The following is a 136,142-nucleotide window of genomic DNA, read 5'->3' on the forward strand; positions in this document are numbered from 1 at the left end:
GGGATCGCTGACGGGGCGGGATCCATTTGAGTTTCTGACATTTGTAAGTGGACTTGTCATATTTCAATGCATTCATACTTCAAACTCTCAGCTCTAGGGGGAGGGAGTAGGAAGGACAGGATTTGAAATGGGTGATCAGCTGCACATCTTAAGCCGAAAAGTTAGAAGGCAAAGTCAAGGAGGCAGGAAACAGGCGGCTTTCACCTGCAGGAGACACCTGTTGGTTCAGGAGGACAGGAGGCAGACCAGGGAGGACGATCGAGTTGCGGTTCAGATGGAGCAGAAGGATTTGCGGCGACCTCTGATGCTGAGGACTAAGATCTTACTCTGCTTTCTTTGGCGATTGTGTTGGTCTAACTTTAATATTTGACTCCTAAACGCAACCCCTATTGATCAGACAGAATACTGCACTTTCATGCTCATGTAACGCCGCAGCGACGCAGAATGACTCTGGACTTCCGCCGCAACATTTTGAATCAAAGCAGACATGGCTCAGAAATTCATGAGCCATTATCTCCTAAACGTGGCATTCTCTGGTCCAGTGTGAGGCGCTGTCACGGTCGACTGCCGTCTGGAAAGAGGGGGCTATTTTGGCAGGATAATTCGGTCACGCCGCGCTGTGTATAGGGGGTCTTGAGACAAGAAGACAGAGATAAGAGAATGAGGAACATTCCATTAAAGATAGTGATGGTATCACGCAGCGGCGCAGGGAAGACTGTTGTGCCGCGCCGAACCCACCGCAGCACCCATGAGTGCAGGGTGCATCTGTTACCATGGTAGCCAGCCCAGGCAGTCCCTTTCATGCCCCTCAAGACTGGGGACGGGGGAGACCGGGACAATGTTCATCTGTCCCGCAGTTGTGTTTGTTGCAGGCACATGTGCTGCCGACACACACTGCTGTAACAGTGAGTTTAAGATGCTCTTCTCTGACAGAGGCTCATCTCCGAACATGAATCATTTAGGCGCAGCAGCAGAGTTAGAAATGTCACGTCCCATCAACGCTCCTCACGCACCACTGCCCTGGCACCATGTGCACATCTGTCTAGCGCGTTATGGGGACCTGGTTTAACTTCAGACTGAGATTTGGGTTTTAACCTTTTGAAAGATTATCTGATGCTGATCATGTAATTTAGTCCAGCTGTTGTTTGTCAACTTCAGAAAGGCAGAAAAAACAGCTGCATTTCTGACACACACCAGCACACGGGTCGTTGTGTCAGGAGGGTTTTGAGCAGAGGCTACTCCTGGGATGGTGAAAAGCTTCTGATGGTTTTCTTTCAAGGCAGCATTTATCCATGTATCATTCTGTCTAACCAAATAATATTGCCATACATTTATTTTACCTGTGTGATTCATCCCCTTTGAAATATCATTGATGGCAATGAGACCAATTGGACACCAGGTGGCAGTGCATCACAGTGCAGCATGTCCAGGGAATTTTTTTTTTTTTTGTTTTATTTTGATTGACAGAAAATTGCAGACAATCACATATATATTTTTTATATTTTATATATATATTTATCAAAAAGTCCTTGTTAACAGTGGGTTGGTGAAATGCTGCTTCTGTAAAATCTACAGTAAACATTTCTAATAACGACTGCAATGTAGGCCAGTCAGAGGGGAACTGGTTGGTGATGGAAAGGCAACCCATTGGAACCCGCTCTGAAATATTGCAGCCAACGATGACCATGAAATATGGCATTTCAATTCTGTAGTTGTGTATTCAGAGATTTATCTAACAATGATTTAGAGTGCGGCGTCTTTTCTCAAAATGCCGTTTTCGTTTTATTTTTCATTTTCAAAATTAAATATTTTTTATGTGTTGACAGTGTAGAAGTTCAGGAGACTATTCAACAGGCATTTGTCTGATGATTTGTCCGAATAGTCTGCTGTTCTGAGCCACACACGCTGCTGTATAGCTCTTGCTAGTAGGGACACAATAGCTGCCATAGACGTAAACAGCAAGAGTGAGTGTGAAAATGTGACCCACAAATAGTAGAATACAGAAGCTGTGGAGAGTACTAGAGACGGTTGGACCAAAGACCCTCCACATGCCAAGTGACTGAATTAAACAACTGTTGACTAATATGGGAGACAAAAAAGACCATTTCAAATGAACATTTGTTTATTCATTGTCATCTACCAAACTCTCCCAAGAGACACAAGAGGGTGGAGTCCATCCCAGCTACTGGTGAATAGAGTCAGTCACAGGGCACCCGCAGATGAGGGCACCATTAGTTTAGGGTCACTCTTTCACCTTTTGAACTGTCTGGGGTTCGTCCTAAAAGACACTGACCTCGCCACTACTTCACCAGGTGTTGACTATGTTTGTTGTTCCAGTGGGTGCGTTTTAGTTGAATGTTTTTATCAACTTCCCCATGGCCCCGCCCCCTGCAGAATGCATTACTGAGTGTTCAAAACTCGGTTGAGATCTCAACTTTTGAAACTCACAACATCTCCAACATCAGTTCTATATGAAGATGAAATTCAGGTCAGCAACTTCTGTGTCTTCTGCCCGACCGACCAATGCACCTGATGTATGTTGTTTTTCTTTAATAAATGTTTCAAATATCATTCATATTAAATTAAAAGCGGTTGTTGCGACAAATGGAGAGAAAAGAGATCATTGTTGACAAACACATTTGATGAGATCATGGACACCAAGTAAAAAAAAAAAAAAGCTTGTTGAAAAGTGGAACCACTAGTAGGTCAGAGATCAACATCGTGGTTTGCTTCACACAGCCTGGTGGTCATAATATCAAGAAAGGAAAGAGTCCAACTCTGAAGCGGACTTCAGCACGACGTCTTTCCAAGGTTTGACCTCCAGAATCGGCATTCAGACATCAGAGAAATCAGTCACAGCCTGGTTGTTTTGAATATTTATTCATCTCTGTTCCAATTTCTACATCCTTCAAAACGAGACGGTTCCATAGAAAGATCCCGGTGCTACTATCTCACAGTGGAAAATGCTGACTTGACCCTCCGTGGCATCCAGTAACAGGAAACTGTACAAGAACATCCAAAAGTCAGTCAACCTACGACCTCTAATCGTCCTTATACAAAACTATACTTTAGTGTTTTCGCTACAATTGCAAAACAAGATTAAAAACAGAAGGAAACCGATACATCTAGTACATCATTCCGTACTGTAAAGCCAAATCAACACCTAACAGTATATAGTTTGTCATCGTCTTTATTACAAGATATGAGGCCGACGTACAAGTCCAAGTGAGTTGTACAGTACAACGCAGCGTTAAGACCGTTTCTTGAGGTTTGTCATTCAAAGCTGTATACGAGGTGCTCCAAGAATACACAAGAGTTTCAGAGCTTCTGCCAGGCATGCATGATTTTAGGTTTGCCATGCACGACTTGATTTTTTCAGTCTTTGAAGAAAGAGCCCTAAAAATGGCTCAAACCAAACAACAGCAACAACAATTAAAAAAAAAAAAAAAGGCCATGAAGGAAAAAAAAAAAGAAGCAAAAACGCAACAACAGTAGTCGGAATATTCCGCGTGAACTTTTGGCACACACAATAACGCAATAGATCACTTATAGTATCAGCCAGGTGGGAGCCTGGGCAACAGGGCAGAAGGTCACCAGGGTTTCCCGCAGCACTGACAATATCGACTGACCCCCAAAAAAACATCACACGACAACAGATGTTGATCTTATAGGAAATGCTACGCCACTCCCTGTCCGACACCATGCACTCGCACTCACACAGAAAACTGACAGAACATAGGCTGTGACCTTATGAGCCCGCCCCCACCGATTCTCTGCGGGAAACCCCGTCTGCTGAAACCAAAAATAACACTCGGCAACAATCGAAACCCATTCACTCAACATTTAAAAAAAAGAAACACTTGAAACTGGCCTTGCGTCGCTGCGACAACACGAAATAAATATTCAACGGAAAACAGTTCATGGACCCCCACTTGTGCGGTAAGATATGGGCCGGGCTCTCTGTATGTACAAACTCGCCATCCAACTGAGGCGCGGGACCAACGGTCTGGTGTGGAGTTAGAAGTTAAACAAGCGTGTGCTTTAGTTTTTACGTCAGATTTACGTCTGTTTCCTTCCCTGAATTCTGCATTTCGACAGCGGCCTCCTCCGACGACCCCCCCCGGTGCCCCCTGCAGTTGATCTCAGGTTTGGGTTTATGGCGAGGCCCTGCGATCAGGGCGTTTGTTAGCGCGTTGGTGCGTACGTTGCGTAGGAGTCGGGGGTCCACCCGGGGGTCTCCCTCGGGTGTGGAAGAGCTGCTCGCTGCCACATGAGAGAAAGTGCTTATATACAGTGTCTTTGGATTGAGACTGGTAAATATCGCCATTTTTAAAAAATTTCAAGTGTCTCTTAAGAGGAGGGAGGGTGGGGGGGGGCAGTCAGCCGTGGCGGTCTAAGCCTCTGCCGGGGTCTTCTCTGTTCCATTTTTCTGCGCCTCGTCTTCGCCGTTCTCATCCTCGATAACAACTGTGGATGAGGAGAGAGTTAATGAGGAGGCTGGGTGTTTTGAAACCTCCCAGCTGACAGTGAGGCGCCGCAGATGTGCATGCAGGAGACCCAGTGTTGCATATATGTATTATCGGCTCATCGTTCCCTGTGTGTGTGTGTGTGTGTGTGTGTGTGTGCGTGCGTGTCAGCTTGAGTGAGCCTCAGAGCTTCCTCAGTGATGCAGAACAACACAAGCGGCCTCTTTTTCATCATGCTCCACACACATCACAAACATGTCAAGCCCAAAATGACACCCCCCCCCAAAACAAACGAGGGGGGACTGAGGGGGATCCTCAGCACCGACTACAGCAGGAATCTCAAGGAAGGCACTGCGCAGGCAAGTCAGGGATCGGAGTGATCAGAATATCAAAATGAAAGGAGCTCCATGAGAAGGAGACAGCAGCGGGTGCGAGCCTCACCTCGTTTGCTTCTGCCTATCTGGCCCAGCTTTGGCGGACGTTTGTTCTGCGATCCGTTGAAGAAGTTGTTGGTGTCTTGAAGACGACAGGTGAAGGAAAGGTGTCCCTCGTCGCCCTCGTTTCCATAATGACTCACTTTCTCCTCGTTGAACGGCAGCACCTCCGACATCTCCGCGCTCTTTTGAAGACCACAAACTGGAGGGAGAAGCCTGCAGCCGAGACGGTTGTCGCTCGAACAAAAGGAGCGAACAAACAACAAGGAGGCTGCTGCGGGTGACAGGACGGAGAGCGCGGGGTTTAGCCCCAACACACGTGTCTCCGGAGGGCGCAGCTCAAATCTTCAGGCTTCTCGCTGCCGAAGCTTCGGCAACATTATTTAGGTGGGAGTAGAATCCAGTGTTGTCGTCGCGGGGAAATGGAGGAAGGCGAGCGGCGTCGTGGCGCGTCCTGCACTCTGAAGCGTCTCGCGGAAAATCTGCAAATGCAGGAGCGATGCAAAACCCGGATCCCAGGGAGACCTGGCGAGGGAGCAGCGCGGGGCTTTTCTGGCGTCGAGTCGTGATGTTCCCGAGCTCCACGCTCCGGCTCGTGCGCGCAATCACGCTGATGGCGACGCGGAGAGCGCGGTGTAGAGCGGGACATCTGTCTCGCCTCTTTGGTGCTGGAGCTCAACACACATATGTTAAAGAAGCCACTCATACGCCTATGTTGGTTTGTGTTTTTCGCGTGCGTCTTTCTTACTTTTATTTCTCACGCGAGCTGCAGGTCTTCACCAGAGGGGGGCGGTAGTCCCCCAAGATGGGGCTCGACTTGTGGCCCTTTGGCTTCACGTGCAAGTCCAGATCTATCTGAGGAGCCAACACGAGCTGACGTTTCTTTAGATGCACTTGTTCCACGCTCGTATTTACCTATTACAGACGGATTTTCATTTGAATGTAACTGTGACTCCCACTTGATAAAGCACTGCATCCAGTCGCCTATTACGCGTTTCATACCTGTTTAACGTGTGGGTTTTTTTTTTTAATTATTATTATTCTCATCTCAAAAATGTCTAGCTTGGCGGGTGATTTTTGTTGTCATCTTAAATCACTCACCTTCATCACTTCAGCAAGTTTTATACACCTCAGAATGACTTTATTTATCTGGGGGAAACTGCTTTTCGTTACACAAACTCCTACTCAAGACAAAAGAACCAAAGAGAATACAATATGTTACTCAATAAAAACATGCTAAATAAAATATAAACATACTAATATATACTAAGATCACTATAGAATAGAATTGAAGAACCATATTTACAGTGTATACACATTAAAATGTCCTCAGACTAGAATACAATGTTGTTGTCAACATGGTTATTGCACTAAAAGAGCTATTGCACATACGTCCAGGGGCACGAGCTGACACCCAGAGGGAGGAGTTGTACAGTTATTCCACCTGATGGAATCACTCTTAAACAGTGTAGAGCAAAAAAGTGGCTGGAGGGCCACTGATAGTCCTGGCCTGTATTTGTTCGGCCCTCATGTGGTCAGTGTGAAATCTCTTCAATAAATGTGCATTTAATATGACTTTATTCTGTTACTTTGTAAGATTGAAATACTGCTGACACTTGGCATCTTGTGTCCTGGTGATGAATTTAGTTTTAGTTGTACATGTTTTTATGTACAGTGTATATACAAATAACATCCGACTTACGTCCAGGATTGGTTCCGACCAACCGGTTCCAAGTCAGATCGGACATAAACAGCCGACGCGAGGGTTATAGGTAGCACTGCAGTGGTAGGTGGCTGTGTGAGAGTGAGATGCTGGGAGACTGTGCTACCATAATTGAAAAAATCAAACTGTAGCATCTGCTGGCCGTGGTCGTAAGTACAGGTGGACGTAAGTCGAGCAGGTGGCAAGTCGGCTGTTACTTGTATTTGAATTCAATTAAATACGTGTTGGTAGGACTTACCGTTAAATACTTAACATCATTATTAAAAAAAAAATACGAATTGAAAACAAAACAAAAGAAACAATGTAACATCTATTTTGTCATATACACGTGACGTTTAAGGTTTCAGAATCACGCCGCGGTCTGAAAACATGCCTTGTTTCAGAACAATGACCCTCAGATCTGTCACATATTGTTTCCTGCTGCCGCAGTTCTTGTCCAATAACCCCGTGATCTAATGACTCGACAGCACAAAGAGCTGCAATTAAAATGATAGAAACATATAACTGCTTAACAATTCAGTGAAAGGTTGCGAAAGAAGATCCCCAGCCTGCAGCAGGGCTTACGCTTTGATGTGGCCTCGACTGGACTGAAAGATGAGGTGTAGTGACGCACACCCAGTCCCAGCGGACACATGGAGGCTCGGGCCCAGTCGCAGGATCACCTGTCGACACTCTCCCGTCATTCCTTCAGGCCCGACGTGGTCCTGAAGGAAGAGGTCTGTTATCAAACAGGTGGGCGAATAGTTGCCGAGGGATTGTGTGTTTCATGGTTTGCTTGGACAGACATCAAGTGACGTTGAGTTTGGTTGCATCAAGTAGAGCTCCAGGATATCGAATTTGTTCAGTTTCAATAAGATTCCTGTTTAGCCAGAAAGGTTCAGAGCAGCGTCTCCTGGTTTTACCAAGGCCAGCATGTGAGTGAACAGTGATGATGAATACAAACTTTAGCCTTCAGTGGCTATGCTGTTATCTTCCTCAGTGTTTGACTTCCAGACTGGACAAGGCAGGATTCCAGACCTCACCTATGCTGCCGAGGGCGTGTGGTTGCCCTGGTCTGCAACACTGGCAAATCGACTCTCCGGTGAGCCTGCGTGAACCTTTGAAAACTGCCAAATGATGACACAATTCCCATGTGCTCACTAAATCAGATAAAGAAATGAAAAACAGATTCATTTAGATTGTCTCGATAAGGTGTTTGTGCTGTAGTAGTCCAAGCAGACCAGTGTGTCTGTGTGTAAATTCATTAGTCAATCAGTTCATAAATCATTCTGCTGTCTGAAGAGAGTCACATGTTTGGAAAAAAAATAAGTTTATTTTGGATAAGAAGAATCAGCAGTGAGCTGCAGCATATTACTGGTGAGGGTCCGGATAAAAAAGTGAAGTGAATCAAATTGAGAAATGGTTCTTCCTACTGGATCTGGGTCCTGTTGAGATCTCTGTCCGCTCTGGTACCCTGTATCATCTCAAAACTTGATGTTTATTATTCATTCACGTTCAGCCACCGATCTTTAGTTTGTTTGCCGCTCGGTGGCATTGGGCTTCTTGCTGTTTTCATCCTGATATAAGGTTCAGAAATGCGTTTCATGAGTGAGATAGATCTGTGGAGCCAGCAGTTTGAACACGCTTCCAAATACACAGTGACCGTTGGTGATCAGAATACTTTGATCCCAATCAATAAAAGACTATTGGAACACACCTCTTCAGTATGGATTTCCTCCTTAGGATGAAAGGCCTTTCCTGTACAAAAGGCTGACTTGAAAAGAGAGACCATCTCTTTGACCCACCCACTCTCAACGACTGGTCCCGACAATCACAGGGTGTCCAATGGGCTGGAAAGGCACTTTGTGACGAAAGTAATTCAATATAATGTGACCTTCTGGTGTCAGCAACTCTCATCGCCGGCCTTACATAACAAAGACGGCGACCAGACAATTGCTGCAGGTGCACAATGGGAGGAGGGGGCGCCAGTTCCTCGAAATGGCAAGTTCCTTCTTCACGGCAGGAGAAGCGTCACTTACGAAATCTGTGGAGGGATGGAGGGAAAAATCGGACCCATCAGATGTCGACCTTGGACTACAACCCACTTATTTATGCAGCAAAAGTCAATGTTTGTAACAGTGAACACTCAGCGCACTTCACACAGAGTGTGAGGAGTTGATAGGAGGCAAAATGGAAAAAAACAATTTGACATTGGAGTAAGTAAATGGGCACCCTGGATGATGCCGAGCGTCAGGCCGCTCCAAGATAAAGAATCCACTGATCCACGCTCGCTACATTGGTCCCTGACACCGCCGAGAGCTCCAGCATGATTCAGCCAAGACCCACCAATGGAAGGGGGTTTCTTTCCTGATTTCCTCTTTTCAAATAACAGCAGGACAATTCATTCCTTTGCTTAAGAGGAAAGGTTTTGACACAGAAAAGGACCATTGCCAAGATTCATTTGGGAATAACGTGAGCGGTGGCGATAGGAAAAATAGGTGATTTGTTTTCAGACAATATTTTTGAAAACCCTCTTGGTCAAAGGAGTTTTTTCATATAAGAATATTCACATATGCTTTTGCACATGGAGTCAGACGTCTCTCTGTGAGGTGGTCTGGACATGTCCATCTGGGAGGAGCCCCACGGCCGGAGGCTTGTGATGGATGGGTGGGTGTTGAATAAGACTGTGACTCTACTATAGAGCCAAGTCTTTTATACCAATTTTTATCTCGACCATCATCATAAAACAGACCCAATATCGTTGCTTGCTAGAAATGGATTTAGATACAAAGACCTAACGTTCAATTTTGCAAAGCTACTGAGACCAAATAGCTGCAAAATATAGGCTTTCTTTCTTTGAAAAAAAATCCTTTAATATTTCCTTTTTTTCATTTAAATATTTTCTGTATGTGAACATTAATAATATCAAATCTCTGCATTTTAAACGTTGTTACCGTCAATGATCCATTTCCTACTTCTTTACGTTGGTCTTGCTGCTGACCAACATATCCACCAGGGGGAGCAGCCCAAAGTCAAACGTTTATGAGATGGACAAACTCCACAACCAACATGGCGACTGTGGAAGAAGCATTGATGCGTACCTCTTGCTCAACAGAGGAAGATGGAGGCAGCATTTGTATATCGCGACTGGACGGAGAATTTCAACCGTAGTCATGTCTTCTTCATGTCTCATCAGATGGTCACGCATGGTTTGGCTACTGCTGCCTTTCATGACAATGGCAAGGTGACGTTCATCGTACTTTAATTTAGGTACCAAACCTCACTCGCTCACTCAAATGCTGACAATGTCACAAAAACGCTGCAGTTATTTGCATGTACTATTAAATCCATTCAGAAGGGGGGAAGGAAAACATTCAAAGAGAAGTGCAATCCTTTCAGTTTCAGGACATGTTGGCCAACACATGATGTGAGGGGATGACTTGTTGGCTCATGGTATTTGATTCCCCATAACTCTGTTTTGAATGCGAATAAAACACTAAATTATTATTCACATGGGTTTAGCAATTCGCAGAGGATGTCATGAACTGCGGCACAAGCAACTGAGTTTCAGACCCCTGTCACATTAGTTCTATTCTACTGGCGTGATGAAACCCATGTGGTCCAAGCATCATCTGGGTCAACAGACAGAGGTGCCCAGGACAACCCTTCTCAGACAGACCAGAAGTTCGCTTGGCTTCAATCCCCCCGAGGCCTGAGTCGGACACCCCTGTACTCAACAACGCCCACGCTATTCTAAACATTCAGTCGTCTGGCACTGAGGGTTTAAGTTACATTGTGGGGGGAAAACCTCATTGTTTGTCCTGACATGCAGCCTGTAACATGGAGCATTAAGCCCAGCAACCAAGTTCACCTTCAGCACACACACACACACACCATTCTGTTTCTCCAACTCTCCTAACAAGCCAGAAGGCCCCTCATTGTTGCCATGGTAACGGAGGGTTCTCGCTGGTGCAGGTTCATCTATACTGTATCAGAATGCTCCGTCTGTGTCGTCACCCTGCCTCGTCGGTGCTGAAATTTCTCAATGGAAGCCCAGTGTGAGTCTGCGTTTTACGTAAATGTTCCCGTCTGAAGACAAAGACGGTAATTCTACTCCAGCTCCTCCGCGGCAGACGGCACCATCCATCACAGTTGGATCCGTGTCTGCAATGATCATAATGACTCATTATCATCAGCCGCCTTCTGGCATGTCAGCATCCTCCCCAGCATGGGAGGGCAAACTTGCTCGACCTCCTCGTGTCCCACATTCTCAGCCAGCTGAATAATTGATGCCTCACACAGCAGAAGAGGAGGCTCGGCTTTGTGTGACCTCCGACTGTCAGGTGTTTCCTGGACCGACTCGCCCACTGCTCTGCCAGACTCTCACAGCCTCTGCTGTCCTGCCACATAGACAGAAGCACAGGCGCAGTGGGACTGAGACCGAAGGCTGAAGAAGGGACGTGTCACTCACGCTCCCGACTAGTAACTATTCTAGATGAAAAAAACCTGCATCAATATTTATGCAGTAAGACCTATACATTTCATTGCAACTTTAAAGCAGACTACTGTATATTGAAGAAGCTCATACAGAATGGTGTTTAACTGTCTTACTTCTTCTTACTTCTGATTAGCTTCTGCTGCATGAAAAAAATACATTATAAAACAACCTAGAGAAAAAAAAGATAATAATAATAATAAATCAAACTTTAAATATAGGACAATACTGTGGCACAAAATATAATTCCGGAGGTCTGCACTCTCTCGGCGCTTTTCTGGTCATTGTAGCTGCTACATTTAACTATAATTTAACTATACATTTAACTATATAACTACATAATGCAAGTGTATCTGAACACAATGGAATTATTCATTTCTTTTTTATTCACTCTATTGTATTTCATTGTTAACTAAAGTTGAACAAAAATTTATCAATTTGCTTAAACCTGCATAAAAGAAAAGAAAAGAAAAGAAAAAAATCCGTTTTTTGTATTTTTTCCCTTCCCATACGTAAATATGAATAGACTGATGTCAAATCTCCCTCCATTTTGAGCACATCATCGTCTATATTACTTTACAAGCAGATTCAGGTTCATTTATGCTCCCGTTATGTATGAAATTGTGTGTTTTAAACCTTGCTACCGTCACTGATCACATGCTTCCATGCCTTCTTTATGTTGCTGCTCAGCAATATATCCACCAGGGGGAGCAGCCCAGAGTCAAAAGTTTATGACATGACAAACACCAAAACCAACATGACGACTGTGGAAGAAGCATTGCTAGCGTACCTGTTGCTCAAAAGAGGAAAATGGAGGCAGCCTCGGAAACGTACAGAAATACGGAGGAAATGAAGGCGGAGCACGGACAGAAGTTTCCATCCCTATTGATTTTATTCCCTTATTTCTGCAACTAAAGTTGACCAAAAATGTGTCAATTGGCTTTGAACACAAGAGATAAAGAGACAGAGAGAGATGGAAACGGACACCGACTGTAGCAAGGACCAATGGAGGCGCTGATCTCTCTCCCTCACTCTCAGACACGTGAGAGCATCCTGAGGTGGCAGCGCAAACCAGTGAGTGCTTCATTAAACAACTGCCTCGTATCTGCTCCACAATCTTTCGCTGTCACGTGACCAGGTAATATAATCACCTGCTGCGTTTGATAATCCAACGTGAGACATTGTTCATGCAAAGTCAAGCCGCCTCAGAGCGACCCCTTAAACTCAAGAGCGAATGAAGCAGGCTTTTCACTATTAAAGGTGGTGTGATGTTGTTGTGTATATGTTCTAGCATTGGTAGTTTTCTCTCCCCAGCGATGTAGGTAACACACATGACACAGGGACTTCAGGTCTGCCACCTCAACATGGCACCCCAGGGAGACTGTATCGCTGCTTCCCCTCGCAGTCAGAGTGACACCTCGGGAGGGAGACTGTATGGTGACTATAGCTGCACAAGAAAGACTCCTGTCTGCCGCAGGACAGAATGGAAATCACCTGGGAGAACAAGTCAACGTGAGACCAAAGGAACACGAGTCACTGTCTGTTGGCCAGCAGTTAAAAATCAGTGATTCGACAAGTCTTCAGTGATCATCAAAGACATTTGGTGACAGTCAAAATCTCACATTACTATGCCACAAAAAATGATGCATTTGAGGAGCAGTTAGTGTCACGTCAACATGTCCATTTAAATCTGTCACCTGCTCATGTGAGAGCACCGTCGCCGCCTTTGTTCAGCACTGGACCTTCACTGGATTCCCAAACCTGGTGAGTATCACATCTCGGGCCTCACTTTGTCTCCACTTGAGGACAAAAGCCTGAATCAGGGAACAAAGGCCTGAGAAAGTGAGGCTGCTCTCCATCTTTGAAAGAGTCAGAACGTGACACTTGGATGTACCAACGACAATAGCGGGGACAATGAAAGTAGCCGCTGACAATATAAAAGGGGCCTCTGCGTTCTCCAGGTCGAGCGAACTGCCCGGCATGAGAGACGAGTGGGCGACGGTAGGTGCCAGTGTGCAGACGCTGGACCGGGTACACGCCTCACAGGTGGACAGGTGAGAGCGCTCTTGACTCGCAGGTGGCTGATTTGGTCATTTGATGAATATGATAAAAGATTTCATGCTAGTTCTGAAACAACTTGGAGAGTATTTACGATTTAATGTGCTGTTTCTGGAGGAAGTTCTACTGAGATGGTCTCTCAAAATCAAACTCCCTAAAGTGGTCCCTTCATTTTACAATTTTTTCTTCTTGTTTTTCTAAATTTCATTTAATTCTATTTGAAGAGGATTTTTTTCTAGCGTATGTCAACTCAGAATTACACATATTTTTCTATCTTGCACACACACAATCCTCCAAATCGAAATGTCAACTGCATAAGGGTGGTCATTATTGAGTGTCTTGGAAGGTTCCAGTTTCACTGTCGTCCTGGATGATCTCCATTTTTCGTCGATGCCCAGCCTTCTGATTGATCATGTTTATCACCTTCATTATCACCTCTCTCTGCAGAAACTAAGATGAACTGGGCCCGTTGTCACCTCCTGTCTGTGTTCCTAGTTGTTTCACTGAACCCCTCAGGTAAGAGCGTGTGAATGCCGCCGCACTCTGAGAGCGCTGAACCTGCTCTTTGTGTGGCAGCGGCGGAGACTGAGCAGAGAATTATCGGGGGTCATGAAGTCAAGCGCCACTCGCGCCAGTTCCAAGCTTCTCTTCAGCATGACAGACATCACTTCTGTGGAGGGACCCTCATCCACGAGCAGTGGGTGGTGTCTGCCGCCCACTGCTGGAGGCCGTGAGTACTGCACTACTGCCAGCAGTGTTTGCAGTCTAACTCGTAAATACCTAAGTGCATATTTGACCTTGACTTTATTGTTATCGGTTGCTATGAACTCAAATACAACAGATGATTTTGCGGTCACCACCACTACTTGTTGAAAATGTGGGTTACCTAATGTAACCACAGTTCTATGAATAAAATTATTATTTTGTTTTTGTTTCTGTTTTAGTGTGAATTAGTTGCAAATAGATAGATAGATGTTACGTGCCGGTAAAAGCGGAATTAAACAATGGAATATATTAAACGTGATTCCATTCATAAGGCAAGCGCCAGAGGAGGCTGTTTTGTGGGGGCATTTAGCTCCAGGCTGTTGTGGCCCTCTACTCCATTATCTCGAGATAATTGTTATCTCAGGCTAAAAAAAATAAAGTCATGCACGCCACATCCAAAAAAACGTTGACAAATAGTTACGAAGCTGTGGGAGACATGAAGTAATCATTCTTGAGATAAAAATGATCTCCAGATAACTGTTATCTCGGGCAAAAAAAAAAACCAAGTCATTCATGTCACCTCCAAAAAAAATGAACACAGGCATGTCACTTCCAGGGCTCCGTACAAATCATTAGTTCCAGTCCAAATAAAAGGTGGAATGACAGAGCACAACTTAACAAGGCAAAAGGTTGAGCTGGCACAAGTGTGTGGCTGACATCACTGGTCTGTGTTTGAAGGAAGCACCTGATGCAGGTGGTCCTGGGTGAGCACGATCTCTACAAAGTGGAAGGAGTGGAGCAGCGCTTCAACGTCAGCCTCATCCTCAGACACAGACGTTACATGTACTGGTCCTTTGACAACGACATCATGCTGCTGAAGGTGAGTTCAGGGGTAGGTAGGTTCCTGCTCTGCACCGCTTCTGTCTTTCATGAAACTAGTCAGACTTACGACAAGTCATTTCATCAGGTCCAGGGGTTCTTAACCATTTGACCTTGGGGCCCACCTTTCCCAGAACGAACGGACCCAAGGCCCGTTCAAGCAATAGAATGATTTGTTACTCTTGATCCCATTTGTGTGCAATAACCACATTTCATCTACTTACACGTGAACAAACCAAAACCTTGTGGAGTGCAACCAGGTGCAAGTCACGGTCATAAAATTTACTAAAGAAAAAAAAAGACACTTGATGCAAACTGTTGAGAAAAATAGAATAGAATTCAGAATAAAATCAATATAATAAAACCTGTCTAAATATCATAAAGTAAAAATAATATATTGTATTTAAACTCCAAAGAAGATACAAGTGCAGTGTAAATGAAAGTATCACCATAAAATGTTCCAATGAATTTCAACATCATTGTTTCTTTTTAAGAACTTCATAGTTGAAAAGTATCACAGATGTGCATCTGTCAAGTCAGATCACTGACTCGCTACTACCACCACACGTGGCTCAGGGATTCAAACTGAGCGTGTCACGACCCAAAACAAAAAGCTTCTAGTACCAGCAAACTGTTCTTCCCACTAAACAGGATCCCAAGCCACTGATTTACATGTCGAGGGACGATTATGAGCAACTAACTGCTCAGCTAAAATGTGCAAACTAGGAATGCGAGACATTTCGGCAGCAATTGTCGCATAAAATGCTGAAATTGAACAAGGTGAACCCGGGCGGGTTAACCAATCAGAGTGGAGATAGGGAAGCCGTGTGCGGGGAAGACAAACGTGTCAGCAACACAAAGATTGGAGGAGAAAGTGGCCGTAATAAGGCCTTGCAGACGGCTACAATTCTGCCTCTCAGATGGCCACTAACTTAGGCCTGGCCCCCTTCCTGAGCGGCACTTGCTCACGCCTGTTCCTTGTGTCGCAGTTGGATGAACCAGCCAGAATCAATTCAGTGGTGGCTCCGGCCGCTCTGCCGGACCCGCGCGCTCCAGCCCTGGCCGACCTCAGCACCTGCGGTGTGAGCGGGTGGGGCGTGACGCGGCTGTTCAGCTCCAGGCTCTCGCCCGTCCTGAGGGAAGTGGACGTGCAAATCTTCACCAAGTGTTGGCGCTACTACTACTTCCGGATCACGGAGAACATGGTGTGCGCCGGCTACCCCTCTGGAGGGAAGGACTCCTGCCAGGTGAGCGCCAACGGACACGCGGTGGAGACTGTGCTCTATAACGGCAGCAAATGGTTGTTAGTTTTATTTTGTGAATTTACTCATATACAGCTCTGGAATAAAAGGAAGAGACCACTGCGAAATTGTCTGTATTCTTAACTCTGCGATTTAGACCAGACCTGGTCCAAATGTGACCTGGGGGCCATGTGCACCGGTTGCCTGTATTTTTGTGGAACTCAGACTAAAACTATCACTGATATGTTGAAAATTTTCTGCTATTTCAGTCATCAACACCACTTCAGCAATAAATATAGCATGTTCTTGTTTTAAGACTTCAATTTTCTTCTTTTCATTGGCCATTTTGTTTTTTTTCATGTTCCTCAAAATACATTGAGGGAATATTGATAATACATTTTAAATATTATTCCACCAAAGATTCATTCCTGAATTCTAGTTAAAAGTCAAAACATGAGTATTGTGATGTTTTGAAATTAATATAATCTTGTTCTCATTATTTGAAACCATTGCATCTTTTAGGTTATTTTGACCATTTGGCATTTTTTGGCAAATTAATACAATAAATGACAATATTTCTATTATATATATATATAATATATCTAGTCATTTAAAAGACTCATTGTCAGTAGATTATAAAATGAAACAAAAATGCTGATTTGACTTAAACAGATGCCTACAAATAGTAATTGGCAGAAACTAAATTGTAGCAATGTCACTGGTGAGGCGGCGCCACGATTGGTAGTTTGGGTCTTATTTAATCCTCTCACCCGGGATACACACCCACCATCGACCTCAGCCAGTCAATCAACAGGTTGTGACACCTTTAAAATTCCAGTATACAACAATAAATCCCACTTACAATTACAATGAGTTCGTCGTGATAAAATGTATTATTGCCATTTTTTTAAGAGAAGATGCCAGTGCTACAGAATTTTTTCGGCTATAACGCAGTATTGGACAAATCCACTCATTCCAAACATATTTTGAAAGAACATGACCAAGGTCTCTGATCCCATCTGGTGATCTGCTGGCTGTGCACTTGCCGGAGCAGCAAACTGTGACTTGAATGTAGAGGAGTTTGTTTTTGACTCCGATGGTTGGGACCCTTGGAGCGATCGTGCAATAACACGTGCACTGTGTGTTGCTTGGACTGAATCTTGTGTTTCACACGTCACTGCAGGGTGACTCTGGCGGGCCGCTGGTGTGCAACGGCAGATTTGAGGGGATTGTGTCCTGGGGCATCGGCTGTGCGTACCCCTACTTTCCAGGCGTGTACACCAAGGTCAGACGCTACGTGGACTGGATGAACGAAGCCATCCAGACTAGATAGGACCAGTGAAGACATCCCGGGGCTAATGTTGCTGGCTGTTGTACATATGAAGTAAATAAATCTATTTAAGAACATCTTCATGTGTCATTTCTCGGGCAGCAAGCTGTGGATGCTGGTGCATTAGTGATTGTCACCGTACAGTTGTCGCGTGCGCTCTGTCTCCTGGGGTCACGTGTCTCTCGATCATTATGAAAGAGCAGCCCTCGCAGACAAGGTCATGCTCTTCAAATATTTGGAAATGTGTTTGGATGGGAATTTTATCTGCACTGAGGCCAAAGGTCAAGGAAACGGATAAAAAAGATCCTTTTATTTTGACCATTTTCAGCATCAACTTTTCATCTGTGATTCCATGACAGCACTGTTCGCACAATACAGCCCTGTGCAAACTTTCACCAGTGCTGAAAACGTGGATGTATCAATGACGTTAGTTTGTCAGTGTTTTGACTGATGCAGTTTATTTGGTTCTTTTAAGCCCTCATGTTTTCCCCTATGAAAATTGTCGAGTCAGCAAGTGTTTCAATTGCCCTACCTGGATCCAACTGTCCTCTAACATCTTCCACCACCAAGATGAGGAATGTGTGAGAACCTGTGGAGCCATGAGCTCCTCCCATTGTCGGAGGTGGCGGTGAGTGAATGATTGGCCGTCGGAGCACCTCTCCCTCTCCCCTCTCATTCACATTTGAATACGTTTGCAAGGGCTCCAGATCGAAGGCTTCCAGCTCAGAAAGAGATCGGGTGAAAATGAACACGGAGGAGCCAGAGTTGACCCGGGACACGGTGATGAAGCTGATCCAAGCCTCTCAGGAGGTCAAGAAACACGCCTACTGTCGCTACAGCGACTTCAGAGTTGGAGCTGCTCTGCTGACCTCAGATGACCTCGTGTTCACTGGTAAGAAGCGCAAAACATTGTCTGTTCCTTGTCTTCAAGCAGTGAGGGCAGTTAAACCCTCTACTGGCAAAAACAGAACAGGATACAGAGGCGAAGGATGAATACATCACTAATGCAGTCACAGAAACGGTGCGCTTCTCTATGCAAATAGTTTTGGAAGGTACACAGTGTCATCTGTTAACTCACACAAATCAACATTCACCCCCAGAAGGGAAAGCAAACAAATGCTGATGTTGTCCGGGGGCAGGATGACTGGTTGACTCAAAGTATCATGGAACAGCTCAGTGGAATTTCAATCTGAACGTTGAAATTGGGCTTCGTCAGAGACTTGTCACAAAAAAGTGTGACATACGCACAGGAAACGAACGACCAAGTTTCTCCTTGACAAGTCCCACTCCCGTGCTGACTGGCTCTTCCAGTTCCCACTCAATTCTTTTGAGTCGGGATCCAAATTCACCAGGCTAAATGGGCACAGGCTCGTCTTCAAAGCGATGTTGGTAGGGCAGATAAAGATGAGGTTTCAAAGCAGTGCCAAGTCCAACCCGGGCGTCAGTTGCAGCATGGAAAATACACATTTCTAAAATTTGCCATTGAAAAAAAAGCTGCTTAATAGTGAAACCCTCCAGTGAGAAAGTTGTGTAGTTGGTCCAAACTGATTCAAGATCTCAGCGCTTAATGTCTTAAACTTCTGCCTGAAGGAAATATCATGTTCCAGCTATTGTTTTAGCCTTGAACGTTGTTAAAGCCGTTGAAAGGCAAGTGCCTTTGTTGTCATCAGATTCACCTCATGTCCCCTGAGGCCACCAAGCCGCGACAGGAGGCTCCACATTACATGACGATGGCAAGTGTGTAACTTGCTTGTAGTGATTGGGAACTTCGATAAACACGATTAAAGGAACATATTTCAAGTCATGTCCTCCTCTTACCATGACAGGAGTAAGATTTTTATTCCTATATGGATAACCAGTTCATGGCAGGAGGCTACGGTCCATCCAGACCAGAACCTCCCATCACAGGAACAGCTTTTTCCCCTCGGCCGTCACACTGTTGAATCTGTGATCGGCCTTCGTTGTTTGTGGGTTATTTTTATTATTTATTTATTCGAATTATTATACTTTTTTAATTTTATTTTATTTATTAACAGCACTTTATTTCGAAGCACTTTGCCAGTTGGTGGGACCGCCACTGACCATGGCAATAAATTCTATTCTGATTCTGATGTTGGTGGCCAAAATTGTTGGGAGTAGTTTGACATAGTTTATCACCCCCAGCCCAAGCAAAACGACCGGCTTCTCCAGTTCCTACCATTCAAATTCATGCTGATAACCACGCACGTCCGTCTGCAGGCTGCAATGTGGAGAATGCGTGTAACAACCTCGGCATATGTGCCGAAAGGACCGCCATCGTTAAAGCCGTCTCCGACGGCCACAGGCGCTTCAAGGCCATCGCCGTGGCCAGGTGAGAGTCACATGCTCCCGGTGTTTCTGTGTCTGAGCCTCACCGCCGAAGCTGTCATGAGGAGCTTTTGCACTAATACGTTCACGTTTTGGCATGTGAGCTTGTGGTGAATGGATGAATGAGGAAGATGTGTGTGTTTAGAAGAGTTGTGTAAGGCTTTGTTTGGTGTTTTAATGTTTATATGAAGGTATTGTTGAGGTAGTGGTGGGTATGTGTGAGTTCTAGAGGGTTTGTGTGACGTTCAGATGTGTTCAATTTCAGTCTTACACTGGAGGGAAATCTGGAGTTTCTTCTTTTTCTTTTGTTACACCTGTCTTCCTTGACTGACAAAAAGATAAAGGACAGAAACTGAAGTGACCCAAACCTTTGTCCTCTTGTCTGTGCAGTGACATGAAGGACCAGTTCATCTCCCCATGTGGCGGCTGCAGGCAGTTCATGAGAGAGGTAGATGGACCAGGCTTTTGCATCGCACCTCTCAATATGACTCGAAGACTTTCTTTCTCCCCAGTTTGGACTGAATTGGGACGTTTACATGTCCAAACCTGATGGCTCATTCATGAAGATGTCAGTGAGCCAGCTGCTGCCGTCTTCCTTTGGTGCAAAGGACCTGACCATGAAGAGAGAGACGGATCATGGCGATCACTGAGCGTCTTCACGTGGACGCTCACATGAAGCAGCAGGCACCCAAGAGGGTGGCATTTAGCAGCCCGTGTTCTCCGCCTCTTTCATAACGGCAACATATTAAAATGTAATGATTGTAGAATGGTTTTAAACGTTGCTCTCAATGTGCATGAAGAAATCAATGCTAAAAATACTTGTCCGATGTAATCACACACTTTAATAAATAAACATTTCCAAACTTTTTGTGGAACATTTCGTCTTACAGTGTTTCGCTCGGCAGTCGTGCGGCGACATTTCACTTCCACAAGTAAAAAGGCAAACAGAAGGTAGCATCCTAAAAACAAGGTCAGTGCAGCTTTCTCTCTTAATTAATCATTTCATGCATGAGACTTGAATCCTTTGTTATTTATCATTTAAAACGTGGGTTTATCCTGGAGCAACATTGGCTTCGAGGTAACCTACATCTTACGAGTGTTTTCATGTTAGCAAACGTACTGCAATGTGGTTCCTCTATGTTATTACTAAATAAAACGGCAGTCGCAGAACTGTCATCTGTGAGCAGGGTTCTGTCAGAAAGGCGCGAAGCTCCCCTCTGGCAACAAATCATCTCATTAGCAAACAGGGAAAAATCAAATGACTTCTCCAAAAAGCAGCAGAGTTTTGGAGGGCGGAGTGACCCTGCAACTTTCTGAGTTCAGCTTTCTTTGTTAGCATCCAGCGAGGGCCAGTAGGGGACCTGAAGCCTGGGCAGCGATCCTTCAGTCAGCCTCTCCATCCACACGCCCAGCTTGTCCAGCTTGTGGTGCACTTCTATGCTGGTGGTCCGACCCGACCCTCTCTTTGAAGCGCTCCCTTCCTCTCTGGAATGGGAGCGGGACCGTGAGTGCGAACTGGACCTGGATCGAGATCGGGAGTTTCGCCGGGTGTCGGAGGAAAAGGAGGTCTCTGAGGTGGACGAGGCCTCGCTGGGATCCTCTCCCGTGAAAACGGGCCGAAAGAGAGAAAAGTACTTCTTGTAGCCATTGAGAGCTAAAACATAACCGGTGTAGTCGGAGGACTCCTCGTCTTCCGCCGAGTGACCGTCGGTCTGTGAGGAGGCTGAACGCAGGAGCGACGGCATCCAGTTGTGATGTTTGTCCGCATTGAGGAAGGAGAAATGGAGCGTCTGCGTCCTGTCACGACACAGTTCGGATGGAGAAATATAAACTGTGTTAGGGGTTATTCGAGATCCAACCAAAATCATTCATAAATTAAACGCAAATTCTGCGAGTTTACCAAATGAATCCAAATGAACACAAACTGATTCAAGAAGAAGAATCTGCTGCATGCTGCCTCATAGTGCCTCCTCCTGAGCCAAGCCAATGGCAAAATAGAACTCAAAATAAAGGGCCTCTTACTGTCAACGTTTATTAAGACCAAATTGTGGGACCCCAGCACCAGCATAAAGCCATTTACTGACTTATTTAAGAATGTTTAATTCACAGTATTAATGATTACTTATTGAGTATCACTGTCAAGTTGGCGGGTGTTCAAAGTGCATATAAAATATAATCATATTTTGAAGGGAACAATCACTTCCTGCTTGAGGGGAACTGTCAAAATGGCCCCTTCAAGGCAGCAGCAACGCAAATCACAGACGGATGGATCCAGGGCACCAGAAACATCGCCAATCAGCATCCTAGATCTGGATGGTCTTGCTGCCGCGAGAGAGGCACATACCGCATGCAGTCCAAAAACGGTCATCAGCTTTGAGAAAACCTCACCCCGAGAACGAAAACACCTCCTTGGCGAACTTCCTGAGCAGTGCATTCTTGGAGGAATGGGTCAGCACCAGAACCACATTGATGTGTCCAGGTCTCAACTTCACCAGGTTACTGATGTAGGTGATGTCGGTCAGCTCCGTCACCTCAACAAAGTCCTTCTTGGGAGGGCGACTAGGTGGACATACGAGTCTTTAGTGAGCTGAGATACACCATGAAAATCAATCATCACACGACCTCCATCAATGATAAACCATTCAGACTGTCCTGTCTGGCTCGGTCAATGAATGCACACGGAAGACTTTTGCAATGGAGAAGGCTGTGAATTTGTGTCTCCACTTTTCATCGAAAATAGCTTTCGTGGACGTCTACCTTTTTTTCCTGACATTGATAACACATTGAAAACAGCATCATTCCCAGGTTCTACTTCGATTCTGCAAGATAACTGTAATTCCATTTACAGGACTTAAGTACAGACACATTCATAGAGAATTTTATCCAGGTTAAACACCATTCACCTGACTAACTTCCCTATACTTTCTTGCTGTGCCACTACAGCCAAGTCGTCATGTTGCTCAAGAGAGGACAGGCGACACCACAGCCACGCGCTTCACTTTCTGTGTTGAGTACCTTGAGGTCCCAGCCCTGTTTGAAGCCTCCTCTTCACTTGGAGGCTGCTCCTTCGGCTTGGAACGCTGGGGTTTGCTCTCACCCGGCTCACTGGAAGCACAAACACGTCTTCATCTGGACACTGTCATGAAAAAAATTACACTAACAATAACATGGTTAAAAAAACATTTTTTTCTCACCTGAACGCTTGGATTATGACTGTGCCAAAAAGAATGAAGAGGGCTGAGAAGATCAATGACAGGATGGGCATCATCTCTCGTCTAAACCAAGAAAAAGATCATGTGAACTTGAGGGTTAATCTAAAAGAACTTATACTAAACGTATTTACAGAGTTTTAATACTATTTTGTTATTGTTTTATGTTAAATATATGAATATTTTAAGTACTTCATTTTAAATATATTATTTTTCAATAGTTTCAGCAGAATTATGATGACAACTACTTCAACTTGCAGACGCAATGTTTCAGCAGTGTCAAATGTTGTATGTTGTTGAATAAACATTCAGAAAAAAAAGGCTTTTCCCTGACAGAGGTGGAGAGGCAGAGGTCACCACAGGGCGAAAGTCCAACCCATTCCAGTCAACTTGTTTGTCTCCCGTCCCCTTCCAGGTGAACAAATATTGACTTTCTTCATTAAAAAAACGTTATTGAATAATGTTCCCTTCTGGGCACCGCCGGTAGAAATGTTTTCTCCCCAGTCCACAAATTGTGGCACACAAGTTCCCAACGCGCTCACTGAACTTCAGTGCCAAATTAATTCCATTGCACCTAATAATTAGCCACATTTACAACACCTTCCGCAATGGACTTTGGTTTCATATCTTCACCGGCTTGCTGACTTTGATTATGAAACTAATATTCTGAGTCATTGGGCTCATCCTTATTGGCCATTTAACTCTTGTGAAAACAATCCAAACATTGTCACCGAAGTAAACTTGTCTTACCCGCTCGAGTAGAGGAGGTCCTCATATGACTGAACGACATAATCATACGCAGCATTCATCCAGCGAATTATGAACATCTGATCCAAACAAACAAAAAAACGTCAGTCAGGGAGGTTGAGTTTAACATATGCACATCATGCAACAGGCCTACTGGAGCCCTTTCGTTGTTGAGTTCAGGCAGTGTGGCGTCTGAGCTCAGATAGGACGGGTCCTTCTGAAGGAGCTCCAGCTGCTCATGTAGACGGTACTTTTCTTCCTCGCTGCCGTTCCAGCCGCCGGCCACGGAGCGGAACAGAACCTTTCCAGCCTGACTCCGCCGCTCAAGAATCACAACCTGTCAGTCACAAAAACACTTCATTACCACGTTACATTTCAGAAAATGTTGCCTCGTGGGTTTGGGCACGAATGATGTTTAAAAAAGTGTGGGCCATGATCACAGAAAATAACAGATCACGGAGGCCCTCGACCGAGCCAAGAGTCTTCGGCTCCTGTGGGAATAACTGGATGACTTTCCAACACCACTGTTGCACCTCCACAGACACCTGGAAAAAATGGTCCTTATTCTCACTTCAAGGATGAGGGACAGTGTCTCAACTGGGACTGGAAAACATGAGGGTCATTATGAAATGATTATTTAGCCAAACGCCCATCTCCCTCTCACTCTGTCCCGATGCACCCAAGCACTGCACCACGCCTCGTCCACGTGAAAGTGGCCCGGTGGGAAGCTGCTCTGGGAGGCACAGTGAGCCACGACACAGAGGGAGTCCCTCAGCTCTGCCTGTCGACGAGAGCTCAAGCATCTGTTTACACGCCGTGGGGAACGCTAATATTAGCCACCGTTGTCTGTACAACGGCAGCATGGTTTTCAGCGTCAGAACCTCCGAGGAGCAGCAGCGTTCTGAGTCACATTTTGTAGTGGATGAATGCATAAGAACCTGAGACAGGGGTGATAAAACCAACTGCTCCAGTAATTCATCACGATGCAGATTAGTGCTCAAATATGGAAGTTTATAAGAACCACAGAGAAATCTTCACATCCAGCCAAGTGCCTGCTCAGCTGGAAATACTGTCTCCACTGTTCTCTGAGGCCAAACCTGACAGATTGGAGTTTCGAGAAAGAAAGATTTAACCTACAAGATGAAGGTTAAATATAAGTGTTAAATTATTATTTATATTTTACACACTGTTTTATTGTAGCTCCTTGTTCAATAAACTTTTAAAATTGTTGTAATACCCGTTTGAATAATTGTAATTATGAAACAAAAATGATCTCGATTATAATGGTGCAGCCCTAGTCTCAACATTAATTTAATACACTGTTATTGCCACCTGGAGATGGTGAGGTGATGTGTGGACATGTTTGATAGGGTCTTGTCACCCAGCCTCTGAATGAGCCACTGACCTGCGGCAAGAGCACTGCCTGGTTGGGGAGAAGCGCTTGGCAGAGCGGCTGCTGTTGACGCTGGTAGACGTACGCGAACCGAAGTACTTCCTTTACGTTCACTCTCGCAAAGTCAAGGAAAGCTTGATTCCCAGGCTGAAAGCTCTGATCTTCACTTGTGATGAGCAGCACACAGTATCTGCCATACAAACCAGTTGATATAACACCAGTGAAGTGCAGCAAAAGAGGTGGAAAACAAACAGTGACGTACTTTCTCCGTCGGTGGAACTGCTTGACAGGGCAAAGCTCATCAAAGAGCTGCTGGTTCACCAGCCGAGGCACCTGGAGGAACTTGTTGTTGGAGACAAACTCATCCATAATCTGTCGCTTCATCCCTCTGGCCTGAGAGGCAGTCAAACTTTGTTTAGGATCAACACAACTACTGTCACATGATGGACTTCTTCAGAGAGAAAACGCACCTGGATGATGTCGACAGGGTTGACTGTGTCCTCCTTGAACAGAAGCATCGTGGGAGCATAAGTGTTGATGTTGAATTGCCGCAAAAGCCGCACGTTGTGGCTCGCTCCCTGGTCGACATAGCCAAAGCGGACATAGTCTCGGAAGGAGAAGGCTGTCAGCTGGAACAGAGAGGTTTCAACGTGGAGAGAAATGGAAGCAGCCAGCTTCTCAGGTGAGTGTGCCTCATGCTACCTTGTACATGAGAGGAACAGCTGGGACAACATCAAACAGCAGAACGCTGGGTTTATTTTCATCCCTCCAACTCTCCAGAAAAGACAAGTAAGTGTCATCTGTGATCTGAAAACAAAACGCATTGTATTCAATTGTGAGCACATATTTTGGACAGTCAAGATTTTTAGGAAGTGTAAGTATAGTATCCTTTAAAAGGGAAGAGCATCTCAGACCAACCAACCAAGAATGCAATTGCATTTTATAATATTTCACATAATCAACTAACATTTATAATTAGACATTGTATATAACTATGATGAAAAAAAAATGATACTAGCAAGTTGGCATTCATGGCATCTGACATTCAATTTAACCGGCCCGGTAAATGTGTATATGCAAATCATTGCAAGCAATAAAGCATACAAAGTCAGAATAATCTAGCCTGAGCTCATCAATAGCTGGGTCCAAAACACTAGACACAGGATTTGGAATGTGAATTAGCATATAGTCTACTGTTACTGTAGAGGTACGCCTCATCGAGAGCTGGGTTCTGACAAATATCACAATAATATGGCAATGAATTGGAAAATAAGGCTCATAAAACTGCTCCATCATTAAAAAGAAAGCATGGAAGATTTGCGACTATGAGGAACATAATACGTTTATTTACCTTTTCCACCTGTTTCTGAGGCAGCAGGTCCTCAACAAACTGCCGCAGGTGCTCACGAACCACAGCCTGATGGAAGAAGGTTGCTCTGCCGTTGACCAGGCCAATGATGGTAGGGGCCCTGTGGACGCCCAGCTGGCTCGCTAGACGACGTTCGAAACCCAAGTCTATGATGCCGATCCCAATGCCTGCAGTGAAATAGAAACCCTTTTGAGATTTAACCATTTAAATTGATAGGCTTTATAAAGGAGACACATAAAAGTCTCCAACTTTTGGAGGAGCCAAAAGAACTGGCATCACTGTACCCAAAGGCTCCAGCTCCTGCACGGTCTCCTTCCAAACTGGCTCAATGTGGACGCAAGCGAAGCACCACTCAGAGATGACTTTGATAAGGTAGGGCCTCTTGTGGCTTTCAGGAATGACTTCACTATTGAACTGAGCGTGGTGAAACAGATACTTGCTGTCTGCAAAGTCTCTGGTCCTGAAAGAGATTGGTGGAGGAGTCTTATTTCCAGAGATGAAAAATATACGACCATGTCTTTATTTCAAAGAGGAATCTACAGCTTGTTACTGAATAGCCTTTGTCACATTGTACCTGGAAAAATGAAAGAACGACTCATCAAAGTAGAAGCTGTTGTGGAAGTTGCGGAAGCCGTGATGCTGCGATTGTCCGAACGGCTGGTTTTCATCGGTCTGACCGTAACGATCAAAGTTGGCCCTTCGCTCCTCGTTTGACAGGATCTGTTTTGAGGAGACAGGTCACTAGAACAGAAAGTGAAACTTGACAGTGACTGACCTCATATGATTTGGAGATTTTGATGAACGTGTCTTCAGCGTTAGGGTCCTTGTTTTTATCCGGATGCCTGACACAGGAGCATTGTAGAGCACACAGGTCAGAGGTCACCACCAATGGTTTCACAACACGAACAACGCGAGGTTGGAAGAGAGCAACAAACAAACAAAGCGGCTCTCTCAACACGTCAGATGGAGCGAATGCTTCCGGCGGGTCGGTGCGGCAGGGCTCACTCACCACTCCTTGGCCAGGCTCTTGTACGCCCTCTTAATCTCCGCTTGACTAGCGCCCCTGCTGACCCCGAGGATTCTGTAGGGGTCCGTTTCTGTCGCTGTCTTCACTGGGCTCAGGGTGACCATAAAGATGGCGAGCAGCAGCGGACATGCCCGTAGCACTCGATCGGTTCCACTTAGCGTCATTTCAACAGAGCCCTTGAACACGCACGTTTCCCAGCTGCTTTGGAAGATGACGCGAAAGACGCTAACCTGGAGCCGGTCGCTATAAAAAACTCAGAGCCAACATCATTGGTTTTGCTGGCTTACGATCGGGAAGGTGCAAGAAAGAGACATTTAAACGTGGAAGGCGGCGGTTTACTAAGCTAACGCAAGACACCGACAAATGGCAGGATGACGTCTGTGATGACTGAAGTTTCCGGGCACAGCATTCAAAATAAAACAAGAACGGCTTTCTTTGAAACGCATGATTGATCATTGTCAGGAGAACTGTCTATGTTTTGGTTCATTTATGTCAATTAATTGATTCAAAAACGTTTTTGTCAGGGTATCTATATTATACTATAAAAAAAACAACAACAACAACAACCCAGCAATTACCAGCTGCTGCATAACACGACAATTTCAACATATTTAAACGATCTGCTGCACTCGCCTTGTCAGTAGCAAACACGGTAGGACAGTAGAGATTATTTTATTTTGAAGACGAAAGTTTTCATGGGCCTCTATCCTTTGTGAATGTGTTGAGCTTTACACTGCAGTCGCCCCACTCATGACAGCTGTTTCTCTATTTGTTTCACTAACTTAAGGTCTTCTTAAAAATTATTAATGAGTTAATATATTCCGAAGAGATGCATAGTAACCATGACTATTTGGTTCCATATATAAAAAAAAGAAATACACGACTGGAAAATATATTCGTCTGCATTTCCGCTTCCGGTGAGTCGCAGCTCCAATTGATGGAGTCTGTAAACATGGACTCCTGGATCTCAAACTACCCATTCACGCGTTCGTCTCGAGCTGTGCCGTCTCGCTTTGTGTTTTTGGCGTGCTGTACGTCACCATGAGTGGGCCGTGGGTGTGTGCTGCGTGGAGAAAGAGTTTTCAAAGTCCGAAGGCTGCTTCATCCGGATAGCTGACGCTTGGTTCTAGTTGGCCCGCTGGACCTGCTTCGTTCTCCAACACGCTCCTTCAGCCAGGTAAACTGTGTGGAGACAACTGTGATCGCAAGACTGTGTGAAGCTGTATGTCGTCCGATTGATCATTTGTGTTTACAAATATGAGCTCATCGCATGCAGTGGTGATTACAGATGTAAATAATGGCGCTTGTGTTTATTACATTCACTGGATGGAAACATTCATAGAAGTCTGATCTTTAGCACCTGGCATTGCACATTGAGTAAACTGTCAAGACTATCAAAACAAGACTATAAGCTGGGTGGAACAACTGAATACAGGTGTAGAATCTCTGTCTGTGGTGTCTCATGATAATCTTCTTTGTGTCTCTTTTTTCCTTCGGCATCAGCATCATGTATTTGTTACGTCTTCTCTGCCGCCACAAGACTGCGCTGGTCATTGGCATTGTGTGTGGCTTTGCCATTGTTCTTGTCTTCTTGGCCCGATGCACCTCCGAAACCTTGAAACAGATCCAGGATCCACCGGGCCTGGTCCCGCATGTCGATGCCCCTCAACCGCACAGATCTGCAGCCCCCACCAAAGTCCTGTCAGCGTTCCTGGTGGTTCTGATCACCACGGGACCCAAGTACACCGAGCGCAGGAGCATCATCCGCAGTACGTGGCTCGCCAAGAGGGACTCGGATGTCCTCGCCAAGTTTGTGGTTGGAACTCAAGGGCTTCCAAATGAGGATCTTCAGAACTTGAACACAGAGCAAGGGCGGCACAAGGATCTGGTCCTCCTCCCTGACTTGAAAGATTCCTATGACAACCTCACCCTAAAGCTGATTCATATGTACTCCTGGCTGGACCAAAATGTCGATTTTAAGTTTGTACTCAAAGCGGATGACGACACATTTGCTCGCTTGGATCTCATCAAAGAGGAACTCAAAGGCAAGGAGCCCACCAGACTCTACTGGGGCTTCTTCTACGGCCGTGGTCGTGTTAAAACGGCTGGGAAGTGGCGAGAGAGCTCGTGGGAGCTGTGTGACTACTATTTGCCCTACGCATTAGGTGGCGGCTACATTATCTCTGCTGATCTGGTGCGATACGTGCATCTTAACGCAGCCTACCTGAAGACGTGGCAGAGTGAGGACGTGTCATTGGGCGCCTGGCTGGCCCCAGTGGATGTCCGGCGCACTCACGACCCTCGATTCGACACAGAGTACAAGTCTCGTGGATGCAGTAATAAATATCTAGTAACACACAAGCAAAGCTTGGAGGACATGTTGGAGAAACACCAGACGCTGCAGAGAGATGGACGGCTCTGCAAGGAGGAGGTCAAGCTGAGACTGTCCTACATGTACGACTGGAGTGTGCCACCTTCGCAGTGCTGCCAAAGGAAAGATGGCATTCCATAGCTTGTTGTCTGGAGAGTAGACCTCGCCTTTTATGCATAAACAAATAAGTTCTAATTTGTTAACATTGAACAATCCATTCGAAATGTGTTCATGAATCTAAAAAAAAGCATGTCAGCAAGGTTTCCATCAGTGCATCAATAATGTTCTGTAGTGCAAAGACCACTAGATCCCACCTGAATGCCTCTGGTAATTATAGTTATTACATTATAGAATTTAATCTTTGGGAGTGAGTGCTACTGTTTACCCGTCCACCAGCCTTTTCTGTATCATCGTGAGATGTTTGCTGAAAAAGGACTGACTGCGTCTGCGCTCCCGCTTGCACATTTTCATTATGAGCTGAAAAGCTAGTAAACAGGGTAAGTGTGACGTGTTCAGTATGAGAGGGACGACTTTCGAGGGGCTCTTAACACTTCACCCGGGGTCTGTTCCTGGATCAATCGTGGGTGCAGTAAGAAGCTACCGAATACTGATTTCTACATTGTACCTATCTCTTTGTGCTGTTTCGTCATGTTTACATGGAAAAAAACTCAACTTAAGCCTTATAATTATGTTTTTTCCTCCTTTTAGCCCTCACATAGCTAATATCTGTCTTTCTTTGTTCCTGCCAGCGAACCATGTATTCTGAAATACACAGTGTTTATGTATCTGGATGAATTGTATTTATTATTGTTAATTTATGCCACACCCTCAAGATGGTTTTCTTAATGCAGTCGATGCTGCAGCCTCTCTGTTGTTCTTCCTCACAGATTTACTGAGGAGATTCAAACTGTGTTGCTTTTTTTTAAGTGGAAAACGTTTCTTTGACTTGGATGGTACTATGAAGTGTGTTGAGAGGTTCACAACAATGTTGACACAGGCTTTTTTGTTAATGTGAGACATAACAAATGCATTCAAGCCCTTTATTTTTTGGCTTAATTTGTTTGACTTGTCTTTAGTGTTTTTAGGTGCATTGAGGCTCTTCTAATAAAAATATAAATGTTACCAGGTTGCAGTCATTCATTGTGTGAATCTGAATAGTTCCTGCAGATGCCCATCGCTGCGGCAGCACATAAACTGTCTTTAATATCTTGAATATTATATTTCATATTTTAATGTCAGTATGCCGCCGTAGTGACCCATATTTCCCCATTGTGGGAAACGTGCTTGCTGCTGCAAAGCAATTTCTTATTATAATGCAAATTAATGTTGATATTATGTCATCCGTTCATTCCTAAACCCCATTTTACTAGGTTTTATACATGATCTGTTTCATGTCCTTTACTCTGTGTCCCTGAAGGCCTCTCTGCGTTTGCAAAACTGCCAGAAAAAGGATTTGGAAATCACTGATGAAGTTGAGCACTCTTCTGGTACGGTGGAACATCAAATAGTTTTAGTGTTTTAACTGATTTTGCAACTGATTTTTAAACCTGCTCCTACACAAATGCCCCTTTGTGTCCTGTTCCAGTAAAAAATACAATGAAAATACACCGAATTAGTTAAAGGTATTCCTCAATGATAAAGTTGAGCCTGTGGTGGATCAAGTTAAAGTATGTTACCAAATCAGCAAACCACATGTTTGCTGTCCTCCTTGCCTCCTCTTACACTGATCCCATGAGATAGCGTGATACTTGATGGAATATATTCTGAACAGGATTGGTGTATGGATAACCGAATTGCAATTCTTATATTGTTCCGGTGGGTGTCAGTAATGCGCGAATGACAACAACAAACGTAATATGAAAACGTAGAAGAAGACTTTGTCCGGAACTGTCAGCGAAATGTTCTATTTTATTTCCACTTTTCTAACTGTGATGATTCCGTAATAACAAGAATAACCAGCTCTGCGACGCCGGCAGGGATCAAACCGCGAATATGACAAATGGTAAGTTGGAGAAACAAACTGGAGAGTGAGGCGACACTCGAATCTGACGCTAGCTAACAGCAGTTTAGCTGTAGACGTGGCCCTTCAGTGAACTGCGAACGAAGCTTGCTGATGCTTCTGACTTATTATACTTGGGCCGAAACAGCTTGATTATCACACGACACACCTGCTGCCCCTTTACTCTGGCGGACACCGCTTTTTCTAACGTTTGATAGCAGGGCGCTAACTAGCATATTACAGCTAATGCTAAACCATCCAAATTATTATAAGGCGTGAATATATAGTTTAGTGAGTGGCAGTTTACTGGTTTGTTAAAACCCTAATTCTGCTACCCATTGAAGGAAATTCTGGTGTTAAAACTGTTACAAACCCGAGAGGTTTCTCTTGGCTGGAAAAGGCATACGATTGGCTGTTCACCTGATGTTTGTGTCAATAAGCGTTTTTGTCTACATCTAGGTGATGCGGAGTTTTTTTGCTCAATGTCTCTTGATCCACTGGAGACTGTAAAACACCACCGACCGTAAATGTGGCACTGAAGAATTCTGTTACAACTCGCTGTATTCTGACCCTGTGCAAAGCATTTGCTCTGAAAATATGTTGATAGATACTGAAGGGACATGTGCAGTTTCACGCAAGTGTTCATTTGTTACGTGTATATTAAGCTCAATCCCCACTCTGAGATTGGCAGTAAATTGATAATAAACAGCAAAATTAAAGAATAAATGCTAATGTTGGATGTCTTTGTGATTATTCATGCAATGAAATCTGATTTTATTTTAGACATTTGTAACTCAGGTACCATGCTACATACGTATTTCGTCAACCACAGCCTTGCTTATAGAGAACAACGGCAGAAAAATATTTTGAAGAATTTTATTTTTAAAAATTCACTTTGTTTCGGGTGGAAAAAGTGGCGTCAAAACACAGTGAATATACAATTGATAACATTTGACAGTTGCTTTAATGGTGTGTCTTGCAGTGTATTCCTTTGATGGCATCTTGGTGTTCGGGCTGCTGTTCATCTGCACGTGTGCGTATCTCAAGAAGGTCCCTCGCCTCAATGGCTGGCTGTTGTCAGAAAAAAAGGGAGTTTGGGGAGTCTTCTACAAAGGTTGGTGTAGCTCACTCGACTTGTGTCAAACATCGCGAGAGTTTTGGATGATTCAAATGGCTGAGTTTGGTTTGTTCTGTTCTCCTCCCCCACAGCTGCAGTCATTGGTACACGGCTTCACATAGCTGTGGCGACGTCCTGTCTGATCATGGCCTTCTATCTTGTCTTCTTGAAATGATATGGATGGAACGGATTGTGATCAAGTGGGCAAGCACAGGTAAAGGATGGACTTGGCAGTCGCATGTGGATCCGTACCGACTGGCATTCAGCGCTGATGTCCTGTGGACCCATGTGAGGAGGAGAAGGAAAAGGAATGAGTCGCTGCCGCCCCCTTGTGGTGTCTCGGTGTAGTACCGCTTCTCCGAGCGCACCAGTGACGTGTGAAGCGCATCATGAATCACCCCACAGGAATAACTGAGGCGCAGGTTCATTTTGCCTCGTTCCGTCTGTTCATAGTGAGACGCCTGTCCACAGTCCCTTGTAAATATTTATATTGAAAATACAGAGTATGGAAGAATAGCTGCGTTATCTGTGTACACGACCTAAAGTTAGCATAGTGCGTATATATGAAGAAAATTACGAGAGAGGTTGTATGAGATAATAAGAAACAATTCTGCTTCATTTCCTGCCCCTGTTGTCTCATTTTATACCTGTTTTTAAGGTGGTGGGGATTAATTGATCTAATGTATAAGGGTTTGGGGGATGTGTGGCCCTGGTTTTCCTTTGTCTTTCACACTATCGTTTTCTGACTTGATTTTAGTTCCTTGGTAAAATAAGCGTTCACAAAATATGAAGTATCCAGGTGTCACCTCAGCTACATGTACATGCAGCACTCTAACCTTTAGAAATGAATTGGGTTATGGTGGACCTGCAAAAGGTTGTGAAGACAATGCCAAATTAAGATATGCTTACACTCAGTCCTTGATTTTATATAAACTGTAACATTATTTCTATGGTTTGGGTGAAATTAAGATCCAATCGAAATCTCAATAAATTCTTGTCTCTGGTTTATTTATAAGGCAGTTGCATCCTAATTGACTGAATACCTTCCTTTTTGTCCCCATGACCCTGAACACAGTTGCTCACAGCTTGAAGTCAGGAAACAAACATGCACAGTATTTTCAGAATTTTTCAAATGTGTAGCATGAATTATTTAATTTCTTTCCCCAGAAATGTTCAGCCACTCCTACGCTTGATTTCAACAAGCTGAAGAAAACAACCAGCTTCTTATTTGCAGTTGTGCTGTACGTTACTGTAGGATTCTATTCATGCTGTTATCTAATGCTTTGGTGGTTTTCCTGCACTATTTCTGTCTGAGGGGAAAAACCTTGCCCTTTATTAAGTGAAAATGAAACTACTCTGAAAATAAGTGGATGTACTCCACAAATGATTCCAAATGACTGCTGTCCGTTTTGGTGTGTGAGGTCAGAGGTTCATTGGATTTAGAACTTTTTAATTCTGAGGTAAATAATCAAGGCAGCCAAGAGCAATTACACTGAAGCCCAGAATTATTCATATCCCTGTCAAATACAATTTCCTTGTTTTTTTTCAGTTACACATTTCAGTATTTCACCTTAGATTTGACATAAATGATATGTGTGGGCAAGTCTGGAACCATGACCAGCCATGTCATCTGAGGTAACACTGTGCAAGGTGTTCAATTACACTTCAGCAACAAAGCCACCATATCCAAAATTATTCATACCACAGTGACACTAAGATACTAGCCACAGGCTATTCAAACATATCATTGTCTCTCAGGGTCTGAGTTCACATTTTGTTCTTTAACCAGTTTTCGGACTCTAAAGGTTGAGTTGCTTCTGACATTTCTGTCGTTTTTGAGTCAACACAAGACTTACCATGGCAAAAACCAAAGAGCTCAGTGAGGACTTGAGAACATGCATTGTAAATGCTAAAACGGAAGGAAAAGGGTACAAAAAATGCCAAACAATTTCAGGTGTCAGTAGCAACAGTATCATCCAGAAGTACCAAAAATGTCACACCTCAAAGGACGTGGACGGAAGTCAATAGTGTCACCTCAGCATGCCAGAAAAATCAAGCAGGATGTTGAAAACAATCCTATGACCACTACTAAGGCTGTTCTGAGGGAACTTAGGTTATGTGGTGTGACTCTATCAAGGGAGACACTGCAGCGGATACTGCACCAAAGTGGCCTCTATGGACGTCGACCAAGGAAGAGCCCTCAGCTTCAACCAAGGCATGTAAAAGTTAGTCTGACCTTTGCAAAGAAACACGTAACGAAAGATCAAAGCTTCTGGTCATCTTTTGTGTGGTCAGATGAAACAAAGATGGAGCTTTTTGGGCACAGAGATGTGGCTTTCATCTGGAGAAAGAAGGGTGAAGCCTTCAAACCTTCTTTGGTTCAAAGGCATCACCCTACTGTTAAACACGGAGGTGGAACCATAATGCTGTGTGGCTGCTTTTCTGCCAATGGACCTGGCAGCTTGGTTCAAGTGGAAGGAATCATGAGGAAAGAGCAGCACATCAAGACTCTTCAAGAAAACCTCAAGAACCTGGACCTAGAGGAGCGTTGGACCTCTCAGCAGGACAATGATCCAAAGCATACTGTGACAAAAGTGGTTCCAGCACAATGATATTGATGTTATGGAGGTAGTAAGTGGTAGTCCAGATTTAGACCCCATCGAGAACCTTTGAATGAACGGGTAGCAGCACGGAAACCCTCCATCCTCAAAGATCTGGAAGCATTTGCAAAGGAGGAATGGTCCAAAATTCCTGCTGATATGTGCAAGCAACTTGTAAGCAATTCTAGAAATCGTTTGGAGGCTGTGATAAAAAAAAAAAAATAAAAAAAAGGGGTTTGCAACTGAGTGTTGAGGCAGGGTATGAATAATTTTGGACTGTGATTTTTTTGTTTTTACATCATTAAAGATGTTTATTTACACTTTCTATCTTTAATAAATTGGTTATGGTTTCAGCCGATTTAAATAAAATCTGAAGCGATATACTAATGTGTAACTGAAAAAAAGGGAACTGTTTGTTTTTGACAGGGGTATGAATCATTTTGGCCTTAAGTGTACATACCATATCCAGTCAATGGAATTCTAACACCTTTATTGCAAGATATTTCATACATCGCTCACTTTAAAATTAGAAGTGTTTTTTTTTCTTTTGCACGGAAAACGGCGATAATAAGAAAACAACAATTCAATTTCCTCACACGAAAAGGAAAAAATAAAATGGAGGGTTCAACGTCGTACAGAGACCAGTTCGTTGGACATAATGTTGTTTCGGTTGTTTCAGAATAAAACAGAGCATTTCAGGCCGTAATTTGAAACCATGGTTAATTTAGTTAGCTGTTGTAGTTGTGGAGTTGTGACGTCACTAGGTTTCCACGCACAGCCACGTCCCCCCCGAAGCCACGCCCATTCCCGCGCGCCTCTGTTTTAAGACCGTCCCGACAAGTCCCGCGGCTCTTCGTGCTGCCTGCGTGTTCGCGAGGGGCAGCCGTTCGACTGGCCACTGCTGCTGGGGTGAAGTTGCGCGGCCGTGTTCACCGGAGAGAGCAGCTCCGGGAGGAGAGCAGAAGTTTCCGAGCCCTGTCGTGGACCGCGCGCGCGCGCGCGCCGCTGAGATCCGCAGGAATGTCGCAGAAGGAGAGACCCACTTTCTACCGACAGGAGCTGAACAAGACCGTGTGGGAGGTCCCGGACCGATACCAGAACTTGTCCCCCGTCGGTTCCGGCGCATACGGCTCTGTGTGGTGAGTATAGGCGGGGAACGCAGCAGAGAGAACCGACGTGTCGTGCGCCCACACGGGCCCGGGGCTGCTCGTCAGATGTGGGAGAAACTACTCCTGCACGCTTCTGTTTACGTCCGCTGTCTCGCTGCGATTCGGCGCTCCACTGCTTCGACTGCACTCGGGTTTTCTCGGCGGCAAGGGATTATTCTTGTTATTGTGCACATTCTGCCCGCCGCGCTGGTTTCACAGCGTCCAAGCGTCGCCACGATAGAGACACATTTACACTCGCCAACAGATGTGTCGGTGCGGTGTGAAACACTCGAGGAAGCGCTGAATGGCTTCTAAATGTACTGAGGCCAGCGTTGTGTTGCGGCCCTTTCTGCCGGTCAACTCGCCGAATGTCAAACTGTCTGCGAACTAAAGGAGATGGTGCCTTCCAGCACAGCGCGACAGCTTCGCCAAACGCCGTACTTTGTCCATCCGTCCCTTGCATGCATTATGCATCTTTGCAGTTGGGTGCAGCCTGCAGAGTGCCAGAAGGTCACGTGGTTTCCAGACAAGCAGGCCCCCTCGTGTATGATGAAGCTTTGAATAGAAGGCCATGGTGGGACGATGACTCTGGAATGATGTCACTCTTTCTCTGCTCGTGGTTCATCTGTGACTCACAGTCCCGAGGTGAGCTGCTTGGACCACGTCTGATGTCATTCTGTGTCTTGTCCACTGTAACCGCCAAAGAGGGTCTTCTCTGAAGAGCCAGCCACACCGAGATGCTGACTGAGACTGTTTTCAGCTTCACATTAGATGATGTTAGAGCCAACAAATGCAAGGTGATTTCTCACATAGTTTACTTGAAGGTGCTGCGGCGAAGGATCGGACCAACTGAACAACAAATTACGTTCATCTTCAGACCAAAACAAATCTGCTTCGATGCACGAGGAATGAGTTTTCTCCCGCTCAGTCGTCTTCTGTGGATTCACACAAGTGGAGTGTGAATGAGTGCAACACGTGAGAAGTGAAGGTGAATGAAATAAAAAGCAAAAATATACAAACACGATGGCACACTGTTCACTGTTGTTGCCATCTACTTCAATCCTTCCAATTGATTTCAGTTTTTTTTTTTACTTATTTGTTCAGAGAGTTGTGTATAAATTTGAGCTGGATTCCCTTGAGAATCATGCAGTAACAGTCTAGTCATTGTGTTGTGCTTGATGCCCAAAGAAGCACAGTCACCGTGGAGAAAGAGGAATGACAAATATTATTCAGTATTTTAGGCAGCAAGAACCTAATGATGAAAGAAGTCTTGAAAGTGCACTGCTCTTGAGATTTTCCGTAAAGGTAATTTGAAACGCTATTGTCACGTCCGGACCACCTCGACTTAAAGGGTCTTAGACAGAGGTGCTCCGCCATCTTTGTTATAAGCACATTACTGAAACACGGTTTCCCTGTCGACACATTTTTTTTGTCCAGACATTTGGTGTTGCAACACTGTGATGCAGCCAGGCTTACACATAAGACCAGTAATTTTAGGACCCATGCAAGACCTTCACTGAGTAGATGTGTCATGTCATCGGTCAAAGCCAATAATCTTACTTCGGCTATGGCCTTAGTTACCAAAAAGTGCATTGTCAAACAATAAATAAAGGTAAACCAGTCCGTTTAGAACCTGCTTTTTTATATTTTGCACCTTTTTTGAACCTGATTTTAAGGTGGATATGGAACTAACTGAACTAATAATCAAATGCATACATTTAATATTGGAGACAAACGTTTATTTTCAAACAAGAACTTCAACCAAATGTATACCAACAACTTGTTGCTGGAACCACATAGACTCATGCTAAGAAGGTTAGCGTTCTGCTTTCTCTGAGACTGTAGAGACTGGACTAGTGTCGCGTCTCTGTTTCCTTGGCGGTGGGAAGCTTAAGCTGGGAACGACGTTGCAGCGGATGAAAGAGGAAACACAAATTTGTTAGTCTTTTGTGTGTATTTCATTGATTCAAAACTTCTACTTCCTGTTTACATTCGGGGAAGTCGTCTTGGATTACATTGTCCGCCGTCTTCTGGCTGGGAAATCTTACTACTGGAACTCACCATAACACTATCAAGGTCGTACCCAGGTGCACAATTGCAGTTAGTTTAGTAAGATATTGGTCATTTAGTCCAGCTCCAGCAGGGTTTTGTCTGAGCAGAGGCTACTGCAACAATGTCAGCCCCAAAATTTCACTGAAAGTAGGTGTTCTTGCTTCTTATCATCACAAGTGACCAACTTTGTGTTTGCATGCATTGTTGTTTGCTTGTTTTTCACTTGTGTACTCTTTCTAGGAGTAACTTGTTTTTAGAAAAAGAAAACACAAACAAGCTGTGGGAAAGAAGGCGAATGTCCAAGCCCAAATTTCATTTTCTCTCAAAGGTTAACCGCAGACTTGATGACGTGATGAAATCGCTGGTTCTGTTTGCTGTCGACTGATTGGCGCTACATCCAAGTGCGTCATGACACACATTTCCTGTCACACACACGTGAAATCATGTGTCACTATAACAGGAACAGGGGCCATAAAGATAAGACTTGTCTTATTACTATTAAACATGAGCTGTGCTCCTTAGATTTGGCCTCTTTGAAAGATACAAACCATTGTGTGCGAGTTATGTTTTACAGGTCTGCATCTGCTGTAGCATGATTCATCCCCTGGGTTCTGTATGTTCATGTGGGCTACAAAATAGGTTGTTACTTCACCACTGCTGCCATGTAGTGTGAAACAGAACATTATCATGGAAAGAAACAGTCTGATAAACATCTCTTTCAGCTCTCAGACGCCACCAATTTCTTTGAACTCTTCACGTCTGTTGTATTGAATAGTTCTCCATGTGCCCTGTTCATGCATAAATGATAGCTCATAAAGTTGTGCAGAGTGGCTTTCTGCAGCCTCTTACATCCTCTTTCCTCCCAGGTTTTATGAACCGTCTCGCTTCTCACTAATTGAGTATTGTATGCAAAGACGCCATGTTTGTCCGGTTGATTACCAGCAGTTTTACGGACCATTTGTGTTCTGTCATGCTGTTGGCAGAGTGTGGGTTTTCCCTGCAACTGACATACATTTCTTGTGCGAGGCAGGAACAGTGCGCTCTGAGTGTTGCCTGTTATCTCCTGCTAACTGGAAAGACTCGTCTTATCTTGAAGTTGTGGACGTCGATGGAAGACACTTGCCATATTGTCCTCACTGCAGATTTGATTTCATGGTCAGCTTGCTTGGTGTGGAACGTCATTGCGGACTGATGGGTGAAGAGAACAGCCCTCTGCAATGTTGCATGCATGGCCTTGAGGTTCCACTCTGACACTGAAGGACACAATGGTTTTTAAGTCATGTGAAACTCAAAAGTGAATCAAATGCTCTCAAAAGGAAAAGGTTTGAGCACTTAACAGTTGTCACCTGTTGTGTTCACACTTTGGCTCGTGTCTGCTTCGGTGAAATCTGTAAGAATGAAAGGCTTTGCACAATATTGCTGTTGTTATTGAAACCCACGTGACCCAAGATTAGGAAGCAAAGCAACTATAAATTCATCTCACACGTTATCTATAGAATATTATTGCTTGCCGTCTGTTAATTAGGTAGCCGTACAAGCTCATTTCAGTTGGTTTATTATCGTGAATTGTTGCAATGCAGATAGAAAAGGTTAATAATTGTTGATTACAGGGGTCAATAATTGAGACAATTTATTGTTTTACTCTTCAGCAATAACTGTGGACGTCATGTTATTGCATTGCTGTTCTTCCTGCAAAGCTGTTTGACAGATGTGATTAATGTCAATCTCATCGTGCTCAGAGGCGTGGCATAAATGGAGCTGAGGTAATGCCTAGACTTCACATTGGCCAAAGTGTTTGCCCTCTAGCTAGCTTTTTCTACCATTTTAAAATAAACCAAGTTGCAAGAACAGTTTCCATCAGGCCACATGGGGCACGCCAAACTTATCAATGTTGGAAGATGACAGAATGCAGTATCCAACATTCTACATATGGTTTCCACTACATGTAAACCAGCTTGGCACACCGCCACGGCTTAAATGAGTCACCACGTCTTCAGAAAAATGATCACTTTTTAAAGAAGAATCGCATGATCAGACGTATTGAAACAAAGTGGAAAGATGGAAACAAACTGATAATGCGTAACGCATCATGGTGGTGGACATGAAGGTGACGTTTTTCTGCGTGTTTTAACGGAAAAGCCGCCAAAAGAACAAGCATAATGACTGAAGTCCTTTGCTCGTGGAACTCAAGTTGTGCATTCCGGCCGGATGTATGAAGAGACGGACCAGGTGAAGACGGCTGCAGATTGGACAGAGATTTACTTCTCATGACCATTTCAGGAAATGTCAAAACTTTAGCCTCTGCTTCCTTGTTTCTCGCTTTCTTTCCAAAAATGCAGAAATGTTTTTAAAGGTTGGTGGGGGGGAAACGCATCCAAGTAATTCCTTGGTTGTTTTTAATGGAGCATGAAACTGAATCTGACAGAGGTGAATGGGAACTGAACTCACACAGGCTTAGTCACGTGTACGGTGTGCAAATAAAAACTATTTCATTTGGATTTTTAAGGAAGCAGTCAGAATGACTCATGCGTGTGTGGGTTTCAATTGTTTTTCTTCTTTTTAATTTACTTCTATTTCCTTAGTTATTTTATCTATATTTCCATAGAAATGAGTGCGTTATGGCTGCAGGTGGCAGTAACATCCTAAAACTTGCCTGCACAACACACACAGTAGGAATGAAAAAGAATGGAAGCTCGTAACTGAAATCTGTTCATTCTTTTTCAGTTGTTCTGACACATATTCGCCGACATTCAGATGGTGACTGAAGTATTGTTGCACATTGATTGTTTTAAAACCTGAATTCCTCATTCCAGAACTGATGTCCTTCAACCTGTGCAGGCGTGTTCCTCGTGCATTCTGTGGCGACAGATTAATAAAGACGCGAACTAAGTGCTTTGTTTGCTTGTCCGCCCACACACACACCTGTACGGCGTCAGTGCTCATGCACACTGATTTGATAGTCTGCCTTCATTATAATAACACATACCATCTGTGTCTTTTCAGCTCATCGTATGATGTGAAAACAAATCTGAAAGTAGCAGTGAAGAAGCTGTCCAGACCATTCCAGTCCATCATCCATGCAAAGAGAACCTACAGAGAACTGCGGCTGCTTAAGCACATGAAGCACGAGAATGTGAGTCCCTGCATCTAAACGCTGTTGTGACCACAGAATGTGAAGTGTTTATGAACTCATTCATGCTCATTTGAGATTTGATATTGGACTTTATGAAACCTTTCAGAAGTGTTTTCTGCAGTGGTAATACCTGTATTAAACATATTTAGAAACACATCATTTTAGTTATTTGTATGAAAAGAAAAAAATTACATTTATTTATTGATATACTGTCCCTCATTCTGCTGTGTTTTTATCTATTCACTGTTGTCCTTGATGGATAGTTTATATTACATGTAGTTACTGTTCTAATGATCACTTAAAAATACTGAGTTTACTATGCCCCATACATTAAAGATACAAATGGATGAAAGAAATCAAGAAATAAATACAGCTACTTATATTTTAACATTCTTCATCATTGTTTCCATCTAACATTTTTTTATTCCAAGTGAAAGTGGAATTTTTGCTGTGATTTTCTTTTTGTTTTCTATCCACTTTTTCCATGCTTGATGACTGGCTGTTATGCATATATTTCAGTCTTCAAATCACTTTTTTTCTGTTGGAAAAAACATGGTGCATTGATGGAGTAGTATGTCAGTATATTTGAACATTCTTTACTCCTTGGCTGAATGTGAAGATGCTTAGATACAGTGGAAAACATCCCAATATCTGACAGAATAAAACTTTAGTCTGTGCACAGCAGTAGCAATTGAAAGTGAGCAGTTCTATTTCATAACTATTCGTTGTATTAGGAGCCATCCTACACAGCTTTAGAATATTTGTGTTTTGGCGACGCCGCTGGTGAAAGAGCATAATTGCAAACTTTTTAAAGTGGGTCGTCTGTCCCACCCCACTGCCCACATGCGCCTTTGTTTATATGAACTGATCATGGAAAGTAAAACGGGATATTTAAATCCAAGCCAATGAGGTCATGAAGAAGACATGTGTGTCTTGGGAGGATGGTGGAGATTGGTGGAGGAGGCTGTCGTGCTGTGGCAAGCTCTCATAGGGAATGCTGCTCAAAGAAAAATGTTTTAACCTACGAACAGGGCGCAAATGAACTGAAACATGGAGAAATGAGTGTGGGTCTGCTATGCTTGCTCTGAAGCTCAGGTAAACTGCTACTTGCTGCTGAGAATTTCAGCAATGCTGCTGCTGTTGCTCAATTCATGTAAAGGCAAAGAGTAGTACAGATCGGCCTGTATTGTGTAACAGCAGAGGTTTTGGCCATGAGAGTCAGTGCCAGGGATGAGTGTCTGTGTGGGTGGGAGTCAGCTCCTGTTGGAGTTCATGAATAAAATAAAAAAAAAGGAGGGAAAAAGAGACTGAAAGGATATTAGAGCTGGCATGATCATTAGCAGGCAGGATGTGCGAGTGTCATCATTGGCTTGCAGAAATGTGATTTCCAGATGACTCACTCGCACTTCAGAAATCAGAGCCGGTAGTGGGATGACAAGCTGTTTCAGGCTGATGTAGGTCCTCCCATTACACTAACTGCTTTGATGAAGCTGTTTCACGCACTTGTAGGTCTTATGCGTGCCTGATATTTATTTTATGATGTGACATTAGTGAGGAAGAGCCTGGATTACAGTTGTGTTGTGTATAAAGATGCAGGTGTTACAGGAGTTACGCCGCAACACGCATGTGTTTTAGAACACTGCTGCTGGACCGGCATGTCGTTCCAAAGTCACCTCACACTGATAAAACACTGGTTTGTACCAATATCACAGCTAACCCTAACTCCACTCGATATGGCTATAGCTCCCATTGTAGTTGCCAAATTAACTGAAGTAGCTGTGATCTTATGTTAAATAACCAGACCATCTTATCAAATCTAAATCAAGGCAACAATTTTCTGATTTATTAAAAGTCAATGATGTCTTGTAGTAGACCATTATCTAGTTTGTCAAACAGTCTCAACAATAATACAGTCAAACTCTATGTTGAATTGTGCATCAACTGGAGCTGGTGATGTCAAGGTTCTGACAACTTGATGTGGGCTGTGCCATCTCCCCCAAATACCACAAACACATGGATGAATGGATATATTCAAAGTGTTGAATGAAAGGTTTTCTGCTACTTGTATGGAAACATTATCAGAGTCGGTGTGTCTGTAAGTGGCATGTTGTGTCCCTGCCTATGTGTATGCTTGAAGGGAAGGATGCAGCATTTGCCCTAGAAATGAGTCTATTTGTGACTCTTTCATCCTCAGAAGTAGAATTGCAACAGCTTTTGTTGAACAGCGAGTCGCTTTAATGCCAACCTTTTTATATGGACTGGAAGGGATTCTGTGCTTTACTTCCTCTGTTGCCAGGAGACTCCCTGGATTTTGATTTTGGAAAGCCTGTGAGAACCAATCAGCCATGTCTTCTGGTTGATGCCTACCAATCTGGTGTGTGCGTTTGCCCAGAGTGGGCGGGATTACACACACACTGTACTGCTGGATGTTTTTTTTTCATAATACCTATTTAACACCCCCTTAAGCCCCCACAAGACTGGGGGATGGGCTCTCCCCTCGGATCATCTCGGTTATTCTCCCATCCAAACAATGCTTCTCTTAATTAAAAATGAATCTAATTTGCATTTGTTTATGTCTTGTACCAGCAGCACAAAGACTCCCTCAGACTACGTGCACATTTCAATGATCTTCAGTCAAGGCCTCATAATCTATTGTATTGTTCAGGTCTCCATTCTGTCAGTGCATGAAGTCTTTGCTCTTTTTATGCCTGCAGGTGATCGGTCTGTTAGACGTGTTCACGCCGGCGATGAGCTTAGAGGAGTTCAATGACGTGTGAGTGTCTCTTTTTCCATCCTACTGTGTTTTCTCCGTCATCATTTATCTTAATTGTGTTTCTCTGTCACATGCTCGGTCATTCGGTGCCGTCAGCGAGAGGCACACTAGTTACATGCACACGCTTCATGCTGGAGCTGGTATTCACGCCGGTCCAGCAAGTGGGGGACTCAGCCAAAATGACGGCAGAACAAGCACGTGCATGATGCACATCAGTCGGTGTCCATGGCAACGGCCATCTGGCAGGCTGGCGCTGCTCAATGGAGATGTGTTCAGACTCTACAACCCAAATTGTTGTTTGAGAATTGTGTTTGTCTCCTGACGTCTCCCCAAAATCTGTTGAATGGTAAAACATATCTGGCTGTTCTGGGGAGAGAGAGTGAGCGAGGTGGATGCCAGTTTAGAGACGAAAAGATGTAGTACACACTCCTGGCCTGTCAGTGGCGCTGCATCTCTTGGCATCTTCAGCAGAAGAAGCCACTTTGATTCTCAAGCTTGTGCTCTAACATTGTTGTCACAGACCGTTCTGTCAGTTTTATTTGTTGAGTGGACACATGAGACACTGAGCGAGACGGTGTTTGGTTTCTCGGGGTGTTAGCTTTGTAGTGATTAGCAGGGAAAGCTAACAGTGAGAGGAGCTACATGGAAGAATCATGACGCTTCAAGCTATTGGTATACGATAGATTTTTTTTGTCAGGTTTTAAGTGCTCAAGAGACCCTGGGACTGTTGAGTGGTCGAATCAGTCCTCGCTTGAATGCAGAGTAGCCAGTGACTCTGCATTCTCACGATGCTCAGTAGGTTTGCTCTGAATCCAGTCCTACATTTTGAGAGTCTCTAACGTCTGAATGAACCTGCACATTTTATTTGTATTTAAAGGTCAGCTTTATTAGTAGTAGTTCAAAACGTACTGAGAATGTTTGTCGAGCTGTAAATAAATGTTGGCTTTAATTTGACGTTTCTCAGTTACCTGGTGACTCATCTAATGGGGGCAGATCTCAACAACATTGTCAAGTGTCAGAAGTTGACAGACGACCATGTTCAATTCCTCATCTACCAAATACTAAGAGGGTTGAAGGTAAGTGAGGCCATCTGCACTCCACTGGGATTCTTCATGAGTCAAGTTAGCTGGCTTGTTCCACTTCTGCAACTGTAACTCTTGTTAAAGTGTCCAAAAAACATGGCTAACTTGAGTTATTTTTTTTTTTTTTTTTTACTCATTTCCCAAATTAAACACAAATTCAATCACACTTGTGAAGAAGTTGGCAAGTAGTGGATAAAATGTGATTTAAAACATGTACATATATGAGGAGTGTCTAATGTTTATAGTTCAATTTCTCATCCATGGTTTCTTTCTTTTTTTTTTGGTAGTACATTCATTCTGCTGCCATCATCCACAGAGTAAGTGATGACTTGCAACCGCCCTGTTTTGCCCTGTGTCAGTGGTATCTTTTTCATTATCTGTTGCCTTTGGTTTTGCTCTAGGATTTAAAGCCCAGTAATTTGGCGGTGAATGAAGACTGTGAACTGAAGGTCTGTTGTGGTGAAAAATTCACATTATTGAATTCATGTGTTTGTCCTCCTTTGGTTTAGTGTAATTGATTCATTTTCCACGGCTCAGATCCTAGACTTTGGTTTGGCGCGACACACGGATGATGAAATGACGGGTTACGTTGCCACGCGGTGGTACAGAGCCCCAGAGATAATGCTCAACTGGATGCACTACAACATGACAGGTAGACAGGCGACGATGCTCACGGTTGTTTGTTTTGGATTCTTCTTTATGAATCCACTTTGATGTTTTTGTCTTTGCTTTTTGTGGAACAAATATTCCCTGAAATTTTCACAAGGCATGTGATTCCCAATGCATTCTTGGGTTCAGAAAAACGTTTTTACTGTTGCTCCCGGTGCTTTGGAAAGGGCATTTTGTTGGGCACAATTCTTACCTTGTATTTTGAACAACTCATTTAAACTGAATAGTTGTGGAAATGGCTTTGGCTATTGCTTTTCACAGACAGTGAAAAGGGGAGAAGTGTTGTTCAGAGTTGGGTTTCATCATCTTTAAGACTTAAAAAATGCTTTTGCTGCTTTGACTTGTCTCAGTGATTGTAAATCAAAGTATATTGATTTGGTGTAATTTTGAGTTCATGTCTGAACCCACAGTAACACTTTGGCTTTCTATCCTTATGGGATTTTGTATTGAAAAAGGCAGTTAAAAAATGCAATTGTGAGAAAATGTATTGCAGTGACTGCAATAATTTTGTTTTGTTTTTTCTCCATTTTGCAGTGGATATCTGGTCTGTGGGCTGCATCATGGCTGAGCTGCTGACAGGACGGACGCTCTTCCCAGGCACTGACCGTATCCTTAATAATCCTTCTCTCAGATGCTTGTGAATGTGAATTCAATCTTGTCTATTGATGCTTTAGTAGATGTGTGAATTCTGGTGAGTCAAGAGTTCTGTGTGTGTGGGCTGACTCATTGCTGCACACCCTACTCTAATGTTTTGCACACTACACTACATCTTGCTGTTCATAAAGCTCCACACATAACGGCTTGTAAATGCGCAGCAAGACAATAACTTGATGTAATCTGTCATCTTTTGGCTCAGGGTTGCTGTTAAAAATACATGGCTGCTGTTTTTAAAACTTGTCTTTTGCTGAGTAAAATCATTCTTTCTTTCTTCGTCTGAACAAGTATTGCGACACATTTGCAGAGACTGGTGGTCATTAGAGGCTGCTTATAAGCTCAACCCACATTCACAAACACTTGAAAGGAGCACAAATAGCAGAACTGTGTGGTCATTTCTGTTCACATTTTTCATTCACATCGCAAAATACATCTGTGTGCCTCACGTATTTACACCATGCCATCAAGTTCAAAGGCAATGGTTAATGCTGAAGAAGATGAAGATTTCAATCCACGGACGAGTGTCCTACTGAAATAAACAGGAAACACAGATGCTAACATGTTCTTGCTTCCAGTCACGTTTTGCATCATTTTACTGTCCAGGAACACAACAACTCTTGACCACTGTGGATCGTCTAATGCATGTGACCGTCTGCAGAGATCGAGAGGCTTCTGTCTCTCTAATGCAAGGGGCTAATCACAATATTAGTGGCCTAAAATTGCCTCACTGCTTTATCTTTAATGCAATGTTGACATGTTTTTCCTGTTTATAACCCTTTTTATAGCTTGTGCTTCCAGATCGATGTTTGCCTTGTTGCCTTATGTGATCTTTTCTCGACTTGGCAGAACAAATGGCAAATGCAAACACAAACATCTTGAGAATTTACTTCGTTTTCAGCACAAGTAGCAGCATGTTTGTTCCCCCTGAGTTTCTTTCAGCTTGTATTCTGAAACCATGCTCTTTTATTTCCTATTTCACATCTACCTTAAATAATTTCTAAACTATATTGCCCTTTTTTGTTTTATTTTATCAGTCCTCATCTTGTATTTCACTTTAATCCAATGCTTTCACTTGAATCACTGTCTACTAGGTATGAATTTCTTCTCTTTATTTTCCTCCTATTTTTGTGACCTTGACTGACAAACAATAGACATAAATCAGCTCCAGCAGATAATGCGCCTCACTGGAACTCCCCCTGCTTCCCTGATAAGCAGGATGCCCAGTCATGAGGTGAGCACTCTATCATCCATGGTCAGACCAAGAAAACAGAGAGTCTCACACTTTCAGTTACAGATTCAAGGTCATTTCAACCAGAATAATGTCAAAATCAAAACGCTTTGTTTGGGACCAAGCAAAGTTTTCATTTTCAGTGCTTCCATAAAAATACCACATCTGAGATGTGAAGTTTTTGCTTTCTCTTTTTTTTTGCTTTCTTTTTTGTAGCAGCATGTTTGTTCCCCCTGAGTTTCTTTCAGCTTGTATTCTGAAACCGTGCTCTTTTATTTTCTTTTTCCCATGGTGTGAGCACATCTACCTGAAATAGTTTCTAAACAATCATAATTTCTGAGGCTTTCTTTCTTTTTTTTTTTTTTAAATACATGTCATGAACTATTCTCTTATTTATGTCTTTTCGTTAATTCGCTACTCAAATTGTTGGAAAAACAGCAGTCTGGGTGAGAAAGAGGAACAGCAATAACTGGACTACAAACAAGTGGAATGCAAGCTTAACCCTCCATTTAATCTGCGAGATAATGCCATCGAACTAATTGTGCCTTAAACTTGACCACATTCATGCTCAGAAAAGTGAACGCTTAAAAACACCATGAAATGGTTTTATCCTCACGACTTTGAGTCATAATAAAAATGAAGTAAAAAGATGCTTGATATTCTTAAATGTAGTTTTGTGATAGAACATTGGTAAATGAATGGACATTGTGATAAAAGTGTATATGTAAAGTAAAACTGATGTGAAGTTGTTAAGTACATCCAGAGGGAATGTGCTATTCAGAGAAGACTTGGAATGTTTGGAATCCTTTGGCAGTCGTCAAATCATTTTAAACGGTTGTATGAAACGAGAGACGAGATAAAAATGTCTGCGTGTGAAAATCTGACCTTTTCTACTGAAGGTTGAATTAAAGTCACTTTCTGTCCATAAGTTCACCTTCTCGGCTGCCGTTTGTAGTCATTCCCAGTACCATGCCACATGCCACTTGTCGTATTTAAATTTGAGCAGATTCTTGATGAATCTGATGTTGCATTTGTGTTTGCTGAGCTTCAGCCCCCTGTGATCCCACCAAGGGAGTGAAAAGGATCAACTGTATTAATGGCAGAACTGCATGTTCTTTCCTTTTGTTTACAGGCCAGGAACTACATCAACTCACTTCCTCAAATGCCAAAGCGAAACTTCGCAGATGTGTTCATCGGGGCCAACCCGCTTGGTGAGTCCTCGCCAGGCTTGGTTTGCATTTCTTGCCGACTGGCTCCACCTAGTGGTCTGATGCCAGTTCGGCTGCCCAGCGTTAAAATGATGGTGCCGTGTTTTGTCCTAGCGGTGGACTTGTTGGAGAAAATGCTGGTGTTGGACACGGATAAACGGATCACGGCGTCGGAGGCTCTGGCTCACCCTTACTTTGCCCAGTACCACGATCCAGACGACGAGCCGGAGGCCGAGCCCTACGATCAGAGTTTTGAGAGCCGAGAACTGGAGATTGAGGAGTGGAAGAGTAAGTTTGGCTTTAAAACCAAGGAGATTGTTATGACTATGTTTTATTTATTTCACTTGCTTTGTTGTTAAAGAGTGCACTTTTCATTTGGTGAATGGAGATTGTTCTTGTGTTATTCTAACATTACTTTTTTAATGTTATAAAATGTTTAAATATTATATTTTTTATAGTTTACGTTGCAGATACTTGTCAATGAAAAAGCAATAGTGATTGAACTATCTGCAATTGTTTTTGTATTTATTTTTAATTCAGTTATTTTTTCGCCATATTATTATTATTATTATTATTATTATTATTATTATTATTATTACAGTTTCTCACTCGGGTCTTTGTGTGTCCGCCAGGACTAACGTATGAGGAGGTCCTGAGCTTTGTGGCGCCGTCCTTTGACAGAGACGAGATGGAATCCTGAGGAACATTTTTTTTCCAGTGACGACTTTCTGAGAAACACTTAATGAAACATTGGTCTCTTGTGACTGCCCGCCCGGCTCCCCTCACTCTCCTGCCATTAAAGTGCCTGCCATTACCGTCTCTGGGGAAAGTTGCTGTTTCAGGGATTTAATGTCACACCGTGCTCGTCGTTGCTCTTTCTCTAGTAGCCAAAAACGCTGAAAGAGACTTATTTTATATACTGATGTAGGTTTTTACTTGAGACAGAAATATTGGAGTACTTTTCTGAGCAGTTATAGCATATTTTATACCTAATATATATGACTTGGCAAACATTGAAATTGCATGAAAGCTAATAGGAAAGAGTGAATATCACTACTAAATGAAATGATTAATCTACGTACAAATGTAAGTACATCATACAGTGATTCTAGTAGTGTCTATCAACCAAATTAGGTACCATTTTAATGTATCGATGTGTAACAGTTTAATGCTCCTGCGGATCATGTGACAATAAATATTGTATAACTGAAGTAATAAATTGTAATCCGATATAACAGTATGTATAGCACAGAATTGTAAACTATCCATGTCTTAAACTTGATTTAAAAGCTGATCATATGTTCCCCTTGATAATTCCAGTCATTGTTTTGCAGCTGTTCCTGTATATTCCATCATATCCACCGTGGTTATTTTTGTAGGCTCGACTCCTGCTTCCGCCGTCCCTCACCTTTCTGCACTTTGTGTATTGTTGTTACAAGAATGTCGTTTAATTATATGAAACTTGATTCGGCTTTGTATAAACCCGTAATGTTTATTGAATGTTTGCGCCGCATACGATCTATTTATGACGTTTCTCATTGTATTTATATTTCCATGTAAAAGAAAATGTTTTTGGTTCTTGTATTTATGGAGAGTGTTGACTGAGCGAATGGGAACTGACTTGGTCAGCCAGGGTGACTGCAGCTGCTGGAGAGCCAACAAGCTGATCGTGCGTTCTCTCCTCATTCACTTTGCCGTTTCTGTGTTTGTCGCTTGTTTGGAGTAGTCTATCTTATGACCGAGATATCACTCGCACAAAGTATTTTAAAACGCTTTTACATGAAAATGAGTGCTGTAACTTATTTGCCAATAAAGGAGGAAACTCCTCATTCATTAGCACAGCATCGTTTCGAAGCCGTCTCCGGTCAAATAATATCAGTTGACATTCAATCATGTCCATGTTTACTCCAAACTACACATCTTTTATCTTGGTCATGTTGCTTGTATTATGCCTTTAATGTTTTTTCTAATATATTTTCTCAATTGTTGTTGAATTAAGGTTTGTTCATTGTAAATCCTCAGTTGTCCTGGAGTACATTTTACAACCACAAAGATCATTTGATTGTTTTGATGTTGGGTTTGGGGGGAGGGGTGCAGGTGTATTTAGACACTGTGCTGGAGAGTATTACTGGAAAATGCAACTTTGGATTGGGTGTTTATTTGCTGATTCATTTCTATTTTTTATAGTGTTTTTGCCCACATGACAAAGCAATCATTGGAAAATAAAGACCACTACTTTTCAAATTTCTAACTGCGTGCTTGTCATTTCTACCAATTTAAATGTTATTTCTACAATATGGAAGTTTTATTTCTGCTAATAACTGTCACAGTCATGATTTATTTAAAGCTGTATTGCATGCACACCTTACATTTGCTTAACTAGAATTGCTGAGTAGTTTATTAGTTCATTATGACCTTTGGATGAAGAATTACTTGCATGAATTACTGTAAACATCCTTCAGCTTTTTTCAGCTCATTTGGCTGAGTCAGAGGTGGCTCTTTGCCTTTGTTCTTTGTTTATTCAAAACCAAGTACAATTACATTGTAATCTAAATAACATTCTTTTTTAGAAGTTTACTTTGCTGAATTTGAGCACCGCTTATTTTGACAGCATTTTGTTCCTTAGAATAAAATACTTTGAATATAGTATATAATAAAACATATAAAAATGTTCTCCACTTACAAAGGTCCACCATCTTTTAAGATTCATATTAAGAATATTTAAATAAAACGCAATGATATATAATTAAATGTCACGGTGTAATTACGCCTTTCCCTGTTTTATAAAAATTTCAGTCACAAAATGTAAGTTTTATTTATGATGAATAAAATTCTGTGCTTTTTTTATCTAAAGATTTAACCCAATTACCTTGTGTGTCTGTCTGTCTCATAGAACGTGACGTGTTGTAGCGTTTGAGGACCACGCATGTCAGATTTACGAGGTTTTCTAAAGTCCCTGAACGCATCTTAACCAAAGGCTAGTTATCACCATGGAAAGAAAAGGTAAGGCTGCTAACTATCATTGATCCATTATTACGTACTTATTGCTTAAGCCAGCGCACTGACCGGGTTGTATTTCTTTGAAAAACGAGTTGAAGTTTTGAAACTGCCACAACAAGCGGTTGAAGGAAAGTTATGTGGCAGAGCATGAGCCGACCATGCGCTCTCAGTGCTGCATGTTAAGCATGTTAAGCTAGCTGTAGCTCTTCTGTTCACCGGCAAAGCAGCGCCAAAACTAGCGGCAGCAGCGAATGTGGAGCGTGAACTGAACACCTTCAAGGCAGATATACGTTTCGTGAACATTAAAATGCCAAACTCTAGCTCCACTTTTAAGTAACTACCGAGGCCGGTTCGGCTAATAAGCGGTGTTTATCGCCCATGGCTGCAGCTCTGTTTACACCTGTTGTTCTGACATCGTTGACAATTGAACAGGAGGAACTCAATAAAACCTCGTTGAAACTTTACTGCCACGGTGTGAATAGACCTCTAAATGTTGGTGTTTCCCCTTTCTACAGTCTTGGCGATTCAGGCAAGGAAGAAAAGGACGAAACCGCGAAAACCTGGTAAAAAGTAAGCCAAGTGTTACTTTTACAGTGTCATTTTTAGTTCCCTCCTCGCACTTCAACGCCTATGTCATGCCAATAATGTGTCTGTAAAGTACTGCCCGTGTCATGTGTCTGTTTGGTAAACCTTTTAAATAATCTTCTCTAGACGCACTGCATTCAATAGGTCACCACACGCCGTTGTGTTTGTTTTCATTTGGCCTCTTAAATTCCAGCTCCACCTTTGCAGATGTCATCGAGGTGTTTGGCCATTGTGTCCCATCAAGCTGACATGTGCCGCTTTGACTGTGGGAAAACTAAAGTGCTGTTAGTCAGTCTGTGGTTTATTTGTCTGTCAGATGAGGGCTGCGAGTCCTTTCCCTTGTCTTGGTTAACTGCTCCGTCGTGTAGTGTTTGTGAGATATATATATATATATATATTAGGATATCATGTTGACTGCTTTCAGGTTTTCTTCGGGTTTTTCCAGTTTTGTTGCGACCAATTTGGCGCACACAGTTTGACCAATGAGGTGTGAGCTAAAACAACCACAACAATGACTGTCAATCAACTGATTGGTGAAGCTGTGCGTGCCAGTTTCCTTGGAATGAATTCCAGCGCCACCCTAGTCCTTTGAGGACCGGTTTGCCTACCCCTGACGTAGCACTTGATCTTGTGGTCAGTGGCACGGGCCACCAGGGAACGGGCATGTGCCGCCATGCTCCTGCCCCTTTTGCAGCTGGATTGGTGTGTTTTTTTTAGTATTCGTGGCCCAAACAAACCAACAAACTCCTACAGCTGCCTAACATGTCAAAAGTTAGATCTGAATCACATCACCTCCTCTTCAACATTTGTCTTTTGGGAGTGCTGAGCATTATTATCTCAGCTTGGGAGCTATATTTACAGCTATGTACAAGCGTACACAGACGTGCACGTAAGTTGTTTATTTCCATCCCACTGTCTATTAGGAGGGGGTGTCCACAACTATTCAATTGATGGCTGTTATTTAATAGCGCTTTACACGTTAAGGGACAAGTTCGCTGCACACACTTGTTTGAGTACCCACACTGGCATATAGAAATCTGCCTTCCTGGATCATCATCATGTCAGTAGGATATGCAGTTTGGTCCAATGTATACTGCCTTCTTGTTATTGGTCGCAATGTATTGGATAATTACATACACATGTATTCCATTTCTCTTGTAGCTAAATTGTTGACGTCTAAAGATGTGCAAACAGTCTCTCTCCCTCTCACTTTCAAACATCCAGACATTCTCTCTCCCCCTCTCTCATCATGTTCCTGTCCTCCCCTTCTGCTTTTTTTGTGTCACTGTGGTGCATCTGCTCTGCTGCGAGGAGGTAGCGTGTACTCATAGGTTTAAGAGTCTGAAACCTGATCCAAGACCCCCCCAGCCTGCCTCTTTGCTGCCCCATACTTGTTTAACCTTTGATTTTGGCACTCTGCTGTGAGTGATGTGGCTCCTGGACTGGATTTTCTCTATCAATACAGCTGTGGTGAAGCTAGCCACTGGTCTTGCATGCAAGTGAGTAGTACTGCTCTTAGAATGCCTGTGTGTCTCAAGGAACTACTGTGGCTGTGATACAGCTTTTTCTTCTAGCAAATGTTATGATTGTGTTTTGGAATCTGTGTATAGAAAATTATTGTCGATAAGTACTTATGGTCTTCCTTTATTTTCAAGTCAAATAGAATCAGTGATATTTGAGCTGACATTTTGTTAGACTTGTATGTAGTGATAGTTAATGTGACGCTTTTTCTGCCACTGTTTTCCTGCTGCCTGGATTGATCTGTGACATCCCTTTGGTCATTTAACACATCGCACCTCCCTCCCCTGCTCTCTGGGAATATTAGTACATTCCACTGAAGTCTTTTCATTTTATGTACAGTACCATGATCATTGCCTAAGCTTGGTTACTAGATGTCTAAGCTAATGTAACCCTGAAAGGTGGTTTGCAAACTGAGTGAATGAATGTTAGTGTGCAGTATTCTGAGGAGCTATATTTTAATTAGCAGCACCCGAACTTGCTATTTGAGAGCTTCTCAAGGCTTTGAAGCAGGGACAGTTTTCGATTCCCTCTGAAAAGTTCTATTAAAGTCCTCTATTAAGACTGTGTCTGTTAAGACTATTAACTGTTCAACTGTCGCAAACATGTTTTTAGATTCCAATTCAAATTAGCTTAATTTTTAATGAATTAAAACTGCTCAAAACTGAATAAAACGCATGGATTTTGAATCTTCTCCATGTGTTGTTTTAGATTGCAAATAATATTTTAATAGCTGTTGACAAAGTCTTTCTGTGCCTCCTCTTCACTTCACCTTTTAATTTGTTGAGAACTATCAAATGAAGCTTTCATTATGTTTTCATCATTTCCTCATCCAAAAAAACCTGAAAGGAAATTGCCATCTGAGTGTGCAGGTAGCTTTGTCAAAGGACAACTGAGTTTACTAGAGTTGGCAGTCAGAGAGCCTGAAGCAAAGACAATGGGACCGTTTATCTGAAATTACACATAGACCTGAATCTTTCACATGGAGGAGGAGAGATTTGAGATGCGCTCCAGTCAAGTAGTCCAACAGTAAACATTGTTTGGATAAATATGAACAATGGTTATGTCTAACTGCTTTACAATTTCCCAATTCCTTAATTAGCCTAAGGATTGACATTTGTCCGACTCTGTTGAATTTGTGACCAGAACATCATAATGTGCCTTATGTATGAATATGAACATATATGTCGCATACTTGAGTGTCCTTTTTTTTGTCATTAAAAAAATAGATATTCCACTGCGTTGGACACTTCAGTGGCCATCAGGACTTTCTTGAATATACTGAGGATACATGGCTGTTTAATATGGATTCTGCTTTTTAAAGTGAGCCTCATGAGCACTGAAGTGGCTGCTGCTGATGAACGGGAGGGGGGCGGGAGGGGGTTCATGCAATGCTGTTGTTTTGGCTCGAAAGGGAGGGGGCTGTGTCATCCCTCACCTGCAATGCAGTGTTGCACTGCATCACCCAATCCTCTCGCAGCTGTCAGCAAGGGGGCGGGGACAGTCGATTGCAACATCCAAGGAGCGTTCTCGGTCCGAAAGATGTGGGAGTAAGGGAATCAGTGAGTGTGCAGCAGTGTCCTGCGCTTCAGGACTCGTCCTCAGCACTCAGCCTGCAACAAACCTCATCGTTTCTCTCCGCCTCTCGTCCTCCCTCTTGACTCCCCTTCTCTGCAGCTGCCTCCAAAGCTGCCCATCACTGAAAATTCTTTTGCGTTGCTTCTTTTCTGTTCCCCTCCGCTCCTCATCTTTGAGTGAGAATGGAGTGAGAGCACTTCATTCTGTCCTCCTTCAGTCACGCTCCATGGGTATCCGTGCGTCCTGCAGGTAGGAGAGCGAATGTGTCTGTGTCGGCTTATTTTCTGAAGTGAGTCCAGTCCTTTAACTACTGGAAAGTACACCAAATAAGACAAGGAAAACTATTTTTCCTCATTGTTTAGCACATCAAGTATGTCAGTGATGCCTGCTGTCTATTCCTGTCCTAAATGATTTTTTATTTATTTGTTTACTTTTTGGATTTCTGCTTATACATTACTAGTAGTACTATTGGTGATCACTTGCTTCAACGGAACACATCCAGTCTGTGTTATTCTCAAAGTAATTGTTTCCGGACAAATATTTGGAGAAGTACGTTTTATTGTTTGAATTTGTATCATTCTGTATAGCCCATCGTTTAGACATCATAGCATGTTCTAAGCAGTGACAGTCCCAAGCAGGAACCACCTCCATCCTGTGACAGTTCTGCTATCTTCATCTCAGTTCTTCTTGATGTGCTCGATAAAACCTACCAAAATTCAGGCAACAACAAGCTACACACATTGTAGGCATTAAGGCATTAAGTTAGTGCTGGTCTTGGATTTAGGAGCAACTTTTGTTCGTTCCTTTTCAATAGAGCTTCCTGGTGACTGACATGGCTCAAATTCTGAAGACCTTGAGAGAGCCTAGTATCATTTTCTGTGTTGGATTTTGAAATAGCCCCTGATAAGTTCTCTTTAAGTCTGGTGGCCCTGCAATGATGGTGGTGATGCAGTTTTTATGGCCACCGTATCCTGGACCACCCAGGCAAAGTTGTACTTTGGGCTCATTTGCTGTTATCCCCTTGACAATGACCTTCCAAGCGTCAGCAATAATTTATGTTGACTTATACACTACAACACCATCGTTTTAGCACTATGGACTCACCATCAGTTATTTAACAATGGAATTCATTTTTTATTACTTATTTAACGCACTGGACGGACTCTGAACCATGAGCCCACTTTTCTTTAGGCTCTGTCACTGAGGAGAGGAATATCTCTGTCTGCTGATGTAAATTCAATCCATCCTAAATTGCATCCTAAAATCCTTTTCCTTATTGTGTGGCTCAGTAACTGGACCTTCCTTTTTGATCTGTTGTAGATCCTGAAACACCTTGGTTTCAGTTTAGTATTTCCATATGTAAACATTGTTTGTGTTACACAGATACATAAAGTTACAAGCACTAACGCAGTAATCCATATAATCCATATGTTGCATTGAGATGCACAATCAATTTCTAGACTTTAAACCCCGGTGTTTAGACGTGGCAGAGGATATTGTTGTTGCTTTTATTCTCCATTCAAAGTGCAGTGTCAGTGAAGTTGTGTCCAGCTCTACTTCAGAGTGACCATTAGATCAGATTGGTCATCATAATTTCAGCAAGATATCAAAAGTTCTGTGTTGCCAGTTCAGTGATATTATCCAGTTAATACAGATTTTGTGCCAGCATATCGCAAACAACCTGCAGATGCAACTTTCCTCAATGTTGTGTAAATGATTTGTGACGACTGAGAATTTACTTCAAAATGAGTTCTAAGTCTAAGTATTAGAATAAAATAGTTAGTTCCGTGAGGTAGTTTGTCAAATACGGTATGTAAGTGAAGAAGTAGAAGTTGTCCTAGTTGTTGTAGCCGATCATTTTTCTGCCGTGGCCTGACATAATGAGGGCTTCGTCTCGATTTGGAAGCTCACTTGTGTAACAGGAGGTAAAGCACAGGTCAAGTGCTCTGTTACTTAGCATTCTGTCTTATCCACTTGTCATCTGTATGTGCTTTTCCCAAATGTTTTCATTTCTAGACCAGATCCACACGGTCGTGGAGGCGGGTTCCAGGCGGGCCAAGCCGACTCACCTCTGCCAGATCAGGATGAGGAGATCCTCGGCTCCGACGATGATGAGCAGGAAGACCCAAACGACTACTGCAGAGGCAAGTAACTGTCTTAGAAGTGATACCTCTGTGTATCAATGACTGAACGTTCATATGCTGATGAGCCTCTTCAACAAAGAACCAAAATTAGATTTGGAATACTCACATTACTAATTCAAAACATGCATGCCTTTTCATGAAATTGTTGCTTGCGAATTCAATATCATGGGTGTTGTTGTACTTTCACAGGTGGATACCATCATGTGAAGATTGGAGATCTGTTCAATGGGAGATACCATGTCATCCGCAAACTGGGCTGGGGGCACTTTTCTACCGTCTGGCTGGCGTGGGACATCCAGTAAGTCCCTTAAATAACACTTAAGCTCATGGTAAAGTGGTTGTTCAATGAGCTGCCAGTTGTTTACTATTTATCATTGCTTATTTAGTTTTGTTTCATTTTCATTTATGGACAGAGTAGGTGCACTTGTCTTCGGGCACATTGTCTGCATCAGAAACAACTTTCTCGTGTTGAGTTAGAAAGACACCTTGAGTTCTGGGGATAAGAAGATACTATTTGGTTACACACTTAGTGTGTGTGAAACTCGACAGCAAGTCGGTGCATTGAGATGCTCGATTCGTCCCTACACTCCACGTTCAACTCTTATATGTTCATTTTAGCACTCAGCCAACATCCGGTGAGAAGGAACTTCTAAATACATGAAGGTCATGTAAGAATAGGCCTTACATGGCACTTTTTGATCTGAATAGGTCTGCAAGTTAATGTGTAAAATACTGAGGGCATCCCATCACAAATGGCAGACTCAGGAAGTCCGGAATCATCTACTGTTAGTTTGATGATATTGTGTTGCTTTAAAGTCTGAAATTAGGACTGTTGTGCTTGTCCCTCGCAGAGAAAGGCGCTTTGTGGCAATGAAAGTGGTGAAGAGTGCAGAACATTACACAGAAACCGCACTGGACGAGATCAAACTGCTCAAATCTGTGAGTCGACTGCCTATTTTCTTTCTTGAGTGTCTGTCTTCACTTTCCATCAGTGATGCTGAATCTTTTTTTTTTTTCTTTAGGTGAGGAACACGGACCAGAGTGATCCCAACAGAGAAAAAGTGGTGCAGCTTCTCGATGACTTCAAGATTTCTGGCATGAATGGCACTCGTATCCTTTCGCTAGCTTTTTTTTTTTTTTTTTTTTTTTTTTTTTTTGAAGCTCTTTCTTTCCCCCATCAAAGATGTTCACTGTCCTTGTTTGTCTCCACACTGGTGCTGTTCCTTGGTTTTAGTGCCAAAATCATTAATTAAATCCATTGCAGGCTGTGTGTAATTTTTTCTGTTGAAACATTTCAGGAACAAAAGTGCCTCACTCAGGCAGATCTGACTGACTTTATTGATGCACATTTGCATACATTATTCATGCAGTTGTTGTTCCCTCGGGGTTTATATGTCGGTACAAAGTTTGTGGATTATTCATGCAGGTGTTATCGTAAAATTGTATTTGCCATCTTCTAAAATGAATTCCGACTCCGTACATGAGAGAACTGACCTTTTTATGTTGTAAGTTCACAATTTTTCTTAACTTAATATCTTTACAGATGTGTGCATGGTATTTGAAGTATTGGGGTACCACCTTTTGAAGTGGATCATCAAGTCCAACTACCAAGGGCTTCCTCTCCCCTGTGTGAAAAGCATCATTAGACAGGTGAAGTGCAAGAAAATTTTTTTTTTTTAACTGTGGCACACTTGTCCGCCTCCATGATGCGTTACATGTTACGATGTTTCCACTTCATAACAGATACCTACACTTCAATTTTTCCACATCGTTATGTTTGATCACCTGAGATTTGCTCCTGAAAACATGTAGCGGAAATCCTGCCGTGCCATTGTAAACTTTGTTATTTAAAGAACTTGTCGTCCATTCAACAGAGCACTTTTCAAAAGAGTGTGTCAGTGTTAGCAGTGTGATTTATATTGGTGTGAATTATAATCACTGTTTTGTTGATTGGAAATGAAGATTTTGGGTTTACATCAGCAACGACTCATATTTATTAAATAAAATGGAAATAAAATAAAATTTGAAAGAAAAAAACAAATGTACACTATAACTACCAAGCAATCCCTCCATTCATCACCTCATATGTAGAGGTAAGTCACACTTTCTCACACTCTCTGCCTTCAGAGTAAATCATCAGCGATCCCATCAATTTATGTTTAAAATATGCGGAAAAAAAAACATTGAGAAAGGGAAAAACTTCCTGGTTGGCTGTTGGAGTGAATATCTGATATTTTCTCATTTTAAACTGCTCATGCCCTCCTGCAGCCCAGATCATGAGTAGGAGGAATAGCATCCCTCCACATAAATAAAATTGAACACAGTGCGTGAAGGGAGGCATTGGATTAGACATGTTGATGCTCCTACAACAGTTTAGTCCTCTTTGTTTTTGCTTTAAATAAAGCAGTGGGCACATGTGTTTCTGTTGAAATTTAGAGACATACTGAACTGAATGTTTCCTGCTGCTGACCACTGCACAGCATGAAGAGGGGTTGAGTTTTGCTATCAACAGGGGGCCTGAACAATATATGGCAGGTTGTCATAGTTGTTGTGGCGTAGAGTAAAGATAATGTTTTTTCTGATTATTTAAATTCTGTTACTGTAATGAATAAGGCATTCATTTGTTCACATGTTTGCCAAGTCAGTATTTTAATCAGGTGCATTGATACTCCTTTTTCTTAGCTAACATAGTGAATCCTCTCAAGCCTACAACGGTTTTTTATTCTTTTCAATGCATTTTTACATTTCTTATTCAATTACTCTGACAGTTGATCAACCCTTATTTTCACATTACGCTTCATGCATTTTCAAGTATCTCACAAAAAACAGAATTCACAAGTGGATGAGCAAGAATGAGGAAACATTCTTTCCACAACGTTATTATTGATGACCCATCTATCCCTAACCGCAGGTCCTGCAGGGTTTGGATTACCTCCACACCAAGTGCAAGATCATCCACACAGACATCAAACCGGAGAACATCCTCATGACCGTCAACGAACCCTACATCAAGAAAATGGCTGCCGAGGCAACGCAGTGGCAGAAATCCGGTGCTGCTCCTCCCTCAGGCTCAGCAGGTCACACTTCCTCCTCCCCTCAGCAAGCTGAACTGGCTGATTGGCGTTCTGCTTACGTGCTGAGTTTCGGGCTGTTTCAGTGTATTTCAGCAGGTTTATCTCACACTGCAAACAGGCTTTGCGACCAGCAGTTACAGCACTGGAACATATCTTCTCCACACGTTAGAGTCATGGTTTCAATCGCAGAAATGATGCAGTGTAAATATAGACCAGATGGATCCAATGTGTTAAACAGTCGCCAGGGTCTCTGATCTGTATATGAATTTTAAAACTTGCTACATATTGTTCATATACCAGCTGATGACAGCACAACTTCTAGCAGAAAACAGCATCCTGTGAGCCTTCTTTGAGTTCTGATTTAACTGTCTAGGGGCACATATTTTGAGGGTCTCTTCTATTGCAGATGGCAATATGGCTGAATATTCCTGGATCAAATGAGGTCATTTGGTTCCATGAAAAATACATCCATCATTGGACAAAGCCATCCATCTCATCTGTTCATGTCATTTAACATCGGGTGTGTGTTTCTTTTGTCGAGAATATGTCTGGAAAGTTGGACCAGGACAAATGACAAAAGCTAGATAGTCCTTGATTGTTTGGCTGCCTTGAGGTTAGAACCTGAGAGACTTCAAGTGATTGAGCCGTTTTTTGACTTGAGCATGATGCAGATATTTCAAATCAAGGGCGTCGGTGATGAGTCAGATTTTCATGAGCGAACACTCCCACCATGAAAGTCAACAGTCCTTCCTCGACGGTTGTATGAGCTCCTCGCTCAAGGTTGAATTGGATGTGTTAGCCATGACAGTTGCGTCCAAAGTTTTCTAGCTGTCTCTCGAAGTGAAACACTTTTTGTGAGGGAGCAGTCAATGCTCTGTGTTTTCCCCGAGTTGACCTACTTTGAGATGAGTTTGCTGGTGTCACAAACAACTGAACGGTGAAGACCTGTCGGATCTTGCCCTGGAGGGCTGTCAATGTCGATTTCCAGAGTTTAACTGACGGATGCAGTTCATTAACTAGTGTTGCTTGATTCGTGACATTTATAAAGGTTATATCGGAATGTTCCAGTCATTATGAGTGTGTGAAGTCGCACAGGAATGAGAACTTGACTGCGTGTGAAACTTGCTATTTAAAGCTGCTCAGCTGGTTGTGTGTTCGAGTGAGTCACCGCTGGAGGCTTTATGGAGATAAGCACCCCTCGGACCCCCAGAGCCTGATGCTGCTGCTGCAGAAACAGCCTCGACGTGAATCAACTCTTAGAATACTAATGAAAGGCAGGGCCAGGATCCAACCTTTGCTGTTCACCTCGATTAAATCATTCTCTCTCTCCTTCTATAGTGAGCACAGCACCAGCAACCAAAACAGTAAGTATCATGGTCACATCAGATTGGCAGTACTTATAGCTTGTTCTGGAATTGGATTTATCTTTTTCTTTAAGACGGCCAAAATGTCCAAGAATAAAAAGAGGAGAATGAAGAAGAAGCAAAAGAAACAAGCAGAGCTGTTGGAAAAGAGGATGCAGGACCTGGAGGAGGGTATGACTGCTGAAGGAAAGGAGGAGGAAGAGGACGATGAAGAGGAGACAGCCGAGACCACCGATGACACCACATCCTCAGCCACGCTGTCGACGTCCGCCACGCTGCAGGACATTGACAACAACTTGACCACAGGTGATTACTACTGCGATGGTTTTTGTATTTACGAATCTAGTAAATGTGTATCTGCCTCAGACTCCTCCCCAGACGAACAACCCAAACAGATCTTGCAAGGATCAGAGTGCGCTGAGGACACAAAGGAAAATGGCCTCGATGTCAACTGCAATGGCTGTGCAACCACGCCGGAGAAGGGTGCTGCTGTGGCCGGTCAGGCGTCCGAAACCAGTGCGTCCACCGAAGATCAAGACCAAGAAAACGCAAACAAGCCCCAAAGCGCACAGAACAATGATTTGTGCAGTAAATTCGAACAGCAGATGTGTAATGGTTCCACCGAAGCTTCCGAGCTTCAAACGCCTACAAATGGCCTTCAACCCGACTCTGAGTCCGTCTGCGCCAAGTTCACTGACAAAGAGAAAGCGGGGAAGGAAGAGGACATGGACACTCGAGTGGAGAACAAAGCACCTGCTGACGATAAAGCAAATCACCAAAATGGTGAGTAAAAAACGGATTCGCTATGGTGAACTTGTTGTCATTGTTTAATGAGAAAAGCCCTTGTGCTCGTCCCTTAATCGGATGTTAAAGCCATAGTTCATTCCCGGCATGGTAGATGACACATTGAGATTGTTCCGGTGTTTATCTTCCTCCGCAGGGATTGCAATTTGATTAATTCTTTATATGGATTATTATTATTATAATATAAATGATTCATCTCCTGACACGTTGAATTCAGCTTCAAGAATTTCTTGTTTTTGTCTTATGACAAGGTGGAGACTCCACATGGTGCAAAAAGCTCCTCATGAATTCATTCATATTTGGGGTGTCAGTTTCGGTTTCCTCTTGTAAACTAAGCTCATCCTGGGCTGTCTGTCTTCAGAAGCATCAACTATGTTGGTAAATCCTCTGGAGCCGCTCAACGCTGACAAGCTGCAGGTGAAGATTGCCGACCTCGGCAACGCCTGCTGGGTGGTGAGTTTCTATTGGGTCATCATGTGTTACAGTAGGGGGAAATAAACGTGCGTGACTTTACATCTCCATCCTGCCGCAGCACAAACACTTCACGGACGACATCCAGACCAGACAGTACCGCTCGCTGGAGGTGCTTCTTGGTTCTGGCTACAGCACCCCTGCAGACATCTGGAGCACGGCCTGCATGGTAAAGACCGACTGAAATGTTTAAACCCACTTCCTCCTCTAACATTGTCTTCTGAGGTGACGGATGGATTGGCATCTGGATCGAATCATTGTATAGCATTCTTTCAAACCCACTTTTGAACGTTGAGTGAAATGGAAGTCATTACAACCTAGGAGGTTCACTAACAACATCAGACACATGCCGACATGTCGACTTCTCCTCCCAGGCCTTCGAACTTGCTACTGGAGACTATCTGTTTGAACCTCATTCGGGAGAAGATTACTCCAGAGATGAAGGTACGGTAGCCACGAAACCCACGCCATGAACACACATCGATTGAGTGAATGACTTGCTGACTGCAGCCTGTATCATTTCTACTCCCTAATTCTGTTTTCACCCTGATGCATCCAGATCACATCGCACTCATCATCGAGCTGCTTGGCAAAATTCCTCGAAAGCTGATCACAGCTGGAAAGTACTCCAAAGAGTTTTTCACCAAGAAAGGTAACCAGACCTGCTCATCTAGATCTAGATCTCTGCACCGCAGGAGACTGTGGGATCCAGTGTCTGAGTCGAATGGTTTTGTCAGGTGTCTGCTGAAGTGAAGCCATTAGTGACACATGTATTGACCCAGTGTCCTCTGACCTGCTAGGAGACCTGCGTCACATCACCAAGCTGAAGCCGTGGGGTTTGTGCGACGTGCTGGTGGAGAAGTACGAGTGGCCCTCTGAGGAGGCCCAAACATTCAGCAGCTTCCTGCAGCCCATGCTGGACCTGGTGCCCGAGAGGAGGGCCACCGCCGCCCAGTGCCTCGCCCATCCATGGCTCACCTCGTAGGCGGGTGCAGGGCTCCAGCTAAAGCTTCTGGGCACGGAGGAACATGACCCCTGATACCAGCGCTCTGTCCTATCTGCATCTCTTACATTCAAGTCCCGACGCTGCTGAAGTGGTCCTGGTCCCAGAACCAAGAGATGCTTCTCCACTGTGGCTCTGTTCATAAGCTGCTACCAAGTTTCCTTCATCATTCTCGTGTTTCCACAACTGTCACACTTTCACATGCTTTAAACGTGCTATATTTTGGGTGGGGGGGAGTCAGTTAAAAGACATGCTCCACTCAGTGCCATTGAATCCAGAATTAATATGAGAAGCACATCTGTGTATTGCTGTCGCCATGACACCGTGCCAGCTTCTGCATTTGGCTGCTTCAAGAGCTTCAGATTAATGACAGTGTAATGCACACCAGCATGAAGAGGTCAGTGACTCCGCAGCGCTAGGCTTCGACGGCAAGAGAGGAAGATCGTTTTGTATGTTTGTATGCTGCTGAGCAGGAGGAGTTATGCCTTTTATACACTCGAGACAACAATCACTTCCACATGCTGAACTTTGTTTGGTAAAATAGCACTTGACTCAAGAGAAAAACATTCTGCTTTATTGATGCTGAATAGATGGCCTGTCATTTCCAACATGGGAGGGCGCTGTGGCGGAGTTGTAGCCAGGAAGACCTCTGAAGTCCACTACGAAGCTGCTTTTTTGGATGAATGAAATTGCTGACATTTTTCTACTGCCTCCACGACCCCCTTCCTTTGATTCCCGTCTTGTTTTAAAGAATAATAAAAAATGTTTTTCCAACTGTTACTCTGGTGATTTTAGTTCCTGCTGGACTGACGTGTCAGTGACGGTTCCACCTGTCCTCGTGGGTCCTAGGCATCATCTGAGTGTAGGAGAGAAGCAGAATGTCTTCACTGTGTAGATATCATTGACAAACGTCATCGTACAATGACTCACCTTTGCCCTCCACTTGGAAGTCCTCAGGGAGCAGTTTGTCCTGCCTGCTGCCCAGACTGAAGGCCAGGAAGGAGAGGATGAGCGAGTCCATGATGCTGATGATGGCCAGGATGTAGGCCCAGCGCACCGTGCAGTTGCCCAGCGTGTACTTGTCCGTGCGCTGGCCACACATGCGCTTGACCTCATCAGAGTCCCAGCCGTCTGGATAGATCATGCAGCCGATCACCATGCAGGTACCTGAGAGAGAGAGTGAGGGCTCTGTTGGACGTTTGGTTCGTTCTTAACTGTCACCAAGGAACTATTTCTGCCGACTGTCCTTAGTGCCATTCCATGCTAGAATAGTAGCGGAGCAAGTGCTGTCTGTCAGTACTTGCTCTGCCTGTCTGTGTGGGCCATGTCAGTGAGTTGAAGGTCATACACCACAGTGGGGACTGAACTGAATGAGAAAATGGAAGCAACTCTTTATTTCTAAACTCTGAATGGAGCTATTGCTGCATAGTTTTCAAATCTCTTCACATGAGTATCAGAATCCCTGGAGAGTTGATGTGTAATCTTCTAATTTCGCCGACCAGCTGTGTTGCCTGGCAACCCCTGAGCATCTCATCTTCTGCCTGTGAGAATGTCCCACCACCTCCGCATCAAGTTCCAAGTGAGGTATCAGGTGACAAGGTGTAACTCTATCTCCCACACGTCCTACTTTTACTTTCAAGAAGCCTTTTCATCGCTCTCACTTTCCCTCTGTTGGACTATCACATGACCACGTCCACCTATTTACTCGCCTACAGTGCACTGGTGGGTTTAGACGGCACAGTTTCTCTGATCCTGTGATCACAAATGTATAGAAGTCATTCATTTGAATCTGTGTTTATCCTTTTTCATCTTAAAAGGAATCTGATGGTTGCATTTATCCACTGCAATTATTTCAAAATTGCATCATTTCATTTTTCACGATTTCATGTTTTAGAAGATAAAAAGAAGGTCTCACTGGAGGCCAGCTGCATCCAGGCACAAATCTTGTAGACGCTGCCCGCGTTGCAGAAGAAGAAGAGGCTGAAGCAGACGATGCTGCCCACCACCAGCAGCATGGAGATCCCCACGAAAAACATGGCGGTTTTAAAGGCGCCAGAGGGGATGGAGCCAAAGTCCAGCGCACTTCCCTTACAGGTGAGTTCAGAGGTGAGCGCGTTTCCAATGCAGTAGTGGAAGAGGCCAAAGTATCCTGCCTGCGGGGTGTTGACGCTGTCCCCGATCCAGTAGGGCTGGATGAAGACCACCACAGTGATGACGGCGAAGGTGATGGTGAACACGGTCCACAGGACTCCCACGGCCCGGGCGTTCCGGACGTAGTTGGTGTGGTAGATCTTGGCTGCTTCTTGAGCTGGAAGCATGATGGTATACTGGCTCCTGTTTCCTTGTTCAAAAGTGAAACTTGACAAAGAAAGTCATTCCTGGATCAGATGGACCTCAGAGGCTCATCTCACAGAGACCAGAACCTGTGTCTCTGCTCTCCCTCTCTCTCTCTGTGTGTGCGCACTCAGGCATGTGTGTGCTCCTGAATGATTCATAGACCTGTGACAGAAGGTCCGACTCTTCATAAGTGAACTTTTGTTGGATGGATGTTTGGATGACAGAGGCTGAGTTTAGATCATATCATATTGAAGCCACTAATATTCATGCTCATTTGTTATGAGGCATTTTTTTGAGGAAAACAAAATAAAAAGCTTAAAATGTGAGGATAGGAAAAGTATTTAAAAATGAAACTGAGTGGAGCTGAGAGAAGATGGAGGAATAACTAATAAATATTTTACTTATTCATATTTATAGATTTTGATTTGAACCGTTTACAAAACACAGAAAACGTGAGTAACAAGCTCTGAAAATGTTGATGAACAACTGTTGTATTACAATCGCCAACAGAAAGCTCTGATGTGCTCTGCATTTCACTACATTTTCAGTTTCTGTTGGAGGAAAAGGTTTTGCTCTGCTTATTAATGACACTTTCAAGGTTATGACCTCTAATCACTTTTGTTATTAAGATAAAACCCCAGGCTCCTCCTAGAAACTCTGTGAGTCGTGATGTGCCAGGACTCATGAGGACCGCGGCTGGACTTCCAGGGAAGCGCGTGACCCTCGCTCACAACGGTAATTCCTCCTGAGTCGCAGGCGTCTCGTAGTCTCGCGAGATCTCCGCAGAGCGGCTGCTTGCGGGACCCGAGCGTGTCAGGTGCGACAGGAGGCTGGCGCCAGTATCAACCAGATTATTCAGGCAAGTCAGCGCCGGTGCGCCGTTTAATAAACCGCGTTCGCTCCCGTACTTTCTCGCCTCCGTCTTCCTCGCTCTGTATCCGGGCCGCGCGCGGCTGTTTTAGCGCCGTGCGCCAGCGAGGATGCGGTGAGGAGCGGGTGTCCGGGCACGGAGGGAGGGAGGTTACCCGCTAGCGACCGCTCGCTCCCGGCCGCTCAACCTGCAGCCGATCCCGCAGCGAGCCGCCTCTCTGTTGGGTGATAGCGGACGGACACTTGCCGCTGGTTGAAGGGTTTGAAACCAGGCGCAACCGGATGAAATCGCTGACGACGTCGGCTGTTAGCGACACAATGGCTAGTGTAGCATCAGCTAGCACCGAGTCACCTTAGCTTGGTAATGAGTGGCGGTGTTGTCCGGAGCGTGTGAGCAGAAAACACCGAGTGTGATCCGCGTCTAACGTTTCGTCGAGCGAAGGCGCTGCGCCCTCGACCGGAGCCGGCGTCAGTGCTACTCTTCAGCACCATGGACAGGGGCTGCCGCGGCTCGTCCTCTCCTGTCACTCCACTTCCTCGTCCCATCAAGCTTTGATGGCCGTCTACACTGTCTTGAACCCTGCCTGATACCTTCGAACGAAGACTGTCTCGCCTATATCGGTGCATAATTGATCGCCCCCAGTGATATTCAATAGGTGCGGGGAGCCGTGGCGTTTACGGAAACTCAACCTGTGAGGACGATTGACTTCTATTATTCATAGCTGCCTTCACCGGGTCACTTGTTTACACTGTGATACCAATCGTTCTGCAGCACCAGACAGCCTTGCTCCGTGTGTCACGACCCCCGTGTGGACCTCAGGCATGGGTTGGTGCTCCTTGGGACGTAGGCCTCGTGCATTTCTAGGCTGTAGTGACATCACTATCTGGTGTTCCAGGCCCCAACGATATCTGTGTCAGACCTGGTCGAAGTGAATAGGAAACGGTTTGTTCGCGTCTAAGCTGAAACAATGCGAATCATCACTTAAAACAACGTATTCTTTTGATGATTGGTGTGTGAGTCTTTGTTCCAAGTATGCACCAAGGTATCTCACCTTCTCACCACCGTGGAGCTCTAACAATCCTGTACTGGCGTGGTTTGTAGTTGCTGATGATGTCAGTGACATGGCTCATCAGATGAAATAAGCAGCCTGCACATTAGCTATGCTTGATCTGAGGCTGCTGCACTGCGTTCCTCTGGCCTTGAGAACCAACTAAAGTATTTGAATGTATTACTATTTTAACTGAGATGTTGTCATGAGTTTGATTTCGATGACATCACTCGCTTTGCTGACATCATCCTCTCGTGGTCATCCTGTCTTCTCCTCTTAGGTCCAGCCAGTACACATATGTGGAGATGGCATTTTTCACTTTCAGCACCATCGTACTTTGTTTTTTTTAAATGTTGATCTCCTTGTTGCACAACATTACAGTCATTTCTGTGAAAAAAAAAAGCATCGCAAGTACATGCAAAGACCCTAGAATTGTACAACAGCATCTCCTGAAAGAAAACTGAACAGGCTTGAAAATTCTATTCATATTTTGAGATTGAATCCAGTAAAATAAGCTCTCAAGGCTTGTGCCATGGGACCTGGACATGCTTTAGTTATAGCACCATCGATCGATAATAACTTTTCTTACAAGACAAATTTCAGTGTCCAGCTCCACGTTTGTTTCTTGACTCACTTCAATATGTGGGCGTCTACTGTCTTTGTAAAACCATTCACTCATCTCCTTTTGCTTTGACCTTCTGGTGCATTTTCTAGCTTGAATGAATGAGACACATTATCGTCTTTTAACTGGAGCTGTGCTTCAGCCGTCTTGTGAATAGTCTCACACGGACTTGATACCAGCTGCCGGAGTCAGCAGGCAGCGGTAACTTCTAAATCAGGTGACTTTGGTGGGCTCTGAGCGCCAGTGTCCTCGGGCTCACTTTTAAGAATGTAGGCCAGTCCTGGTCTGATTTGAGCTTGTTGCAGGCGAGTCTGTGTTGGGGAAAGAAGAGAATGGAACAGATTGTGCCGCCGCCTGGAGACATGACATCAATATGCATCTCTGCCTCCTTGTACGATGAAGACCTGGAGCTATTTACATAACCCACCTGTCTAAGACGGGGAAGGGGGACCTTTTTCTGCCGTTCCTCTTGCTGTTTCATGCCTAATAATTGATGCGATGTGCTTTTTCATCTCTCTTTTACAGCTCTAAAGATCCACCTGGACTTAGGATTGTAGTCGGTCGCACTCAGTCATCATCATGGGAAATATTTTTGGGAATTTGCTGAAGAGCCTTATAGGGAAGAAGGAGATGAGGATCCTGATGGTTGGACTGGATGCTGCTGGCAAGACCACCATCCTGTACAAACTCAAGCTGGGAGAAATCGTCACCACTATACCCACCATTGGTACGTGGCGAGGCAGAGGTCATTCCTTTCACTCCTAGATTCAATGGCTAACACGTGTCGGTGATGTGGTCGCCAGGGTTCAATGTGGAAACTGTGGAGTACAAGAACATCAGCTTCACTGTGTGGGACGTAGGTGGGCAGGACAAGATCCGTCCTCTGTGGAGACACTACTTCCAGAACACGCAGGGTGAGCGGAGCTCCTGACAGAGGACGCACCTCATCACAGACACCAGCGCTGACGTCTCCCCGTCATGTTTCAGGTTTAATCTTCGTGGTGGACAGCAACGACAGGGAGCGGGTCAACGAAGCCCGAGAGGAGCTGATGAGAATGTTGGCCGAGGATGAGCTGAGAGATGCAGTTCTGCTGGTGTTCGCTAACAAACAGGCAAGAGACCTCTCAAACCTTCACACTGAACGTTGGCATGACCAGCTCATGCGGGCTACTTTAACGCAGCCTCTATAAATGAGATGGATCATTGTACTTTCTTCATTATATCACAGCTACTGCCATAATATTGTCTTCGTCTTGTGCACGAGACCAAAAAAACAAAACCTTATTGTGCGTCTTTTTCTTTCTGTCTGTGAATGAGGGAAACCTTTTTACGCTGCTGAAGTGAGGAATGATGTTTATAGGTGACATTTCTTTGGATAATGGTTCAGATTTTTTTTTAAATGAAAGTCAGCATAACTTCAGCTCAGTGTCACTGACGCTGACATCTTTTGGGGGAAAGATGGCATTTTGTCACTGCTGAACAAACTTGAGAACTCATGCTGAGGACATCATTCTAGCCAGTACATTCATAATGGCAGGCAATACATTCATATGTTGTTATCACTTTTGAAGTACTTTCTGCCCTCAAGTAAAGGACGTTTTGCTAAATATGATAATAATAATAATAATATAATACATTTTATTTAATAGCACCTTTCTGAACACTCAAGGACACTGTACAGGAAGTAAGATCAATAACAATATAAGAGCAATAGAAGCAATAAAAACACACACAAAAGGACAGAAAAATGTGGCGGATGTAGGTGTAAGGGTGATATTAGCTGTTGTATGTGGTCCTGAACAGAAGGGTTTTGAGTCTTGATTTGAAGAGGGGCAGAGAGTTTAAATGACCGAGGTCCGGGGGGAGAGAGTTCCAGAGCTGGGGAGCAGAGCAGCTGAAGTGAGATGGACGGTGAGCTGGATGGAGGAGGAGGAGGACCTGAGGGAACGGGCTGGAGCGGCGATGTGAAGGAGGTCGGACAGATATGGAGGGGCAAGATGATGGATGGCTTTGAAGGCATAAAGGAGGATATAGAACTCAGTTCTTTGCTTGAGCGGGAGCCAGCGTAGGTGTTGGAGGATGGGGGTGATGTGATGATGAGAGGGGGTTCTGGGGTGTACTAGTTTATAATGCTGTACATATTTGTTGTATTTATTTTTATTCGATTGTCATATATCCCTTTATGAATATTACAAAGGCAAAGTTTATCCACTGGCACAGTCTACTTATTAAATCTTATTATTCAAATAATTAGACAGGATGAATGTTCTACTTGCTCCATCGAAACACACATCACTTTCAGTTTTCCAATGATAGCAGCAACAGTGTTGGTAGCACTCTCCACAACACAGTGTGTTGAGCTGAAAAACTTGAAACCCTCCAGTTATGGCTGATCCCCACTGGTCTGCAGACAGAAGCCAAGTCGCTGTCTTTGCTTCTATAGAACCCCAGTGTGTTACAGTCGGCAGCAGTGAGGAGAAGAACCTGCAGATGTGGTTGGACTGCTGCCACCGATGTCTGGCTCTCAATAAATATGACTCTCCAGATTGAGATTGACTTCACCGTTTAGACTTGTTTACCCTGGAGCTGCTCTGAAGAGCCCAGAAACACAAGAGCGTGACTACGTCATTCTGCAGAACCGGAACTTCATTTTGCCGTCCTCCTGCAATGCGAGGCTTTCTCCGCTAGATGGCACAATGCAGGCAGATTGCTTGAGGTTTTTTTTTTTTTTCTCTCTCGAGTTCTCGTTTTCATATTGCAATTTTAGACCTGAAATGAGCGGAACCAAGACCAGTCAAGTGGAAAGACTGCGATGGTTATTTAGTGACGCATCTGCAGTGAGTTGGTTTGTCCAGTTTGGATCAGAACCGGGGGCGTCCTCTTGCCTCGTCCAGCCCAACGTGTCCTCACCTCCTGTTGTTTTCCATGTCCCCCCCAGGACTTGCCCAACGCCATGAACGCGGCGGAGATCACGGACAAGTTGGGCCTGCACTCGCTCCGCCACCGTAACTGGTACATCCAGGCCACCTGCGCCACCAGCGGCGACGGCCTGTACGAGGGCCTCGACTGGTTGGCCAATCAGCTGAAGAACAAGAAATAAGGAGCAGGCCGCAGCTTCACCTGTCCAGCTTTTGATTTCTTTTGGGAGCCGATGTTAGACGCGACGGGGGGGGGTAGAAGAGAAGGGTCGGGGATTGGGTTTCTCTCTGTCTGTAAATGAAAACAAAGTCATGTCTTCACCCCGACACACACACACACACGCCCACGCACACACACACACACACACGCACACACACACACACACACACACACACACACACACACACACACACACACACACACACACACACTCACTCACTCACTCACTCATAGCCGATAACAGCCGTCACTTCCTGTGTCCACCTCTTGTCTTTCAGTGCCGTGTTCTGTATGTTAGTGTGTAGGTGACCAGGTCACGTGACCACCAACACGTTCTCTCTGGCGAACAGCTGTCCCGCCCGTGTTTCTTCCTTATGGTTTGACAAGGATCACTTGATTTCCTTCCTCCAGATCATCTCTCCGATGCCGAGCGTGCGCACGTGTGCGACGTCACCGCGTCCACGTGTGAAACGTTGAATCCTCCTCAAGGCCTTTTTCCGAAATGCATGGACCCGTGATAGACTTGATTCTCCGAGCTGTTTGTGACCCGAGCATGCGCTGAACACCACCTCATGCATGGTGACAACACACACACGCACACACACACACACACACAGACCCGTCACGTGCTCTCCTTTGTTCCTCATGGTCAGAACTTTCTGAATGTTAGCGATAGACTGAACACACGAGTCCTAGTTTGCAGTGATATATCAGCGTATGTATGTGAGGAGAGCAGGATGTGTTCTGGCGGAGGAACATCTGATACCAGCAGGAGCGACCGGTCCCTTCTGTTAGCACGGTTCATCCAGGACATATCCTCCAGAGTCATCTATTATATGTGCGATCATTTGGGTTTTGTGGCCTTAATTATCTTGAGTGAACCAACGTTTCCTGCTTTGGATCTCAGCATATTTATTGATTTATTTATCTACCAGGGTTCCGTTCCACGGTTGGATTCATAGTTTAGTTCTTCAGTGGGTGTGAAAGTACGTCGATGTGTCAGTGGTCAGTGATAATCCGTGCAAAAGAGAATTTAAAAGAAAACAAGCCTCATCTCGTACCGTTATAACGACGCCATCTTTAACAAGTACCAAGCGGCGGCCGTGCGTCCGACGCATGGAGTTCTCTGTATGTGATGTGAGACAACCAAACCTGCTGTATTACAAATAAACCCATTTTCTGTATAAAGTATTGCTTCCGATTCCTGTGGTCCATCTGCGGTGTTGTGATGAAGGTGAGCGCGGAGGTGTCTGTGGTTGCAGCAGGGAACCAGACAGTGATGGAAGCGGGGGCAAAGCTTACATTCCACGGCCTCAACATGCTGGAGTCGTGTCTGGAGATAAATAAAGCCATAAAAGCTGAACACTAATTTCCATTTTTAAAACATGAAAAAATGAGGAAAAAATGGAGAAATGTAGGGAAATTATTCAAGTGCAAAAACCTTTTCATAGAAAAGAAATGCAGATACTGCAGTCACGCAGTGCAGCCACTAGAGGGACAGTATCCAGATCAAAGGTCAACATGTTCATGCCATTACACCTGAGAAATGATGGGTCCCGGCTACAATTCTACCTTGTGTGTTACTTTTCCTCATCATTTATTTAAATTTCAGATCGCAGCAGTCGACATAAAGAGGGCCAGACACCTGTCTCCCCATTCGACCTGTCATCCAGGAGGAGCTATGTGGGTTTTGTTCTCAGGGGCCGAGCAGTGGACGGGATCTTCAAAGGTCGACCAAACTCATGGTACTGTGTTGGACTCGTCTCCGGTGAGGGTTGGACTCCACCATGACCCTCACCCTGCTCCTCATCTCCAGCTCTTCACGCGTTTTAAAATAATAAACTAATACATTTTAGTTGAAACTTGAGTCGATGAGTTGATTCTCCAGGTCAAGGAGCCACAGCTCAGAAGCTTTGACTGAAAATACCAGCTGAATATTCGCTGGGATGTTTCTGGCCGCAGGACCTGCTGGAGAGACAATAAACCAAGTGTGCAGGGGGGCTTCACTCATCTGAGGCTGGCAGACCTGTGAGTCCTGTCGCAGCTCGCAGGAGTGAAGTTCACAGCTCTCAGCCCTCAGGACCGTCAAAGCTGCTCCTTCCCCAGTGAAGATCAGGTTGAAGGAGGTGTGAGTCAGCCAGAGAGTGACCTGCTTGTACGTGTGAACAACTCACACGAGGTGGGTTTCTGCACCCACTTCCTCGTGGTGGTGAAATATTAACCTCAGGCTGTGAGCAACAGCATCACAATGTGAAGCGCCTTGCCGATGGTCGGTCTGCGTTACAATGTAATTACACAACGGCAGCCGCAGACAACGGCGGCCGCGCTTGATTCTTGTCGATGTTTGTGCCGGAGAGAGACCGGATCTGCAGGCAGAGCTGGTTTCCACAAAGCAGACCTGCCGGCTCACCCTCTTCCCGCCACGCCATGTTTGTGCAAGGCTTAGTGACGAACCAACAACAAGACAAGGGCTGAGATTGACTCGCCAAACCAGATTTTAGACGCCTCCTGAGCTGTGCACTGATTTGAAGATGCGTCTTTCAAAACAAACCAGTGTCTCATAAAACATCCACAACATGTTCAAGAGATTGTTCCTCAAGTACACAACAACACTACAATTTACTGCGGTGACTCAGGTGGATGAAACGCAGTCAGAAGTCTTTTTTTAGCTCAATTTTATGTAAGTAACATTAAATGAATAGAAAAAAATACTGTTCTTCAGGACAGACAGAAGCGGAAGATGGAATACATTCTTTGCGATAAACAGCCATGGACAGAAAAACACAGTTTCTTCCTCATTCTCAAAACAACTGATCCACAGATGAGTATTTACACTGTTTGATGCTCAGCCACGGTGTTTTCGCCTGAACTCAGAAGGCTTGTGAAGCGTCGCTGAGCAGCAGCATGTGAGCCCAGGGGATCACTGCTGAAGGCTGCAGCTTTGATCATCACCAGAACCAGTGGAAGCTGAGCAGATGAGAAGCTCTGAATGACAAATGTCTCCACACGTCATCAGAACTGGTGTGGAACTTGTGTGTTTTGGCTGTCAGTCGCGGATTGCAGCAGATCAAGGTGGTCACAGTCCATTGACCATAAAGTCGTCACTTCTCATGAAATAAGGAGCGGAGAGTCCAAAGTGCACCAAGACTCATAACAGCCAGGAAGTAAGGTTGTTTTTCATGTTGTAAAACCATAATTCATAAATCAACTTGTTTGCTCCTTGAAACTCTGGTTGGGTCCCAGTGCACTGGTGCTACAAGGGGCTGACGGCAGGACTGAAATTGTGTTCGACAGAAGTATGAATGAAGGGTTTTTGTCTGTCTTGCTTGTGTGAATCTTGAAGTGGATCTTTGTGTTGGGGGAGAGAGGCTTCTCTCAAAAAACTGGTCCCAACAAGGTTAAGCCTGAATTTGAGAGTTAAAACGTAAGAGTTGAAGAATTCTTCAGTGTTCTTTAGAGTTAAAACGCAGAGGTTTGTCATGTTGAGGTTCTTTGGCGCCTGGGTCAGTGCGCGTGTCGAAAGTCGCTCGGCTCTCTGATTGGCTGCCGCCTCTCCTCCAACCAGGGCGCTGCGGTGGAGCCGTCACGCTGACAGACAGACGCGGGCGGTTCACTTCTGTGACACTTCCACCGCACCACGGATCCACTCCACGGAACCGCCGAGCACGCCAAGCCCCTGGGACTAACACGCGGCGCTTCTGCGGGTCAAATGGACTCAGAATCGGTGACGTCACGACCAGGACCGCGTTTCAGCTGGAGGTTTAACATGGAGAAGTCGATTTAAAGCGTCGCCACACTGAAGAAGACGAGGATGAAGGAAACGGAAGCGAGCACGAGGAAGGTGCAGCAGGTGCTGTGCGTGTTGCTGCCCTGCGTGTTTCACCTGTGCGGCGCCCAGACTGAAGGAGGTACGGACACGCGCTCCCTCGCTCACACACGCGCGCGCGCGCGCGCTGGGTGAAGCGGCTGTGACTCACCTGAACCTCTCCCTCTGTTTTATCTGCGCGTGCACGCGTGCGCTAGCGAATGCAAATAAGAAAATCAATTTGTCTTTTCCAACTGTGTAGAAAAACATCGGCTAAATCGCTTGTGTACAACTCTATAGATTAAATAAAATAAAAGGATCCATCATCGGTTCATTTTGTTGGGAAAGACATAGTATTAAGTTGTCATTGAAGTGCTGCTATTGACATTTTAGTGGAAAATTGTTGCGTTAAACCACAAGGTCCCTTCCACATTTCAAATCAGTTTATGTCTCAAAACCTTTTATTTTCTGTTTAAATCAAAATCCCGCGTATAAACAGGCATCTCACTGTGAAAGCCTTTAGAATCACGAGTCCACACTCGCTGGTGTCATTTTCTTTCATCATCACAGTTGTGTTGTGCTGAGGTGTAATAAGCCAAACTCAGCAACGTTTTGAGCTCCACAACAAAACAAGCTGTCGTGATTTGAATCTCGGTGACCCTTGACCTCGCCATCTCATCACCTGTGGCAGGTGAAAAACAACATGTGACTATCAATCCCAGCATCTGATTCGTCATCTGCGACGTGTCTGACACCAGATGTTTGGACTCGTCGGCTTCTCATGAGCTCATCAGAAACTGAAAAAAAAAAGTCCCAGAGGCAAAAGTGTTTGTGAGCTGAGCAACATCTGGACATGGATTCAAACCGATGGCCTCCAAGATGGAGGCGAAGACTGCCAAGTGGCCAGACTGGATTTTGTTGTGCAACAGTGTGATTCAGTCTTCAGAAACACAATACGAGGCAGAAGAAATATGTGTGGCTGTGTTTACTACCGACAGTCTGGTCGGTCTGGTTTCTCATCATCTCATTCTCTACTGAACCTGACAAACACACTCACGGCAGCAGCTCTGCAGCAGGCTCTAAATTGCAAGTGAGTGGTTGTCTGTCTGATGGTGCTGTCCAGGGTGTCCCTCTGGAGGAGGCGCAGAACACAAATAAACCCTTGTGTACAAAAGTGAGCTGAGATTGTGAGGCAATTCGAGGGTGTTTCCAATGAGGAGGGCGAAGGTTCAAGTCCCCAAGGAGCACTGAAAGGTTCTAAGCTAGTCATGAGCCAGACAGCTTCCACTGAAGTGTTGTCATCCAGCTGAGATTCAGAGTAGAGCTGCTGTTTCCTGGTTCTGGTGGAAGACGGAAGCCTGATGTCTCTTATTGAACCCTCACCTCACCTAGAAGATGGACAGCTGCAGGAGGAGAAACTGACCTCACCGTTAGCTGGAGTTGGTTATTGGTTAGTATTACAGTGTAGTGACTGTGTCGATCATGATACGTGGCAGTAACACGCATCAGCGTTAAAGCTCCTCAGCAGGTGACTTCACTTGTCGGCACCTGTGTGTGAGCCACATTTCTGCACATGCTCAGAGCGGAGCATGAATTCATCTCATGCCACCGACTCATGCCAAGTTTCTGTTGACCTGTGTCATGGTCTCCGCCTCTTTATTCTACCTGTTTATCTCCTCCTCCTTCTCCCTCTGCTCTTTTGTCACAAGTGAAACTTCCTTGGCAACTGAAAAACAACGCACACACCTGATCCCTCGCAGTGTGCGCTGCTCCTGGTGTTGCGTTACGTTGTGGTGCCAGGGACAATGGCAGCATTTTGCATTGAGCTCATGTTGTGAGCGGGAATCACGGGAGAGAGAGGGCTGAGATGAAGACACCCACTTTGGCAGGGGGAAAATGCAGCAATTGTTCATCGGCATGTGTGTTGTTGTGCGTGGCCTCCTCCATTCCTCCCGCTCCTCTGCTGCATCTGCAAACACTGGAGGTCCCTGTGGACAGAGACCCACTTGTCCGGCCCCCACAGCTGCAGTGTGGACCATGTTTGTTCAGCGTACAGTACAGTGTGTGTGTGTGCCTGCCGTTACTGCATAGCTCACATGCTATTGTCTGTGTGTGTGTGTGTGTGTGTAGGCTGTTGTATGCAGGTGACTCACTGAGGCGACTTCCTAACTGGTCTGTCAAACGCGGCATGTGAAGTGACAGAAGCTCAGAAAAGGAGTGGCTGGTGAAAGAGCCACTTGTGTTGTCTCATCACCTGAGTGGTGATGTTGCTGGGGTCCGGCACACAAGCCTGGGGACGCAGTCTTTCTTCAGGGATCTCTTGACATGTTGGGATTCACTAGATTATCACCAGCCCATCCAACAGTCACTGTCTTAGCCAGTTTGCATCTGCTGCACCTCTGTTCCATCAGGAGGCACTGAGTTCCAAGGAAGGAGTTTTACAAGTTCCAAGATTGTCTGAGGTTAGCTATGTGTGTGTGAGTTTAAGCATACCTATTCTAGTGAGGTCCAACTTCTGGGGCCCCTTGACCAGACCTTACAAGTTTGGGCCTCAATTTGAGGGTGAAGACATGGACATTTGAAGTGGGTTCCAGTTTGGTTCCGAGTCCTGGTTCAGGTCCGCCAGGTGCATTGGATGGCTAGGTCTAGGGGGAGAGGCAGGGGAAAGGGTGATGGCCAGGAGCGGACCCCACAAGGATGGTGAGACAAACCCGTGTGTGTTCATGTAGCTACTTCCTTGGAAGTCCTCTCAAAGTCAAGTCAGAAAAGTCACATGGTGCGCAGCCACCTGACTGAAAGGCCACTGGCCTGTGTCAGTGATCTGTATCATGCAGTTACAGAGTTTGGCAGGTTATGGACTAATAACAACCTGAGAAAATCAAACTAGTCTTTAGTCTTGATATATCTAAGGTGGAGGTGAGGAGAGCTACGTAGCTGCAGATACACTGTGAAGGTCAGGATGGTGATGAAATCCAATTCATTGGAACTGGTTTGATGGGCGGCCTCCACTCAAGGATGGATGGATGGATGGATTGAAGGATGGATGATAGTTGGATGGATTATAGTTGGATGGATGATGAATGGATGGATGAAAAGATAGATAGATAGATGATAGATAGATAGATGATAGATAGATAGATAGATACATGGATGGATGGATGGATGGATGGATAGATAGATAGATAGATAGATAGATAGATAGATAGATAGATGATAGATAGATAGATGATAGATAGATAGATAGATACATGGATGGATGGATAGATAGATAGATAGATAGATAGATAGATAGATAGATAGATAGATAGATAGATAGATAGATAGATAGATGATAGATGGACAGATAGATAGATAGATAGATAGATGATAGATGGACAGATAGATGATAGATAGATAGATAGATAGATAGATAGATAGATAGATAGATAGATAGATAGATAGATAGATAGATAGATAGATAGATAGATAGATAGATGGACAGATAGATAGATAGATGGATAGATTCTCTGCAGTGGTTGTATGCAAATGTTGTTTGTGTCGCTTCTCAGAGGCCGGTGTCTGCAGTAAGGTGATATTCGTGTGACTCTGTGTTGCCCTCTAAATGGGCTTGTTGACCCAGATCTGGAAAACTTTATTATCACCATGACTTCCTTGTTGTTGTTGGCTTGCGGCGGTTTTAACCGTAGCCTTCGTCCTCTCCGCACACCTCATTAGAGCTAAGGTCAGTCTGAGTGTATCAACGCTGGCCAGCATTTTTGAATGGTTTTCTGTTGGACGCTTCGCCCTCAGAAACGCAGGAGCATGTTTCTCTGACTCTGCTGTGGTCTCTGGCTCTGATATGATGATGATGATGATGACGAAGGCGTTGTCGTGGCTCGTGCGTCCCTCCACACATTTGAATGGCAAAGCAGCCTCCTGACGCAGACGGAGCCTGAACTCCCACTGAACAACAACAGAGACTCGAATGTTTGTGTGTCCACCGCGAACACAATCAGCAACTTGTTTCTCAGCGCCACGCTGCAGCGCTGGATGCTGAAGGCACCAAAGACAAGCCGGTTCAGAGCCGGGCGCCTCCAGTCTTCACAGTCTCCTCTTGTGTCCCAGTGAATTCATGACGGTCCAGAGTTGCTGCACGTGACAGCTGCCTCATGAACGGATCCTTTTGTGGTTCGGACTGATGAATGCACAGATTTGAAACATTATTGAGGCCCATTTTCATAAACCACCCGTATGTTTAATGACAAAGAGTTCAAATACAACTTCTCATTCCTGAATTCAGTGACATCTAGTGCCCCTCCTGCACAATACAATACATTGCAAAACAAAGTCAAACTTTGAATTTAACTTCCAAATGGCTTATTTGTTCGTTTTCTTGGTAAAAAAAATATGTGAGTATTATTATTTTGGAGCACATTTTCACCGCACTTTTTTAAATCTTAGTTTTCATATTCCGTGTGTTAATTTGACATGACAATTGAAAGCTTTTATCATGAACGACAGGAAAGACGAAGATGCTTTGATGTAACTTTTATAAACGAAAGGCTATTTACTGAAAATATGTGTTGTGAAAATGTGTATTGTTGCTATTATTAACAGTATCAGGTGTGCTGGTGTCCATTTTTCTGATGGGATTTGAATGAAATGGAATGTGTCTGGTGTCAACGAGTATTTTCTTCTGCTCCAGTGTGTTTTGGAACCCAGAATGTTCTGAGCCTGACGGGGAACTCAGACATCCAGTACCAGCTGATGAAGGACAAGTACAGTGGCTGTGAGGTGGTGATGGGAAACCTGGAGATCACCATGATGGAGCACACGCGCAACTTCTCATTCCTCCAGGTGACTCTGACACTGACACTGAAGCAGTTCAGGTCGCTGCTAGTTTCCTCACATTGGTGAGGAACACACAGGTGCACACTTGTTTTTCACCTGAAACAGTGAGCAAGTCTGACAGTTCCTTGTTTTTCGGGAAGTGAGCACTTCACATAAGTAGCGGTTTCTCATCTGAGTTTACCGTCTTCAGACACTTGTTTATCTTATCTTGCGCACATAGACACTATTTACATCATGTTAGGTTCAAATAAAATATATTTTGAAGAGAGTACAATCATCAGGGTATAGATAGTCATTACAGTAGGTGATGTATATTTTGGTATAATTATCTATTAAAATAACTATAGCATGTTGAATATGTGAGTGTCTTATAGGATTCAGGTAAACATTTTGGGGGGAAAATAAACAGACTGTTTTGCTTTGCATCTTTCAGTCCATTCGAGAGGTGACAGGCTACATTCTGCTGGCCGTGAACGAGTTTGAGCGTCTTCCCCTGGACAACCTCCGGGTCATCCGGGGCACCACCCTCTACGAGGACCAGTACGCTCTGGCCGTGATGGTCAACTACCAGAAGGATGGGCAGCATGGCCTGAAGGAGCTGGGCCTGACTCACCTGACAGGTAGCTGAAGTTAGCACGGCGTCAGGTCCCTTTAAGAGTGGGAGCCGTTTACGGCGTGGTGCAGTGGTTCAGGTCTCACTCTCACACCTACACTGCCACCACACCCCCGAGTCACAGTCCAGCAGAGGTGTGTGTGTGAGGAGCCAGGAATGTCTCGTTTCGTCAACCGCTCAACTGCCACTGTAAGATGAGCTCAGTTATAGCTGAGTCGTGAGCAGAGGTTGATAAGATGAGTCACGGACGTGTCCCGGCTTGTTTGGCTAATTGTGTGTGTCGACGTGTGTGTGTGTGTGTGTGTGACACCCACAGAAATTCTAGAGGGAGGAGTCAAGATCATCCAGAACAAGTACCTGAGCTACGCCGGGAAGGTGAACTGGCTGGACATCGTGAAAGATGGCTCAGCAGAGATCATGATCGAAGGCAACGGGCCGGACCGTGAGTCAAACACTGATCTTTACGTGTCAGTACTCACAATGCTCACTGTGAAATGAACCTCTTCCGCAGAGGCGTGTAGTGACGCATGTGATGAGCAGCAGTGTTGGGGCCCCGGCAATGACACCTGCCAGAGACGTGAGTGTGTCCCTGCTCTGGTTCCTCTCCCCTGAGCTCAGTCGTATCGGCCTTTTCACATTTCAGTCACCAAGACCGTGTGCGCGCCGCAGTGCAACAGCCGGTGTTTCGGCCGGAGCCCGAGCCAGTGCTGCCACATCGAGTGTGCCGGAGGATGCATCGGACCGCTGGATACCGACTGCTTCGTGAGTCTGCCTCATTCAGTTTGTGTCAGGTTCTCACCTGGCTTCGTAAAAGACGTGGGGCGCAGTGCCTGTGGGCGGCGCTGTAATGTCCTAGAAACAAGTGAAGGAGGTAGCACAACGTTCAGGAATAGAGATGTTAGTCAGGACTGACAACCAGGTTGGTTTGTTATCGCAGTGTCGCAGGGGCCAGATTGATGCATTTAGCTATGGAAAACATTATTTCAAAGCCTCCTCTGTCCTCCCGTCCAGGCTTGCAGGAACTTCAACAACTCCGGCTCATGCGTGCCGCAGTGCCCGCAACCTCTCATCTACAACAAAAACACCTTCAAAATGGAGCCCAACCCAAATGCCAAGTACCAGTTTGGATCCATGTGTGCCTTCAAATGCCCCAGTGAGTCCCAGCACGTGTGACGCTCGAGTCCTTACTCAAGTCATGAAAGTCATCTGTCATTTACCGCTGACTTTTTGGACCTAAACAGCCAACTTCGTGGTGGACGGCAGCTCCTGTGTGAGCACCTGTCCCGCTGGCAAAATGGAGGTGGAGAAGAACGGAGCCAAAGAGTGTGAGCCCTGTGGAGGACTGTGCCCCAAAGGTAGTTTGATGCCCTTGACTTCTCAAAGTAAACATGATGGACCATAAACATTTATGACACTATAAAGCTGACAAACATGAACATCTATTGTTCGAATTCCAAGTATGTCACAACAGTCGTCCACAGTTGTTGCTGCATCAATATACTTGTTTAGTGCTACAGTTTCCTCATGACCAAACGTCTGTTATTATTCTTTCAGCGTGCATCGGCACCGGGACTCAGAACAGAGAGACTGTAGATGCTTTAAACATCGACAGTTTCATCAACTGCACGAAGATCCAGGGAAGTCTGCACTTCCTGGTGACTGGCATTAAAGGGTACTTTTTTGCCTGATTCAGTTTTGAAGTGTTGTTGCTTGGAGAGTTTTTATGTTATCAACACATTCACAAATCGTAGAAAAGGTTTCCCATCCATGCAAACTCATTCACTTTCTTTATCGTTCGACTGCAGAGATGAGTACAACAAAGTGCCGCCCCTTGACCCAGAGAAACTGAAAATCTTCAGCACTGTTCGGGAGATCACAGGTGGGAGGTGTTTGCAGGGAGCTTCACCCACAGCAAAGTCCCTGTCTCAATCATTTCCACCTCACTTCCCGCAGACATCCTCAGCATCCAGTCGTGGCCCGAGAGCATGCACGACCTGTCCGTCTTCTCCAACCTTCAAACCATTCAGGGCCGGACCCTCAACAGGTATTGTTTTGCTTTGAAGGTTTCTGTTTCTCAGGTGTCCTGCAGTGGTGTCATCACCATCACAGCTTGTCCGAGTCTAATTGTCTTTTCAATATTCCCCTTTGACCTCATGTAGAGGAGCCAATGGTAAAAGGTACAGTATGTCCGATCCATCGACTCTCGCTAGCGGGTGCTTCCTGCAAGGGTAACTCTGGTGTTTTGGTGATTGAGGTGCAGGGTTCACATCTTCTTGCATGAAAGTCTTTCTCCTGTTTCTCTCTTCGGGAGCTGATACATAGCTCATTTTAATCAAATTCCTTATGGAATCTTGTGACTATCCATGGTTATGATGATGGTAAATCTTCTTATTTTTCAATTTCTGACACTTCCGTAATCAGAATTGAATGAAACAATGTAAAAAAACAAACAAAAAACACACAGCTGATTCCATTTCACATAAAAAAAAAAGATTTAAAATGAAAACAGTCTGAGGGAACAGGTTTCTTATCAGCGTTGTGGAATGTTCTGGACTAGCATTTGAAGCACTCGGCCCTTTCTTCTTCACTGTCTGTTGTGCGAGCCAGTTTTGGAACGCTGCTGCCACCTGCTGTCCCAATGAGCATGACCTCAAACACAAACCAATAAATCTAATGATAAAAATAAATGTTGGGAAATAACATTATGTGGGCGAATCGCTGTGGGTGCTTCACCAGTTCATTCATTTTTTTGAATTCCAGAACTCTAGTCATCGTAAAAGTCCAGAATATTTTCAGAGAATTCAGAGAAGGCCACATAAAGAGAGGCCGTTAGGAAAACAATATTTGTTTTTGGATGAGGAAAAAGCCAGTGCAACAACAGACGATAAGGGACAAAACAATATTCTATTCATTATTAAGAAAACAAAAGCGTATCGTATAAATAAACGTGCTTTGTATTTCTGGAATTAGGGGCTACTCTCTGCTCATCATGAGGATTCCGACCTTGACCTCCCTGGGTCTTCGGTCTCTGAAGACGATAAGCGACGGCACCGTCTACATCACCAGCAACTCAAAGCTCTGCTACCAGGACACCGTCAACTGGACCCGCATCGTGAGCACCAGCTCGCGCTCGCAGCGCCGACAGAAGGTCATCGACGACAAAAACAACCGTCTCCGTGACCAGTGTGGTGAGTCTCATTCCGCTCCCAATGGGCTGCTTGACAGTGAATCATTGCTGCCGCTCCTCTGCCATTGTGCAGTGAAAGACGGACGTGTGTGCGACCCTCTGTGCTCCTCCGATGGCTGCTGGGGACCGGGGCCGGGTCAGTGCGTGTCCTGCAGGAAGTACAGTCGCTCAGGCACCTGCGTGCCAGACTGCATGATCTCAAATGGGTCAGTTTGATGGTGAAAACATCGCAAACCTCTTTGTCTTATCGGAGTGTTTGTGCAGTGTTATCTGCTGCTTGAGATTTGAACCCAGATTTGCTTTATCATGATGAAACCGCAGGCAGAGGAGAGAGTTTGCTGCTCCCTCTGGAGAGTGCATGTTCTGCCACCCAGAGTGCAGAGTCCAGGAGGGGAAGAAGACGTGCACTGGCCCGGTGAGTGTTTTTGTACGACGATGAAAATATCCTCTCTCACAGTGACGCAGACTTGAACTGCTCAGGGTGTTGTTCTCCTTTGGTTCTAAACGCAGATCACTCTAAACTGTCATTCAACCTATTGTGTTTTTGTAACAAGCATATAGTTGTCAAAAGGGGAATGAACGGGGAGGTCAGGGGTTCAGAATTTGACGCAAAGAAAGGACGGTGTGAATGTGGGCAGCTCAGGACGGAAGCCCGAGCCAAAGAAATGCAGCAGGAAGGTGAGCAGCAGGAAGCATTCACCCTTTTATTGACCTCCTTATCGCGGTTAGCCGGGGTCATGCGCCCAATGGAGCCACAGGTCACACCTACTAGTTACCAATTAACCGGGAGACTGTTTTCAGCCTGCGCTGGACACGGAGGGCGTGAAGAAAGCAAAGCATCCCAGTTGAAGGTGGGACGTCGGTGTGAGGCCGTGGCAGTAACATGAGCCGTCCTCCAGGAGGAAAGCACGGAGGCAGCATGCAGCTAATTAATAACCAGCTGTTGTTAGTCACCTGCTGATGAGGCAGCGGGTCAGTGGAGGAGCAGGGTCCAGAGCTTTTCTCCTGAATATCTCGGAATGTAATTGCTACTGAAGAGCAGATCAGCAGTCCGGAGGCGTGCTCGCCCAGGAAAGCACTGAGCAGCAGAACTGGCTTTTCTTGTTTCCCAAGCCTGTTCCTCACACTAAGATGCCACCAGGTCGGACAAAGGCAGCAGGCAGTGAAGCAGTTGAAGCAGTCGAGGTGTCTATAGAGAGGTCTCCTTCAGGTTCACAGTGGTGTCAGAGATGCTTCTCAGACATTGGGAGGTTGTATATTTTGGGGCACATCATCAGCAGTGAACCTTTGAATCACTGGGGTGTTCGAGGCCTTTGTGTTAGTCCGAGGAGGTCCACTACAGACGGATCGAGCCTGAACTTGTGTCCTCTTCCCAATCATGGTACTCACCTGGTTCTGTGAAACTGATGGCACCATACAAGGCTCCTCAAGCCCAGGTTGACTCTCCTGCTGGAGACTTCTGATCTGTGTTCTCAAGTTGGATGTGTCATCCCATCAGACTGTGAGCTCCATGATGTACAGGGACGTCAGTGCAGAGCACCAAGTCCAGTCTTGAGGTGGCGGCTGCAATCTCAGGACAGAAGATTTGTTTCCGACCGATGTCTGTGAGCATCTTCCAATCACAGGCCATGGCTAGCTGGCCAGCTCCTGGTTGGGGAGGGGGGTGGTTACGGTGATGGAATTGGTTGGTGGTCTTCTGCCAGCTCTCAAGAACTGCAGAAGACTCTCTGAGGACAAGAACTCTGGAAGACTTTGTCTCCAGCTGTCAAGGTCTTCTGTGAGGTCCATCTTATACTGTAGCTGCTAGAAAGTTGGGGTCTGGGTGACTGTGGTCCAAGGGAGTGAATCGGAGAGAGTAGGAGTCAAAATGTCGCATGAACACTGAGCTTTGCGATGGACGCAAATGCTTTTGAGAAGATGATGAATACACAAAATGAACCAGGTAAATATAGAGTTTGGTAGCAAACCCTGTGCTTCTGTACACTTTCTGTAGGGTGCAGACAAGTGTGTGGCCTGCGCCAACCTGCAGGACGGACCCCACTGTGTGCCAGCATGCCCCGAAGGTGTAATGGGAGGAGAGGGGATCATCTTTAAGTACGCCAACAAAAATGGCCGCTGTGAATCGTGTCACGCGAATTGCACTCAAGGGTATGAGATGTGAAGTCAGGGGAGCATGTTCGCGCCAGATTCTTGACTCATCTTGACTCTGTTTTGTCTAGATGCTTCGGCCCGAGAATTAAAGACTGCGTTGGGGCATCTAGATACATTTCGGGGTATGTGTTTTTTATTTTTTTAACATAATCTCTGAGGATCGGTGTAACTGGCACAACGCCTGACCGTGTTGCTGAATTCTTCCCAGACAATCAACCACAGCCATAGTGCTGGGAGTGCTGGCTCTCCTGTTCGCTGGGTTCTCTATTTTCATGCTCACCCTTCTGTACCGCCGTGGTCTGGCAATTCGGAGAAAGCGAGCGATGAGGAGATACATGGCAAGCGGAGAGGTGAGTAGTTATTTTGCGTTTTGAAGCGCTTGACTGACTGGCAACATGTGTGCATCCACAGAGTTTTGAACCCCTGGATCCCGGAGAAAAAGGACCTAAAGTCCAACCACGGTTCTTAAAACCCACAGAGCTGCGTAAAATTAAACTACTGGGTAGCGGCATATTTGGATCGGTGCACAAGGTAATGCTACTGCAAAGTGGCTCGAAGTATCCGCCGAGACGTTACTAAAAACCTCCTCTCTTTCCAGGGTGTTTGGATTCCTGAAGGAGACACTGTGAAGCTTCCTGTTGCCATTAAGACCATCCACGATCGCACAGGAAGGCACACCTTCTTTGACCTGACTGATGTGAGCTCAAATTTAAATGTTAACCTTTGTGTGTGTGTTTTTTAAATGAATATTAAGAAGTAGACAATACTGTAAATGCAAAGTGATGACAGGATCAGAATCAGTAGCAGCTTTAGTCATGTGTAATGTATGTTGGCTGCATACAAAGAATTTGTCTCTGGCTGATGGTGACTCCTTAGGAATTTGCAAAATAAAATAGAAAACAAAATAAAATAAAATATATATACTGTTGTGCTTTTAATATGTTGTAGTGCAAACAGGTCACTCAGTACAGTAACACATGAATATCCTATTGCCTGGTTTTACACGGAAAGAGATAAAATAATGCCAAATGTAAGAAGACTGGAAGGGATTATTCCACAAAAGCTGTGCCAAATATTTTCAAAAAACATTGGAAAACAGCGCCCCCTATCTACAGCTTAAGGCACCCATGTCTAATAATAATAATTATTATTATTATTATTGTAGTAGTAGTCGCAGTAGTAGACCCAGTATTAGTGGTTCATTGAAATCTATTTAATATTTCAGGCTCTAGTTTGCTCCAATATGTCATAGTTAAAGTGGAATAATGACATGCTAACCTGAAAGACGCTCCTCTGCAAGAGAGCTGAGATAAGGCATGATTCATTTTCACCTCGGTGTCGCACACAAAGATTTAGTTAAGTTTAAAATTTCCTTTCCTTTTGCGCTCTGCCCTTAGCAAATGATGGCCATCGGCACCTTGGACCACATCAATGTGGTCCGGGTGCTGGGCATCTGTCCTGGTGCCAGCCTACAGCTGGTCTCTCAGCTGAGCACTCAGGGCTCCCTGCTGGACCACGTCAGGAACCACAAGAACAAACTCCAACCGCAGAGGTTACTGAACTGGTGTGTTCAGATTGCCAAGGTAAATGGATCAACGCTCGGGCGCCTTCATTGTCGATAACATCTGGGCTCATCGCAATGGTTTCTCCTGCTGAGCAGGGGATGTACTACCTGGAGGAGAACAGGATGGTCCACAGGAACCTGGCAGCCAGAAACGTGCTACTGAAGAACAATTACACGGCCCAGATCTCAGACTACGGCATTGCAGACCTGCTTTACCCGGATGACAAGAAATATGTCTACAATGAGGTCAAGGTGAGTGAAGGCTGGACATCCAGATGATTGTGAGAATTCCATCACTGTTTGCTTGTCTTTTCTAGACCCCCATCAAGTGGATGGCCTTGGAAAGCATCCTGTTCCGCAGATACACGCATCAGAGTGACGTCTGGAGTTACGGTGAGATCAAAAATCCGCTAGCCTTTTTTTTCATATTTGACCGGCTGTATCATTTCAGGAGTAACGATATGGGAGATGATGTCATATGGAGCGGAGCCATACTCCAACATGAGACCACAGGACGTTCCTGATCTGTTGGAAAAAGGCGAGCGTCTGTCCCAGCCTCAGATTTGCACCATTGATGTCTATATGGTCATGGTGAAATGTGAGTTGAATAAAATCCTTCGTCTTATTTTTGCATTACACATTGGACCAATGCTAGTTCACTGCAAAACTGACAGCACAGCTTAATAAAAGCAGGATTCAGAGGGTAGATGGGACTCCCAAATCAACACTACAAGTGTGATTCACATTTTGGCAGTGAGCAATACAGTAGTGAGGAAATATGATTCCGTTTCAGGTTGGATGATTGATGAAAATGTCCGTCCAACGTTTAAGGAGCTGGCGAGTGAATTTACCAGGATGGCCAGAGACCCGAACCGTTTCCTGGTCATTAAAGTGAGACACGAGTGCATGCATGAGTGTGTGGAAATGTGTCCCCTCAAAACTGTAACTTCAACTCGTGTGACCCCAGGAGGATTGCACCCCGTCGGACTCGGCCTCGGACGAACTGGCCCAACGGAGTGTGGACCTGGACGGCCTGGATGATCTGGACATTCAGCTGGAGGAGCAGGTGGAGCAAGTGATGGTGGATGGTGTGAACCCAGCCATCCATTACATGACCCCCTCCCGAAGCCTCAGCGGTCTGTCCAAGACAGACGCTCCAAGGGCAAGTCAACGTCCGACTCCCTGGCAGTGGGAAAATGGGCGACTTCAACTGAGAGTTGTTCCTCTTTCCTTATGTTGTTCAGTTGGTCGTGACATCACCTGGCGGGGCTGGGTATCTACCGATGACACCGGGATTTGACAACCCTTCACAGGTACCTCACACAGATACAGTGGCCAGGATCAATTCATCAAAACTACAGATAATTCACCGACAGGTTTCCTCGTGTTCAGGGTAGCAAGACCCTGTTTTCATTCTGTTAAGTAACAGCAGCTGCGTCGGTGAACTGAGCAGATGGTTCCCAAGCTTAACTCCATCTCATCTGCTTGTATCTCATGCTTTTAACCAAAGCATGTCATTACTATAAAACACGTTATGTAACAATGACAACAGAGTCAGCTAACAATTCATTCATTTAAGCATAACATGAATCCAATTCCCTGCTAACTTATTGACTGCAAGGATTGGTGTTCCATTTCCTGACCATCTACTCAGGCCATGTGGCAGTCTCGTTCTCGACTGGACTCGGCACGGACGGTGTCCGAGAGCTCGGAGGGGGTCGGCACCGGCGTGGAGCAGGAGCTGAGCGAGGATCCGACCCTGGTGGGAAGCGCAAAACCTCGATATCACCGGGAGGACAGCGCGTATGTCTCGCAGAGAGACAGCATGTCCGGTGGTACAGAGGAGGAAGATCAGTACGGCTACGTCCTTCCTGGAGACAGTCCGGAGAGAGGTGAGCCCATCGTTGTCATACTACCAAAATTCAGAATCTTCCTGTTTCAGATAATGACGACGTTTTGTTTTTCTATTCAGATTTTTATCCATGACGTTACTCGTGTTCAGTCATTGCACCATCAGCACATTCCGAATCTGAGTCATACAATCTTCTGAATCAGATTTTGAACAAATTGAAAATGATGATTTGAAGTCCACGTTAGTCGAACAAAACAATGGAACAAGGTTTAGTAACATATCAAGAAGGAGATCCTTGTCCCGACCACTGCATTAACTTTTTTGAGCCACTGAATCCAAATTTCCTATTAAAGTAAGATTTTGGCAGCAAAAGTTAGCAAGCCAAAATGTTTGGTCAGTTTGTACCGTTTCATTTAAAGGCAGCTGTTTCAATAAATCAAGCTTGTTTCTTTCAGAAACGTTGCTCTGTCCACACGGCAGTCCCTGCAGGATGGACAAATCACGCTCAGGAGGTCTGTTGGACGACGCGGGAGAGGAGGAGTACGAGTATATGAACAGGCAGACTTCAGTCGCGTCATCCTCATCGAGAAGCAACAGCCATCTCACCGACAACGGCTCCTGGTTCCGCAGCAACAGCAAGCGGACGTCTTCCATGTCGTCACAGGCCACAGCTTCCTCACTGGACGTGCCACCAGCCACCAGGTGCAGTCACAGCTCAGATTCAGAACATGCCGATCAAAAGGTGGAGTACGAATACATGGATATCAGGTGTGGAGAGAAAGACGACAGCCCTCCTGCACATGATCCACCTCCTCCTCCGAAGCCTGCGAGGTCCAGAGTGGAGGAGATGGAGTCAGAGGATGAGTATGTGGAGGACAGTAACTACCATTACACAAACAGACAGCCGAAGCTGGGGCAAGCTCTTAGGGAGAGGAAAGAGCTGACAGTCGCCGCAAAAGAGGACGGCGAGGCCTATGAGTACGAAGATATGGACGGCTTTGCCTCGACACAGCCTGGAGATGCCGGGGTTTACCAGAACCTGCAGGACGCTGGTACAGGAGGGAGCTCGGCTGCCCGTCGAGCGGGGTTTGACGCCTACGTCAAAGTCCAGGCTGGAGTTGGACTCAGGGAGTCTGCTGTTGCCGACCGATCCTTTGACAATCCAGACTACTGGCACAGTCGGATTTTCCAGAAGTCCAAACCTGTGTCGACATAAACAACACTCCACCTTTGCTTAATGAAGGACCTGCAACAGGACTTGCTAAACAGCAGTTTCAAATGTAGCCAAATGTCACTCATCAATCGAGCTGAATGTGTGTATAGTCTCAGGACGACAAGTCAGGAAGAACTTCATGGGCATTCACCCAATTTAACAGAAGTGGACACGCGACAAGCTATTTTTGTTTACATTTTGATATGAACAAACAAAACAAATCTTTTCATATCTCGATGTTCTTGGATATATTGCCTGATGTGATGTAACATACATTTTATATTGAATTAAAGTATTTTCACTAATTTCATCTGGCTTCTTCTTCATGTTTGAAGTCATGTGTGTCAGAGAGTGTTGGAGTGAAGACAACCTAACCTTGTCAGAGACCAAACTGAAGCACTGTTTCTCATATGGACGGATGGATGGATGATGGATGGATGGATGGATGGAGGGATGGACACACATCAAAGACAAAATGACAGATGATATTAGGGAGGAGTCACCATGGACCATGATGTCTGCATGATCTGCTCACAGCGTAAAGATGAGGTGGAGAAGAAGCTGGAGAGAAGAGGAATGAAGATCTGAGTGGAAGTTAGACGAAAGCTTTACAGGACAGGAGTGAAACCTGTAAAGGTCAAGGTCAGAAATGTGAACACAGAGGAGCAGTCCATGTGGAGAGGGTTGGAGACAATGTTCTGGAGGCCAGGCTCAACGTGGAGAGGAGAGATGCAGGACATGTTGGAGCGAGAAATGTCATTAGAAATAACAGGTGAGCTTCATGGATGTGGTGAAGCAGGATGGGAAGAGGAAGGGTGATCAAACCCTGACTCGGGAAGAAGGACACACTAGCAGCTGCTTTTATCTGACTTCAGCTGTGACTTTAAGAAAACTGTATTTCAACTTAAAAGCAGGCTTCCAGAAACATCAAAGGCGCATGAGTAACATGAATTTACCACCTGATAAAAAAAAACTCCCGTGGAGGAATGAAGAACATCAACACCAGTGACTCATTCTAGTCTTTTGTTGAGAACTTACGAATCGATAGACACTCGCTTCTAAAGTCTGCTGCCATGCCTCTTATTTTCAGTAAGTCCGAGTTCATGCTGGATGAAAACAAAGGCTTATTTTCTCACATTTAGTGATGAATTCTGCACTTGAGTAGTGGTGCTTTACTTCAGCTGTCTTAACAATAACAATATGAATGCAGTCAGTTGGCAGTTGATGGACGTCGTATTACAGAATTACTCACCTGTGACTAGGACCAATTTGGAGGATGTTGACAGGTGTGAAAAAAGACGCAGGAATAAAGTGTGAAATAACAATGACAGCGATGCCTTTTGGCGGGAAATTACAGTGACGTCACGAGTGGCGTTCAAGCGCGGTGGACTCGGTACTGTTCGGCTGAGGTCGGGGAATTCCGACCGAGCTCGGTCCCTCTAATCCCCGGGCTGTGTGTGTGCGCGCGCGCCCTTGTGCGTGTGTGTGTGTATGTGTGTGTAGGGCCCAGCGACTTCTACTACACCGGGAACATGTCGGACGACGAGCAGGAGCAGACGGTGGCCGAGGACCTGGTGGTCACCAAGTACAAGATGGGAGGCGACATCGCCAACCGTGAGTGCATTCGGACGCGTGTCCGCGGATCGTGGTCGCGTTCCGAGGGCAGCTAGCCATGCTGCATGCTAACGCGGCTTCAGCCCGTGTAGTAGCGGCCATGTGGTTTTCATGCCAGACACACACAGGTGCTGAGACGCTGCACGAACAAGCTTCCTCCTGTTGTCCGTTGCTTTGCTGCCGTCACCTTTTTATCATCGCTGAACTGTGACTTGAGTCTCCCGATTAAAACCACGGTGAATCACTTGACCAAACGCGATCAGCGCTGCAGTGTGTAGTGGCAGCATCAGCTGGAGTTGATGGTGGTGTGCTGTGATTGTTCATGCTTGCTCACCTGGGTGTGAGTGACAGGTGATGCTCGACACCAGTCCTGTGCCATCCCATCGTTTGAGCTGTCAAGCGTTGACAAACCTTCTGATGGATTTCTCTCCTCCTCCTCCGTGTTGACAGAGGCGCTCCGCCTGGTCGTGGAAGCGGCGGCGCCTGGCGTGTCTGTGCTCAGCCTGTGTGAGAAGGGAGATGAGTTCATCACCGCTGAGACCGGGAAGGTCTTCAAGAAGGAGAAGGAAATGAAGAAAGGTGAGGATTCCGCTGTGTGTGTGTATCCTCGGTGGCGACGGGGTCGTGCCAGTCCACGCTCATTTCTGCCACACCTCCCTGAATGGGAGCAGAATTTCATGATTTTGTGGATTACGTGCCTTGAGTTTTTCTCTGTGAAAATGAACATGTTGTGGTTTTCTCTTCCGTTTTCCAGGCATTGCTTTTCCCACCAGCGTCTCAGTCAATAACTGTGTTTGCCACTTCTCTCCCCTGAAGAGTGACCCTGACTACACACTTAAAGATGGGGATCTGGTCAAAATGTAGGCACCATGCTCTGCCATGACTGTCCTGTGTGTGTTTCAGTCTCCCTGAGTGTGTTGTCCTTCCATCACTCGAGTTCATGTCTGTCTGTCTGTGTGTGTGTGAGAGGTTCTCCTAGTTGCTCTTGGCTGTCGAATCCCATCTGTTCCGTGGCAAACAGCAAGTAAGACTGGGTGGAAATGTTGCTCCAACAAGAAAGTGTGTGAAATTGAAGCCCTGGAGGAACCAATGTTGTGTTACTTTTCAATTGTGGGTTGAAATTTGAATCCCCATGAAGGTTTCTAGGGGAAAAATAGGATTGGTGAATGATGAATAAAAGATTCAGGATTCATTTGATCATAATAATGGCTTTGGATTTCATAATAAATGAAGGAAAATGACACATTTTCACTTCTCACTTGTCGTGTTGCCACTTTCGTCCTCTGTTATCCGTGTGTCGACTGGTGCTTTATAAAGCCCTCTGTCTTGTTGTCTGGCTCTGTGTTTTACTCACTGCATTGTTCAGCTATTTCTTTGTTTCAATTGTCTGTGTCGATGTGAATTCATGTGTCCTTCACCCTAGCTTCTACCAGGAAAACCTTGTAACATTGAAATACAGCCTCGCAGCATAGTCAGGTTTGATCAGGGTTAATGTGCGGTCTCTTCAGTAGCTCCTGTTTTCGGTGATCTGAAATGATGACTCAGCAAAGAGCATTCATGAACCCAACCTAAACTTGGACTTTTGTCGTGTTGAAGTTGCAGGGAAATGGATTGTCTTGACTGAAATGCTATTCAGATGTTGATCTGGTTTCTGTCTTCTTGTAAAGACATCTGGATTTAACTAAGAGCGATTCATTGCCTGAATAACTGGTTAGCAAGTTTGTATAATCTTGATCAGGGTGTGTGTTTTGAATTTGCCTGCAGAGATCTGGGCGTTCACGTCGATGGCTTCATCGCTAATGTGGCGCACAGTTTTGTGGTGGGAGCTTCAAAGGTGAGAGCTGTTTAAAGCTGAGAACCTTCCAGTAATCTGACTTCCACTCCTACTCCCGTTTTGTTTTGTTTTTTTCTGCAGGAAAACCCCGTCCGTGGCCGCAAAGCCGACGTGGTGAAAGCAGCTTACCTTTGCGCTGAAGCAGCACTTCGCATTGTCAAACCTGGCAACCAGGTAACCATTCAGTCACTTCTGAACAGCAGTGAAACGTGTCAACACACATATGGCGCTATGATGTTGTTCTTCAGAACATTCAGGTGACGGAGGCCTGGAACAAGATCGCACAGTCGTTTAAATGCACACCTATTGAGGGTGAGTCCACACTAGCACCGGCTATGTTTTCACACTGTGCCTAACACACAGCTTCAGTTATCCGGCTGACTGCAGGATGAAGTAGAACTTTGAATTTGTCAACAGATTATGAGCCTTGCTTTGGCAGTTGTGTTTAACGAATGACATGCACAATTCAAAGGAACTCCTCAAGGGTTTCTCCAATCAACAAAGTGAATACTGTTGTAAAAAGGAATTGTAAAAATTGAGTTTTCCAATGATGTGGCATGTGCATGCATGTGTAGCGATTGCTCTCCTCTGGCATCGTGAAATGAATCCTCACAATGGTCCTCATTCATTTGCTTTATTCTGCCACTTGAAAATCCCAAACACTGTCTCCGGAATTCAGTGTCCCTCGTAGTTTCCTGCCGTGACGTGAATGTTCACCCAAGAGTTCAGATTTACAGTGATTTTATAACAACCAAATAACATTTCAGAAACAGAAAGAAATTATTTTATTTTATTTTTTTAGTCTACCTCAGAAACGGGCAGAAGCTAGGGATGCAGTGATCCGACTTCTGTTCCCGATACCGATTCCTGGGCTTAGTATGGACCGATACCAGTGTTTAAGTATCAACCATCTTTCCATGTTGTGGGACACTCTAAAAATAACTTCTTATGGAATTCCAAACTTGATATTCATTGAAACAACCTGTTTACCAAATGTTGCCTGTGCTACTTCACCGCAAGAGTCTATTTCTTGCGGAGCTAGGTGCAGCACCGCTCCCAGTTGGAGTGGAGGGGAACAAGCTGAAAAGAAATTAACCTGCAGGATTCCACATTAAGAGACTGAATCGGGTAGATAGCCGATTCCTGGATCAGTATCAGTGCATCTCTAGCAGAAACACCTGGACGTTGGTGCTTATCAGTTGGCAGAAAGACAGGAAATAATTGTTTGTTTTATGTATATGTAAAGTAGTTCATTCATCATCTTAACTTTCATAGTCATACCTTTTTATTACATTATGAAGTTCAAAGTCCTGTCAAATATAACTGTCAGATATGTAAGATGTTAGTGGAAAAAGAGACGAAAGCTCTCTCTCTCATAGCGCACGATAGTGCAACAATTCTACTGCCATGCAATCACAGTAAAACCAGGTGACGGGTGTAGACTTGTTGGAGTGAAGGGAACCATTTCAGTTTTGGATAATAAAAACACAGTTTTTGTGTGTGTGACTTTGCATTAGGAGCCCGGGAAGAGAACATTCCCACTTGTCCCGTTTCTTACTGCTTACTAAGAGTGAATCCATGACGACGTCTATTGTTAACTCTGAGTCTTTTGCTTGGAAGGAATGTTGTCCCACCAGTTGAAGCAGCACGTCATCGATGGAGAGAAGACCATCATTCAGAACCCATCAGATCAGCAGAGGTTTGGAATCCTCCGACATCTCACATGCTCAGTACCACTTTAAATCCCCTTCTACTGTCCAGAAAGGACCACGAGAAGGCAGAGTTCGAGGTGCACGAGGTTTACGCTGTGGATGTTCTCATCAGCTCTGGTGAAGGAAAGGTCTGTGTTTCAGTTGGTTTTGGTCTTCAGAGGTGTAGAGGTGCCGTCTACTTTCAGGCCAGGGACGGAGGACTAAGGACCACAATATACAAGAGGGACCCCAGCAAACAGTATGGCCTGAAGATGAAGACCTCCAGGATGTTTTTCAGTGAGGTGGAGCGCCGTTTTGATGCCATGCCCTTTACTTTGAGGTGGGACTGTCCAACATTACATCCAGAAAGATGAGTTGAAGCCTGTGTGAAAGCAGGGGTCAGTGCTGCTGTGTGTGCGTTTCAGTGGTCGAGTCAAGCTCAAGCAACTGTAGACCTGTGTTGAATGTCATTGCAGGGCCTTTGAGGATGAAGCCAGAGCCCGTCTGGGCGTGGTGGAGTGTGCGAAACATGAACTGCTGCAGCCGTTCAGCGTGCTGCACGAGAAAGAAGGTGAGTGTTGATCAAGCCTTGGCGATCGCGTGTACGAACACCAATCTTCCTACAACCACCACCTGCAGGAGAGTTCGTAGCTCAGTTCAAGTTCACCGTTCTGCTGATGCCCAACGGCTCTCACCGAATCACAAGTGGACCTTTTGACCTTGAAATCTACAAGTCAGAGCATGAGGTTGAAGACCAGGAGCTGAGGGTGAGATGTGATGTGTATTTCAAACTGGTGGTGCTGATTTTGACAACACTGGATTTATATATATAGCTATATATATGTTGTTGGGTGCCCTCTTTGCAGAGTCTGATCCAGAGCTCAGCCAGCCGCAAGACACAGAAGAAGAAGAAAAAGAAGGTGGGCCTCGCGTAAGATGCAGTCTGTCACAGCAAAGAGGCCTCATGTGACAATTGGCATGTGGTTGAGTGGCTACAACTTATTTTAAAAATGTGTTTAAATAGCAGAGTATTATTTCTAAAGCTGACGCATGGTTTAGACTGAAGTGCTGACAATCATAAAGAGAACTGGGAATAATCTTAAGTTGACAGCTCAATTTGATGTGCAAATAAGACAAATGGAAAGCTGGGTGATGTTGTTGCGCCTCAGTATATTAAGCAATTGCTCCTGTCTCACAACTTCAGGCTTCAAAGACAGTGGAGAACGCGACAGCCGCCGACGAAAAGGAAGCAGCGAAGTAAACGCTGCGACTCCACTCATGCAACTCCAAAGAGAAGTGGTGTAAAATGTCTACTGCTGGAATTACACAAGGCTAAACAAACACTGGAAGCAAATGATTATTACAAGCCAGTTGTTCTCGAGACTTGTAGAGGACGTTTAACCTTTTACTGTGTCGCAGCTACTTAAGTCATGAATTTGAACAGGAAAAATTGACTTTGTTTTGTTTTACATTTCAGTGGTCAGTATCTCTGAAGGAACATTAGATTGCAATGTTTACATTTCATCTTCCAGCAGTGAAACAGCCAGGTTTAATTGACAAACTCCGTTTTTGAGACAATACACAGGTTGAGGCTGTCGTAAAGGGTGAAACTGCTGTACTGTGAGGTAGTACTTACGTAATCCAACCTGTGCTTGATTTAAAATAGCTGAAACTGATTGACCTGCTTAAAAAAAAACTAAGGAGTCAAGGGAACAAAATGCTACACTAACTGCCAAGGAAGCACGATGGCCAAGACGGTCAGCATTGGTGACGTGAATAAACTCAGGTTCGACGGTGATGTGACGAAGGAAGAGGCCTGTGTGTTGATCATTTGCTGATAAAAGATTGTAAACCACCTGGAGGGCAAATGAACTGTGGAAATAAAATATTTTTTTCACCAGTCTGTTGCTGATTTTATGTGTTGCACACAAAGTAGAAATGAATGTAGCAACCTGCTTTCAAAATGTGATTAAAGTCTTAGTAAAACCGCAATTAGAACGTTGACTTGACATCTAGCTTCTTTATTCGACTCCTGTTTAATGAAGAAAGTAAGCATGTTATTTAATTGTACCTTTCAAGCACTCCTGTATATACAAAACACACACGAGTGGTAGAAGCACACGGTTAAAGTGTAAACGGTGAGCAAACTTTTAAAAGTGAGGAAGTGCAGATATTATATATATATACATATATTATTATTTATTTTGTTAGTATTTATCTGATATTTATTTTGGACATATAGTTTTTGTTTTTGGAAACGGGAGGCCTCAGACCGAAATTCCGTTGCCACAATACAGTGATATGTTTTGGTGCAATGACAATAAAGAAAGTCTGAGTCTATTAGACCCGCTGTTTTTCTAGACATAGACATCGCTATAACAATGCGACACGTTATGAGACATCGGGAGGCCACAGGAGGCGCTCACGGGCCGCTGTGCTGTTCCTCCCGTGCGGCGCCATAGAAGAAGAAGCAGCAGCATTGTAAACACAAGGATATGGCTGCCGAAAGGGGCGGAGGTGAAGATAACATTAACGACAACATGGGGAACCAGCTACAGCTTCTACCAGGTGAGGAGCGCTGCACCACCAGCTCCAGGGCGAGATGGGTTCATGTGTTGTCCGCCGCCGTATAGTGAGCGTCCCAAAGCGGAACACGCTCTCGTTTGTTTGTGATTCGCAGTCTTTTTAGCACCTGCTCCTGAAATAACAATTGGTGCTGTCATGACAGAGAACGAAGAGGATGAAGACGGCGATATGGAGACTGAGGATCGAGACAATGAGACGACAGAGAAGCCCAAGAACATCAACTTTGACCCCAGCCTCCCCACGTCTCATGCTGTCAGCTACTTTTGCTTTCAGAATCCAGTCTTGGGTGTGTTCCTGTGTCATAACCGAGATTCATTCCTCTCCCTTCAGTACCTGGGCTCTGACATGGAGGAGTTTCACGGTCGCACTGTCCACGACGATGACAGTATTCAGACCATCCCGGTGATGCCACACACGGCTGTCATGCTTCTGCCTGGTCAGACTCTTCCTCTGCAGCTCTTCCGGCCGCAGGAGGTCAGCATGTTGAAAAGTGTCATGCAGAAAGACCGCACGTTTGCGGTGCTGGCCCACAGGTAACATGAAGGGCTGACCCCAAAAACTGACCCATAACAGTTGAAATGATCACTGTTTGGAAGGAACCGACTATAGTTTGTCACCTTTTATTTAAAACAAGGAGAATGGTGTTGAACAATACATACAGTTGTCACTTCAGTACATCTGCTGTTAGTTTGACTCTCATTATTGACAGATTCTTTTTTTTTACAACAAATCGACAAAATAATGTTGACACTCTGTGCACAAGGTTCTGGTCAATGTTGGTTTGAACCTCATGTTACTAATGCAACACAGGCAACATGATCTGACATGTGTGTTTAAATTGTCATATTTCCTCTGGAGTTTATATCTAGATAATTCCAAAACTGTCATAAAGCCGTATTTGTATTTTGCTTTCTTGCTATTTTTAATTAGTATTCAGCCAGTGAATTGATTCTTCAGTGGTAAGAGGGCTAATAACAATAGTCTTGTTGAGTTCTGTAGAGAACAGTGTTTAATAAAATAAAACTCAGTGCTCAAACACTTCACTTCTGCGGTTTTGTTTCTTTGTATAGTTATTTAAAATTTGCATGAATAGAAACTGTTCTGCATTCTTTTCACACGTCATAATTCTAATTCGGTTTTCCCGTTTTCCTCAGTGAGGCTGGCGAACCGGACACAGAGTTTGGGACGACGGCAGAAATCTATGCGTATCTCGAAGAGCAAGAATATGGCATTGAAACTGTGAAAGTGAAGGCAATCGGGAGACAGCGATTTAAAGTCCATGAGATCAGGACTCAGGCGGATGGGTGAGTTACAATAACCAAACTCTTGTTAATTCCATTATGATACTGTCCGGGTCTCATTATTTAGGAAACAAATCAGCAGTGGCTTATGTTTTTTTGATGTTTCGTGTCAGATCTGCGGCAGGATTTCTATTCATTTTTCTTTCTCCTTATTTTAATGTTTATATTTCCTTATGTTTTTGGGAAGAGGCTTATAATTTCTGCCTGAATATGTTCTGTATCATCATGCACCGCTAGAGGGCAGACGTGAAATGTAAAGTCATAGCCCAAGTCCCTTTCATTGTGAATGGTTGCTTGTAACTTGTTGACAATCCCTCGTGTGACAGTGCTCCAGTGCAGACTGGACGTTTACACGATTAAATGGGAATAAGGTGGCCGCAGCAGACAAGCATGTTTCTGACTTTGCATTTGGGCTTTTGGCTAGTGCTGAAATCATCATCACTCATTATACAGTTATCAGATATTGTTGAAAGCGATAAACATAGTGTTTGTTCCAGTCGGTTCTGTGATGTCATTTCATTCACAACTTGATCTCTGTCACTGTGTTGTTTAAGAACAAATGGTTGCCATGAACCCCCCATGGGAAAACATCCTATCGCTTTGTTTGATCTGTTCAACATCCACTCTACTCATCCCTCACTGCTTTCTCCTCCCAGGATCAGGCAGGCAAAAGTACAGATCCTTCCAGAAAGAATTCTTCCAGATCCACTGTCTGCAGTGCAGCTGATGCCCCTCTCCAGGATCCACACCCACCCTGCCCCCTCCCCCTCCCCCTCCACTCAGAGCTGCAAACAAACACCACACTCATGGAAAAAGAGTCGACAGGTCAGACATACTCATAGGCTTCACTGACGTCTTTGACCTCTTTCTCCAAGTGTGTCTGGGCTGGACATTATGTCTTAGAATCAGCTTTATTACCAATGAGAAAAGAAAAGAAGTAACTTTACTCATCCACGTATGGATCACATGATGTTCAAAGAGTAATTTGGTTCACTCTGGGCCCAACTCACATCTTGTTATTTACCTGTTTGAAAAGAAAATAAATGTTCTCAGTCTCAACATGCCAAACCAAGCAAACGACTGGATGAATTCCCATTGATTCTGATGATGAGTTGACATGTTCTCTGCAGCACAAGCTGAACTGTGCCAGTATGACTCCGTGGCCTCCGTGGGTCTACTCGCTCTACAACCCTGTAAGTCACACGGCTGCACATGCGCACACCAACCTCGGACTCACGTCCTGTTTTGGCTTGACAGGAATCACTCATGAACCGAGTGAAGAAGCAGCTGCACGAGTGGGGCGACAATCTGGTGGTGGACTTTCTCCCGGCGAACGCTGTCGGTGAGGCCGCGCTCCGTTTATTCCCGATGAGTCACAGACACATGTGTTGAGCTCTGTGTTTGTGTTCCATGCTGACTCTTCTTCCTGCATCCCACCTCTTGTCTGGCTTCTCTCAGACTTCTCTTACAGGGTCGCGGCATTTTTGCCCATCGATGATTCTCTGCGGCTCCAACTTCTCAAGATAGGCAGCGCCATTCAGAGGCTTCGCTGTGAGCTAGACATTATGGACCGGGTGGGAACCGCCACACTATTGGGTTTCCTCTCTTGTTTAGGGAATTGCATTGCTTCTGGAAATAAATAGCAACAATTTTTTTAAAGAACAAAAACATGGCAGTTTATATAAATACAAACTTGAGTGACTGGCTCTGACTGAAAGTGATGAAATATGCAGAATATAAATCCTTATTTTCCATCGAAAGACACAACTGTGTTTACGTTTCTGGTCCGAGCTACAAACTGTGAATACAAACTAGAATGGAGACCAGCAACCACCATTCTGCTCCTGATTCCCCCGTCTCATACACACTGAGGCAGTTTGAATGAACTTCTCAGGTGATGCTCGATCACTGATCACACCTCCCTCCTGCTGACTGCTGATAACCATGTGCAGTCATGCAGATTTGGACCAGTGGAACTGGCCTCCTTTTCTTACTGTGTTAAAGGTCATTATTGTCAATGGGCTTCTGAAAGCTAAAACCACTGTTTCCTTCTCAGTGCACCTCACTGTGCTGCAAGCAGTGCCAGGACACTGAGATCACCACCAAGAACGAGATCTTTAGGTGAGAGCGCTGCAGTTTTTGGTGAGTGACGTTAGGATTCAAGCCTTCATGTTTCCATCATGTGTCTGCAGCTTGTCTCTGTACGGGCCCATGGCTGCCTACGTCAACCCTCACGGTTACGTCCATGAAACTCTGACGGTCTACAAAGCCAACAATCTCAGCCTGGTTGGCAGTCCATCCACTCTGCACAGCTGGTTTCCGGGGTAACAAACGTCTTGAGCTCCTACTCTATCTGCAGATTTTATTGACTTAAACCCAGAGAACAGAACCTTTTAATGCTCTAGCAAAGAATAAGAGCCTCAGAACTGTCATAGTTCCAACCTTAGCTACACACTTGTATGTGTTGAAAAATCCTTTCCTCTTTGCGCCCTCTCCTCCTCCCTCAGTTATGCTTGGACCATTGCTCAGTGTCGAACCTGCAGCTCCCACATGGGATGGAAGTTCACGGCCACCAAGAAGGACTTGACGCCGCCTCGCTTCTGGGGTCTGACCCGTTCGGCGATGCTGCCTCGTATCCCCCAAACTGACTTGGAGGAGGGGCGCGAGGGCTCCCGCCTCCTCTGCTTGTGAAATCAGCGCCATCCTCTCATGATACTTAGGACCCCGTTTCCCACCCTCCTCACACCAACTCTTGATTTGGGTGTGATTGCTTTCAGTCATCAGTACTTCACACTTATCTCTCACCCCTGGCTGCAAATCCGCCACATTAGCCGAAAGGTCAGTGGGACCGGAGCATGAAAGGGTGTGCGCCCAGCAGGAAGGAGGTGGAGACTGGTCATGATGCTTCTAGAAAATGCTGCTGGAAATGCAGGTTGTTGCCGTGACGCATGACCATCTGCACTTGCCGCTGTCCTGTCCGTCGACGTGTCTGCCGCAGCCACGAAAACACAAAACGCTGCTGCCGAGTGCATCTTCACTTGCTGTCGATATCCTCTGTGGTCGGGGAAACGCTTGAACCAGTTGAGTAGAAATGCGCCCGAGTGCCCAATGATAGTGATATTACGGAACGTGGAACCAGATCGGATGTATTTTTGTATGCGGGAAGTACAACAGCGTCCTCGTTCATGTAATGTGATTTTTATTGTTCAGTTTTTGTGTAATAAACAAACAACTGATGGTACTGCATTGTGTGATGAGCTTGGAATGAGGAGAGATTTTCATCGTGGAATGACACAATTTGTGACACAAATTCAACACATTTCTCTCGTCATGACCTTCTAGAATTCTCCCTTGATTTTACATCACTATATACTTGCATTAATGATGTTGCAAAGTGTTATTACTTTGTAGTTTCTAGAAAGATTTTGAGCAATGACTGTCGATTTTTGCAAACTTAAGACGTTATGACTTCCAAATGACACTTAACACTTAAAACTTTGGCATGAAGTTACTCTAAAGGTATGTGACATTTGTTGATTGAAGAAAACACAATCGGAGGCAGAGACTTACACTGGTCACAAGCGGGCAACTGTTGGCTGGGCCACGATAAATAAATAAAAAACTCCATCTTGTTGTATAACGTTTAGTCTCATGTCTCACATTGTCTCCGATCATGCGATATTTGCTGCTGCAGGGCTCAACCTCACCACCTGGGGTCGCTGTTGGTATCTAAGTTGTCCAAGCAGCCGAAACTCTCAGTAGAGGAAGAAATAATCAAAACAACCGGAAAAGGGGAGTCGAGGTGGGAATTGTCTTTTCTGTCTGCATAAACATCGCCAAAACATTGAGCTTCACCTGGGCAGGGTTTTCTTATCGACCACAGTAAGGTGGCCTGAAGGGACACACCTCCACCGGCAGCGCCAGCCGCGTCTTCCGGTGAGCCTCAGCAGACGGTGGCGAGCGCAGCTATGCCTCAGGACTGGGAAGAGGCTCTTCCTCTGGTCCGCTCCTTGAACAGCCTGGTCCCCGTCACCGTCGTCTTCTGTAATCGCACCACCCGCGTGGTCAGACCCATATGGATCAATTACAGCGGGGAGCCAGTGCCGTACCAAGACCTCCAGCCTGGAGTGGGCCGCCGCTTCACGACATACGTCGGTGTGTATATGCTGCTCCCCTCCGCGTTGGCCCGTGTGAACATTGTGGCGTTCCCAGGTCACCCGTGGCTGTTCCGAGACGCGCAGAGTGACGAGCCGCTCATGGGGAACCAGAAAAAGGTCTATGTTCCCCAGCTGGCCGATTCCCAAAGGGCTACATTCCTCAATATCACCATTCCAGGTAAAGGACCCCATACTGTTGAACGTTTTCTGATGTCACACGGATGAGCAAAAAAAATAATAGAACAGAATATCAGCGATACAGCGATATCATAAAGCGTTTCGACACAATGACACACTGTGCTGATGCTGTGTCACTGAACACTGACCCCTGCTGGACAGTACGAGTCCCTGCAGCCAACCCACTTGACAGACTGAGCTGACACTGACTTGATGACCTATTGTGTATAATAATTTCTAATAATAATCATTTAAGTCTTTGCATTCATTATTATTCTATATCTTTGAATAATGTGAACATGTATCATAATGTGAAAAAACTTTTTTTATTCAATATCCAATGTTTTTAAATTTTCGAAATGAAATTATACCTTGAAATTAATTTGAATTAGTATGGAACAAGACAAGTCGACAAACTGGGTACGGGTTGAAATAAATACATTATTCTCCAACAGGAGATCGAAATGGTCCCACACGGCAGACAACTTGTGTTTCCCTTGGAGCTGCCGCCTAGATCCACTAAGACATTCACAAGGAACTGTGAGAGCAGATTGTTTCAGCAATTGCATCCTGTTGACAGACGCGCTTCCTTATAAACACAGTTAGGCGTGTTTTTGAGGAGTCGACACAGTCACGTGGTTGTCTTAAAGCGGTACGCGCACCGACGCGGGGCTTGCTCTGTGAGCTCAGCACGCGCGCCGCCGCGTTCTCGGTGTTGTGGGACCCATCACTAATACTTAACTAATAGTTACATTTCTAGCTACATTTCTACACCGCGTATACGTTCACCACAAACAAGGGAAAAAAATGAAATGCCAAAGTAGTAGCTGTTGGTCTGTATTTATATTAACACGGATGAAACGTGTGCTGTTTGAGCAACAGGTAAGGTCTGTCTTTAATCCAAAGAGTAGCAGCGTTTTGTGCAGCACAAGGATCCTCTGTTACGCCCACCTCCTTCGACCAACAGGTGAACTGTCACATAGTACCTGCTGGCTCAGTCCCCAACTTTGGCTGCCCAGAAGACGATCCAGATTATTATTAATGTTATTTTAATGTTGCTCCTGCCGTCTCCTAAAAAATACAGGTGGCCAGTTGGGTGGGCCAACAACACTGGTTTAAATCCTTGAAGTTACAGTTGTTTTCAAAAGAAAAAACGAGTTGTTTTTGTGATTATTTGAGTGAAATGTGTTTGTAATGACAGCGTCTTGCAAACCTGTAACCGTGTCACGTGTCGTTCAGTTCACAGCCTGAAGGAGCGTGCGCTGCAGGTGGTGCGGCACCTTGTAAAGCCAGAGGACTATCACAGGCTTGAGATTGCACGCTGTCTCATTGAAGAGCTGGAGGATCAGCCCAGCCTGCAGAAGGATCTACAGAGAATTAACCGAGTTGTGGACATTTTGCTGAGGGGAGTCGAGGGCCAGGAGGAGTGACTCCTGAGTTGAGCATGGACGTTTGTCTCTTTGGCCACTAGAGGGGCACCTTATGAGGAGCAAGTATCAAGAAACAAATCTGAACTTGTGATAACTAATGGCCAGAAAGGAAGCAACCTATTGTTGTCCTTTTGTTGATCTACCACTTTATATTGACCAGTCTTTGTTGTTCTCAACTGAGGCAGCTGGAGGCATTTTCATATGAGAAAAATGAATGTTATATTTGTCCGCTATTGTTTGTAAAACATGTAAATTCACCATACATTTGTCAATCAAGGTTCCTGCTTCGTCCAGATGGGGATTATTTCACATATCTGAAATATGTGATGCTCAACTAACCTCCTCCAAACAGCAGTACTAATACATGTGTTAACACAAAGTCTTAACCAAAGTTCAAACCTTTGATTGCATTTTCACACATTACAATTTTGTACAGATCATAACAATACACAAGATATAAATACAATAAACAAAACCTCAATAGCCCAATGGATTTCTTTTGGAATTGTGCCTGCATTCGGGAAGATGAGACTATGTTCCATTCAGAGCAGGAAGAGAGCAAAGAAGTCAGTGCTGGAACGTAGCAACAGCAACATTTTTTGGTTTGTTTGGGAGATGTAGAATGAAATGATTTATGTTCACATGAAATCCTTCCAAGTGTCTAAATGTCCTGACCACGTTCTCACTGTGATATGGACAGCTCATGAGGCGTCTATCTGAAAGACTTTGGGACATGTTCTATAATTAAAGATCAGTTCATGCGTCAGCAGTGGTCTTGTATGTCCATTTGTTGCTTGGAGACTAAGTAACACGACCCAGTTGGTGAGCTGAGCTGCAGCATCAGCGAGATGCAGATCAAAGAAAAGAAACAGAAGTGCGACTCAAGCCGTTTCCGGCAGGAAAAGTACGTTTTTTTTTTGGTTGTTTGTTGGTGACAGAAGGGATGAGTTGATTCTGCTCTTTCTAGCATGACATTCTGGCCCAAGCGCCACCCAGTGATGTTTCCCCACCTTCAGACGGACCACTGGAGCAAAATGAAAACGATGGTGAGATGCTGTGTTTGAAGATTCTCCCAACTTCTGAACATCTATGCAGAAACATGTTTGTGCTTCTTAAGACACCATTTTATCTGGCCTCACTTCCCATGACGTGGCAGAAGGACGAAGGTCTGCACTGACTGTTCAGTTTACAATTCATGGTGCTGTCACTCATTTCTCAACGTCCAAACATGCAGCTTCTCTCCCTCCTCTGACCCCTGAGACGTCAGACTCACTGGTGCAAAGAGAAGGTCCGTGAATGATGAATCATAATCGCTGACTCATAAAAACACACATGTATAACAAATCATCACTCCGTGTCGATTCTCAAGGGCTGCAGCATAAAACACCAAAATACCAAGCCTTACTTCAGAACCAGCCTCGGTATCGTAGTGAGTTCAACGATCGTGCCAGAAGGGGCTTCTGCTATTGGCTGCCAGAGAAGAAACCTTCAGCATGTAAGAACCGTGTAATACATCTGTCCAAATATTGTCAATTTAAAATCATGTTGGTCTACTGTTCTTCAAGCACATATTAAGTTCTGTAGAGACTTTATTGTCAATAGCAAACTCTTCTCACCATGTGATATTCTTGGATCACACATACAGAGAGGATGTCTGAAGAACACGTTCTCATCAGACAAATACGCAGATTAAGATGTGGAGGTGCAGTCACACATATCCCACAGTGTCTCACACTTTTCTTCAGGTGCACGCAGGTGCAAGCCCCGATGTGGACGGTGCGATGAACAGTCTTGTATGTTTATATGTTGTATATGTATTTCTTGCAGGTAGAAGACACTGCTTAGGAGCCTACAAGACGGCCCTGGGATTGCCAAGACTATGAAATGGAGTGACATGATTTTCACTTAAAAGGAAACAATGAATAATAATAATAAAAAAACACTTTATATTGTTGTTTTAAGACGTTCATCGATTTCCATCTAATTTTACTGTAACCAGTTTTCAGCCGAATCATCTTCGACCTTCTCGATAAACATTGATTATATCTATTAATTATTACAATGATATAACAAATATTCTTAGGATTTTTTTGTCCAATCCGTGAGGGTTTTTTCTTGGTCTGTAATCTCGCGATGTTTCGCGCGATCTCGGCTTTTAGCGGCACTCTACCTCCATCTAGCGTTGGCAGCGGAATATTGACTCCAATCGTAAAGTGTAAGTCACTAAAAGATACGAATATTCGCGTCATTTGAGACAAGTTGTATTTTGACTGAGTTGGCGAAGTTGCTGGCCTCGGACAGTGAGTTGGTTCCTGAAAATATTTGTCGAACTGGAGCGACCAAGCAAGAGGTACTTGGTTTATAGGATCCACACAGTCACGTTTAGCGTTGTTGCTAAATGCTCCAAGCGTTCAGTCACTGCTGACTTGTGCTTGTTCAGTGAGTCCAAGCGACCTGCCCCACGGTCGTTGGACACCGTAGAGAGGAGAGTCTTAACTGTCAACAAGACTCTAAGATAGAAAATGCTGTGTTTGTGACTGAGAAGACGAAGTTTACATGACATGATTGACACTTTTCTTGCTTTGTTGGTGGTCAGACATGGACAGTGATGAAAGGACACTGACATTTAGTTGGGGTCAAAAAGCAGGCGCGTCATCCCCCCGGCTTCAGGAGAGAAGGTCTTCTACTCCCAAGAGAAAGGTGGAGGAGATGAGTGCAGACATGAAGAGGCTGTCCAGGGAAACTGTGAAGTCACGTACCCAGGTAAACGCCCGCAGAGAATACGTCAACTGCCACAGTCGGTTATGTTTTACCAACTAAATGAATGTACTGCGTTCACGTGCTGCTCTTCTGAAGTATTTTGGGGCAAAATAAAGCCACATGGAATGACCATGGTGCGTTATATTGGGATTGATCTCCAGGTCAGGCTTGGGACATGCTCCTGAGGTGAGGTTTCTCAGTTCACCAAGGAGCGTCTCAGGATTCCCTCAGCTGAGTGATGTCTCCAGGGGGAGGGAAAGCTTGGCCTTCTGACTGAGGCCCTTGCAGCCCTGTTCCTGGGCCAGATGGATATTGATGCTGAATGCTAAAAGTTTGAAATTTGAAAAACCATTGTAAACATAAATCGAGCATTTTAATTTCATGACCAACTCAATAAAGTAAGGCAGTTACCAGCTTGTTTATGCTCTTACAGGTGGTGGATGATCCAGAACCCCCTGTGATGCTTTCGTCAGTAAAGTCGAAAGAGACGACGCACACTCCTTCCACTTCCTCTCAGTGTGCCAACTCAACGGAAAAAAGCTGGACTCCTGAGGAGGGATCGAAGGCAATGTTCAGAAGGGCTGTGATGGCTGCTGTGGACAACACCGTCACAAAGAGGAAGCTTTCAAACAGAATCTCTGACATCAGCAAACAGTCCCCTCCACCGCCCTCCACTCCTACAGAGGTAGAGGCCACTAGCTGGGATTCAACTGACACAACTTATGCTTCTGCACCAACGTATGAAAGCAGCTCAGCCATAGAAAGGGAAGCTGATGAAGAACAATCATCCCACCACATTCGTGAGGCCAACTTTGAAGGCTTCACAGCCGAGCAGGTGGCCGTGTCCCGTCTGAATGACTCCAGAGCAGTGGAGTTTGCCTCCAGATGGACTGTGGCAGAAGAGTGGCACTCTTCCACAGCTGATCCTCAGTATGTTCCCAGCTCTCCCGCAACATCTTGGAACGACTCTCTCGACTGCTGCCATCACAGCTTTTTCTCCGTGAACTCCCCAGAAGCTACAGCTTCAGTCTCATCGCACGACTCCTTGGACACCTCTGGGAACCAGGAGGAAACCGCTGAGGATTCTCTTGTCTTGTTTTCTCCTCCGTTACCTGTCAGAGAACAGCGAGGAGAGAATGAGGCCAAAGTGAAAACTGAAGATTTATTTGACTCCTTTTCCTTGACTGGGCCGTCCAGCAGAGGAGCGCCGGAGCGTGACCGGAAACGTGTGAGCAGACGTGCACAGTCTTGGTCTGGCTTTGCCCAACGCTCACCCAACTTTAGGAACAGACTCAGCCTTCCAAAGAAAAGACTTTCCCTGGGTGAAGATACGAGAGCCTGCTCACTGGAGTCGGGCTTCATTGACACCCACTGCCATCTGGACTTTCTGTACAGAAAACTGGCCTTCAGAGGACCGTTCAGACGATTCAGAGCTGTGCATCAAAGCGGCTTCCCCCCCAGTTTCCAAGGTTGCATTGCTGACTTTTGCAACCCGTCCACGATGGTGAGGGAGAGCCTGTGGCAAGGCTTGCTGGCGGAGGACATGGTTTGGGGGGCTTTCGGGTGCCATCCCCATTTTGCCAAGGACTACTCTGACAACCAAGAGGCCAATATTTTAAGAGCCATGCGACACCCGAAAGCAGTGGCCTACGGTGAGATCGGCCTGGACTACTCTCACAAAAACTTCACAGCTGTTCACAAGCAGAAAGAGGTAACTAATGAGTGCCTTTTTCAACAAGGAAGATCAGCTGCATTTCACCCATTCAGGTGTTTGAGCGCCAGCTACAGTTGGCTGTCGGCATGCAAAAGCCCCTGGTGATCCACTGCAGGGATGCAGACGACGACCTGCTGCAGATCATGAAGAAGTGTGTCCCTCCGGACTATAAGATCCACAGGTCAGTCAACTCTGAAGTTGCTCTCAAAGCCGGTCACTTTGACTTGGTCCGAGCATTTGGTCTGTCACTTGTGCGTTGCAGGCATTGTTTCACCAGAAGCTACAGTGTCATTGAGCCCTTCCTGGAAGCCTTTCCCAACATGTACGTGGGATTTACTGCTCTCATCACATATGGCAAAGCCACAGAGGTTCGAGACGCCGTCCGAAAGATCCCCCTCAACCGAATAGTGATGGAGACTGACGCGCCGTACTTCCTGCCACGACAGGTGCCTTCTTGAAGTGTTTAAAACATGTCGCAGTAAGAGCTAGACCCAAAAAAGTTTTTTCTTCTTCTGACAAAAGGAATCAGCCAGATGTTGTGTTGCCCCATTTTTGTTCCTTTCCAAACTTCTTTCACGCTCCAGTATATGCTCGCCTGACTTCTCATCTTGCTAACACTGTCGACGACTCTCGAAACATGCAAGACCACAGTGGGGCCTCTGAGACCCGTTTGTTTCTCTGCCACAGGTGCCGAGAAGCGCCGGTGCGTTCTCCCACCCTGGCATGGGCATCCACACCCTGGAGGAGATGAGCTCTCTGAGAGGAGAAGACTTGCACACAGTCCTCGCAACAATCCGCCACAACACCACTCAACTCTATGGCATATAGCTGGTGCACAGGAATACAAATGTGTTGAAGTTGTTACAGTTGTACTTGGATCCCTGTTTGAGATTTAAAAGAGGGGATGTTTAAAGGTTTTATGTCATTTACTTTGTTTCGTTTTTTTTAACGGGTGTGACGTGGTTTGGTTGGAAAATATTAAAGATGTGTTTTCACTCGACTGAATGAACTTCACATTTGGGTTTTCCTCTAAAGACTGGACATTACAACACAGCGCACACAGTGTTCTTTCCTCACTCGTGTTTTTGGCTTTGTTGTTTCCTGCCAGTGGAGTGATCTATAGATCGATGGATGGGCTACAGGTACCTCTGCACAAGTGGCTTGGACCGGGTAACAAACAAATACACCCATTTAGCCTGTTCCTTCATACCAAAGTGTCTGATTCATTGAAGTATATAGGCCCTAGACAATAAACACAGATGGAGGAAGATGGTGTGGAATCAGCCGTGGTACATTGTCCTTCTAGTCAGTGCCCAACATGACGACTGTACATTTGTCTTTCGAGAGTATTCTGGGTTTTCATACACTGTCAATGGTGGGAAGGGCGCAGTTAAAAATGTCACTATTTAAAAAAATGTAAAGAGAAGAGAAATCTAGTGTTATGAAATACAGACTACATTAGATGGCGGTCTCTGGTGCCAGTTATGTGAGGTAAAATGATACTCGATATAATTCAAACCGCGGACCGCAACAGCAATTGGCTGGAGGAAGAAAATGTAATAGACACGAGGGTCCGCTAGTTGGCAGTAGAGACACGATATACCGATAAATATAGACGAAGAAGAGCGGCGCTGTCGTACGAGCGCTGCCATCAAGCTAATAAAAGTCTACAAAAATATGGACAGGAGGAAAAAGGCATTCGACGTTACCGCTTCATCGGTACGTATATTAATTCTCAATGGAACCTGCCCATTGTATATTTTGAGACATTTAAAGATGCACTAAAAGTGAACTAAATGGCTAACATGCTAGCTAGCTAGCACTTGCCATACACAAGCAAACGCTAACTCGGTTCAGTAATGCCTCTGTTTACAGCTGGTGGACCTAAAAGCCGAACTTTACAGAAAGCAGGAGCAGTTCAAACAGGACAGACTTGGACAGCAAAATGCGGATACAACGTTGAAAGCAAAGGCCAAAGTAAAGGTGCGTTGACTGTGACTTGGTTCCTGCTGTGTTGGGTCGTATTTGAATCTCCTCTGTGTCTGTGCCGTGTAGAAACCTGCCGTGTGGACCAAGCAGAATCCCGGAGTGTCAGCCCGAGCAGAGAAGGATGCAGAGCAGCTGGCTGAGGAGAAGAGCAGCCTCGATTCTTCAAGGTGATTCAAAGCACAAGCGTCTCTTTTCTCGAGGAAGAGTCCGTGACGTGTCTGTGTTGGTGACAGGCGGAAGCTGGAGGAGAAGGCGCGACTGTATGAGCAGATGTCCAGAGGAGATTTCCCAGGTGGGTCGCGTGTGAACTGTGACCTTCGATCCGTGGCCTCTAACATTGTCACCGTTTGACAGACGAAGAGTCGGAGGGGCTGTTTTTGGTTGATTTCACTCAGAAGATTATCGACAGAAAGAAAGGCACGCATTCACAGAGGGAGGCTACCAGTGAGGATGAAGAGGGAGAAAACTTTTCTGCTGTTCCGCCTCCTCCTGAACACCCAGATGAAGAGTGGTAATGGTTTATCTCCTTGTTTAGTGGTCAGTCGTGAGCTTTGGATACAAGTCTTTTTGGATGTAATTCTTCATGTCCAAAATGCAACCTCCAGCTGATTCAATGTCACTGATATGCAGGGTGGACTATGTAGACGCTTTGGGCCGGTCGCGAAGATGCATGAAGAAAGACCTGCCCAGTTATCAGAGAATGGACATGGATCTCAATGGAAAAGGGTCAGTCTTTGTTGTTACAGTCTTCACCATTTTGACCGGGATGAATTTTAATGTGTAAATTGGCTCCAGACAAATCACCTCAGACAAGACGCATCTGTCTGAAGACATGCGACGAGAGCTGCAGAGACAGGAATGGGAGAAGGAAGAAGAGGAGGCCATGAAACGCCCGGTCGGACCTGTTCACTACGAGGACATCAGGGGTCAAGGTGGGTCCTGCCTGGTGTGGACGTTTTCTTCTGATGTTCTGAAAACCTTTGTTTGGTCTTTCAGAGGCTCGAGAACTGGGTGTTGGCTACTTTGCTTTCTCCCATGATGAAGAAGATCGTAGGAAGCAGAGGCAAACCTTGGATATGCTCAGAGACCAGGTGGGCTCCAAGTGTGGATGGAGATTCACATCTGACCAAACTGACTGGGTCTGTCTTGTTAAAGTGCCTGTCTCTCACCACCTGTCGTAGACAACAGAGCAGCGCAGCAAAAGGGAGCGACTGAAGGGGAAGAGACAGGCCATTCTCAAGGCACGACTGGCCAAAATCAAGCAGAGGAAGATGAAGGCGAAGGGAGAGGTTGCTGAGGATGTGGAGGAAGATGAGAATGAAGGTGATTTAGAAAAGACGTGGTCACATGTCAGCCGTCTGGAATAGGCCGAATACAAGAATATGTTAGAATATGGTCTGCTTGCTCTATCAGCAGCAGAAGAAGAGGAAGAGGAGGATGAGGAGCGCTTGATGGGGCCTTCACCGCCACCAGAGGACTGTCCTGAGGTCAGCATTCTGAAGAAGGTAGATGTCGTGATTCAGGAGAGGAGAGACACGAAGCCTGGAGTTCCACACGTCAGAGAATGGGACCGAGGCAAAGGTAACCGTGCTCCATCTGCTCTCATCCAGAACTGAAGCTGATCAGTTGTCTAATGTGTCACTTCTTCATGTTTTGGTTGTTCTCCCTGAAATGTTGCCTCCACTGGTCAGTGGAGCTACGCACATAGAACCACTGAGACTTGAGTCTTTTGGATGGTTCCACACATGAAGATCAAGATGTCTTCAAGTCAGAGTTTAAGATTTTAGGCCTGAATTTGTATTGACTGATCCAGGTTTCCACAACATTTAGTGTCTGATTTTATCAAAGTTCCAGTTCTGGACTTTCGGATCATCAACCTGAACCTTGTAGTATTTCTAAATGTTTAAAGCAATTCACTGTTCTATCTACAGTACTACTGATTCTACTTCCCATGAACCATCTCCTCAGCAGTTCACTGACTAGTGAAGCATATCTTTTGCTTGATAACATGATGACCACCTGCATTGTTTGGATTCTTTTGCTGCTCTCTCTCAACATGAATTAGAGCCACGGAAAGGCGCCGCACCTTTTTTTGTAAATTAAAACCTAATTAGTTTTTCAAAATAAAACACAATAGCACAGTAGCATTTTTATAGCAGAAGTTAAATTTCATTGTTCAGATTTGAACTAAGAGAATCAATTCACTAGTATTTGTACTTTCAAATTTAAGATAGGGGAAAAAGTGGAGAATTTCAAATGAGCATTGACATTATAGTTTCCATACAGTGGTGTCGTCCAGACTTTTTTTCATAGTTATTTCGACTGATCACAACACCCTAACTCTGTTTGTGAAATACATGAACATGATTTCCTTCTAATTGCAGAGTCCATGTTCACTGAGTGGAAAAGCCGCCGTCGGGATGAACGGGATTCGGAGTTTGCGCCCCCGACTGCGTACTTTGAAGAGAAGAGGTCGAGATATGGGAGCACCAAGTTTCCCTCCAAGTCTCCTGACAAGTTTAGTCCGGACCGAGCAGGAACCTCGCAGAGCCAAGCAGATCCAGTCTCTCCTCCAAAGACCGATGTTTCTCCTCCTCCGGCTCAGTGCAGTCCACCAGTGACCCCACAGCCAGCGAGTGCTGCTGCTGCGCCTTCCTCGCAAGCGTCGTGCTCCGCTGTCCCCCCCGTCAACTACCAGTACCCCCCTCCTCCTTTTTACCCTCCATTCCCCCCGTCTCAGTTCATGTGTCCTCCTTACCCACCACCCCAATTTTACCCAGGTTATCCAAACCAGTATTACGCTCCATATCCAGCACCGCAGCCCCAGCAGCCCCTTCAGTCCACCGCTCCCAGCCAAGCCCCGGACCCTCCTCAGCAGCCCCGGGCGTCGCACCCTCCCCAGCAGCCCCGGGCGTCGGACCCTCCTCAGCAGCCTGCAGCCCCGAGCCAGGCTCAGAAGCCCCCGTGTGGCTCCTCCGGGAGCCTTGAGGAGTTGCTGTCCTTCTACAGAAGCACCTCCTGATCTGCTCATGTTCCTTTCTGCTGTGGTTGCACTGTAGGCCATAAATTGATGAAACCTTTTAAAGAAAGTAGCAGCTTGTTTCCTATTCCGAGTCCTCGTCTTGTGGCGCTGATGTGGTGCACATGGTTTTGACTTGAATCGCCACTAGATGGCAGTGCTCACTTCTGTGTGTCAATGGCGTTGATCAAATCTGTGCGTCAGTGGTGTCTGCACGGACTTTGAGGTGCACTCAGTCTTTCACATTGCTGGGGTGAGTCTTTGTTCACATGTTAAATCCAATAATTGTTCTCAGTTTTATGGCATTGAGACTTGCTTTGCGTGCCACACGAGTAACCGACTGGCTGTGCCAAGCATAAGCAGAAACCTCAAGAGAACCAGGCTGAGGGTCAACGGTCAACACATTGCAGTGGGCAGCCCAAACCTGTGTGTATGCAAGTTGTTGATGAAATGATATTTAATTCGCAGCAAGTGGGGAAACCTGAGTCGTTTTGTATGCACTCTGGTTTCCTCCCACCACCTGAAAAGAATCAGCTGCTGATATTTCCCAGCTGTGTTGTGTTAACTCCTGCTCTATGAAGCTGCCTGACCACAGAACACTGGGTGTAAGCCAAAAATGTTGAGTGAATACAATGATGCGTCCATTGTTTTCATTGAAGTTTTATTTCCAAGCGGTCAGGACTACTTTCTGAAGCCTAGCTGGCTCTCTCTTGTCTCTGGTGTCATCCAAGACTTAACGCTGTGTTGTGTCCATCTATCTCCATCGGATGCTGCGGGTAGAGTCACATGAGCTGAAAACTGAACTCTCTTTCCAGACTTTCTCTAGATTGGCTTCATGTGCTGATCCAGTCTGACTGACTCCTTATAGCCGATGGCATCACAGGCTCTTAAAGGTTCCTGTTCTTCTTGATCTTAACATGAGCATAGGAAGAGAAACTATCCAATAAGAGGAAATTCAGTTTCTATCGAGTGTCGTGTCCTGGTTATTGCCACTGGATTTCGGAGGCTGAATACACGTCCTGATGTACGGAGTTGTCTGGCCCGGAGAACATGGAGCCGCTGCTCTGGGGTTGACAATTTATGACTTTGATCTTTTTTCCTTTAGAGTGTGAGTTCAGCTCCCAGGTGGCTGGTTGAAACTCTGCATCATAAAACTGCTCGGAGGGGAAAAATCCTCGTAAAGTTGCCTTTGATTTGATGAACACACTGCAGTTTAAGATTCATTTTTATGAAATCCTTTGACATCGACGTACTCGATTGTACTCTCAAAAATGCAACAGTTTTGTACAAGTGTATGACACGTTATCGAATACTACATGAAACAGTTTGACTGATGGTTGAGTTTGGCTTTGATATTTTAGCTTTTCCTTTCAGCAAAACAAACTTTGGAGTGGAAACATGGCGGTGACCGGTGGATGGTGCTTAGCCTTGTTAGCTGACCTCAGTATTGTTGTCAGCTACAAACTGCTGTGTTCATTTCTCTCTCTCTCTCTTCAGTTCAGTTCAGTTGTATACATTCCTCGCATATTTCCAGTACACATGGTTGGGGGTGAAGCTCTTGTACATGAGGCTTTGAGGGCAACACTGGGTGGGCGGGGGGGGTCTGATGGTGAGGTCCTGCAAGAAAAGGGATGAGAGCCATTACATGTATTTTCTGCCTGGTCAGCGCTTTTATCCCCCTCAATTAAATTTGGCTTCTGCACCGCACCAGCGCAGACGGACTTGGCTTTCAATATCACATGATTCTCGCCTCGGGATCTCAACAGTTCTTCCGTGAGCTGCTCTCCGCTGTGAAGCGCTGCAGGTGCTGGATTTGTTCTGGGCCGGTCTGGAGCCGTCGACACTGCATGTCCACGCCAGTCCAGAGGAGTCTTCTCACAGTGGAAACAGATGCCTCTATGAGTGATGCGTCTTTATTGCTCCTCTCTACTGCCACCTCCATACTGTGAGCTGATGTTCTTCAGATGGAGACTCCCTGTCAGCATCGCCCCACGGCGAGCTGTAATGAGCTGTGTGTGTAATAAGGGCTGCTCCACCCACCCGGCTGCAGTGCTGCTCCTGCCCTGGTGAATCTTCACTTGGGCTTATTTAAGCTGTGCAAAGGCTCTTTCTCTCTTTTTTTTATAGTCTAATATAGTGTTGAACTAAGGAGCCCAACTCATCCGCTCAAGGTGTCTACATTTTGAACACAATCCATGGTCCCAGAGTCTGTACTTACATTTCTGTGGTTGAGTTTTGAAAACACGTTGTCCTCCATCACCACTGACTCCACTGACACACTGCTTTCAGTGAATTCCTGCTGGTGTTGCAGTCGACTGAGACCAAACGACGTCACCAAAGCCATGACTTCAGAGTCCTAGGCGAGACCATGAGCAAAGTCAATACAGAAGCACAGGCACACTTGCATTTCTGACTGGGAAAGAAACTGTGGTTATGGTTAAGATGTGGACTGAGACTTAGACTTTCTTTATTGTCATTGCACAAAAACATATCACTATATTACGGCAACAAAAATTTCAGTCTGAGGCCTCCGGTTTCCAAAAAACAAAACTATATGTCCAAAAGTAAATAAATATTAGCTTCTCTTCTAACGTAAACACACCTACTGTAGTGAGTCACATCAATGTAAAATCCCTGAAAAGAGCGCATGAGACCTTAAAATGAATATCACACTTTGTTGAGCGGCAGCTGTGTGAAAGACTTGTGGGCCGCCTGCAATGATTTGGACTCTGGCCCTTGAGTTTGACTCCTGTTCTATTGAATATTTGAGTAGAAAAGATTTCCTGTCTCAAACTGCTGCAGACCCGTCACAACACGTGTGAGTGTGGGCTTGTTTATACCGCCTCGTGGGGACCTCGTGTCTTCGCAGGGACCTTTTGCCGGTCCTCACAGGTCCGAATCTCAATTTGAGGATGAAGACTTCAAAACAACAAGGTGATTATGACTGGGTGTCTGTTTGGTGCAGAGTCCTGGCTCAGGTGTTTTGGATGGTTAGGTTGAGGGCGAGAGGCTGGGGAAAGGGTGATGGCCAAACCTCACAATGTCCCCATAAGGATGGCAATACAAATGTGTGTGTTCTTGTATTCTAGCTTTGTGAGAACCTGTATGAGTTTTCAATCAACTGAGTGAGGACGTTTTGACTGCTCCTCACTTTGTCCAGCTTCAGTTTGAGGGTTAAAACTACAAAATAGCTGGGTTATTGTAGTTGGGTTTTAGTTTGGTTCAGAGTGAAGGTTTCGAGGGAGAGGCTGAGGAAAGCATTATACCATGTCAATGGCCGTCCTCACTGAGACAGGAAGGCAAACGTGTGTGTGTGTGTGTGTGGGGGACTGGACTTGAGATTTCCAGTCGGCGTCATGTCACAGAGCGATCAAGTGTGATGAAATGTTTTCGAGTCTCACTCGTGGAAGTGACTCGACCTGAGGCGTGTTTTGTTTGGGGGTGTGCAGCGGAGGTGTGTGTCCACCCTCTTCCTCCCTGGTTGGTTTAGAATTTCCGTGTTCTGGTGCAGCTTCATGTGCCTGGGCTCCTGAGGGCTCTGCAGCTCTGCGTGTGTTCAGCAGGAGCCTGAGCTGGAGGCAGGTTTTCTCTCCTGGGTGGCCTCGCGCCGCTGGGGGAAGATATCACCAGTTTGCTGTTGACACTGCCAGCATCTGGTAATGGCTTCATAAATTGCGTGGGGTGGAAGGGGAAGTGGAGGGACGGTGGGCTCATTGGCAGTCTGCTCCCGCCCCGCTGGCTCTCAAGCTCCCATCATGCTCCTTCACACCTGCAGGGAAGGAAGCGGCAAACTCTCCTGCGAGGGTCGGCCACATCCATCTGCGCGCTGCCATTTAGAGTTGCTTTGGCGACGGCTGAGACCTGAAGGGGCACTTCATCTGTGTTATCTTTTGATAATGACGGTTGAATTCTGCGTCTTCCTGCTGCTGCTGTGGAAGCGCACGCAACACTGGGTTGTGCCAGCTTCTGTATAAAGCCGGGGGCACTCACTCACGTATACATGTAGTCATGCACTGGCTTTCCAGTGCAACAATGGTGTTTATCTGTGTGGTACGACAACATTTGAAGGGGAAAGTGACAGGAAGAGAACAGGTGATGTAGATCACCATGAGTTTTCACTTTTAATATATAAAAAACAGGTGGAAAAACATCACTAGAGGAAGCAAAACTGGAGGATAAAAGTCCTGAACTCCAGCACCACATTGACATCACATTATCTCTTCCTGTTTTTCTGTTTTTCTTCCTGGAAAAAGGCCCCTCTGTTCACAAAAACATTTAGTTTACAGAACTATTCACACAGTATTGCGTGCGTCGTCAATCCCATGATCCTTTGCAGGTTAAATGACCAAACTGTCCACTTCCTGCACACGGTTCTGCAGGCTGAAGGAATCTGCCAAACAAGGACCTCATGTTTGTTTTTTTTTTAAGTGTAACTTCATCAGAAACGAATGAAAAACCTTCAACTTTGCTTTCTTTTCTTCCTCCTCTTCACCTGTTTTTTTGCTTTCCTCCCCTTTACCTGGTATCTGCTAATACATTTCCTGAGCCTCACTCTTCCCATTTCCATTTCCCAAGTCAAGCCTCCCAAACATCCCTGGTCACTTTAAGTGTTTGTTCATGTCGTCCTTTTCTATGACAATCTTCATATCTGGATCTTCATGAGGGGCTGTGAAACTCCAATAACACGAGGCCATATTCAAGTGGTCGTAATGACATGCTTTATTCTCATGAGAAGGAGCGAGCCAAACCCTCTGGACTCCAGGAGGCGCACATTATTCTCAAACTTTATAGAAACACTTGCTTGTTTTGAGGGGTAATTTCCCCTCATCATGTCTCGCGACTGTCGCGGTCTGAAAGACAGAAACTTGGCGGCTGGGATCCGGCAGGCTTCGCCGGCACACACAGTATTGATTGTTGCATTGGCCGGCTGTTAAGAGCCAACTTGCATCTCAATGTGTCCGTCAGTGTGAGATGAATGTTTCCTCTGACACACCCTCCACCCACATTTGTCTTCACTAATGCAGGTTTGGTGGCAGTCTGCCTAAACCTGCTTTATCTAGATCCCAACACACCTCCGCTCCACCTCAAACAGAAACATGAAGGAAACGCTTGTCATGATCAACGTCTGGGTGAATTTGTTGTGTCTACCCATGCGTTGTGATGATGTCCCTCACAGTTTTCTGTCACCATAAAGGATATTTCCACAGCTTCTTTACAGATCTGCGGGTCAGACGTGTTCATGTCTTCAACTCAGCTGGTGTCAGTTTGGAGCATATGTGACCTAATGTTGTCATGAGCTGGTTTGTGGCAGCACATGCATCTTGGCGACAGGTCAGTTGCTGACGTCACGTCACAAACACTCCCGACTGAAACACTGATCTGGGGAGCGCTGTCACCTTTGGTATTTTTAAAGGTAAAACTCTCAGAAATAGATGAACCTTATTCTTTGTCGCGTCTGTTTATGTAACCTTGTTGGCTCCGTGAAAAGGCTGAAAGCGTGGACAAGCATAGCACGGTCTCTTTCATCATCAATGCTATTTAAAATCGAAATGCTTCAGCGATGTATATTTTGATCTGTTGAAACGAGAATGGAGCGACTCCTGCTGCGTTCCTGTTACCTCAGAGGTGGGAAGTCAAAGCTGGGAATGACATCGCAGCCGAGTTCAGTGCGTTCCAGTTAGCAAAGCATAAACAGTGTCCCAGGCTAAAGAAAAAAAGAAAAAAATCAATCGTGGCTCAGCTGATCAGTCGGCACCTTATGTTTTTTCTGTCTTTTTTCGGGGGCGTTCAAATTCTGGATTTCGAAATCCGAAGCAAAGAAATCTTGAAATTTTTGTCTGAACTCCGATTTGTTCAAATTCCGGGACGTTCAAAAACCGAGGCACGCTAATCTATGGGAATTCAGCTTCAACAACAAAAAATAACACAACAGGGAACCTTAAAATGAGGTTGTTTATCATCTCGTTTTTCCCTGAAATTGCCACGTGGTGAGTCCCTTTCACTACAACACCAAACAGGACCAGCAACACGAGGCAGGCTACTGTCTCACTCAGTGAAACTGACCCAGAAAAATGTGCTAACATTAGAAATAGTTTGTAACTGAACAGTTTGTGACCCGCCACGGTGCATCAGTGCAGAGGGGTGGCACCTGCTTTTCCATCTATTTTGTGACTCTCACATCCATACGTACTGTTAAAGAAGTTGTATTCTAATAGTACTCACCTTATATGTTATGTATCACAGAGATGGTGAATATAAGATACGCTGAGAACCTTGAAATGTGGGAATCAGCTGAATGAATGTGGCTTTAAATTTGAATTTGTATTCTGATTCATGTGCAATACATGTGGAGCGGTGCGGTTTTATTGATGCGGCTCATGAATAAATCCACTCATCATCCGTTGTCTGCGGCAGGTGTTTGATCCACGGCTCGATGTCGATGTCAAGCCTCGGCGCTCGACTGTGTGGTCGTCCTGCTGAGATTGTGGTGACGTTTTCATGCATCCCACTGTTTTTACAACTTTCCTTTTCCCATTGTGCACTTGTCACAAGTACTCTGACAGAAGAACAAAAACAAACCTCCAGCGGCGTTTTGTTTTCTGTCTTCCAGTGAGGTGAAGAGCCTAAATTTAGAGGCCGTAGTTTCCCTCACTGGTTCAATAGCTGCTGAACTGCAACAAGGTTCAAGTGGCGTTTTCAGCGAGCCTGACTGGGAACATCTCTCAACAGTATCACACAAGTGGTGCGCTCAGGCCGCCTCATGAGAAAACAGCCTGATTTACCCCCGAGTCTGATCCCACCCGGCTCCAGTTTGGCCAAAAGACCTGAGAACAGTGACAGGAAGGAGTACATCAAGATGGAGTTCCTTTTTTAAGGCACGGCCGTATTGTTTCCCCTCGGCGCAGGAGCGAGGAGGAGTCGCACACTTTCCTCATCTGACGCAAACAGGAGACACACAAACGTGGACCGAGCCGCGGGGGTCGGTTCCTAAACGCTGTTCATTAAAGAACGGTAAATAGCCAATTTATCATGAGAGAAGAGTCGGAGCCGGACGTGCAGCTCCGCCACAACAGATAAATAGATTATTTATAGTTCTTGTTCTGCAGCGTCCACATCAAATCCAATATGGTATTAGAGCAAAGACACGCGCTCTCATCCGGGAGTCAAGATAAGACACTTGATAAATACCGTGTTCACAGTAGAACCTCACCAAACAGCTAATATCACTCTAAAAAGTTTGAGTGTAGCTTCAGGCCTGGAGTAGGAAAACACTTCATCTGACCAGCTCGACTGATCTACATCACTCTACATTGTTGCACCTAAGTGTTTCAGCTCCGTTGTTTCAGTTGAAAATGCAGAGATCCAGTTGTCCTGGATTTGACTGTGTGTTATTCTCATACCTGTCGTACAAAGGACAGACCGGATCGAAACTAGCGACATCCCTCTTTATTGCCTCTGGTGGTGATTTTATGTGTCACTGGATTTCTTCATCCACTATTTCTAGCTGCGATTCTAATAATGAATAAACATAAATCTTAATGTTATTTTTTTTATTTTGAGGGAGAGGAAGATACTGTGTTGGTTGTTATGTGAATCGAATTGTATTGTACATTGTACATTTCAATGTACCTATTAATAGCAAACAGACACATAATATGGAAAATAAATAAATAACTGAAATAAAAAGTTATACTTCAAATTCAATAGTTATAAATGATGAAAAAAAGTACAATTTTGGGGTGTGTGTGCTGGTTAATCCTCACTTGTGGTGACCAGTTCTGGAGAAAACACTATGCTTGTGAGGACTTTATGTCTTTGCGGGAACTTGGCTGGAGCCCACAAATCCAAGCCTCAATTTGAGGGTGAAGACATCAAAATAACTGGTTGGTTGAGAGTCCTGGTTCTGGTGTCTAGGATGGTTCGGATCAGAGGGAGAGGCTGGGGAAAGGGTGATGGTCATGAGAGGTCCCCACGAGGACAGAAGTAGTCTGTGTCAAGAATTATATCAAGAACTTGGACAGGAGAGAACTTCCTCCTTTCCAGACTGAGACACAGAAGCTCTTAACCGAGTCTCAAGACGATGACAGAGCCAAGACAATTGGAATTGTTAAGAAAAAAAAAATAGACAGAGTGAGCCTTCGCTTTGATTCGTCTGTGTGCTGTGGCCTCTGCAAAGAACAGAACACACTAAAGTATGTGTTACACAGACACACACACACACACACACCTGAGGTAGTGTACATTAAAAAAGATATTAAAATCATAGTTCATACTGAAAGCTTTTCCGATCGGAAGTCTCCAGGGAGGGAACGTTGTTTGTCGCACTCTTCTTCCGTCACCTGACAACAACAACCCCATCACCAAGTGCTTTTCATTGTGTGCGTCTGATGCGTGTGTGCGTCTGATGCGTGTGTGCGTCTGCGCTGGGCTGGGTCACTTCCTCGCCCCCCTCCTCCTCCCCCAGCGTGGCTAAAGATCTGGTCATTCCTCTCTCACAGTGAGCTCTCCTCCTCTTATTGATGCGATATGAATGCACGATTGTTGCACCAGCAAAATACGGGGTCAAAGGTGAAGCAACAATGTTTTTCAATGAGCTCCAAGCTTGGTTTCCATCGCCAGTCAGTGTCAGACTTCCATGTTTACCACAGATGCTGATCCCCTTATTGGAATTTTGTGCTTCATCTGATAATCATAAACGTTTTGTCGGAGCCAAAAGGTGACTGCATTATTATTTACGTAATGTTGGATTTGGGATTGTGATCTGCGCGAGGTCATTTCTGGATCTTATCCGACGTGCTCCTCATCTTTAAGCTCCGACTGCTGCCCTTCTTTAATCTTCATATTTGGCTTATGAATTCCCCCCAGCTGACCACTATTCAGGAGTAAAAATAACTTCCCCTGCTGCACCGTCAGGAAACTGGGAGAGAAGCTTCCTGTTATGTGGAACGGACGTTGTTGCACAGCAATGCGTGGAGAATCCTGCTGCTCGGGAAGCTGGGCTTGAATCCTATCACCCCTGAGTGGATGGGTTTATCAGACTCAGCCAAGTCCAGAAGACGAGCATGAGGCTAACTAAGCATGCCTCGCTGTTCTCCCAGTCCGCAGTGGATGGTTCTTGATCATTTTCTAACGGCAACCAAATCGCTAAAATGCCTTCCATGTTGATTATGGTTGAGCGTCATTCATAACCTCCACAGAAATCACTCCATCAACTTCATTTCTTAACCTTCTGTGGAATGTAACGGGTGAAGAAATTGAAGTTGGAATTTTAAATAGCTTTCTGTCCAGCGCCCTCTACGTAGTGATCCCCCATTCATTTACATGTATTGCTTTAATTTATATTTTGATTTAGTACCGTGAAAAATAAAACCCTGGCAGGATTTTGTCAAGCAGTTCCACAGTGTGTTACAAGTGTAACTGCTACACACAGCAGTGCATTCCATTCACTTGAAGGGAAGAAAAATTTTGGAATTAGTTTGGATTAAAAAAATTTTTTTTTTTTTTTTTCATCATTCATTGTCATTTCACCCCTTTTTTGTAATTTTTTTATTCTGATTTTTGTGTAATTTTCGTCCCCCTTCTTATGACAAAAACTAAACAAAAAAAATAATTTGATAAATTACTCAGAAAGTATAGTCAAAATAATGTTATTATAAGAAATATTTTTAAAAAATTCTTGGGAAATGCATGTCATTTGTTTTGGTGGAGAGAAGCACAGCAACAGAGTTGTCTGGTCTCCATTCTTCATTGTGGTCTCCATTGTTGCTACCAGGATTAGTAATACGGGAGTCAAAGATGCAGACTGGTCCAAACATCCTGAGCAGACCAGGTGCTGCTGCGTGGGAAATCCACGCCGCTCTCCCTCCACCTCCCCCTCTCTCTGACACACACAATCGCTGGCTCTCCCTCCCTCTTCCTGTAGTTTCACGAGCCCCACTCGTCCTGCAGAGGAGTCTCCGTGCGTGTCTCTGCCTGGATGTCTCCCTCAGTCGGATCTGGATCTTCACCGGATCAATATTGTGGTGACTTCTGAGGCTGACATGCTGGTGGCTGGAGGAAAATGAACACAGGTGAGAGGATCTTCTCTTCAAATCTCTGCGCTTGAAAAGCTGTAACCTGTGGGTCTGCGCATTCCATTGTGTTGCTAATGAGGAGTAAAATATATGTATAGTTACGAGCATAAAAGTGGTGACCTTCATGGTAATGAGTTTTTCTACACCCATATTATTAATTCAAGACACATAAATGTTTAAGCTATTAAAATGTTTGTCTCTCAAGACTTCTCAGATGAATTTTTATTTGCGAACTGCTGGACATGATTCAGAAAAAAATGACTTATTTGGACTTATTTTTAAATGTGAGCTTTTGACCTAATGTTCTGGTTCTTTTTCCGTATTGTCATGATTCCAATGAACTGAGATGACTGAGGACTTTTTCAGATGCGTTATACAAGCTAGTAGCCTTAAAGCAGAGTGCTTCCAAACCATTGTCTCCTCTGGACGCTGAAGACCATCCTCGGTGTGACTGGGTTAGTGGTTGGATCTATACCAGGTGTTCTGGTTTTGTCTGATGCTGTGGTGCTGTCCAGGGTGTCCCCTTGGCTTGAACATGCTTTTTAAGTGACCAACAATCACTGGCACTCAAAACCTGCTCTGTAGACCATTAAATGATCTAAAATGTATACTATTATAAAAAAAAGATGAGGTGTAAAGCCTCACCTTTCAGCTGGATGCTAGCATGGTGAGGTAAAAGTAACAATTCATTGCTGGACTTCATTATGTCTCTGTGTCGGCTGGAATCCAGCAACACGATACGTATGCCAGGGTAGGCGCAACGATGTGATATACTGCGATACTTTTGTGAAGTATGGCGACACATTGTCACATTTGTGATCAAGCAGCTTTCTTATTCAGGAGAACATCTTCATCGCAGCGTTGTCTAAAACATCTCAACTATTTGCATTCATATCTTTCATCATGACAAAAGAGGCGAACCTGATATGTAAAGGCAGGATTTTTACATCAGATTGACGCCACTTGCGTGACCTTTGAGCTATTTTAAACCCATAATCTTACAGTTTCCTTTTCCTGTTGTTCTTCCAGACGGCTCCCAGCCTTCTGTTGCTCCAAAGCCACGCTGTGTTTGTCACGCCAGCCTACAGCCGCCTTCCCCTCTCATGTCTGCGGGCAGAGGTCCCAAACCTTCTGTCGCGCCAAAACCTAGAATCACATTTGAGCTCAATGGAAGAAACGCTTTCTCGCCGTCCAACTGCATCATTGGAAACACCCTCGCACAAAGGGAGTCGAACGAAAAACCGAGCGATTTCCTGAATCAAGTGATCAAGCGTGAGCCCTTGTTCCACCTGAAGTCACCAGCAGATAAGAGTGAGGGGTTGGCTGATGTATCTATGACAGCAGAAGAGAAGGAAGAGGAAGAGCACGGCCATGGAAAAGTGGATGAGATTGGGAGGCTGAGCGACAGCAACCAAACAGAAGAGCTGGACTCTATGGAGACTCTGTGGCACAGTGACGCCGGACTCACCACGGACTCTGATGAAGGCGTGGAGATGATAAACATCAGGATAACTGACAACATAGACCATGACGCTGGCGAGGCCTTGGCTGACACTGAAGGTCTGGCAGTGGGAGATGCCTCCATCAGCAGTTTGGACGAGGAGCCAGCCGGTCGTTGCGACTCTAAGGGGGATGAGCACGGCACCAGTCAGGTGACATGGAGAATGCAAGATAAAGAAGTGGACGCTCCCATTGTAGTGAGAGACCAGGAAGACAAAGAAGCCACTCTGGACTGTGGCTTCTCCTGCAACATCCTCAAGTTGACGTGTGGCCCAAAGAAGGTGGAGGATAAAAGCACCAGATTCACCACCGATGAACCAAACATTCCAGTTTGTAATTTTACATCTGGAGATCAAAAGTTCCCAAATCCATCCGAGAGACATCCACTCCTCCAAGATGGAGGCCATGACCTGGCTAGCAAGGAGATGATCCAGGAAGACCCTCAAGATGGCACACCGCCATGGTATCTTTGCGGAAGAAATAACCCTGTGAAGGACTCAAAATGTAACTCAGCAAGAAACGGACCAGCAAATTGTTTGAATTCTGACGATTACGTGGAGATACAAAACAACATTTGTAACAGCAAAAAAGACAACAGCTTGATGAGAAGTGACGGACACAAAGAGGGCAGGCTGAGCTCTGCGCCGTATTCCCAGCCAAGGTTCAGGCTTCTGTATAACCCGGCACCAATGGAGACGGAGTCCTCGCTGAGCCCGTCGCCGTCGGACAACCACCTCGCCTCCCTGAGCGACTCTGACTTTTTAAGTAGCGAGGATGACCTGGATGGTTTTATAGGACGGTTTATGGATGAGTGCACCGAAACACAGCCTGAGTTCAGCACAGCACAACGATATCAGAGTTCAGAGCAAGGTTTGAAAAGCGACACCGTTTTTGTGTTAAACAAGAGGCCGGCCGGAGTAAGCTCCCGCTCTTGGTCCCAGCTCAGGATGAACAACGTGAACCAGATCAACCCAAACGTTTCGCCCCGACCCTGCTGGAGTGGCCCAAAAGGACCGGCGTTGAACGCAGCGCGGCGGGACTCCAAACAACACTTGTCGATGTACCCTCGGTCCTTCTCTATGGAGGAGCAGAAGCTGCCTTTGCATGTCCACAGAGATGGAGGTCATTCTCCAATTCACACAGGTGCCTTTTATTCATCCGGAAGGTTCTCAAAGTGCTCCAGTGGGCTCTCCACACCCACGTCTGCGGTGGACATCCCTCCTCCATTCCAGCTTGCCTACATCACTAAAAAGCCAATCACCAAAAGCTCGCCCTCGCTTCTTATGGAGAGCGATTCGTCGGAGAAAAACAGGAAGAAGGCGTCATCCATTAAACGCTTCTTGATGCTCAAGTTTCGGCGGAAAGCTGAGTGTAAGCCAGATGTCAATCACGGCGCCGGCAAGGCCTCAACACCGCCCAGTCATCATCCACCAAAACGATTCATGGATTTAGACAGCCCGCACGGTTCGCCGCTGCTGTACTCTCGACCCGTGTCCAAGTCGCGAACACCTTCAGAGCTGACCCCCAACTTCTTGTTCTACCACGAAAGCAGATGTGAAGCAAACTCGGAGGCATTTCTGAACCGCAGCGTCATCCGAGTGGAGTCCTTCAATGACCGCTCACGTGTGCCTTTCATGCCTCTTCCTCTCACCAAGCCACGCTCCATCTCCTTTCCCAATACAGATACCTCAGACTACGAGAATGTTCCTCCACTCAGTGCAGACTATGAGAACATTCAGGTTCCTGCACGCAGACCGGTGCGACAGGAACCCATTCGGGTACTGTCATCCGCCAATGAGACGGATGGTTACGTGGACATGAGCAGTCTTCCAGGGTTTCACAGCAAAACAAAGCCGTCGTACGAGGAACCAGAGAGGTGTGTTGCTTCAGCTGAACCTTTGCTCACGCTTACTTTTGTTACTGAGGAACTGCTCCTTGATAAATTTGAGGTTGGTAGTTAAATGCTGTATGAATTCTCGTCTGTCTTTTTATGTTCTAGTTCTGCATAGTTTCAATAGCCAGCTTCAGTGTCCAGTTAAGCTGCCGGAGTCTTCGGTAAATGTAGTCGTGAGGAGCTGCAGATGAATGTGATCATGCGGGAAAACTGAGGAAGTGGGCGCTGATGATCATTGGGGGATTCTCTGATCAACCTGCTGTGTTGCCATTTGTTGGGACACATGCTGACATCAACCCTTCCCCCTGGACCCAGTCGGCTGTGTCCACATCACACATCGGTCTATTAATTGTTCCACCCCTTCGGTGCCGCTTCTGTTCCTCGGGCAAGGTGTTTAGTGAGAGAGCCGCAGATATCATTAGCCCAGAGATGCTTAATATAAAGGAAACCAAGGTGTTGTTTAGGGTTACGTAACCATGGGGTATGAGTTACAATAGAGTTTCACAGTTAGACAGCTGTAACATTGTGCACTCTTATTGACAGAATTGGAACGACATTGGCACTTTATTTGTTAGTTACTCTCTGTATCTATGGTGGCAATTGTCCAGAGCTGTGGAATAGAGCGAGGGGGGTGAAGAGGAAAGTGCAGACAAGGTGGATATGATGGACCGGTCTATGGGAAAGTACTGAGACCAGCCATGATAAATGTTCAGTGGCAGTAGCAGAATTAGAAGGGAGTCGGAAGGACTAGTTTAGATGCAGAGTCCAAGACAGGGAGGTCTGACTCTGATGGTTTGGACTCCTTGGACAGAAAAGAAGGTATCGGAGGGAAAAAAGAAGGGAAGGCCACCACTGAAATTGATGGATGGAGTAAATAAGGACATGAAGAGGCGGGACTAGGGAGGATCAAGATCGAGATCGAGCAGAGTGATGAGCTGTGGCAACCCTGATGGGAAAAACCAAAAGAGACATCATTCAAGTTTGTTTCGATGAAGCCTTCCGTGAGTCCAGGTGCAGTTATCCTGACCGCAGTACATCTGCTTGCATTTTTAAAGATGTCAGGATGAAGACTTGAGCGCTAACAAAGCCTGAGCCTGAACATACAGCGGTGCACGTTCATCCTGTTCAGCCTCCCTCTGCTGAGTCCGAGCGCCTCCAGTCTGGGTCTGTGGTGCAGGCTTGTAAACAGGTCACAAGGGTCGTACGCATGGCGCTAATTTGCATGTCAGCGGGGATAAACTGCAGCCGGGTGAGAAGCAGAGCTGCAGTTTTCAGCAAATCACTGTGTTTAAAGGGACCAACGGCACGATGCCTTGTATCTTGTGTATAGTTTAAGGGGAGGAAACTGACAGGAATGACAAGGTGCACCCCACTGTTGTTGGGCCCACAAGCCTTTTGCCTTTTACTGGCTTTGTTTTATTGGTTTTATTTGCTGCTTAAGCTGAATATTTTGACTTTAATGTGACGGGTAATGTGGAGCAATAAAGTCATGTGAACCATGTGAAAGATTTCCTCCAGTTTCCAGAGGGATGTCGCCTCATCTGGAGCAATAGTTCAGAGCGTGGCATGAAAACGGCTGGTTCATCAGGAGTGCTCTTGGAGTAGCCTCACCTCCAGGGCGCCATACGGAGCTTCCATAAAGACTAATGGTGTTGAGAGCCACCCTCTCATTATAGTTACTGATGTGGAACAGCAGATTTAAAATCGCTTGTCACTATATTTTTACCAAACTCTATCGACAAACATGGAAATATAACAAACATGGGATCGTTTTATTTTATATTAATGGCAAATTATGTTCAATAACTTAAGAATTTATTGTGCAACTTGAATTCTATGGGTGTGATTTTGATGCCAGCACCTGGTTGGTGGTTTGTCAGTTGTATTCTGCCACTCAGAGCCTGCCTCTCCCACAGCGCCTACACAGAAGCCTACAAGGTGTGTGCAGCGGCTGCCGCCTCACTGAAGGACTCACCTGGCGACGCTGGAAGACGGACAGCAGCAGAGGACGACCCCGGTCGCACGTCTGAGGAGGACGATGGAGGAGCTGAGTGCATCTGCGACAGCCAGGTAGCAAGAGCTTGAGTGATTCTTGGACGGTGACTTACTGCGCTTGTGCAGGAGGGTGATGCGCGGCTCGACTCCGAGTCTGACTCAGATCTTTAACCAGGAGGCGCCTCTTACTACTGACATATATCACAGGCAGTGAAGCAGCACTTATATAAATGGCTACAGACCTCACAAAAATAAAAATTGTTTTAGCTGCCGCACAATTAATTGGTCAATGATACGCGCCTACACTTTCATGGACTGTTTTTCCATCTTATAAAATTTGAGGTGATCATCATTTTGATATCATATTCTATGTTAGTGCAGTGTATTTCAACCTCTTTCAAGCCACGGCAGCCAAAGAGCAATAGTGCTAAGTCGAAAGTCCCTCAGAAAATCTTGTTTAATTTGTGAAAAACTGTAGCTACTGATGGTCGGCTATTTTGGCAGAAACAAAAGAACAAGAGAACATGTTTTTTTTAATTCCAGAGAGGGGGGTGAGCAGATGGCAAAATATATCATGATTTATTTATTTATTTTAAAACACCGTTTCGATTGTCTTTTGCATGATTTGATCCTCGTCTGAGGAATTTCCAGACCAACATTCTTTAACATTCTTTGCCTCAGCTCGCTTCACAACAACGATGACTCTTTCTCTCTTTGCAGTTTGGAGCGCTTTATTTTTGCTTCTACGGTTTTTAGCCAACTTTTACACCACAGCACCAACTCTGACAGTCAGTGAGTGTTAATAAACTTTTGAAGTGAGAGGACACGTTAGCTCTGTGGTGCAGACAGTGATCATTTCCCACGACACACCTGACAGTCTCTGTCCGGTTAAAACACTGTGTCACTCAGCTAGTGTTGAGGAGGAGGGTAATGAGTCACCCCTTTAAGGTACAAGCGAACTGAAAGCTGTTTTTATTTCGCAGCACGATGGTCGGACCAGGGCGTTTTACATTGCAAAAGAGTTGGCAGATTCAGAGAAGCAGTGAGTATCCATTGAAGTTGCTTACGTCTCCTGTACAGATTTACACGTACCCTGTTAATTGTTCCAATTCTGTTTCCAGACACGTCAAAGCTCTCAAGCGGCTTCAGGAAGTAAGTCTTGTGATATGCCACACAAGTCTGTTCATACCACTGGTGCATTTTGGCTGTTGTCATAAGTAGTGATACCGATACCAGTTATCAGTCCCATACTGGACTTGAGTACACGTACTCATAGAATGGCCACCAATACAAGGAAAATGATACCTTCACCTTCACCTCCACCTTCTTCTGCCACTTATCGGGAGTCGGGTCGCAGAGGCAGCATTCGGAGCAAGGAAGCCCAAACTTCCCGATCCACTCAAACCTCCTCCAGCTCCTCCCGGGGGATCCCGAGGCGTTCCCAGGCCAGACTGGAGACATCATCTCTCCAGCCAGTCCTGGGTCTTCCCCGGGGTCTCCTCCCGGCGGGACATGCCCGGAACACCTCCCCACCTCAGCAGGTTCCTCTCCATGTGGAGGAGCAGCGGCTCCACCCCGAGCTCCTCCCGGATGACCCAACTCCTCACCCTATCACTAAGGGTGCGCCCAGCCACCCTGCGGAGGAAACTCATCTCAGTCGCTTGTATCCACGATCTCAGCCTTTCGGTCGTGACCCAAAGCTCGTGACCATAGGTGAGGGTGGGAACGTAGATCCATCTGTAAATCCAGAGCTTCGTCTTGTGACTCACCTCCCTCTTCACCACGACGCTCCGATACAGCGACTGCATCACTGCTGCCGCTGCACCAACCCGTCTATCAATCTCACACTCTCACTCGAGAACAAGACCCCGAGACACTTAAACTCCACCACTTGGGGCAAGAGCTCTCCACCGACCCGGAGAGAGCAAACCACCTTATTCTGGTCGAGAACCATGGCCTCAGACTTGGCGGTGCTGATCCTCATCCCGGCCGCTTCACACTCGACTGCAAACCGCCCCAGTGCATATGCTGAAGGTCCCGGTCCGATGAGGCATTCAGGAGGAAAATGTTACCACTTTACTTTATATTAAATTGCACAGTTTTTGAATGTGAGGTTAAGGAAAATTTGTAAAATTTGTGTTTATACTCCATGTACTCATGCACTACTTTGTAAAAAACTGGTATCGGTGCATCCATATTCATAAGTAAGGTGAACTATGGGGTAAACAAGTCTAATTTATTTTAAAACAACGAAGCAAGATTGGAGTCTGTTGCTTTGATACTGTACATTTTGTGAAAAACAAAGACATTTAATGCGGAGAGAGTAATGTAGAACAATAAAACAGAACAGAATGACACATACACATGTGTGAGTTCCACATGATGCACTTTCATAACTGCAAACATTTGTCCTAGGACTTCCGGGAAGCAGTGGGAGCAGCCGTTGGAGATGAAGGGGAACCTGTGTTGGAGGATGAGAGGCTGTGGGAGATTCTCAATGAGCTGCCTGATGTGTACACTCTACACCGAAGACTCCTCACTGAGCTGGAGAATCGGATCCGTCACTGGTGAGACAAGCGGCGAGGCACGGTCACGCTTGCCTGCAGATCATCTCTTACAACTGTCTTTCCTCACAGGGATGAACGTCAGAGGATTGCTGACATTTTTCTCTCCAGGAAATTAGAATTCTTGGTCTTCACCACTTACATTGGCCACTATGACCGGAGTGTGAGTCTCCTGGAGGAGAGCTGCCGCAGGTCGTCTGCTTTTGCCGCCGTAGTCCAGCGGTTTGAAGTAAGACATCGTATGCCTGCACTTTTATTCGCAGACAGACTTTAGAAGAAGAGTCACTGCCCGCACGCGTCCCATCATGAGCGGAGATGCTTTTTAATCATTTCCTCTCTTTTATAGTCCACTGAGGGGACGTTTTGGCCGGAAGTTCTGCAGAGTAGTGCAGGTGCTTCATTGTAATATTAGATGCCCAAAACGCTGGTGTGTTAACGTTCCTGCAGCTGCATCATAAAGTGATTCTGAGCTTTTTATTATCCAGATTAAATTGAAGCACTTTATCAAAATAAATGATGTGGTTCCTGTAATGAGATTTCTGTGGGCTGTGTGGAGTGGTAGAGGGGTGCCAGCTCTCCAGCATCTTTTCTCCAGGTTAGATTTGACAATTATTCTGTGTTAAAAATGTAAAAAAAAAACAAAACACATTTCATTCATGACATCCATCAGTCACATCGTCCTGTATTTGTGATCGGAACGACGGACAGCACGTAATGATTTGGATTTTGGTGGTGTTCTGCTGGTTCAATTTACAAACATTCTTTCCATTTCCCCTGTCGATTTCTGTTCTGCTGCGCCTCCTGTGTAGATAACGGTCATTCCCTGTGCACCACAGCGACTGAAGACCTCACTAAACAATACGTGGTCTATTTTGGAGTTTTCTTGACTCTTGAAATGAACAATGTCTCTCACTTACAGGGCTTAGGCAAAATTTATAATAAACAAATAAATACATAAAATGACAAATACATTTTTATATTTGTATAAACAGTTATCAAGTCACTTAACCTGGTTCTTGGAGTTGATATTTTTTTAAATTCTATTTTGTTATTATTATTGAATCATGCTGTGTACTTTGTAGGCACAAACACAACACTTTACATACTTGAAATGATCACTCTTTAAGTGTTTAAAGAGTGTCTAATTTGGTTTGGAAATAATTGGCTTCTTTAAATATTTAGGGCAAATATTTCCATATATAATGTAAATATGTTCATGTATTTACAATTTAGATTCCCATCTTGATCAGACTCACATGAAAACTCTATGAACTGTGTTTAATCTAGTTTTTGTTGACCACTGATTAGTTTGGGACGTTGTCATTTTGGGCAAAATCAACAAATGTTTTGTTTGTTAATGCTTAATGCTGACACTAACGTCCACTTGATGACTCAATGTTCTACTCTGTTTGATGGTAAAATAATAAAATCTTGTAAGCTGGGAAGCTAAATTGCGAGTCCCAGGATGGTAGGGGAAGGCAGCGCCTCGCCCTCTGATTGGCCAGAATAGCCCGACCAATGGGAGTGAAAATGTGAAGCAAGGTGCCTTTTTTGTTTACCGGCTTCCTGGTTGGACTCAGAGATCTTCTTCCCACTCCACACTGTACACCAAGCACCAGCGGAAACACTCAGACCAG

General features: G+C 45.0%; 17 protein-coding genes across 23 annotated transcripts in view; 14 read left to right on the plus strand and 3 right to left on the minus strand.

Moving 5' to 3' along the window:
* Positions 1-2,864: 2,864 nt before the first annotated feature.
* Positions 2,865-5,621, minus strand: camk2n1 (calcium/calmodulin dependent protein kinase II inhibitor 1). The gene is made up of 2 exons (XM_053867904.1): positions 4,908-5,621; positions 2,865-4,467 (listed from the first exon to the last, which is right to left on the minus strand). The coding sequence occupies exons 1-2, from the start codon at positions 5,074-5,076 to the stop codon at positions 4,394-4,396; spliced, it is 243 nt and encodes an 80-aa protein (XP_053723879.1). The 5' UTR covers positions 5,077-5,621; the 3' UTR covers positions 2,865-4,393.
* A 7,989-nt stretch (positions 5,622-13,610) lies between these two features.
* On the plus strand, positions 13,611-17,358 carry LOC128760473 (trypsin-2-like). The gene is made up of 5 exons (XM_053867901.1): positions 13,611-13,679; positions 13,749-13,885; positions 14,599-14,740; positions 15,729-15,986; positions 17,164-17,358. Exons 1-5 carry the CDS (start codon positions 13,611-13,613, stop codon positions 17,311-17,313), a joined length of 756 nt encoding a protein of 251 aa, XP_053723876.1. The 3' UTR covers positions 17,314-17,358.
* Positions 17,359-17,938: 580 nt separating this feature from the next.
* LOC128760474 (cytidine deaminase-like) lies at positions 17,939-20,514 on the plus strand. 2 transcript variants are annotated; one of them, XM_053867902.1, is made up of 4 exons: positions 17,939-18,202; positions 19,474-19,660; positions 20,047-20,104; positions 20,169-20,514. In XM_053867902.1, exons 1-4 carry the CDS (start codon positions 17,947-17,949, stop codon positions 20,304-20,306), a joined length of 639 nt encoding a protein of 212 aa, XP_053723877.1. In that variant the 5' UTR covers positions 17,939-17,946; the 3' UTR covers positions 20,307-20,514. The 2 variants fall into 2 exon arrangements, with proteins under 2 accessions (XP_053723877.1, XP_053723878.1); XM_053867903.1 differs by having other exon boundaries at positions 17,957-18,202; positions 19,549-19,660.
* Positions 20,470-27,768, minus strand: LOC128760472 (dnaJ homolog subfamily C member 16-like). The gene is made up of 15 exons (XM_053867900.1): positions 27,384-27,768; positions 27,150-27,216; positions 26,949-27,094; positions 26,659-26,834; positions 26,357-26,541; positions 25,708-25,812; positions 25,476-25,634; positions 25,268-25,398; positions 25,018-25,195; positions 23,767-23,949; positions 23,616-23,692; positions 22,851-22,931; positions 22,672-22,761; positions 22,045-22,215; positions 20,470-21,453 (listed from the first exon to the last, which is right to left on the minus strand). Exons 1-15 carry the CDS (start codon positions 27,563-27,565, stop codon positions 20,976-20,978), a joined length of 2,409 nt encoding a protein of 802 aa, XP_053723875.1. The 5' UTR covers positions 27,566-27,768; the 3' UTR covers positions 20,470-20,975.
* A 387-nt stretch (positions 27,769-28,155) lies between these two features.
* On the plus strand, positions 28,156-30,863 carry b3galt6 (UDP-Gal:betaGal beta 1,3-galactosyltransferase polypeptide 6). The gene is made up of 2 exons (XM_053868394.1): positions 28,156-28,578; positions 28,905-30,863. Exon 2 carries the CDS (start codon positions 28,909-28,911, stop codon positions 29,911-29,913), a length of 1,005 nt encoding a protein of 334 aa, XP_053724369.1. The 5' UTR covers positions 28,156-28,578; positions 28,905-28,908; the 3' UTR covers positions 29,914-30,863.
* Positions 30,864-31,618: 755 nt separating this feature from the next.
* tmem167b (transmembrane protein 167B) lies at positions 31,619-33,903 on the plus strand. The gene is made up of 3 exons (XM_053868367.1): positions 31,619-31,774; positions 32,754-32,885; positions 32,981-33,903. Exons 1-3 carry the CDS (start codon positions 31,765-31,767, stop codon positions 33,061-33,063), a joined length of 225 nt encoding a protein of 74 aa, XP_053724342.1. The 5' UTR covers positions 31,619-31,764; the 3' UTR covers positions 33,064-33,903.
* Positions 33,904-36,306: 2,403 nt separating this feature from the next.
* On the plus strand, positions 36,307-51,662 carry mapk14b (mitogen-activated protein kinase 14b). Its single transcript, XM_053867527.1, has 12 exons — positions 36,307-36,627; positions 41,692-41,821; positions 44,536-44,594; positions 45,559-45,670; positions 45,964-45,993; positions 46,078-46,125; positions 46,214-46,328; positions 46,880-46,951; positions 48,151-48,230; positions 49,360-49,438; positions 49,550-49,723; positions 50,068-51,662. The coding sequence occupies exons 1-12, from the start codon at positions 36,509-36,511 to the stop codon at positions 50,133-50,135; spliced, it is 1,086 nt and encodes a 361-aa protein (XP_053723502.1). The 5' UTR covers positions 36,307-36,508; the 3' UTR covers positions 50,136-51,662.
* A 672-nt stretch (positions 51,663-52,334) lies between these two features.
* On the plus strand, positions 52,335-65,759 carry srpk1b (SRSF protein kinase 1b). Of its 2 annotated transcripts, XM_053868585.1 has the most exons (16): positions 52,335-52,438; positions 52,951-53,005; positions 58,133-58,260; positions 58,450-58,558; positions 59,112-59,199; positions 59,283-59,370; positions 59,804-59,910; positions 61,172-61,337; positions 62,673-62,698; positions 62,773-63,004; positions 63,065-63,481; positions 63,864-63,955; positions 64,035-64,142; positions 64,348-64,417; positions 64,533-64,625; positions 64,774-65,758. In XM_053868585.1, exons 1-16 carry the CDS (start codon positions 52,426-52,428, stop codon positions 64,956-64,958), a joined length of 1,977 nt encoding a protein of 658 aa, XP_053724560.1. In that variant the 5' UTR covers positions 52,335-52,425; the 3' UTR covers positions 64,959-65,758. The 2 variants fall into 2 exon arrangements, with proteins under 2 accessions (XP_053724560.1, XP_053724561.1); XM_053868586.1 differs by lacking the exons at positions 52,335-52,438; positions 52,951-53,005 and adding an exon at positions 56,056-56,365 and having other exon boundaries at positions 64,774-65,759.
* Positions 65,760-65,874: 115 nt separating this feature from the next.
* On the minus strand, positions 65,875-67,294 carry lhfpl5a (LHFPL tetraspan subfamily member 5a). Its single transcript, XM_053867784.1, has 2 exons — positions 66,892-67,294; positions 65,875-66,143 (listed from the first exon to the last, which is right to left on the minus strand). The coding sequence occupies exons 1-2, from the start codon at positions 67,292-67,294 to the stop codon at positions 65,875-65,877; spliced, it is 672 nt and encodes a 223-aa protein (XP_053723759.1).
* A 772-nt stretch (positions 67,295-68,066) lies between these two features.
* On the plus strand, positions 68,067-74,180 carry LOC128760911 (ADP-ribosylation factor 3). 2 transcript variants are annotated; one of them, XM_053868646.1, is made up of 5 exons: positions 68,067-68,172; positions 70,380-70,581; positions 70,658-70,768; positions 70,842-70,966; positions 72,793-74,180. In XM_053868646.1, the coding sequence occupies exons 2-5, from the start codon at positions 70,434-70,436 to the stop codon at positions 72,952-72,954; spliced, it is 546 nt and encodes a 181-aa protein (XP_053724621.1). In that variant the 5' UTR covers positions 68,067-68,172; positions 70,380-70,433; the 3' UTR covers positions 72,955-74,180. The 2 variants fall into 2 exon arrangements, with proteins under 2 accessions (XP_053724621.1, XP_053724623.1); XM_053868648.1 differs by lacking the exon at positions 68,067-68,172 and adding an exon at positions 68,280-68,298.
* A 2,427-nt stretch (positions 74,181-76,607) lies between these two features.
* On the plus strand, positions 76,608-92,502 carry erbb3a (erb-b2 receptor tyrosine kinase 3a). 2 transcript variants are annotated; one of them, XM_053867578.1, is made up of 29 exons: positions 76,608-76,900; positions 81,482-81,633; positions 82,061-82,247; positions 82,557-82,682; positions 82,752-82,817; positions 82,884-83,002; positions 83,252-83,393; positions 83,482-83,595; positions 83,795-83,912; positions 84,046-84,119; positions 84,194-84,284; positions 84,400-84,417; positions 85,211-85,428; positions 85,501-85,633; positions 85,749-85,842; positions 87,421-87,575; positions 87,647-87,700; positions 87,787-87,928; positions 87,990-88,109; positions 88,177-88,275; positions 88,976-89,161; positions 89,239-89,394; positions 89,460-89,535; positions 89,594-89,740; positions 89,936-90,033; positions 90,110-90,304; positions 90,387-90,455; positions 90,797-91,034; positions 91,450-92,502. In XM_053867578.1, the coding sequence occupies exons 1-29, from the start codon at positions 76,804-76,806 to the stop codon at positions 92,208-92,210; spliced, it is 4,245 nt and encodes a 1,414-aa protein (XP_053723553.1). In that variant the 5' UTR covers positions 76,608-76,803; the 3' UTR covers positions 92,211-92,502. The 2 variants fall into 2 exon arrangements, with proteins under 2 accessions (XP_053723553.1, XP_053723554.1); XM_053867579.1 differs by lacking the exon at positions 84,400-84,417.
* A 696-nt stretch (positions 92,503-93,198) lies between these two features.
* LOC128760298 (proliferation-associated protein 2G4-like) lies at positions 93,199-99,236 on the plus strand. Its single transcript, XM_053867580.1, has 14 exons — positions 93,199-93,296; positions 93,711-93,821; positions 94,272-94,400; positions 94,576-94,681; positions 95,586-95,655; positions 95,737-95,829; positions 95,904-95,967; positions 97,276-97,354; positions 97,417-97,495; positions 97,553-97,686; positions 97,823-97,917; positions 97,986-98,113; positions 98,213-98,266; positions 98,551-99,236. Exons 1-14 carry the CDS (start codon positions 93,281-93,283, stop codon positions 98,605-98,607), a joined length of 1,215 nt encoding a protein of 404 aa, XP_053723555.1. The 5' UTR covers positions 93,199-93,280; the 3' UTR covers positions 98,608-99,236.
* A 549-nt stretch (positions 99,237-99,785) lies between these two features.
* Positions 99,786-104,472, plus strand: crbn (cereblon). The gene is made up of 11 exons (XM_053869212.1): positions 99,786-99,914; positions 100,075-100,184; positions 100,263-100,465; positions 101,087-101,236; positions 101,890-102,058; positions 102,364-102,426; positions 102,491-102,575; positions 102,692-102,807; positions 103,290-103,354; positions 103,426-103,557; positions 103,741-104,472. The coding sequence occupies exons 1-11, from the start codon at positions 99,842-99,844 to the stop codon at positions 103,922-103,924; spliced, it is 1,350 nt and encodes a 449-aa protein (XP_053725187.1). The 5' UTR covers positions 99,786-99,841; the 3' UTR covers positions 103,925-104,472.
* Positions 104,473-104,980: 508 nt separating this feature from the next.
* On the plus strand, positions 104,981-107,754 carry vhl (von Hippel-Lindau tumor suppressor). Its single transcript, XM_053869213.1, has 3 exons — positions 104,981-105,388; positions 105,446-105,568; positions 106,807-107,754. Exons 1-3 carry the CDS (start codon positions 105,202-105,204, stop codon positions 106,995-106,997), a joined length of 501 nt encoding a protein of 166 aa, XP_053725188.1. The 5' UTR covers positions 104,981-105,201; the 3' UTR covers positions 106,998-107,754.
* A 1,413-nt stretch (positions 107,755-109,167) lies between these two features.
* tatdn2 (TatD DNase domain containing 2) lies at positions 109,168-112,480 on the plus strand. Its single transcript, XM_053868630.1, has 6 exons — positions 109,168-109,212; positions 109,594-109,760; positions 110,191-111,468; positions 111,525-111,652; positions 111,734-111,917; positions 112,159-112,480. The coding sequence occupies exons 2-6, from the start codon at positions 109,596-109,598 to the stop codon at positions 112,297-112,299; spliced, it is 1,896 nt and encodes a 631-aa protein (XP_053724605.1). The 5' UTR covers positions 109,168-109,212; positions 109,594-109,595; the 3' UTR covers positions 112,300-112,480.
* A 588-nt stretch (positions 112,481-113,068) lies between these two features.
* On the plus strand, positions 113,069-118,040 carry ccdc174 (coiled-coil domain containing 174). 2 transcript variants are annotated; one of them, XM_053868338.1, is made up of 11 exons: positions 113,069-113,190; positions 113,347-113,454; positions 113,527-113,627; positions 113,694-113,752; positions 113,815-113,971; positions 114,091-114,186; positions 114,256-114,392; positions 114,457-114,551; positions 114,642-114,783; positions 114,874-115,041; positions 115,845-118,040. In XM_053868338.1, the coding sequence occupies exons 1-11, from the start codon at positions 113,149-113,151 to the stop codon at positions 116,480-116,482; spliced, it is 1,743 nt and encodes a 580-aa protein (XP_053724313.1). In that variant the 5' UTR covers positions 113,069-113,148; the 3' UTR covers positions 116,483-118,040. The 2 variants fall into 2 exon arrangements, with proteins under 2 accessions (XP_053724313.1, XP_053724314.1); XM_053868339.1 differs by having other exon boundaries at positions 114,877-115,041.
* Positions 118,041-126,428: 8,388 nt separating this feature from the next.
* LOC128760520 (FYVE, RhoGEF and PH domain-containing protein 5-like) overlaps positions 126,429-136,142 on the plus strand; it is a 21,515-nt gene continuing 11,801 nt past the window's right edge. For both annotated transcript variants that reach the window (XM_053867976.1, XM_053867977.1), the window contains exons 1-7: positions 126,429-126,549; positions 127,582-129,928; positions 131,863-132,016; positions 132,925-132,983; positions 133,063-133,093; positions 134,357-134,508; positions 134,578-134,734. In XM_053867976.1, coding sequence (XP_053723951.1) covers positions 126,540-126,549; positions 127,582-129,928; positions 131,863-132,016; positions 132,925-132,983; positions 133,063-133,093; positions 134,357-134,508; positions 134,578-134,734 — 2,910 coding nt within the window. In that variant the 5' untranslated portion in view covers positions 126,429-126,539. The remainder of the gene's footprint in view (positions 126,550-127,581; positions 129,929-131,862; positions 132,017-132,924; positions 132,984-133,062; positions 133,094-134,356; positions 134,509-134,577; positions 134,735-136,142) is intronic.

The sequence above is a fragment of the Synchiropus splendidus genome, chromosome 6 (assembly GCF_027744825.2).
Source record: "Synchiropus splendidus isolate RoL2022-P1 chromosome 6, RoL_Sspl_1.0, whole genome shotgun sequence".
In the NCBI taxonomy this organism is placed as follows: Eukaryota; Metazoa; Chordata; class Actinopteri; order Syngnathiformes; family Callionymidae; genus Synchiropus; species Synchiropus splendidus.

Coding starts and splice junctions, on each gene's coding strand:
- LOC128760911 (XM_053868646.1), top strand. CDS start 70,434: ATGGGAAATATTTTTGGGAATTTGCTGAAGAGCCTTATAGGGAAGAAG. Junction 70,769..70,841: donor CTACTTCCAGAACACGCAGG/GTGAGCGGAGCT, acceptor GTCATGTTTCAG/GTTTAATCTTCGTGGTGGAC. Junction 70,967..72,792: donor TGGTGTTCGCTAACAAACAG/GCAAGAGACCTC, acceptor TGTCCCCCCCAG/GACTTGCCCAACGCCATGAA.
- lhfpl5a (XM_053867784.1), bottom strand. CDS start 67,294: ATGCTTCCAGCTCAAGAAGCAGCCAAGATCTACCACACCAACTACGTC. Junction 66,144..66,891: donor CTGGATGCAGCTGGCCTCCA/GTGAGACCTTCT, acceptor TCTCTCTCTCAG/GTACCTGCATGGTGATCGGC.
- crbn (XM_053869212.1), top strand. CDS start 99,842: ATGGCTGCCGAAAGGGGCGGAGGTGAAGATAACATTAACGACAACATG. Junction 102,059..102,363: donor CATGGAAAAAGAGTCGACAG/GTCAGACATACT, acceptor TGTTCTCTGCAG/CACAAGCTGAACTGTGCCAG. Junction 102,576..102,691: donor TCTCCCGGCGAACGCTGTCG/GTGAGGCCGCGC, acceptor GGCTTCTCTCAG/ACTTCTCTTACAGGGTCGCG.
- LOC128760474 (XM_053867902.1), top strand. CDS start 17,947: ATGATTGGCCGTCGGAGCACCTCTCCCTCTCCCCTCTCATTCACATTT. Junction 18,203..19,473: donor AGATGACCTCGTGTTCACTG/GTAAGAAGCGCA, acceptor TATCACCCCCAG/CCCAAGCAAAACGACCGGCT. Junction 20,105..20,168: donor GCAGGCAGTTCATGAGAGAG/GTAGATGGACCA, acceptor CTTTCTCCCCAG/TTTGGACTGAATTGGGACGT.
- camk2n1 (XM_053867904.1), bottom strand. CDS start 5,076: ATGTCGGAGGTGCTGCCGTTCAACGAGGAGAAAGTGAGTCATTATGGA. Junction 4,468..4,907: donor GATAGGCAGAAGCAAACGAG/GTGAGGCTCGCA, acceptor CCTCATCCACAG/TTGTTATCGAGGATGAGAAC.
- LOC128760298 (XM_053867580.1), top strand. Junction 97,355..97,416: donor AACCCATCAGATCAGCAGAG/GTTTGGAATCCT, acceptor TCTACTGTCCAG/AAAGGACCACGAGAAGGCAG. Junction 97,496..97,552: donor TCAGCTCTGGTGAAGGAAAG/GTCTGTGTTTCA, acceptor GTCTACTTTCAG/GCCAGGGACGGAGGACTAAG.
- tmem167b (XM_053868367.1), top strand. Junction 32,886..32,980: donor TTGGGGAGTCTTCTACAAAG/GTTGGTGTAGCT, acceptor CCTCCCCCACAG/CTGCAGTCATTGGTACACGG.
- vhl (XM_053869213.1), top strand. CDS start 105,202: ATGCCTCAGGACTGGGAAGAGGCTCTTCCTCTGGTCCGCTCCTTGAAC. Junction 105,389..105,445: donor CCGCTTCACGACATACGTCG/GTGTGTATATGC, acceptor TGGCGTTCCCAG/GTCACCCGTGGCTGTTCCGA. Junction 105,569..106,806: donor CCTCAATATCACCATTCCAG/GTAAAGGACCCC, acceptor CGTGTCGTTCAG/TTCACAGCCTGAAGGAGCGT.
- erbb3a (XM_053867578.1), top strand. CDS start 76,804: ATGAAGGAAACGGAAGCGAGCACGAGGAAGGTGCAGCAGGTGCTGTGC. Junction 82,818..82,883: donor CAATGACACCTGCCAGAGAC/GTGAGTGTGTCC, acceptor TTCACATTTCAG/TCACCAAGACCGTGTGCGCG. Junction 90,305..90,386: donor CCAAGACAGACGCTCCAAGG/GCAAGTCAACGT, acceptor TATGTTGTTCAG/TTGGTCGTGACATCACCTGG.
- b3galt6 (XM_053868394.1), top strand. CDS start 28,909: ATGTATTTGTTACGTCTTCTCTGCCGCCACAAGACTGCGCTGGTCATT.
- ccdc174 (XM_053868338.1), top strand. CDS start 113,149: ATGGACAGGAGGAAAAAGGCATTCGACGTTACCGCTTCATCG. Junction 114,784..114,873: donor GGAGGAAGATGAGAATGAAG/GTGATTTAGAAA, acceptor TTGCTCTATCAG/CAGCAGAAGAAGAGGAAGAG. Junction 115,042..115,844: donor AGAATGGGACCGAGGCAAAG/GTAACCGTGCTC, acceptor TTCTAATTGCAG/AGTCCATGTTCACTGAGTGG.
- tatdn2 (XM_053868630.1), top strand. CDS start 109,596: ATGGACAGTGATGAAAGGACACTGACATTTAGTTGGGGTCAAAAAGCA. Junction 111,469..111,524: donor CTGTTCACAAGCAGAAAGAG/GTAACTAATGAG, acceptor TCACCCATTCAG/GTGTTTGAGCGCCAGCTACA. Junction 111,653..111,733: donor CCGGACTATAAGATCCACAG/GTCAGTCAACTC, acceptor TGTGCGTTGCAG/GCATTGTTTCACCAGAAGCT.
- LOC128760473 (XM_053867901.1), top strand. CDS start 13,611: ATGAACTGGGCCCGTTGTCACCTCCTGTCTGTGTTCCTAGTTGTTTCA. Junction 13,680..13,748: donor TGAACCCCTCAGGTAAGAGC/GTGTGAATGCCG, acceptor GAGACTGAGCAG/AGAATTATCGGGGGTCATGA. Junction 15,987..17,163: donor GAGGGAAGGACTCCTGCCAG/GTGAGCGCCAAC, acceptor ACGTCACTGCAG/GGTGACTCTGGCGGGCCGCT.
- srpk1b (XM_053868585.1), top strand. Junction 59,200..59,282: donor AGATCAAACTGCTCAAATCT/GTGAGTCGACTG, acceptor TTTTTTCTTTAG/GTGAGGAACACGGACCAGAG. Junction 59,371..59,803: donor TTCTGGCATGAATGGCACTC/GTATCCTTTCGC, acceptor ATATCTTTACAG/ATGTGTGCATGGTATTTGAA.
- mapk14b (XM_053867527.1), top strand. CDS start 36,509: ATGTCGCAGAAGGAGAGACCCACTTTCTACCGACAGGAGCTGAACAAG. Junction 41,822..44,535: donor AGCACATGAAGCACGAGAAT/GTGAGTCCCTGC, acceptor TTATGCCTGCAG/GTGATCGGTCTGTTAGACGT. Junction 46,329..46,879: donor GATGCACTACAACATGACAG/GTAGACAGGCGA, acceptor TCCATTTTGCAG/TGGATATCTGGTCTGTGGGC.
- LOC128760472 (XM_053867900.1), bottom strand. CDS start 27,565: ATGACGCTAAGTGGAACCGATCGAGTGCTACGGGCATGTCCGCTGCTG. Junction 26,542..26,658: donor GCAGGAGCTGGAGCCTTTGG/GTACAGTGATGC, acceptor ATTTCACTGCAG/GCATTGGGATCGGCATCATA. Junction 25,399..25,475: donor ACCCTGTCGACATCATCCAG/GTGCGTTTTCTC, acceptor ACTGCCTCTCAG/GCCAGAGGGATGAAGCGACA.